General features: G+C 40.6%; 4 protein-coding genes and 2 long non-coding RNA genes across 8 annotated transcripts; 2 read left to right on the top strand and 4 right to left on the bottom strand.

Moving 5' to 3' along the window:
- Positions 1-15,561: 15,561 nt before the first annotated feature.
- LOC102055714 (alpha-1-antitrypsin-like) lies at positions 15,562-21,701 on the bottom strand. Of its 2 annotated transcripts, XM_027804956.2 has the most exons (6): positions 21,612-21,628; positions 20,056-20,103; positions 19,246-19,917; positions 18,320-18,590; positions 17,566-17,713; positions 15,562-15,883 (listed from the first exon to the last, which is right to left on the bottom strand). In XM_027804956.2, the coding sequence occupies exons 3-6, from the start codon at positions 19,898-19,900 to the stop codon at positions 15,674-15,676; spliced, it is 1,284 nt and encodes a 427-aa protein (XP_027660757.1). In that variant the 5' UTR covers positions 19,901-19,917; positions 20,056-20,103; positions 21,612-21,628; the 3' UTR covers positions 15,562-15,673. The 2 variants fall into 2 exon arrangements, with proteins under 2 accessions (XP_027660757.1, XP_005438926.1); XM_005438869.4 differs by lacking the exon at positions 20,056-20,103 and having other exon boundaries at positions 21,612-21,701.
- A 6,710-nt stretch (positions 21,702-28,411) lies between these two features.
- On the bottom strand, positions 28,412-34,748 carry LOC102055546 (alpha-1-antitrypsin). Its single transcript, XM_005438868.3, has 5 exons — positions 34,557-34,748; positions 32,266-32,935; positions 30,486-30,756; positions 29,686-29,833; positions 28,412-28,684 (listed from the first exon to the last, which is right to left on the bottom strand). The coding sequence occupies exons 2-5, from the start codon at positions 32,921-32,923 to the stop codon at positions 28,493-28,495; spliced, it is 1,269 nt and encodes a 422-aa protein (XP_005438925.2). The 5' UTR covers positions 32,924-32,935; positions 34,557-34,748; the 3' UTR covers positions 28,412-28,492.
- Positions 32,942-45,083, top strand: LOC114015760 (uncharacterized). The gene is made up of 3 exons (XR_003559870.2): positions 32,942-33,036; positions 33,589-33,695; positions 44,162-45,083. It is a non-coding gene; the product is annotated as an uncharacterized LOC114015760 (long non-coding RNA).
- Positions 45,084-45,561: 478 nt separating this feature from the next.
- LOC102055371 (alpha-1-antitrypsin-like) lies at positions 45,562-50,779 on the bottom strand. Of its 2 annotated transcripts, XM_027804994.2 has the most exons (5): positions 50,663-50,779; positions 49,171-49,860; positions 48,409-48,679; positions 47,529-47,676; positions 45,562-46,816 (listed from the first exon to the last, which is right to left on the bottom strand). In XM_027804994.2, the coding sequence occupies exons 2-5, from the start codon at positions 49,841-49,843 to the stop codon at positions 46,610-46,612; spliced, it is 1,299 nt and encodes a 432-aa protein (XP_027660795.2). In that variant the 5' UTR covers positions 49,844-49,860; positions 50,663-50,779; the 3' UTR covers positions 45,562-46,609. The 2 variants fall into 2 exon arrangements, with proteins under 2 accessions (XP_027660795.2, XP_005438924.3); XM_005438867.3 differs by lacking the exon at positions 50,663-50,779 and having other exon boundaries at positions 49,171-50,005.
- LOC114015761 (uncharacterized) lies at positions 46,823-53,661 on the top strand. Its single transcript, XR_003559875.2, has 2 exons — positions 46,823-47,106; positions 50,937-53,661. It is a non-coding gene; the product is annotated as an uncharacterized LOC114015761 (long non-coding RNA).
- Positions 53,662-63,402: 9,741 nt separating this feature from the next.
- LOC102055028 (serpin A3-5-like) lies at positions 63,403-92,000 on the bottom strand. Its single transcript, XM_027804926.2, has 8 exons — positions 91,487-92,000; positions 87,764-88,034; positions 84,759-84,906; positions 83,492-83,614; positions 67,511-68,168; positions 65,975-66,245; positions 65,192-65,339; positions 63,403-64,364 (listed from the first exon to the last, which is right to left on the bottom strand). Exons 1-8 carry the CDS (start codon positions 91,998-92,000, stop codon positions 64,170-64,172), a joined length of 2,328 nt encoding a protein of 775 aa, XP_027660727.1. The 3' UTR covers positions 63,403-64,169.
- Between the last annotated feature and the right edge of the window lie 52,179 nt (positions 92,001-144,179).

The raw sequence follows: 144,179 nt of genomic DNA, 5'->3' as shown, positions 1-144,179 counted from the left end.
GAAAATGTACTTGTGGTTATGTGAATAGTTCAACAGTGACCTGCTGGAAGAAGTTACTCACAGTGCCAATACAGATCAGGCACAACTGTGTCGTGTCTGCTCCAGTCCTTCCAAGAGAAGATAGGGCAGACCCTTACCTTTAAATTGCTGCTTCCTTGATTTCATGCTGTACTCTGGTCTTGCCCCCTGCCAGCCCCACACAGTAGGTCCAGTCTCACTCCAAGGGGGAGCATCTCACTCGGACATTAATTCTAGCCCTGGTAAGGTAATGCACACCTAGCACTGTCCCCAGGCCACCACAGCCACAGTGAGTCCCTACCCTTGCTTTCATTCTAACATCAGTTTATTTCTGGGTCCCAAGAAGACTCTTACTTTCAGTCGCTTCCAAAAATTGGCTTGGAGTCCAGTTCCTCCTCTTCTCAGGCTGTGGTTGCACAACTGCTTTAACTCCACCAAAGTGCAGGATGCTGTTGCCAGGGGTGTCTCATCTTCCTGCATCCCTGCCATCTCTCCAGGACAGTCAGTGGGCTGGCACCCAGGACAAGTGAGGAGAGGCTGGGAAACCTGAGCTTGTTCAGCATGGAGAAGAGAAGGTGAGGGGGGGAGGCTATACCTGCCATCCTCCTTTACATAATGGGCTACATTAGAGAGAAGATGGAGCCAGAGGTGAACAGTGGCAGTGTGTAAGGCGGGGGACACAAGCTGCAGCAAGGTAAATGCAAATGAGATATAAGGAAAGTAATGTTCACAGGGAGGTGAAACACAAGGACAGATCACTGTGTGAGGCTATGAAACTGCTTGTCCTTGGAGGCGTCCAAAACCTGGCTGGACATGGCCCTGAGCAGCCTGAGCTAGATTCCAGGCTGGTGCTGCTGTGAGCAGGTGGTGGGATTGGATGACCTCCAGAGGTGCCTTCCAACCTAAATTATTTGACTTTTCTGATAAAAATGACTGTGAAACCATGCTCTCAGGAGTCCTTGTCTCCACTCGCACTGCATGCTTGCACTGCACTCTGCAGAGAGACCTCCTTCTGCTTCTCACCACATGACTCCACAGGCTTTAACCTTGAAGCACTCAGCCCCCTGGGAAGGTATCATCTCCCTCATCCTCTGGCATACCGCAGCAGATCCAGCACAAGGCAATCAGACAGCCTCTCTCCTGGCTGCCCAGACACAGGCTCTGCCAGAGCACAGCACACAATATGCACACTGGGAACAAACAAATCTGGTGGACCATCTGCCATGCTCCCAGCAGGCCACAGCCGCGGCAGGCGGCACGCTCTGCTCAGCGGGGCTGCCTGAGCTCAGGCTTGCAGCACTGCACACAGGACTGTGCTTTTGTCCTCAGACATGTCAAAAGTTTCCAGCACTGATCGTGGTCTCAGTAGGGATCCATGTATCTGCCTTGATTTCTCTAGACCTGCCTGTAATTAGGACCTGCTATGATATGCTTTTTAAAAGCCTGTGTGGGAGGGGAGAAGGAAAATGGTGAACTTTGGAAGCAGAAAACTTGAATGGGCTATTTCAAAATTAGAAGTAAGTTGCTGCCAAAGAAATACTTGATACTGTTATTTTCCTTCACATATCTCCTTTAAGATGGTAAGTTTTCAGATGTGCCCTTAGTGGGGCATGCCAGCAGTTGAGATTTAACTCTGTTTTCTTCCTCAGAAATGCAAGAAGCATGACCGCGGGTGTCTCAATGGGTCTGACTCTTTGCTATCTAGCCTCAGGACAAGATAAAGCATCTCCAAAGATGAACTTGCAGTGGGGAGAACCGTCTGTAATTGAAAAAATCCTTTAGCACAGAAGAACAGAGTTTGGAAAATGTTCAAATGCACATTAATTTGTTTTGTACATTTACTTTTTTTTATTATCTGAGTAGACTTATGTTCTATTTTCTTGTGCCATGAATAAAAAATATATGTGAGTGGGTCTGAGAACAAATGTTGACAGTTCTCTACCTTTTATCTGGGAAAATCACATTTCTTTCTGTGTCTGTTTGCAATTGTTCCCTCCAGAGAACTGTAGGGAAGAGGAAGATTCAGTGAACCTGTTGCTTCTATGTGGTCTAAACATACTCTGTATTAGATCTTTCTTTTGGTAATGGTTGGTTCTTTCACCAAAGAAAAGCCCTTGGTTTCTGCAGGTTTAAAATGTCTGCACACCTCTTGCCCTATGCTGTGAGATAGATGATCCATAAGAGATTTAAACCCTGTAAACCGCCCAGAGGGCATCAACTTCTGCACATGCCCTGTGGAAACACTTTCTTCTTTCAAAACCCTCCTTTAAAAAACACATCACCTCTGCCAAGATGTCTCTAGGTCTCTCTGAAATGGCTACAAAATTGGAGCCTGGCCACTTCCAGAAATACCCAGCAGAGGGAAAAGTAGCGTATTATTTAGCTTGAATTTAATCCCCATAAATCTACCATCACCTGTGTGTTAGGCTGATCGCTCCAGAATTTGCATTGTCTTCTCTTCCCCCAGAATCTCATTTTTTGTCCCATCTACCATCTGTAGTGATTATTATATACTTAGACACCTCAGAAACAGATAGTATGGGATACTGCAGGTGATAAAATGTGGGACTCTTGGACAGGCTGCCATGTTAACTGTAAACTCCTGCGGTTAGGAAATGCCAGGATGAAGGTGGCTGTGCTGTGCTTTTTGGCCAGAGGTAGGTGCTGGAGTCAGGCCCCGCTGACACTGATTTGACATTACATTTCTCCAGAAGCAAAACTGGACACACACCCCCCCCCCCCCCCCCCCCCCCGTTCCTGTACCCAGCTGCCGTATCTTGCCCCTGAGCTGCACTCTGCCTCTCCCTCCTGTCTTACCTGGTGTCTTCATGGCAGTGATAATGAAAATATTGAACCAGCCTACACCCAGAGCACACCCTGAGAGAACCCAATTTCTCCTTAACGATGGGTCACTAAAACCTTTGAAAATGGTTTCCAATCTTGCACCAATCTTATAGTGCACATTTCTGTACCTTATGTAAGAATATGCCACGTAAGACAATAACGCCTTACTAAACCTAAATATAACCTAGCTATTGCTTAGCTAGGCTGTACTTTAGCTCAACTATTTCCTAATGTCAAGGCTTGTTACTCTGCCATTGGAGAGGATTAGGTTGGTCTGATGTGGTTTGTTTTTGACAAAGCTATTTTCATTTTGTCATCCTGTTTTTTTCTCGATATTTATCATCTTGTTATTTTCTAGATGCTTTACTAATATTTCCAACTTTTTTCCAAGAACTGGAGTTGGGCTGAGTGACCTATAATTCTCTAACTCTTCTATTTTTAAAAAAAAGAAAAATACATATTATTCTTTTCCAGTTCTCTGCAAATTTATTTCTCTTTTGGTTTGTTTTTGTTTGGTTTTTTTTTAAGGTTGGCTTGTTTTCACTTAGAAGCACAGTCTTCTCTGCCCCTTTGCAGGGGCTGGGGGGAAACTGGGAAGCTCTGAGGGGTTATGAGGTGTCCATAACTGGGGTGGAGAGATGGGGAAAGTTGTAAATGTCAGGAAATTAATGTGAGGGTGACCCCCACATAAACACTTTTTCTCTCCACTTCCCTAAACCACTGCTTGAGTAGGAATTATGCACAAGTGTAAAAACAAAGTCATGTCTGTCTATGCAGAACTCATTATAATCAGTGCTGGCAGTGTTAACCCCTCCAACTGAAGGCTTTTAATTAGTAACAGATTAACCACTGTGGAAATACACCTTAATAGTCACCTTCTGTTGTTGATGTGAACATGCTTTACTAACCCACTGTAATCAATGATTCAAAGGTAAACAGTAGGTATTGCCAAGTATAGAGTTTTCTGAAGGATTGACTGTCTCCCCCAGATGGTCAGCCTATCAACACAGTGAGGTCAGCTGTACTGAAGGGGGAACTGATCCTGCCTCTGTATGTATGTAAGGATCTCTTGCAGCAATTGTCATCTCTCCAATCTCAAATCCTTAGGAACAGCCTGCAATGAAATAATAAGAAGTAATCCTAATTTTTTGAATGTGCGACATGGGTCTATGATGAAGTACTTGTAGATGTGAACTGTTTTTAAAGAGAATTGCCCCCTGAACAGACAAATACCTGACACTTTTCACTGAGCAAACAACAGTGTTCTTGTACTCTTGGAAGAGGAAAATATCTCCCAATACTGTTGTGTAAAGATGGTGGAAAGACCATGCACCATAGGCAGGTCCAAGCAGACTGGCGGGCTTGTCCTGTCCATCACTGTCCCAACAGATGGATAAATTAGGCATAGCGGTTGACTCTCATCTTTAATTAAAGAAAAGCAAAATAAAATAAATCTCATTCAGGCAGACAACTGTCTGTCCTTGGTCTAATCCAAGCAGCCCATGAGATGGCATTGTGGATTGCATGGGCACAGCAGAGCAGGAATTGTCTTGTTCACCTGAGTTTAGGGCTGTGGTGACAGCCAACAGTGATGCTCACACCAAGCAGGCACAGAGAGAGAGGTTGCAGTCGTCCCTGGAGCATATGAAGGTTCTTAGCTAAGAATGATGCATAGTTAACTTAGTTTTCATCAAAACATGAAGGAACTGCCTGGGTCAGAGCTGATGAAATGCCTTGTAGGTAGGCAGACCCTTCCTAAAGTATGTATGGGACATACACAGAGGTATGTCTAGGCACTGCTCACCTGCTTTGAATAGCAGTTTCACTTCCCAGTTACTCCCAACAAGATCAGGCTGCTTTAATGAATACTTTGGTCCCACTCATTTTCCTGAGCAGGTCCATTTGCTCACGCCAGCTGGACAATCTTGGGTTACACAAACATTTGCCACTGCTCAGAAAAAGAAACCTACAATAAAGATTGAAGCACTTAAGTGACTATATTCTTTAAAATATCATAAATACTTTACATGTATGTAGTCAAAATCTTTATTCACAACCACTAAAAGGTGCCGTTTGTATTGATTGATAAGGAGACTAGTGGCAATATGTGGCACTTGTATGCGTAATTAGGGTAACCGAGTGAATATTTTGGCACAAGTTTAGTTTCACTTCCTTGTATTTATGACATGCTTAAACCAGTATCAGCTTACACACACTACATAATCGCCCATCTGCTCTGGAAATGCTGTACAGTGAAAGTTATTAGTTCTTGAACCTCAGCTTCAAGCTTCAAATATGCTGTGGTAATCTGTTAAACCAACAGAAAAGTATGGAAGTACACATGGGAGAGAATGGGGAGAAAACCAGCAAGGTTTGGTCTGAAATAAGTGTGAATAGTTTCAGTGAAATTTAGTATGGAAAAGATTCAGTATGAACATTTACTGAAAACATAAATAACAATCATAGAATAATAGAATTATAGAATACCTGGTTAGAAGGGACCTCAAGGATCATCTGGTCCAACACCCTGTACAGCTGAATCTTAAAAGCATCCAATGTTGGGGAATCCACCACTTCGCTGGGAAGATTATTCCAATGGCTGATTGTTTTCCTTTGTGAAATTTGTGAAAATTTGTGAAAAATTTCCCTTTTGTGTCCAGTTGGAATCTCCCCAAAAGTAACTTCTACCCATTACCCCTCATCTTTTTCATGTCACTCCTTGTAAAAAAGAGGTTTCTGTCTTTGTAGCCACCCTTTAAATACCAGAACATAGTGATAAGATCTCCCCTAAGCCTTCTTTTCTGAAGGCTGAACCAAACCAGATCTCTCAGTCTTCCCTTTCATACGGCAGGCTTCCCAGTCCTTTGATCATCTTTGTGGCCCTTCTCTGGACCCTTTCTAGCCTGTCCCCATCTTTTTTGTATAGCGGGGACCAAAACTGAACACAGTATTCCGGGTGTGGCCTGACAAGCACTGAGGAGGGTGGGATAATGACTTCCCCACTCAGTTTGGTATCATCAGCAAAATTCATCAGGGTACACTTCATCCATCATCCAGATCGCTTATGAAGATATTAACCAACGTTAAGCCCAATAATGATCCCTGGGGGACCCCACATGTGACAGGGTGCCTGTTTGAAAAGAAGCTATTTACCACCACCCAACGTTGTTGATCAATCAACAATGATTGATGACTGAAAATCAGTATCTATTCACCCCTGGTGCATAAGACTTTTCTCAGTACATAAGTTGTAAATAAAAAGGAGAAATCTCTTTGGGAAGGAGGTGAATTGGATGAACTATAACATCCAACAAGAGGAAACACAGACTTTTTAAAGCTGTTTTTACAGATAATTTCATCTTATTTAATCTTTTTTCTTTAATAAGCACAGAACTAATATAGAGCTATTTTATAGCTGGGCAGCAAACCTGTTGGTGCTGGGGACCCACTGTCTCCACTAGACTTGTTTCAGGGGAGTTTCCCTTTGGACCAGGTGTCTCCTAGCACTGAGTAGACATGCTGGGAGGTCCTAGAAGGCATCTATCCAGCTTCACCCAGAAGGGAGTTGGCTCCCACCCCAGGACTCTGATGTCTATGCAGCCTGTTATTCCTATCCTAAAGGCATCCCACATTTTTGACTTGTTTTCTTTTGTTTAATGCTTAGTCCTCTAGTCAAGGGAAAAGTAAACTATGGTGCATAATTCAGCACTTTATCTCCATCTCTAAAATATCCATGGAGAAAGGAGGAGATGAAGGATTTTTATGAAATTGGTTTTCCTTTTAGCTCAGATTTTCTTCTGGCAGGTTATGTTCTTTCCCATCTATTCATTTGTGCTTTATCAGGTGGAGTGAAAAACCTGCTGGCATTTCCCAGGGAAGATAACTGCAGTGGAAGGCCCAGCAGCTGATCACCCTCACCCAGGATGTTTGTAATACATTGTTCTCCCAGAGATAATGAACTTGTTTGGTGATCTGCAGCAAAATCCTGTCCCTCAGGGAGTTCACCAAAACTTCTCTTCAGCTGGCATCTACCAATCTGTGGTGGTTTGATGCTGGCTGAATGCCAGGTGCCCACCAAACCCTCTCTATCACTCCCCCCTTCAACTGGACAGGGGAGAGAAAATATAACAAAAGGCTTATGTGTCAAGATAAGGACAGGGAGATCACTTAACAGTTACCACTATGGGCAAAACAGACTCAACGTGAGGAAATTATTTAATTTATTACCATTCAAATCAGAAAAGCAACTTCCTCCCAACCCTCCCTTCTTCTGAGGCTTAACGAAATTGGTTGTTAACACCAGTCTGGCATGGTGTTTTGTTCACACTGGGGTAGACCTGGGGATGAGACTGGTGAGGATTAAGAAAGTGTGCAGGACTATAAAGAGACACCAACATTTCTCCAAGGGGAAATGCTCCCATCCCATGCACACCCACTTCAGCAGCAGCTGAGTCCTGCTTCTGCTGACTGAAACTCCTGAATGTCATGAAAGCACAAGGAATAGATGACACAAATGATGGATGCATGGAAAATTCTGGTAATTAATTGCTATGAAATATTATTAATGGTGTTGCTCTTAAGAAACCTGTTTCAGTTTTGCTTTTTTCCTAATTTCTTCAGATGTGTTTAAGGACAACAATATTGCTGGGTGTGAGAGAGCAGCTGGTCTCATGTCTGAGATGTAAATCAGTCACCTCAGTCAGTCAGAGGTGACTTCTTTTGAACTCAGGTAGTATAAGCAAAGGAGAGTGATATAGCAAGGCGAAATGTGCAATTATTTGCTCAATAAATTAAATTCACATTTGAAAAACAGTATAGAAAGAAGGCTGTAGTTCTGGTCAGGATCAAGAAGGGACATTTCCAGTAAAATAGAAGTGGAAGAAAACCAACAAGAAAGCACAGATAGCCCATGAGATGAACTGCAGTGTGGAATCTGCAGGTGTCTAAAGCACATAATTTATAGCCTCGTTTGTCCTTAGACCTGAAAAACACCACTGTTGAAGATCCCAACTCTCTGGTAATAACCAGCTGGTAGTGTTCTTGCAGTTCGTGAGTTGTGAGCAATTTAGCCATCTTAGACCGTCTTTTGGTTATGCCTATGCATAAAGCAAACCATGAGGGCCAGGGACTGACAGAGAGACAGTAACGTTTTCTAGAGGATCTCAGTGGATGGATACCTGCAGTGGCTGCTGCACATCCTTATTCCCTGTGCTGCTGTGCTTGTCAGTCCATGCAGCAGCAGGGATGAAGATGAGGGGAAGTGGCAGACAGTGGCTGGTGGATTTTTCCACTGGAAGGAAATGGTAAATCCAATTTTAGTAACATAGACTGCAAAGAAAGGCTGAGCGTAACATGTCCTTTTTATTGCCTCTTAAATCAAGGATGGTGGGTCACAAGGTTTCAGAATTGAAATATGGTGCTTTTAGTGTTATGTTCTTCAGAGTAGCAGCTCATTGACACTGGGCAGGGGTGTCCTTCATTGCTTCTAAACTGACTGTTGTCTGAAATGATTAATAACAAGGATTTGGAATAAGGAAATGAACTGTCAGTTCAAATCCCGCTATAGCTTCTTAGGTCTCTGGTCCTCAGGATTTCCCCAGAAAGCCTTCTGGAAATCTGCACTAGAATCTGTTGGGAGAACCTAATTTTCTCTTCATTCCTGTTTCTGTCTAAGAGAAGCAGTTGTTTCCCTGAGGAGTTTCATAATTCTTGGACTCACTTCCAGCCATCCCAGGGTGGCCACATTGCACTGGCTTGGGGTCACAGGGCTGCCTCTGTTACAAAACCCTCTTCCTCATGTAGGTGTGTTTGCTCACCCCTGCCAGAAGCTCAAGATGTAAGGAATAATTGCTAAGTGCAACATCCTAGTACCATTTACAGGTGGTGAGGATACCACAAAGCCAACCTTTTTGCCTTGAACTCCAACAGGAATTCCCATGTGTTTGTTCCAGCATGTTGTGATGCCAGTGAGGGCTCTTTCCTATTTTGTCTCTGTTCTTTAATATTTGCAGATCAGCTACACAGACCTTCCACACATTTTGACCTGTCAGCACAGCACTGCCCAGGTATTGCAAATACAAGCTGCTTTAGGCAAAGGTAATCATCTCAGACTGAAAGACTCTGGGTCCAAAAGCAGGTAATTATTACTGCAGTAGAAGTGTTATGTAGTGTCACCCAAAGTGGAACGTTGCTTATAGATTATTAGTAAAAAAAGCAGCTACCAGTAGTGTCCCCATATGGCATAATCATAAAATCTCTTGAGACTTTTGTCTTGACAGTGTCCCATATGTATCATGAGGTTTCTAGCCTGTTCTGTCCTTAAGTGTATGTAAGCATAGCAACTGATAAAAATTTGTACTCCACTGAATTTTTTTCTATGCTTATATAGCATTTCATTCCAATGGCCCTTCTATGCCTTGTTCATTTTCATTCCTGTAAAATAAACAACAAGAGATTTACTATGTCTATGGGATTTCACCACCCAGGCAGGCAAGCATTCAATGCTCACAGGGCTTACTATAATTTTTACTCAGTTCAGCCTTCATTTGGGCTTCAACTGACATTTTGCCATCAGGAAAAACCAACATAATCCTGGGTTATTTTATAATGAAATTCTTTGTTCATGAGGCTTTTGAGAAACAGTGGAAAATGAAGCTAAAAGAAGCAAAAGAGAAATCATTAGGAAATATCCAATGAATCTGTTTAGACAGTTATTTAAGTTTTTTTGACCACAGAAATCTTATTTCTGCAATGACATTTTTAGCCTGTAACCAGATAGTTGGATTCACCAAGCAGTACCCATAATTACTGGTGCTCTGAAAGTTTTATTAGCTAGTAATATTCTGGGTGAAAGGCTAACGTGAAAAGAATGGAAACTGGTTTTCTTTAAGTCTGCAGTTTTAGGAAAGCTAGTTTTCTAAATTGTTTTTTAAGTTGTTTCTCTTGTTCCACTGAGGCCCTTGCATGTGTTTCAGATCAGTTCCAGGTCAAACTGTCTCACTTTTAGAAATGTAAAGAAATTAATAAACCCTCTGTTTCCTTGGTGCAACTCAGAATTCTTCCCTTGAACCTTTACAACTTGTGGTTCAATGGCTGAATGAGAGAGCTGCCTCATGTTTAGCTATATATAATTTACCTTCCTTCTGTAGTAGCACAGCAAATGCAACAGATAGAGACCTAGATGGGAAAGTGACAAGTGTTTGAAGTTTTTAAGATACTTTTTTTTTTTTTTTTTTTAGTTTAAAATTGTTGATGTCATCCAAATAATTTAAAAGTTATGAGAGGACTTCCACACAACTCACCCCCCACTTACACTGCTTATGGACTACCAAAAATCCTTACACCAAGCAGTCTACAGTATGTGAAATTAAATTGTTCAAAACTGATACTGCCAGGGAGAACAAATCCTGATGCTGCTTTCTCTCTTTCCCATCCATACGGACATGTGGGCCTCAGCGAGGCTGTACACGGGAGAGCAGGGACATTCAGGGAACCAACATCTCAAGCTTGGTCTAATGCCATCTGCTGTTTTGGGGATGGGGGGCCTGTTTCTTCCATGTGATCTGCTTCATCAGGGTCAACTTCACCACTTTCTGAATAGTCACAACGCTCCAGCTATTGATTTTTATGCCCTAAGGTGAATATCCAGGGTTGCGGACTGTCCCTCACAAAACAGAACAGATAGTACTTAGTTTTGGGCACTTTGTTCTTGAATGAGAGTTGAAGAAAGAACAGTGTAAAGGCACTGTGCATGCAGTGAATGTCACAGACCCTGCAGAGGTTTGGAAAAAATGGCTGCATTCCTAAATTAGACAGAAGTTGTGGATTTCTGTTTCCTTTTTCGGTGCCATATTTAAAGGCTAAAATCAATCCCACCTGCAGAACAGGCAGTCAGTATGTATTTACAGCTCCCATTGACCTCCACATAGCATGTAGGGATGCAAAATTTTGATGTAAATATGATGTACTTACCTAAAGATCACAGATTACAAATGAAGACTAACAGAACTAGTAATAGTTAGTTTTAAATTACTATAAACCTGATGGTGCCCCTGTTTTACAAGCTGCCCCAGCATTGCCTGTACTGCCACACTTTTAAAGAAATATAGCTGGCAAGAAAATCCACTTGACTGTGCATATAATAGCTATTGGCTAAGCCAGCACTTTTCCCAAGGGCTCATGAGAAATTCTTTGCTCAAATTCTCAACCACCGAGGAGCTCCAGGTATTGCTAGAAATGACTCATGCCAAGTGGGTTCCCAGTGCCTGGTTCTCTAAGCAAGGAAGCTGAGTGCACTGGCCTTCTTCAAGGTATTATGGAATTCCTTTAACATGTGTGGACCTGAGATCCCCAGATGCATTCCCTTCCTTGCAAGGCAGTTGTAAATGTAATTTCTAAGTGAACTGAGAGGTACTGTAACCCTACAGAAAAGGGGGACTTGAAAAGACCTATAACAGAAAAAGACTCCAACATATCTAGCTGTTGTAGAACATTTTTAATATACAGTTTTATATTAATCAAAGGTAAAACATGGGGACTTTTTCTGACCCTTTCTGATTTGGTGGCTGTTTATGGTCATTATTTCAATAGGTGCAGTGCAGAGAAATCAAGAGAGTTTACAGTAACTTTGAAGGGCAGTATGTTATTTTTCAAATATGCCAGTTTGCCACCTACAACATTCTCTATTGCTCCTCATGCCACCTACAACATTCTCTATTGCTCCTCATAAACCTGAATTTTGCTGGATGCCAGGTTAGACTGTTTGGAAATACAAAACATTACCACTTCTCAGACAATCTCCATCCCCACTTACAGCTGTCGGTAGGCAGTGCCAGGTCAGGCTCCCTCTGACTCTGGCAAGAGCATTGCTGTCTCTGAGCACTTCAGTGATGCCTGTTTTCTCAGATAGGGCCTTGACACCAAAAGTAGCAGAGACAGGTGGTTAATGAAGGCATAAAGGGACCTGTCTGTTAAACTCTATGGGAAAAAGAGGTAAAACATTGTAAAGTTAATGCAGTCCAGTTTTACATCCTGCCCATTATTCCTGTATGGTAAGGGGACATGCTACTGTTTCAGTTAACAAGGGAAGTCATCTAGGTTCAAAATCCATATCTTTGGATTTTAGCTAATTACCTGCAGGTACTGTGCTGGTGGGAGATGAGGAGAGAATAGTTATCCCCTGATAACAGAGGGGCACAGCTTATTGGCAGTCCCTTCCATGTGCTGGCTCCAAGTTTTCTCTCCCTTGGATCAGTATGTCTTAAGCGTGAGGAGCATCTGGATGTTCAAGTGTGACCAAGAGTTCCTTGTCCTCTTCAGAAAGTTTTTACTCTCCCGCCACTCTTCTTTCCATGTTGCTCCCAAAAATGTGAAGGCTCTGCAGTTTGCTGGTGTTATCTCGGCTGAGGGTGATATGTTTTCCTTTTGGTAGAATTTCAGCCAGAGCTGATTCAGGGTATCTACAGCTGGGCCACTACATCGCCTTTGGTTTTATGGCAGGCTTTCTGAACATCTGTAAAGTTTTCACTTTTTCTGTTAAATCATCATGTTCTTGCTATACTCCCCCTAGTTCCACCATGGAGCTAAAATTCCTGAGCAAATCAGCTCAACACTCTTGCTCTCTTCCAACTCTTTAAACCCCTTTCCAAAAAAACATATAAATCTTCAACAAAGCCTTTGAACTTAAGTTCTTATTTGAGAAATCGCTGGCCTGCCTTTTAAAACTTTTTTGAGTGGTGGTTCTTACTTGCAGTTGTAAGGAAGTTACAAAAGCATAGCTGGAGCTATCCCCTCAGCTGAAACAGTTTTTCCACCCTCAAATAACTGCTTTTAACCCATAGGGCACCAAGTGGACTTGCACTATTTTCTGTAAGAAAATCTTACAGATCTGCTAAGAAGATAATCAAGGATTTTTACAAAGGTTTCTATTTCAGATATCTAATATTTACATCTAAACAAAAAAGTGGGGTTGTTCCTGGGTTTCATTTTCCAGAAGTGGGCAGAGGCAGGGGAGAAGAAATGAGGTAATATGAAGTTTCCTATTTACTCTCATTCTTGCCTTCCCTCTAACATCTCCCAAACAGTGCACAGTTAACTGCTCACCTAAACCTACTCGCAAAGCAGAGGAGCAATGACTCTGCAAGCGTCTTAGTAGTTGTGGATAAAGAGACTTGTAGTCTGGCAGCCCCGTGCAGAGCTGAAACCCTTGGCTTGTTTCCAGCAGCAGAGGTTTTCCCCTTTAGGCACTGCTGAAACAAGTGATTTTATTTTCCTGAGAAAGAAAATTAGTTAGACAGGTATAGCTGACTACGGATTTCCATAGAGCATTTTCCAAGCATTGCTGGTTTTCTTTCTTTAAAATCTGGAGTCAAGGGGATGATCATAGAGAAAGTATTTTCCATTAAGCGTATCTTTAGGTCTTTGTGAATAGGTTGACCAGGAGTTGGGGTTTTTTGCCTGTAGGTCTGGGAAAAGGTCTGTGCTAGCCCACATGAAAGGCCCTACAATCTCTCACTGCAAATACGCACACTATGGTTTTCTCTCACCTGTATGACCTGGCAGGGCTTTCCCAAACCAAGCCACAATGGCAGGAGCATTTAGTATTATTTCTGACCCAGCCTAGCCAGCAGCCAAAGCCCTCCAGCAGTGGCAGGGAGCCCCAGGCCCTCTGGGGTGAACTGGGATTCCTGCCCCTCCTGGGGTTGGAAGCAGAGCTGAGGCTGGAAGCACTGGGAGGGGGTGTTACCCTCAGCTCAGGCTGCGCTGGTGGCCTGTGTGGAGGCTCACCAGTTCTCCATGCTGAGATGACACTGTGAAGGGATTCTATCTGCAGCTTCTGACAGCTCATTAGCACCATCAGTGTTCTGCCCGCCCATGTCCATTAAACATCATTACCCTCAGTGAACTTCATGTTATCTTAGGACTGCATTTCTGTGTTATCGGGTGTTTGTGCAGAGCTGCTGGCAGCAGGGTGCTGCAGGGCAGCCTCTGTGAGGAGAGGCTGGGGCTGCCCCATGCTGGACATGGCGGTTCCAGCCGGCTCCAGCTGGCTCCCACGGACCCACCACAGGACACAGCTGAAGCCCTCAGCCAAGATGGTGGCACTTCTGGGAAAGCGTATTTAAGAAATGGAAAAAAAAAAAAAAGCTGTGTGACAACTGTGAGAGGGAGCAGTAAAAAAGACACATGAGAGAAGCAGCCCCACAGACACACAGGTTAGCAAAGAAGGAGGGGAGGAGGTGGTCCAGGTGCCAGCGTAGAGGTTCCGTTCAGCCCCTGGAGAAGACCATGGTGAGGCAGGCTGTGCCCCTGCAGCCCATGCAGGACCGTTGTGGAGCAGATATCCGCACTGCTGCCCGGGGAGGACCCCACACCGGAGCAAGTGGATGTGCCCTGAAGGAAGCTGCAGCCTGTGGAGAGCCTGAACTGCAGCAAGGTCCTGGCAGAACCTGTGGCCTCATGGAGAGGAGCCCACGCTGGAGCAGCCTGTTCCTGATAGACTGTAGGAAAGATGTATGCTGGAGCAGTTTGTGAAGGACTGTCACTTGTGGGGGGGACATCACGCTGGAGTAGGGGAAGATTGTGAGGAGGAGGAACTGGCAGAGATGAAGCATTATAAACAAGTTGCAACCCCCATACCCCCATTCCCCTTCTCCTGCACAACTCAGAGGGAGGAGATAAAGGAGTCAGGGGTGTAACTGAGCCTCAGAAGAAGGGAGGGGTGGGAGGAAGGTGGTTTTAATTATGTATTTGTTTATTACTATCCTACTCTTCTTAATTGACAGTAAATTAAATTAATCTGCTGTAGTGCAGCTCTCCATTTATGTCATGCTGCTGGTAACTCCAGCTCTGCCCATTCAGTGCTCAGGAAGGTGTCTGAGTCCTTGCTGTACCCCAAATATCAGCTTAATGGAGAGGAATCCCTTAGAGGGATCATCAGCCTGAGCTTTCAGAAGCAGGTGGAGGGCAACATGGTTAGCTGGCATTCAGACACCAACAACATGACCTCCCAGGCTGCTGTCACCAGTTTCTGGAACTGGAGTGTGGTTTTTGCCACATCCAGTTCTCCAAGAGAGCCCAGGCTTTACAGTACATGCACAAGACCATTAAGGATGACCATTTGTGCAACAGTGTGCAGCCTTTGCTGATACAGAACTTGAGTTCTTGCCCTGCTAGGAAAGTTAGGCCACTTACTCTGGAGCAACTAATGAGGAATGGAGATGGGAGCAAGGGCTTGGAGCTGGTAGGAGGCAGTTGTCAAGCTGGAAGGAAAAGGATTATTCTTTACCCAGGAGCACCTACCATCTAGGAGAGGAAAGGTTTAGCAGGTCTATATTTCTGCTTCTCTTCTTAGCTACTGAGCCCTGAAAGGACTTCAAAGACCAAGAAGACTTCTCCTGGGATTCACAGGGGAATGAGAGGAAGAGAAAAGATTCAGTTTCTCAACTGAAGGGGATAGATTTGTGGTTTCTGAGCTGAGGACTTGATGTGCAGGAAATGGGAGACATAGGGAGTTTCTCAGCCAGGAGCTGGAAGGTTTATCTGCATAGAAGGGACCATGGCACCAGCCATGGGTGAGTGAGATAGGGAGATGTTTGTCTGTTGAAGATCCCATGGCTGCCTATTTTGCCTGGGTCATTTTGTGAACATGGCCCACTCATGCTTGTCCCCAGCTGTCTGTAAGTGAAGACTAACATCAAGTAATGTTTGTTTATTCTTTAATTAGGGATCAGTTCTAGTCCCTTTTGGCTAAGAAGTCCATGGGATGAGCACAAGCTTTCTCCTCTGAACTGGGGAGTACCAGTGCTCTGGCCTAGTCTTCCTTAGCAGCTGGGTTCACAATTTTCCCCATGAAGAGGACACCATCGGTGCTTTTGTCAATAATCATCATCAGGAAGGGCCTGTTAAATCTGATGTGAGGAGGAGGAGGAAATGGTGCAATTAGTGGTACTAATTCTATCATGGTTACTGCAGCAGCCTCTGTGCCGTTCTCACTAACATCCACCGTGGCCTTGTGAATTGCCTGCAAGGGAAGCAAAGATTAAGTTTCAGGTATAGAAAAGTGAGAAGCAGCTAGAGACAAACTTGCTTGCTTTAACACTGTGAGAAGGTATTCTTTAAAAGAAAGCACAGAATGAATATAGAACTGGTGTGAAAAAGATATTCATGTTCCATCTTTCCAAGGCAAGCAAAGTTTGCTCTTAGTTCAGGGACAGATTTCTTCAACACTCTGGCAGAGTCAAACTTGGCTGTGTGCAGAGACTGAGCAGCATAGAGAACATTTATTGTTCTGTTGTTTCTCAAAGTAAGATTTTGTCCTTAGTATATAACACAGAATAAGAAAGTTTTCATTTTGCATCAATTTCTCTGTATGCAAAGATTTTCTCCAAACAGACATTAGTGACAAGCTTTATAGGGTGTCTTTCTGTAACACAGCCCACTGATGACTTTACAGGGCTTTCTGCGGTAGGTATAGAAAATTCATATTTCTAATTCCTGTGATCTTATTTCACTGTATTTGGTCAGCCCTCCATGTTTTTTCTTCACTGTCCATAACACAACTGAAATTTCCTCTTATGAGGTCCTGCTACCCTTCTGTCTTATATCTGTAATTCAGGTGTTTTCACATATAATAAGGTATTATTCAGTGTGAGGAATCATAAAATCATTAAATAATATATGTTGGAAGGACCTCTAGAGGTCATCCAATGCAACCAACCACCCTACACTGCATCAACTCTGACAATAGATACGGTTGCTCAGTGCCTGATCCAGTTAGGGTTTGAGTATTTCCAAAGATGGAAATTTTATAGCCTCTCTAAGTAAGCCATCCTAGGTTTTAATCATCAAGGTGAATTTTTTAACATACTATATGTGATGAGAATTTCCCATTTTCTATCTTTGGTATGTTGTCTCTTGTCATATCACTGTGCACCTGCAAGGAGAGTCTGGGTCCATCTTCTCTGCACCCTCCTACTAGGTATCTGTAGCCAGCACTAAGAAACCCTCTTCACCTTTCCTTCTCCTGGATGAACAGGTCCAGGTCTCCTAGCCTCTCCTCATATATCCCATCCTCCAGCCACACAGCCACCTAGCTGACCCTCCGCTGGACTTGCTCTGCTCCAGCATGTCCACATCTCCCTTGCACTGGGGAGCCCAAAACTGGATGTGCAGTACTCTGGTCTCACAAGTATGGAATAGTGGGGAAGGATTACTCATGGCACAATGCATACATTCTCTGGGACGCTAGGGAAATCACTTTGCTTATCTGTGTGTCAGTTTCTTGTTTGTGTAAGGAGGCTATTGCTGTCTTGTAAGTCTGTTGTTCGTATAAATTCTAAGGTTCTCAGATAATGCAGTAATTAAAGGTGTATATGTAGGATAAACACGACTATTCCCAAACTTATAACTATGACTCTTGTCATACATTAATTATTTTCACCAACTTTTTTTGAAATTATTCCTGTTATCCTTTCCAGGTCTGTTTTCTTCTTCAGAGACTTTCAAGTGAATTTTCAGGATCACTATGCAGTAAAGAATTTAATATTAAACTGTAGGAACAACAGCCATTTAATGCCTCACCTTTCCCTTCCTTTATTATCATCAATGAGCCACGACAACACTCCAGAAGTGGGATCAGCCTATTTGTTGAGATAAAACAAGGCAGACAAACCTCTTGATTACCATCTCTGCTAGCATACTTACTTTGGAAACCCTCAGAAGAGTTTCTTCTGCCACTCCAGAAAGATCAGCCTGGTTAGTGAACAATTCTGTCACACCCATTTTCTGAAACAGGCTTTTAACATCATAGGAGCTGGAGATGGAGAATTTTGGAAGGTCCAGGTAGATTTTTCTTTTTGAAAATAAACAAAAAATTTGAGTTTATTATTGCAAGATCCCTCAATGCAATAGCTATTACAGGTGTACACCCATCCCAAACACCTGTGGAGCTAAACCTTGGCTTTCTAAGACAGGAATAAATCCGATGTTAAAGAAGCCAAAATTGAGGTACCTGCCCCACTAGCCACAGTATGATCAGTGGTGCAGGGACAGGGTGCTGGTTTATGAAAGTGGCAGGCTGGAAAACATCATCCAGGCTGGAGAAAAAGAAACTTTTTGGGTTCTTCTACTCAAGGTATTATATATATACCTGAGGTATATGAATATATATATATTTATATATATTTATATATGTACTCATATACCTGAGGGCAATGTATCTATGTGCAACATCCTCACAGTTGGTAGCACTCCCATTACTGTGACTGGGGGAGCTGAGGAGAGGGTTCCCTTTAGGTACGAAATCACTCAGTACCTTTTCTGAGTTAAAGAAATTATGCAGTGCTTGTTCCTCAGAGCTGTGATCACCAGCTCATTGTGGCATCCTAAGCTTTATCTTGCCTGGATGAGTAGTTATGGTCTGTTCTATATTTAAATAGAGTAACAGTTTAAAGATTACCTTTTTTCAAATGCTTGCAGCCACTTAGACACTGTTTCTTTTAGCAGGGCATCCTCCACCTGCTTCATTGTCCCTTCATCAGGCAGAACAAACAATGAAGTAACATTTCCTTTGTACGGGATTTCTACTACCCAGCAAGACAACTCCTCATCCCTATGGATGTTAAAGTTTTTGCTTTGATGCATCATTTTGACCTTCACAGAATTCTTGGCATCCAAAAAGAAGTCACTGTCTCTGGTGTTCAAATTGTTGAAAGGATTTTCCCAGTAGCCTGTTGACAAAAGAATGAGTGTAGAATTGAATAAACTGGAAAAGGGACTAGTAAAGGCATGTCACATTAGTTGATGCTTAAAATATTGTATTTTAAACTGTAAAGGCAACAACAAGCCTATCTCAGTTTAAGGATGCTTGTTCCCTGGTCATGCAAAGAAGCTTTATGTCATTTCAATGATTCTAATAAAATATCACATAAGAAAAATATAGGCTGAGGGTTGGAACACAAAAGACCTGAGCCTTTGTCTGCTAAGGTAAGTGTAAAACTTCTACAGTCTCCCACCATACAGGCTCCAGGTTTATTCCTTTCATACAAGTGTCATCCACATTTGATCACATCCTGCACAGTCAAACACCTGCATCTTTCAACAAATGATCATAAATTCCCAAGCTCATCCTTTCTGAATATTTTTGGCTCAGAACCTGGCTTAAAATTTATATGACATTGATCGGTACTTCTATGGCGTCTTCTTTTTATATTTTTTTTGGACTCATATAGAAAATGATTCTTCATACCTGGCTGTCAAATGTATCCTTATACCATTTAAAAGTAGAAAAATGTATTTTAAACTAGATGTAAAGTTATATTTCTTAGATCTGGATATGACTTTTGGAGCTTATGCATATAACTGCTACCCATGTTTGTCACTCACCTTTAAAGAAAATGTAGCTAACCAGAACCATCACAGTGTCTGGCTCAAGACTCCTGAGTAAATCAACGATTTTCCCATGGGTTTTTGTTTCTATGTACTTATTGATTTCCTTTATAGCCTCTGGAGGATTCTGGAAGTTACTAGAAATAGCTGAAGAATAATAAAAATTTGTGACATCTTCCAAAAATTTTTGGAGCAGGTTCAGTCGCTTGTCTATGAACAGGGCATTGCCCATGTTCAACTGGACTTCTCGGTGAGGGTCATTCAGCAGCTGGAGGATACGCTGAAATCCCTCATGGATCTCCTGCTTCTCTATCTCTGTTAGGTTGAAGGCAAGGCCTTTGTGCAGCTGTCTGAGTGTGTTTGCTCTGGCCCCCAGGGAGAGCATCGTAAAGGCAGTTGAGATGCTCAAAGGAGAGAAGAAAATGTTCTTGTTGCCTGCCTCCTCTCTGATCTGCTTGTAAAACTTAAATGCAAAGTCAGCATTGCTGGGGGCTAACTTGACATGAGCCGAGTTTTCGCCTTCAGCTTGGGGATGGTCTTCTGAGGAATGGTGTATTTTTTGTTTCTGCTGTTCATCATTGAGGCTGGAACTATATCGACCCTGGACGTGAAGTCCAAGAAGCAACAAACACCAATACAATACAGACTTCATTTTCCTTCTGAACAGTCCTGTTAAGAATAAATAGAGCAACTTTTAGATCTAGAGAATTTTATCTTTCCTGCATAAAAATATTTTTTATATTCTAGATACTGATTTCCAGATGTCAGTCTTTAGGATTACTACTCAATTTAGAAATACTCTTCTACCTGGCCTCCTGGGTAGTCTATTTCCAGTCAGTTCTCTCAGTTTCTGACCTATGAACAAGTGAAGGAAGATAATAATGTGTCATTGCCAAGGAAGAGTCAATGTTTTGTAGGTTTTCATGAGGTTTTATACCTGAAACAGTTCTTGCCTCTGACCATCATGGCCTCTTTGCACTCCTAAGTGCCTTGGGGTGCATGACTGAGTTCACCTGTTGACTCCCATGTGATTGCTAAGCACTTTGTCAGGGAGATTGATTTTTGCTGATATGTTTCTGTAGTGCCCATGGTCTTGTTATGATTTGGGTTTTTCAAGCACTGCAGTGATACAGAGATAATATCAGTTTAGGTGTGAATAAAATCCATCTAAATGCTCACCCCTTAAACTGCTGATATCTTTGTGTGTCTTGTGTAGCAGCTCTGAACTTAAGAACTATATTATTTCAAAAAATTACCTGAAATGTTTCAGCAAATGGAGAATGAATTGAGAAAGTTTATTGACTCTTTCTATTGCACATAAACTATTCATAAGGTTGCAAAGCCCAAGACTCAAGAAATTAGGAAAAGCTATAGTGGAATCTGACTTGCTGTGTGTGCACAATTTGATGACCTTTCCTCTTTCTTTAACTGACATAAGCAAATTCTACATAATCCCACAGTCTCTCTTCTGCCCTTTTCAGAGGAAGAACCATGAAACATACTGGAGAAAAACATTTTCCATAGGGTGCCTCACTTAAATTATCTCAGGTGACAGAAACCCAAAAACATAAAGTAGGCAGTGGCCTGCAGGAAAATCGAGATGATCTGAATGTTGTTCATAGCACCTGTACACTTATTCTGGATGGGATTCTGCCTCAGCGTCTGCCTCAGGCTGTGTGTCTAATGCCAGGTTTAGGTCTTATATTAAACTTTTTGTGGAGAGTTGTTAATTCTGAGTTCACCCTTTTTTGGCTGCCCAGTATGAAACACTGGAGATGTCAGCTGTGGAAGTGCTGGGTACAACAGCTGTGCTCAGCATGTCTAAAATGCTGGATAAAAACATTGACTTTGAGGGGGAAAAAAAAAGGCATTCTAAATGGAGGTAGTTCATTTTTGTCTGGTAAGTATTCTTTTCATAATTATCCAAATCTGCTTTATCTGCTTTTGAGAGAGACTAATTTCTCTTCACTTGGCTGCAAGTAGGCTGGTCTTTAAGCACACTGGAGTTATAGGGATGCTACTCTCATTAACCCTGAATCAGCCTGGAGTAGTCAGGGCACTGAGATTGTAATTAAATTTACTTCTCTGGGAGTGGAGACAAGGTTTTGTTCTTCAACTTGGTATTGACTGTTGAGTACTCATTTGGGACCTCATCTCCCAGTCATCGTGCCACTATAGCTAGGAGCTGGATCACTGACTGTATCCTGCTTCCATCATTTAGAACATGCTTCCAGAAGCCAAATTAATTTGCAATTACTGCACAAAATAAATTAATCACAGAATTAAATACTGTGCAAAAAATTACAGAGATCACAGACAGCATGAATTCAAAGGCTTCTAAGAAAGTATAATACGGTACTTACAGTGCTGAACCTTCCTTTCACAGTGCTTCTTCCCTACTCTTCATTTCGCTGGGCAGTTTTAAGTTAATGTCCACTGGTAAATATTAAACAGAGCAAATAAGATTTATTTGCAAAACAAAAGTTGAGTAAACTATTTTTTTCTGGTCAACAAACATTATAAGTCTGTTTTCCCGCCATACATGTGGAATGATGCCAAGGTGCTCTGAGGGGAGAGAGAGAGCGGGGACCTTGCTACTCTTGGATTTGAACTAAATTGCGGGCAAAAGAGCTTTGCAAGGTAGTCTGGCATAACCATGGTAAATGAGCTTTAGAAAACAACATTAGAAGAACTGGAAAGCTCAGATAGGGCCAAAACAATGCCTGTTTATAAAAAGGATGCTACATCCCACTGAACTCTCTGTATGGAATATCCTGATGCAAAGATGCCATATAATTGAATACCCAAGGCAGCAGCAAGTTTGTTCAGGAACAGCTCAGTATCTCTATGCTGTCCTGCAGTGCACACTAACTGGCATTATTTGAAGGGCTCATTAAAATTATTGGATAAAGGTAAATTATTAGTCAGCAGTGCTGGTTAGCTTTTTGAGAGACTTTTGATGATTATTTTAGAAACTACTGAAGTAAAAAAGAAAAGTATTAATATGGCTGAAAAAATAGACAAAATAAGAAAACAAATGGAAGAACAAAATGGGCAATCTTTACCATGGCAAAATGTTAGCTGGGAAGCAGAGAGGAGATATTCTTAAGCCCTTGCTACATACACATAGAATAGGCATAATTTATATACATGTTATATATGAATTACATTGGGATCCCTCTCAGAGGGAGGTGAGAGAAACCGGCATAATTTAGCCATTTAGAAGGTTATTTAAGGATGAGATACATGGCACATCCTAATTAGCAATGACTAATTCTTTGCATTGAATGTACATGATTCCACCCCAGGTAAATCTACTATTTATCTACACATAGGAATCCACCCGCTATAGTTATTGCTATGTAGCTACTACCTCTTACAAGACAAAAAAAAGAGCTGGTCAGAGCGTACTTCTGTAGAGGGTTTGTTGTTTTTTTTCATGATATGTGGAATTAGCCAGAAAGTTTATTGCAGTGTTATTTAAAATGACCAAGGTTCAACAGGAGCAATTATGCTGTTGCTCAACTCTAGTGAAGACAAACTATTTTTCTCAAGTATAGGCCTACATACATACACAGCATAAATCTTTCAGCCCAGTCCTAATGCTTAGCTAAGCATCTGAAGGATGCTACTGATTTCAGGGAGGAAGTCCTGGGAACCGCAGAGCTTCTGCAGTGATTCCTCTAATTTCTTCAAGGACGTGCAGCAGCATTCAGCATGTCAGGGAGAGTGGAAAGTTGCTGCTGTCTCTGCTTACCACTCCCAGGCACCAGCTCTTCTGACCCTGATCCAAGTCTTCTCCTAGACAAGGTTAAGACCAGGAGTTACATCAGACCCACAAATGACCATTTTCAAGGCAATCAGCTTCTTAGCTATTCCAGATAGATCAGCACGGTTAATGAATGCAACAGTCACACCTGGTCCTTTGAAAATCTCTCTTAGGTCTTAGGTGCCAGAAATAGATGCCCGTGGAAAACAAACTCCTGTTGAATGCTGTGGAAAATGAGGTTGAATTACCATGCATGGGTATCACCGGCATACCTGTCAGGTGGCAGCATCTGTGAGAACCCAGGGAGGGGAAAGGAGTTTGTTACTTCTCTGTACATTCCCATTGGTGCAAATGGTTGTGTCCCAGAATAGATGTCACTGTGAAATGTGAGGCTCAATGGAAAAGTTTGTGCAGAGTTTTGCAGGAAGAGAAGCCATGTAGGTGAATTTCTCAGAGGAGAATACGGAGCTCCTGGATGCTTCTAGGTAAGCAGTGGCTGGGACAGAGGGATTCTTGCTCCAGGAGCCAAGGGAGTCATATAAAGGACTGACAGATATGCTTTTCCCATTGGCCTGATAATGGTCTATATGAAAGGAATTACAGAAAAAAATAATTATCTCTTTCCCTACTGTCTGCCAGTGACTCTGGTCAGTTATGCAATATGTTTTGGTTCCTCCTTACAAGAGCAGTTTCATCCCATATCATTAATTTACTTCTGTTGCTGCTTGGCTGTCAGATTATTATACACTAGCTTTGCAAGTTATATTTCTGGGTTTTCCAGGGCAAGGTATTTCTGGCTGTGGAAACAAAAACATCAGCCAGATGATAAAGATTAAGCAAGAGAAATCTGTACTTTGCGTGATAAATCCTCATGCAGCCATTTCTTGTTGCCTTATAAAGTTGTATCATTCAAGGTCTGTCTGCAAAAGTTCAGATAAATAAACCTCTTGACATAAATAACTCCATTAAAATCAGGAGATCGGCATCATTGCAAAATTTATGTAACCAGAATAAAAATCAAGTCCGCTGTGTATTTTTATCTGTTTCTGTAAAAGGCATCCCAAATACACTCCCCATGTCTTACAAATATTCATACTTTTCTCCTCAGATAAGGGAAGTCTTCTGGCTCAGTTTCAAAAAACAGCATGACTGACAGAAAGAAAGAAGGTGAAGGCTAAGCAAAAAGTCTGTGACAGAACTGAGAATAGAAACTAGACCTTTTCTGCTTTGTTTTCAGCTTCTTTCACCAATGCAATAGGAATCTCTGAACTAAAATTTCATATGAACTCATAGTTTTCTAGATGAAAGCTGTATAAACAGAATCGAATAATCTTACTATTTTTTTCTTCTGTGTTATACCTCAGAAGGAAATACAGTTCTTTTATTACCAAGGTGTGATTCCATTTCTCATAACAGGCATTTCACCTTAGATGGTCATTTTCATCAGTTTGCAGAAAACAATATTTTTTCTGCTTTGTCTGCACCTGATCTCCTAGCATTGAAAGGAGAAGTGTTTCCAAGAGCATAAAAGTGTTTAAGGCCTGATGTGAATTCCATTGGAGTCAGATAGCCAGGATTTTAATGCTTAGGATGGGTAATCTCTCACTAAGAGTTCATCTCAGGTTTTTCCGATACATTTTCCATAGTGTGCCCAGATTAAGACATTGGAATTGTAGCTCTGCTTGACACTGCCGAGGCTTTTCAAAACTAGTTGTTGTAAGTTTTTTACAAATCACTAGAATTAAATAGGGGAAAAAAATAAGTAATAGACAGACTGCAAGACCAAAAATTTGCTCTTAGACTGATTTGTAATTTGAATTTCTTTTTGCAAAAGATACATCGGACTTAAGGTAGTTAAAAGTACAGACCAAAAAATTTAATCAAATATAATGGTACAAGAACTTAAAAGATGGCATGTATAACTCTCAGAATTAAATTAAATTACAATAAAGTGATGGGTTATCCTGAGTGTCAGTGAGGTTAAAGGCCAGACTTTCTAGTACCTACGCCTAGCTGGTGGCTCTGGAGCCCATTCCCAGCAGGGTGAAGGCAGCAGACATGCTGACCAGGGAGAAGAAAATGCTTCACCAGGTTCTTGGACCATCACTTGCCTGTAAAACTGGAAGGAAAAGTCCATGTTGCTGGGGACCATCCACTGGCAGGAACCAAAAGGATATCCCTCATGGGGATGCTGCTCCTGCAGCCCTTAGTTTTCTTATTCTGCTTGCGGCTGTGGGCTGTTGGTAGCCAGGAACAACAGGCTCAAGTGCAGCAAAGCAGCATTGCATGCAGTCATGGGTAAAGAAAAAGTAAAGTCAATTTAAGGTTTCTTGATCTAATTGTAAAAAGATTTCATATCTGGCTACCATGCCAGAAACAACTGCTAAATTAATCCAACTGACCCTTTGAGAACTTCTATAGTTATTACTTTATCAGGTTATAACAACATTTATCTTTCTGATCTGTCAGTAAAACCATTTGTAAAAATTTATTAGCAATCCAAAAATATGAGTTTCTTTTTGGTCTGGGATTATGAGAATTAATTGATCACAGGGGATCTGGTTACACCTCTGCAATTCAGCACTGGTTTGGCAGTGGTATTACTGCAGTCATGGTCTGCTTTTTTAACATCGTTGTCAAATTCGAGGAAGGGGTAGCTGTGCACTTCATCACCTCCATCTCTGCTTGCCTCTGCAGTCACTGGAAGGACAGTTGCATGACATTGGCCTTGGGTGCTGAGCCTTTCACAACTGGGGGATCCAGCTGCCAAGGAAGACAATGTACAATGTACAATGGCCTTTTTCTGCCAACTCATTCCAGTTTGCAGGGTCAGGGCAGCACCTGTCAAGCAGCTTGCACAACTGTAAAAACCTGTTGGGTCCCTGAACTAATGACAGACTTTCTGGTTCATATTAAAACCTTGCTTTCAATACTTTTGAGGAGGAAGGACATGGATAATAGACAGTGGCTGTGCCTCCATTGTAAGTTGTATCACATTTTAAACTCTAATTAAGTTCTTTTATATCAAGATGTAATAGAATTAAACTTGCATATTTTATATTTCATGATAGTTTCAATGGGCTCAGCTGTGAAGTGTGTCAGGTATCTACGTTATCAAAGCATTGCTGTATCACCTGAGGACGGGCACAAATCCTTAATGAGGAGCAGCCTTTTGAAAATAACATGCACAGTTACTGTGACAGCAAATGCATAGGACTGACCAGAAGAAACCACCAAAACATCTATGGGAAGTACATGGGAGTCTCACAGTTTGTGACTTGCAGTAGTTTTGAAGGTTGTTTTCTGAACTGCCTAATTTTACTCCACAGAAGGGGTCTCCAGTTCTCTCATTTTTAGGAAGCAGCTGGTGAAGGCCTATCAGCGTGACCTGGAACTTAGTGTTATTCAAAAAAGGCAGACTGCTAGCAGAAGGGGAGCTCATAGGGCTGAATGACAGAGGGACAGTATCCTACCCCTGAGCTGGTCATTCTGGCTCCATTTGTATTAGTACATTGAGCAATGCTGGAGCGCAGGCTGGACCATCACCCTGCAGTCACTCATACTCTTCCATTTTTGGTACAGTTTCAGACATAGGTATCACTCATGCCATCTATGATTTTTCCAAACAAGTGCAAAGCATTTTTATGGAGTTACCATAAGTCAGGGGATATTTCCAATAAGCAGCCCAGATGTCTTGCAGGGTCAGAATTAAGCAACATGGATATGAGCTTTGATGAGCCAGTTGTCCTCATGGCTACAGAATTGACCTTGGAGAACTTTATTTACTAGCAGAGATGTAAACTCTGGGAATATAATTGATCTCAATGTTTGTTTTACCCCTTCCAGGTATTCATACCCTATCCCTTCTGATCTTCTATTTGTTCATGAAACGCAAGATTAAATCTATGAAGCAATGCCAGTAGCCCTTCTTGGGTGTCAGCCAACTAAAATATTCCCCAGCTTTGATTTAGCCACTGCTTCCAAATAGGATGCTTGTGTAGAGTTTGTTACCTTAAAGGGGGACTCAAAGAAGCCAACACAATGGGGGTGGATGGCACCAGCTGTGAATGTCCTAATGGAGTGTATGGCAAAGACTTGACCTTCAAAGGAAGTGCCTAGGCTTGGTTTGAAAGTGACTGACTCGCCCACCATGTGATCTGAAGCTATGCTTTCCTTCTCCTAGAAGCCCTACCAATGTCACAAGATACCTTTACTTCAGCCACCACTCACTCAACAGTGTAGTTTGCAAAGAATTCATTAGGATTTACCTGTCAAACCCATTTTCCATCCAGGGAAGGGCAGACATTGATTTCTATCTTCCAGGCAAATACCCTTACCAGCACTCCAGGTTCAACACTAGCTCTCCTTCTGCAGCAGTCAACCTGACCAGCCTGGAGTTTAGGATGCTGCAGCTATGGGATTGTCTGCCTGCAGGAAAGGAAGGGGTCTGAAGATGAATATTCCTGAATATCCTGTACCCAAGGCAAATGCTCTAACCACACAGACTGGTGTGGGCAGGTAACAGTTGGAGAGGTTGGACTCTACAGAGTAGCTCCTTCTTGGGTACTAATTACTTTATTAGCAAATTGACCTCTTGATCCCATAGACTCAAATCTGATTAAAAAAATTAAACTCCTACCACTAACCCAGTATATTTAAAGAAATTGAATGAGGTTCAACATACTGAGAAGGGTCTGGGTGTTTTTAACCCAAGTCTATGCAGCTGTACCCCTGAGCAGTGTTAAATACATCTATCACTGCTAAACATCTGTTGTTGATCCCACAGGATGGAACAGGGAAGGAGTCAGGCTGACACCACACCAGACTGGCTGTGTTTCTGTCAGCATATATTCCTTTTCTTGGTGCTCCAGATTCTCACAAGTTCCAAGCCTTGACTGGATTTTGACACTGTTTTGAATCCATAAGGCTGTGTTAGGAGAGAGACGTCAGTTTGACACAGATATCCTCAGAGGTAAAAAATGATTTTGTCCATTAATGACATCCACGTGGAAGAGAAGAACTAAGATCCTTGAGTGGCCTGCATTTGTATTTTACATTTCCACATGTCAGCCCTTCAGCACCAGGACCCAGTGAGAGCTGGCACCAGCTGGAGCAAAACTCACCATCTGCTTTCCCTCCTACCCACAAGTCAGGAGTGGCCTCTTCATTCAGCCTTTACTTAAAATGTTTTAAACTGGTTCTCTCAGCTGGATAGTTGTTTTTCAAAGCTGTTGTACAATGGTATTTAAAAGGTTGATTTATAAAACTCTTCCTAATTCACTAATAGGTGTATCTCAGTGTTTACTTTCTACTGGAGAATGAAGTAAAAACTGTGGTTTTAAGAACGACCACACTCTTGCCTCATTTCTTTGGAAAAAGGAAATTGTTAGTAACTGTTTTGATAGAATTTTAATCACATTGAACGACAATTGCATGAGGAATCAATTCAAATCAATAAGATCAGCCACTGACCAGTCATTTTTCAGTTGGGTTTACAATTTTTCCCATGAAGAGGATGCTTTGAGTATATTGATCAACAATCAACAGCAAAAATGGACGGTTGAATTTAACAACGGGAGGAACAGAATGAGGAAGAAAATCTGTGCCAGTGACTGCTGCAGCCTCTGTGCCATTCTCATGAATCTTCAGCAGGGCCTTGTGAGCAGCCTACAAAAAAATATAGCAAGAATTAATGTTTGTGGAGGACAGGGTGTGAAATTATTCAAATTAACACTAAGTTAATTCAGCTACTGCCTTTCACAAAAATTCCTGGTAGGCCAGGAACCAGGAAGAAGGCTACTATAGCCCATGGTGGGGTTTTTTCAGCAGTGTTGTCTTAATAAGCAAGTATTCTCACATTCAGTGTTCCTCACAGCATGTGTATCCAACACAGACCTTAGCAACTGCACACCTTGTGGAATGAATTGGAAGCAGAATGTTCAAGCAAATTCACAAGGAATGACAGTTTCAGAGGAAAAGGAAGTTGGGCGCCAGAACTGCTTTGTCTGTATCCCTCATAGCACATGCATTACAGTTTAGCCAGTAGAAATCCAACCTTGACAACAAATTTTTTGTTAAATTATTGCTGGCCATTTTTAATCTTTTTGTTTTACAAGCACCACAATAGTAATTACAATAACGTTGTAATTACTGCTTTCAGAATGGCTGTAAGAATGCTAGCCCTTTCTCTTCACTTTATCTGCTTCTCTTCACATTATTTTCAGTAAATGGGATGTTTTCCTCAAGTCTGGTCAATCTTACATGATTAGCACCCATCAGGACCTTCAACAGCAATAGAAGTTTTAAAATCCTTTAAAATTATAGAATGCACATGTTAGAAAAAAAGGACATATTTTCTACTAGATATGCAAGGCATCCCCAACGCAGATATCCATGGACACTTCTTTTTGCATGCAGAAACTGGGCTGTGTTTAGTTCCTGGGACCTACGCTACACCCCTCCCAACCTTTGCCTCTCAGACAGAAGACAGTACCCTTATCTACAGATCTTGGAGACATGGAGAGACTTAAAGTCACTTTATCAGCTAAATGTTCTAGTTCAGACTATCAGCCAGCCCTAGTAATAAGTAAAATTTCACAACATAGCTTAGGGCAAGACAACTGGGTATTGAGGAATCCACAGACCATTGTTTCTGCTGACAAACTTACTTTTGAAACCTTCACATCAGGCTTTCCTGTGATTCCAGACAGATCAGCCCGGTCAGAAAACACATCAGTTACACCCAGACTCATTAACATCTTCTTTAAGTCGTAGGTGCCTGAAATCGATATTTTTGGCATATGCACTTCTATCCTCCTGTTAATTCAAAATAAAATTATGGCAGTTAATGCAATGAAAACATGCCTTGGATTGAAGACTCCCAACTTGCTGGTAGTTCTTCTGTGCTAAAATGTTAGTCTTTTCATCTGAAAAACATCTGGCAACAAAAAGAAGATGGGAAGATGATGATTCTGAAGGATGAGAAAGTACATAATGAGAAAGGTATCAGATGGACTTTCTTGTCTGATTCTGCAACAGAGTCACTTGATGGGACAGAAAGCAGTGGTGGTGCCGGCATTTGGTGGACTAAGTGTGCAGTCTTTTTCTAGCCCTGAAGGTTTTTCTTTTGGAATCCACACCCCATTCCCTCTTGAGGTATCTGATTTCTATGTTGCAGTATTAACCCTCTTAGCATATTGTGCTTAAGACAAGGGAGGTTCTTAACATCAACTAGAAAATGTGTGTGGAGAAACAAAATTTCTCAGCTCACAGATGTCTTCCCTTATCACAAGGCAATGCTGATTCTAATATTTGCTGAAGGTATCAAATCATTTGATCTGTCCCTTTATACCTATTCCATGGCTATCTCAAATCAATAGCAAAGGCCAGTAACTGTAAAACCTGATCATAATATTCAGACTTTGGATTCTGACTGCCTTCATGCGTCGGATCAGAATTCTATATTTACCTTTTTTCAAGTGATTTTTCCCATTTAGACACAGTGTCTTTTGTCAGGGCATCTTCCAGCTGCTGCATTTTTCCTTCATTGGGCAGGATAAACAATGCTGCAACATCTCCCTTGTAAGGAATCTGCACCACCTTGCAAGACAGCTTCCTGTCAGAGTATGTTTTATAAAATCCATCTCGAGTCATCATCCTTACTTCAACTGAGGTGTTTGCATTCACACGGAAATAGTCCTTGTGAGTCCCCTTAATATTGAAAGGATTTTCCCAGTAGGCTTAAACCGGAAAGAGAAAGCATGCAATAGAATGCTTATTTCAGGGGGGATATATTAATATAGTCCAAACTAATGTACATCAGATAAACCCACATCTGAAGATTTACACTTAGACTTGAAGATCAAAGATATTACAGGTTTATTAAAGAACTTGTGCCCTGTTATCTTTGCTGTACTGTGTTCAGTAACGACTAAATATCCAAGTTAAATTTTGTATGGACTTGTACAACACCTTCCTCAGTCAGATAGATTAAATGAAGTAACTTCATCGTATTACCTTACATTTTATTTGAAGAAAATGAAAGCTGACCAGGATCCAGTGGGTTAATTTCTGGTTTTAGATTATTGCTTGTAAAGCCAGTTCCACAGCAGATGTCTGGCTTTTAAAAGGTACCATGTTAAGCTCCTTTTATGCTTTTTCATGTGTTCTTCATCTTGTAGCACTAAGGAAAAGCTTACATGCAAGAGCGACCTGAACTTTTGGGCCTTATCATAACTGCATTATGGGAAATGGAATAGGGCTTCAGGGCTTTAATCTTCAAAATGGTATTCTCTTGATATTTATTCAACTGAACTTTCTGTGATATTTTATTTTGTATTAAATCTGGTCATTCACTGAACATGTACACAGGGATCACAGCTTTCGCCATTCTGTAAGTATGTTCTTGTTTATAATGTTGAATAGAAATAAAATAAAATAGATTAATAAATAATGGAATGTAAATTCCACAGTACTCTGACAACTTCATAAGTCTGAGCTTTCCTTCCTGCCACCCCAGCAAAAAAAAAAATACACTCTGGTGTCATAAAGAAATGCCTCAGAGTAAAGCATCTGAGACTAGGATACCTGAGACTAGGGCACCCAAATTTAATGAAGTACTTAAAATCTATTTTGCTGGAAGTACGCCTATTTCCAAACATGCCTTTCTGGGTGGTAAATTCCATGTATGTCCTGCATGCTGCTAGAAATGGATATAACATCTAAGAGGAAGTTAATCATTACCAGAGTAATGCATTCACAAGAACCTCTTGGAATGTGTATAACGTGAAGACAAGCTATAGAACGTTTGGTCTCCAACTCTAGAGGTACCTACCCATTTAATAGGCATGGACTGTAAGTAAATTAAAGTTTTGGGCAATTTTTCTTAATCTCCATATTTGGAATTTATTTTTTTACTTTATACAGCAGGTGAAAACGTAATTTTTGAAATAATTAGAAAAAACCTGACAGACAAATTCACAAATGCATAAATCTGTTGTGCTCTTGCAATTCCCTAGAACTTGAAGACTGCACATAGATGAACTTTTATGCTTAGAAGCCTAAACATATGCTAGAAAAATTTAGATGTTGAAGAGGTTTCAAAGCGTAAGCACTTTAAATGTTTCTTATCATAATAGCCTAATCTTAGCATTGGCCTTTCTTTTAAAAACAATTCAGAAATAATCTGGGGTATTTGTTTTAGTGCAGGTGAAACTGAGGAACTGCAGTAAAACATCTATGTAACATACCTTTGAAATAAATGTAGCTAACAATCACCACTAGAGTGTTTGGATCCAGGTCTTTAAGTATTTCATTTATATTTCCATGGGTTTGGTTCTTTATATGATCATTGACCTCTTTTTTAGCTTCAGTGGAATTCTGGAAGTTAACAGAAACAACTTTTCCTTTGTATAGCTTTTTCATGTCCTTCAGGAATGTTTTCAGTGGCTTCAGGTGTTTGTCGATGAACAGGGTGTTCCCCATGCTCAGCTGTACCTGGCTGTCAGGGCGATTCAGCAACAGGAGGAGATGATGAAAGCTGTTGTGTATCTCCTCCTCCTGGGTGTTGGTGACATTAAAGGCCAGCCCTTCCAGCACCTGAGCCTGGCTAGTGGCTCTGGACCCCAGAGCCAGCAAGGCGAAGGCTGTGGAGATGCTGACTGGGGAAAAAAAAATGTTTTTTCCGGGTTCTTGTGTGGTTGCTTGCCTGTAAAACTGGAAGGCAAAGTCTGTGTTGCTGGGGATTATCCGTTGGCAGGACTCAAGGGAATCCCCCTCATGGAGGTGCTGCTTCTGGGGGTCAGTTGCCTTGGGCTTGCTGTTGTGGTGGTCAGTCTGGGTCAGGCTGTGGACAGTGAGGTGAAACATGGCCACTAGCAAGCACAGCGGGAGGGTGGTCTTCATCATCCTTTGCAGCTACTGTGTGGACAAAGAATGAAATGGGTTTGGATGCTGAAGATCAGCTGTGTCTACATCTCATCTTTTATTTCTATCTGCTGCTACCTTCAACAGCTAAACAGGTAATTGTTGTTATCTCATAACCTGCTTCTTTTACTGTCTAAGTGGTTTTAAAATCCTTGTGCTTCTGAGTCTGTCTGCAATTCCTATCCATTGTTGCCTACCCCAGTTCTGTTTTACTGTTTTTTACAAGTTACTGGAGAAAGAAACACATGGAGAAAGAAACATGTGAGTATTAAAGAAAAATAAGAGTGAGAGGGGGAGAACAGTGAAAAATCTTTGTGTGTGTGTGTGTCTCTGTGCAAATCCTTTTATGGTGAGGCAGCACATCAGGAACATCTCTTAATTCTTTTGTGTTTATCTCTAAGATCTCTCTGGGTTATTATGCTATTAGTGATTGAATGAGGTTTACGTCAAATGACAGTGTTATGTCAAAGGGAAACAATACAAGATTGCAGCACTCAAAAGTAGTATTCTTTCTCTCATCTCTGACTCATTTTAACATACGAGGTGAATAATCACAAGAGAGCTGGTAATACTTTTCTGCTTCAATACCTGATTAGATCAGAATATGTTGCTTTTAAACAACCACTCATGCGAAACGTGTCTTCCAGATGGATTCCTCCCCTAATTCCGGTCTGGGAGGGAGAGGTCAGTAGTGTGGGCTTGGCCCCTCCTGTCTTTCCAAACTCTGTGTCATCAGGAAGTCACCTCTCATAAGGTAAATGGGCCCATGGCCAGAGTAGCGCCATAAACCTGGATCATGACATCTTGCCAGGTTTTTTTGCTTGCTTGTTTGTTTATTGCTTTCACTTTCACCAGTTAGACTAAGAACATGTTGGGATGATTTGTAGTGTCTAAGATATGTAACTTATCATAAAACAGGTGAGAGTTATACTGATGACTAGAAAAGCAGCTCCAAATAGCCTTCATTTAATGTCCTACTTGAAGCTCCAGGGAAGTTCACATGAGTTACCTGCTCACCCCCCAGTGGATGACAAAGGCACTCCGACAGGTTCAGCAGAGCTGATGAGAAGTTTATTGGGATTTCTCCCACCCTGTATCAACACACTGACAACTAAGATTTGGTGAGAAGGAGCCAGCTTGCCCTTCCACAGCTTTACTTTGTGACATCTGAGTAAATTGGGGCTTACAGAGAAGGCTGGTACAGCAAAATGAATTTATGAATCCTGTCTGGACTGTGCTGGTATAAATCAGCCAGCTCATTCACTTCAGTTTAAGTTATCTGGTTGTAAGCTTTAGGGAACATAAGTAATGATAAAAAATGTCTGACATCTGGGAAGTCAGACTACTTCCCCCTTGTTAATGAAACAGGTTTCTTCTAGATGTGAAAGAGCTATTTGGGATAGATATTCAAGCAGACCACAGTCATACTCTGTGGAGCTGCTATAACGTATCCCCAGAATCTGCTATTCAATATTTCTTGAAATTAAGCTCTGCTGTCATCTGAGTGCTTAGAAACCAGATTTCATGCTCAAAAGCAGATGTGCTTCATGACTCACTAGCTAAGTGCCTTACAGCTGCATCAAAATTGTTAAGGTAAAGATAACTGGGTACTTACTTTACATTCAGAAGGGTCCTGCTCTCGTATGGGTTGTGCTGTTTCTTGCTGCCTTACTCATACTGCTGTTTTCCTCTGTTAAACATTATGTGGCTTCAAATACCTATTACACAAAGGACAAAGCTGAATATTGATGAAGCTAGTTTTCTTGGACACTGTATGCGTATGTCCACATCACTCCAAACAGAGAACAAAGACCACGGGGCCCAGCTGGTCAGTAGAGGGGAGTGTTGTGTATCAAAGGATGTGTAACTCCTAAGCAAATATTTATTGAAAATGAGATTTTGGTGCCAAGGGCAGCTACTTTTCCCTATACACTTCCTGAGACAGAGATAACCGTTCATCTAGAGACACACAGTTTTGCCCAGCACTAAGCTCTGAAGGGGCCAGGGTCAGGGTGAGGGAGCTGCAGAGAGTACTGCTTGGGCTTAGCTATGTTACCCAACCCACTGGACTCCACTTCAGTGTCAACATCTTATCTTTTATTTCTACACAGTAGAGACCCTACTGGTCACTACTCAGAAGGCAATGAATCCTCTTATCCTCATTAATAACATGGATACTTCATTCATTTGTGTAAGAATGGTGAATTTTAGCTGGATATTGAACAGTAATCTTGCAATCTTTCAGACACAGTGTCTTCTCACAAGCTAGTAATTCTCTCAGTCAAGGAGCACCCAATATATCAAGACCTGAAAAGTCTTAGTATAGATTTTAGTACTTGAAAAAGCTGCATAAAATGTGTGCCATCACTGTGAGTGCCCAAATACAATACTGAACAAATGCAACTGTTGTAACATATAAATAGTAAATCAAGACACAGTCCCCAATCCCTCAAAGAATAGCAAACAAGACAGTAACCCAATAATATTAACCAGTAACAAATCCAGGCAGTCTCAAACAACAAGCCTCAGCCATCTTGTAGAGGTGTATTTAAAATTTCCTGGGATTTTTCCAAAGGAAGATAAGTGCTGTGAAGCTAGCTGACAAGCCTTCGTGGCTGGTTGAATTGTTTAGATGCATGTTTTGATCAGCCAGTCAGGAAAATGCCTTCTCAGTCTCTCTATGCCTCTGCTGCACCTTGCAGGACTTGTTCACATCTGCTTAGGGAGGGGTGGCGCAATCCCCTCCGTAAGTAAAACAGTGTAAGCATGGCTGTTCCTAGTTCCCAGCTGTGCTGCTTTCAGGGGCAGTTCTTTAGCTACTGGGATCCATGCCACTGGTAGGGGAGCTAGGTTCCCTGCACAGTATCTACAGCCTCGGTGTTTCCCCGCCCCTCCCTCAGAATACAGCTGAACTCTACATGCTTGTTTTAGGTATAGCCAGAACTTGCTGTTAAGTACTTTAGTTTTGAATTTGTATTTTTTCTTACTAGAGTACTAGTCACTTCTGTGCCCTGGAGTGCTTGTGTAGGTCCAGTAAGGCTTGATGGAGCACACTGTTCTCTTTTTGCCAGGCACAAACCCAGTGCATATGAATTAAAATAATGCATAAGCTGGAATGTATGATTGCACAAATGCAGACTTTCAGGAAAAAGTGAGATGCTCACAGTGCCCCAAGACAGTCAGGTTGTTGGCTGTTCTGTGCTACTTCTTTAGTCATACAACTGAGCAGCGTTAAGCATTTACACTTCTGTTAAACATTACAAGGATTAAAACAAAATTATCTGAGGACACAGATAAACGCTGATGTAGCCATGCAGAGCAGGTAGAAGTCAGTGATTGCAGGGCCAGCTGGCTTTCATGTTTGCTGTCCCTAAACATGCATAACTGCCAAAGTCAAACACTTCAGAGAGAAGAGGTCCATGACCATGAGCAGCTGTTCTACCAGACAGAGCTTCCTAGGTTATTGCTAGCTAATGACACAAGTGCTGAAACATCTCCTGAGGTGTGTTATGGGCTGCCTTGGGGTTTTAGTTTCCTAAATCATGCAGCTCGGACACCTGCTACAATATGTTAAACCAAGCTAACTTTCTGTTCTATGAAAAGCAGAACAGAAGGGGTAATTAACATTCAGCTTGGATTTTTCCCCCCAAATGAACTTAGCATTGGTTCAGAAAGAGTCCCACACTCAGAGGCTTTGTTTGAGCCTCTGAGTAAAATTGAGATTTAGTCACACCAGAAGAGGAAGCCTGGGCAGTAGAGTCCACTGTGCAGCTGCAGTCAGCTGAAGAGGAAGGTAGCAGGAGCAAGACTCAGTGTTGTAAAGAAGAGTTATGTGCAAGGGTTGGGGGTAATTCTGGATTCCCTGCACGACTCTGAGTTGAACCAAAGCATGCTTCAGTTAAGTGAGAAAACTCTGGCAGAGACACAAATGCAGATGTTTTTGCTGTTTAGACATTCATCTGTATTATTCTGTTGTTGAAAATCAGTGTGTCTTGATTTTGAAACTCTTTCAAAATATGCCTCTTTGCTTCAATTATCAGTGTTCTTGGTGGCTCGAAGAAGTGGTCCATTGTCCTACTAGGGAGATCAGCAGAGATTCTGCAAGCCAGCAGCTGTTCCACCACAGGGCCTGCTTCTGGAGAGAGTAACCTGCACAACGTACGTACACTGCTGCTTTGATTTACACCTTAGTTTATTCCTGAACATGTGACTGTACTCATACTATTTTACTCCAGTTGTCTTTGGTATGAACTGCTGAGCTCCTTTCATCAGCAAATGCTCAGCAAAAATTGCAACCTTAGGCAGCCCCAGCCATGCTCTGCTGAATGCAATGACCACCCTAAGCATCACTGTATATAAACATTTTCTTGGGCTGTTACATAACTCTTGTTATTTTGGCCCCTCTGAAAGAAAAGCAAAACAAACAATGGCAATGTCTCAAGGCAGCAGAATGTCGGCTTTAGCTGAGGGAAGATTCAGACCAAGGGCTTGCAGAGCAGACACGGCCACCCCATTCTGGAAGACCTGTAATATCCACATTACATATCACATACCTGTACAGCTGGTCCATGGCTGTCTTCATGTCCCATCTACAAAGACAGTATACATGTTTGCAAAATTCACCAGTGCTTACCCCAGCACCAAACTCTAGCTGAAAGGATGCAGTTAGTGTGTGTGTGTGTGGGGGGGGGGGGGGGGGGGGGGCAGGTTCTGGAGCAATGGTCAGTGTTGTGTTGAAGAGCCTATCTAGAATATGTCTTGAAGATGTATGTGGCTGCATTCAAATGTGCCCATAAACTTCCATTTTTGCAATAGGTCTATAAGGTCTGCCCACCCCTGGCCTTCAAGTCAGCAGGGAAGGAGGCTGCAAGGAAGACAAGCCACACTTAGCCTGGTGGTGGTTCATGTAAGAACCTTCCCTGCATTTATTTTTCTAAAAAATATTTGTCTTAGATCTGTTATCCTATTTGACAGATCCTGCATGCTCATTTATACTGTAGGTTGAAATTAATGAGACCTCTAAGTCAGGAGCTTGTTACTCTAATATTAGAGTCTTCAACATAGTGATTTGGATAATTTTAGAGGTAAACATATGCATTTCAAACAATGACTATGGAAGTTACAGATGATGAATGGTATCATCAAATCATCCAGAGGGAACATAGATCTATGATTGTCGTTGAGTCTAGATAGAAATGGTATTCACATGTCAGTCAAACATAATACAGCAGGAGTTCAGTTCCTGACTGCAATTAAAATAATTACTTTTGGATAACAAATTTCATATTTCATAGTTCTAACATCTATTCAAGATTTTCCTTAGTTTTCTTTTAATAGATACCCATGTAAAAAGCACTCCCAACTACAGAAGTGCAGTGAGAAACGCAACTTGGTTATAGAGATGTACAAAATGGTTGTGTTATAATTTTCATACTGCAAAGCCTTGAAGATAACTTTTCAGCTCTAAAACCTCAGTAAAGAAAGGATATAATCCCATTTTATTTCATTCATTAAACCATCAAAAGTTTCCTGTACATATATAGTATTTATTGATTCAGAGAAAACCTGTAGAATTTACGTATTTGATAGTTTTTTCTGTGTCATGTGGAAAGCAAACTTCTTACACCAGAATGGCTGGGAAGAGATTTTCTAAATCCATGTTTTTGAACCAAAATGAAAGTGCCTTAATAATCATCTGTACTTCACGCTTACATTTAGCAGGTGCTTGATATTTGCTGGCCAAGTAATTTTTTTATCCAGGAACCCTGCTGTGACTTACAAAGTGCAATTTTAAAACTCCCGCTTTGAAAACTCTAATTATGGTAGTGGAAAGTTTGTCCGTGGAAAAGTCTTCCTGGTGCTAAGTAGCTGTAATTTAACCTTTTTTTTTTTTTTTCTGAGTAGTGATGATTGGCTTAAAAAACTTTTTAAAATCAGCAGCTTAAAATCCTGTTAAGCATACAAACACAGGTTCTGGATGCAACTGAAATGTCTCTTGCTGGCTTGCTTCATTTTTCTCTTTAGCACATTTGCTCTTAGCTGTAATATAAACACAGTTCATGTGCTGGGTTACTCTAATCTGATGTGTTTATACTTTTATGGGAGACAACCATGTTGGGTTTTGTCACTGATATTAAAGACAGTTCTAACTTCATGTTTTCACTCAGTTAGGGCTGTAAGAATTGGTGAATTTCTGCAAACAGTTACACAGTGGATGTTCAATGAGCCATGCCTAACAAAGTAATAAGGTTTAATTAGCCCAACCTAATCTGACAGCTTGCTGCTGGCACACTATCTGTTAGTACAGCTGGCTAGTGATGCATGTATGAATGTGAAAGAAAGATCACTCCTTGCAAGTTTTCTTTGCCTTTCAAGTATTGTGTGGTTAAATTCTTGCTATTTTAAGTTCTCTTTGCATAGAAACTTTGCTTCCTTTTGTCCAATTTAAAACTAGGTCACAGTTAATAAGATAACATGCTCTTTATTTTGAGTTTTGATAGAGGATGTTTTCAAGCTAAACATTGGCAATGCCTATACAAAACTCATACTCTAGACATTTGGTCATGTCAAACATTTGGATCATCCAGGAAACCACAATTCATGTGGCAAAGCCCTTAACACTACGATATCTCCAACATGCACCATTCCATCAGGGTGCAAGAGCCTGCACAGAGCTAGGCTTCTCAAGGCAGCATTAAGCCTGCACAGAGATAGTCACAGGTTTAAGTTTACAGCATCTTTTTTTATACTTTAAACATTACCCCTTTTCTTTTCTTCACATGTTGATATTCATAGCACAAGTGCAAGATTAGAAAATTCCCTTACATGGATTTCCAAACCCAAAAATCTAAGACAAAGTGTCCTCACTGTTTGCTGTCACAATCTGTGACGAATGCTGAATAGTGAGAGGACAAGAACTAAACTTATATTCAGCAGCCCTGTGCTTTCCTGTGCTTCCCACCAAAATCCAGCAGGGCTTTGTGAACATCCTGCAAAGAAAGGGGACAAAATCCACAGGAATGGGAATTGGACAGCAGAAGTGTGAAGGGAGGTCCCTGATGCAGTGACTCCCTGGCATGAATACATCTGAAGAAAGCTAGCCCAGGAGCTGGAAAGACACACACACACACACCCCCCGCCCCGGAGAGCATTGTGAAAGCAGTAGAAATGCTCAAAGGAGAGAATAAAAAGTTCTCGTTACTTTCCTTTGCCATGGTCTACTTGTAAAGCTTAAATGTGAAGTCAGCGTTACTGGTGCCTACCTTGAGATAAGCCAGGTTTCAAATATGTTCCTGCTTTCCAGGATATGTTTATGTAATTTACAGCTCTGAAGCTGTACTGTTTACTGGGGTGACCAGTTAGTGAAACCTACAGTGGACTTCTTTGCTGTCTGTACCTAATCACACAGTGGATTTCTTGTTTGCTGGCTGTCACTTACAGGATAGTACGGAATGGCATTGACAACTAAGTAAGAAAGCATGATGAAAATTATTTCTTTCCATAGAGGAAAATTATCTTTCCATAGAATGCCATCAATATTTCTTAGAGTGGTTAATTTTATGCTAGTTAAGATCTGTGATTGAACTCAAAGACCAACATGCAATGAGAAAAAGGGGGTTTAATTAACGTTTTTGAAGTAGTTTCTAAAGAAAGACTGGAACACCCATTAAATCCACAGAATGCCAAAAATAATTCCTCATTTTTGCCCGCAGAAATGAGATACAAGGCTTAGGTCTCAGTGGTTAGTTCTACGTTGCCAAACTCCATGAATACTGAAGTGTTTAGAGAGGCTGTTTTCCCCTTAAACTTCTCGTGACCTTTCATCACGTTTCCCCACCCAAATCCCACCTCCATCCAAAGCACACAGGTCACATCCAACTGGAGTGCTTTGGAAAGAAAACAAGAGCTGGATTTCTTGGGGCATCAAGGGAAGAACATTTTGGGGATCAATGTCAGTAAAACAGAAACTACATAAACATAGTCTTTACTGTTATAAAATGGAAAGATGTGACATATCAGACCCCCCTTACAGCCTCTGAACTAATTTGCTCTTTTAATTTTGCTGTGCTGAAGTAAATGAAGATGTGTATCTGTGATGCCTTCATTTGTACAGCGGCAGAACTACAGAAAGGATTTTTTTTTTTTTTAAAGAAGCAAGAATTGCAACTATGGGTGTTTACCCCAAATTTGGTTTTGTCCTCCTCTTTTTTCCTTATTTTCTTTTTAGTGATGAAAGTGAATTATTTCTTTAAGGAGCCTCCATGTTTTATACTATTCAAAAACTGGCCAAAAAGTGAGTCACCTCAGATTGGAATGGCTCTGAGTTTCATCTATGATTCATAGGACTTTACTGAATTAGTTGGATGCAAGTAGGTCTAAACTAAACACTGGGTTTAACTCCACTGTACCAGATCTACAAAATCAAAAAGAGAGAGGTAATCATCACCTCATTGAGCCTGGCAGGGAGCAGTCTTGAGCAGATACTAAGGTGGCAATTGCTGGCAGTTTACATATATATATGTATTTTATGTCTCAGAAGAGAAACTCCATTTGCTGATGTGTAAAACTGCTGTGCAGGGCGAGCCCCACCTACTTCCAAAATAAGGAAGAAGGAGTAAGAAGTGATTGTGTCACATCAGCTGCCAGCTCCTATACATGAGCTTGCCTTGGAGAAAGAAGGTCAGGAAGCCTGCCCCAGAGACTCAAAGATATGCAAATGCCAGAGCCAAAAGCTTAAACCCAAAACTTTATATATACCATACAGTACATAAATCAGACAATGCAAGTGTAGCATAAAAATGGCACAAGTGTGGAAAGTTAACAGAAAGGCAGAATCTTTATCCTGAGTGTTTTAAAAGCTTTTAAAGCTTTAAGTTTTAAAGCTTTAAGGACCTTATGTCGTCAGCATGTGAGTGGTGAACCCCTGCCAACTTTTGGACTCCAAGGATAGAGAAGCAACTGTGCAGTTGCACTAGCATGGGTCTGAGCCTGGGCTCGGTGACTAAACAACACCAAACCGATGGAGGTGAAAAGTCTGGCATTAAATCTTTTCCTCTACAACCATTTCCTTTGATTCTCTTTCCATTGGCATCACTTTCTGGCTTGTTTACGCCGAAAGCTTTAACAACTGCTAATTAAGTTCCAGTCAAGCCTAAGAAAGGCTCTAAGTCTACATTGCATGATGGGCTAATGAGCCCCAGCATATAGACAGGCTGCTCTCACTTCCCAGCTTCCCTACCTCATGGCAGCTGCAAGAGGGACCTCAACTTGTGTCTCTGCCTTTCACAGCACAACATAGACATCTTGGCCACCTTGGTAATTTCCCTCTCCCTCCCACCTGCTCCCTATGGGCTTTAGCCTTTTTTCAGGAGAGAGTCATGCTTTTCAAGACATGACATGTTTCTTCACAGAACTTCCAAGAACATTTCTATTTTCTCAACATTTTGCAAGAGCAGCTATTTTCCCAGTCCTTGATTTGTAGAGTGGTGCTTCTCTTTACCACCACTGTCAAAACCACCCTTTTACAGAGGTAAAATAAGAAACTGTGCCATAAATAACACTGGTAACGCAGGCTCCAATATGAATGTTATCTCATGTTCACACCACTTACAAGATGCCCCTTTAGCCAAGGTGTCATCTGCTCTTTGTTCTATCACTTGCACTCCACGTGGCATAAGGCAACTGGGTAAGAAGGTAAAAATAGTCCTGGAGGATGTAAATCATCTTCTGAGTAAGGTCTTTTCCTTTTTCTCTTTTTTCAATGCAGGCATCTGGTGGTTTAATTTCTTTTAAAGGTATTGTGATAAAAGTCCAAGATGTATTTTTCAATTAACTCATAACAAACACTTGCAGGTCCATTTAAACATTTTTTTTAAAGTACTGCCCAGGAATATCTGTTAATTACTAATTGTATGACAATTGCTAGACTGTCTGAATACACAAATTATGACATCTGACTTTGAGAAATTGGACACCCCCAACTGATGGGTCTGTGACGTGAATGGCACTATTTTCCTGCAGGGATAACAATTTTCCCATTCAGATAACAATGTGGGTGTGCTGATCGATGACGAGCACCAGGAAAGGTATGCTGTCATTAAGGGGAGACTCTTTCCTCACCATCCCTGAAGTATCGTTGGGTCAGTCCTCACCAGAACTTTACAAACCTTCCTAAAATTTGTCTTTGTCATTACATCCTAAGCTTGATATGCAGAAAGAACAGTATCATACGGTACAAGAATGTAAGAGGTCAGTCAGTATGAAGACAATGCTAATAAGGTGTGACTATTTAGTAGTTACACATTAGAAAACAGATTAAGAGGTGATTACTTTGCAAAGGACCTAAATTATGGTATGATTCTATGATATCTCCTGTTTGATAATGACACATTGACATCAGAACTACATGCCTCGGTTTGGTCAGGAGTTTTTTCTCATTGCTCAGCCTGTGCCTTTTACCGTTGCCAAAATATGGGTTCTTATTTGTGCTTATGTTTTACAGAGGTTAGTAGGTCTTTCCAGCAGAGTACACAATTTGCTTTTCAGCCCATAACCTTTAAAGCTGTGGCTTATGTTATACACCTTTAGTTTCTTTCTAGCAGATGGTGCACAGCTCTAGGAACAATGACAGCCGTGCACATTGGTGCTAACCACTGCCTGTTTGAAATATGTTATTTTCTTTGAATTAATTTAAACATATTATTCCCCTGTCTGCCCCTCCACCCGTATACACTGCTTATTTTTGTTTGTTCCTTCTTTTATGATCTTTAGTACTACTCAGAATTGCAGCTAGTTTTCTTCAAATGTCACAGTGTTTGTAGGTAAGAATTAAATCTATATCCACCAGGGGTTAACCCTGGTTTCTGAGCTCCTTACTTATGCTTTTAGACTTTGTTTCACTTCTCTAGACAACTCCTTCCTAGTTATCACAACAAATACACAGAGTACCGCTCTTCCCGCAGTGCTTATTTTCCTTTGCTCCTTATTTCAGAGAGCTGCTCAGCATGTGCTGTTGCAAAACTTCTGCTGTGCTGGCAAGTCTTCTTCTATGGCTGTTGACCTAAAACAGCCTTTACAGAAGACTACTTTCAGCCATACCATCATGGGTTTCTCCTAGGGTCCACACAGGCAGTGCTGAGGCTGCAGCTCCTGCATGTGCACAGTTGCATGCACTCCCACATCAGATTTGTGTGTAGGCTTCCTTCACGCTTTTTCCCTCAGGTGGTTCATCAGGCCAGCTCCATCCTCCAGCAGTGTCACTGCATTGAAGTGGTACACCACAGTGCTTGCACACAGCAGCAGAAACTCTTGACTAACTAGGAGGAAAGTCCTTTGTTGCACTGAGGCTTCTTGGTCACAAAATTCACAGTCAACGAGCAAACCAAGAAACAAAAGTCCAGGAAAGAAGACACAATAAACCACCAGATTGAATGAACAAACCATGCCTGCACTGTATCAGTGAGTACCTTAAGGCTGACAGTTTGTGGGGGTGAGGTGTGTGCAATCCTTCTGTACTCATTATTTACCACACAAATTTGCTTTCTGCTGCACATTTGCAGTGATGGGCACTCCCTGGTTTTTGTCAAAATAGAAAGGAAATGGAAGCAAGACGTATATATAAGGTCCCTGCTCCCATTTGAAGGTGAGTCCCTACCAACATGATTTTTTTTGGTTCTTAATTCAGCTTGATTTTTCTCTAGCCACTTTCAAATAAGTTAAGCAACAAAGTTACCTCTCAAAGTGAGATCTGATTGGCAAAATATCTTTTAGGTATCTTTTTCCTACGAACAAACAAAGACTATTGATCTGAGGTCCATGAGGAACAACAAACACAAAGTCTCTGTATTCACCTACAGAGACATTTGCCATTGCACAGCTGGACTTTGGCATGCCATCCTGAACTAGCCCTGAGATTTGCCAAGAACTTTTAAATGATCTTCTATAGAATCAGTTTATCTGTATTACACCAAACCCAAGCCCTTGTTATGTTTAGAGGTATGAAACCAACTGTTTGTTACTAAATATTGAACAGGCTAAACACAGTTTTGAGTAAGAAACTTTTGTCACTGGTTTACATGAAGAGCACTTTGAGAGTGAATGTCATGTTACGTGGTTGGCAGATAGACATGGAAAGCTTCTTATATTCCTTATTAGTATACTTACAGCTACAATTTACTAATATTGATAGCATAGTTTACCGTCAAAGAGAATAAAGATCCCCAAACCAATCAAGATAATTATATTTTAGAAATATGCACAATAATTTTAAAGTTATTTTTTTCACAGACATTTTAAGACAGTAAAGCCTAAAAAGTTGCTATTTATATTTTACTTTTTTTTTTCTACCAGTTTGAGATATTCTGTAGCAAAAGATTTAATCAGTCTGTAATTTAAGCACTTTAATTTTCTTTCTGTATTTTAATAAGACATGCTAATGATGGTGATTTATTACATTAAAGAAAAATAATTTAAATATTTACTGATTTGTGTTTCTTTCCTTTCATAACCATGCAACTATCTGGTGTAGCTGGTATGTTAAAATCCTATCAGTTGAGTCACTGTAAAACAACACAAGAGCAATAAGTTAGACTCAAGAAATTGTAAATTAAAAGGTACAAATGTCAATTCACAGTATATTTTTACTCTATAATCCACTGCTAACATTTAGAAAGGTGACTTCTCAAGTATTACCTACATTTTGTAAGTTTGTCTATGACAGTTTAATGCATGTTAAAAGTCCCTAGAAAAGCTCTGCTGTTCTTACTGAGGAAATACAAACTCTCTGAAGTTACAGTTTTTCATTCCTCTGCTTTTCTACCACAGTCTGACAAGTCTAGCTGGAAAGTGTGACAGTGAAGGCAGTGTCAGCAGGAGAAAAGAAAAATGATGGTGACAACAAATCCATGAAAAGGAAATTGGTGCTGTGTTATGGACGGCTCCACCATACTTTTATCTCAGGGCATTGGCAGCAATAGCTATATTAGCAAAGTAAAACAGAGTCTTTTTGTTGGTATGGCTTCCTTCCTTGGCAGAATAAACATTATTTGTAAAGCAAATCTTGAGGAGGGCTTCCACTGAGGAGGCGGCAGGAGGAGGCAAGTTAAAACAGCTGCACTGATCAACCCTTTACAGTGGTATGTCCTCCAGCGTCCCAGTCACTGACCCTGCAGCTTCATATCATACTTGGTTAAAAACCAAAGTTGTTAATGGAAATTCTCTTCAATATTAAGGGAATCTGCATTTAACACTGATCATCAAAGGTTAGTGGATTAAATAACACTTAACACCTTGCACCTCTTTTTCCCCCTTTCACTTCTCCTGCTCTTTCATACACACACTGAGTGTACAGCAATAGCTACATCATCTGGAGACTTTGAACCATCTCAAATATCCCATGGGAGCATGTCAGGAAGGGCTTCTTACACAACTGGTGAAAAGTGACTTGTATTTCATTAACACTACAAGCTATACCTGGCTGTAGACTGGGGGAAATACCAGTGACTTTGGGACAAGGTAAAATAGTTTTTGTGTTTTAAGGGATTAATAATGTATATAAGGATAATGGTTGAAAGAGGAGCACTAGTATGTAGTGATAGACACACATAAACGTTTTGCTGGATCACAGGAATTTAGCCAGAGATGTCTGTAAGTGCATGTCCTCAATGTCAATCAGTTATTTTTCAGAGGGTTTACAATTTTCCCTATGAAGAGGATGGTGCGGGTGTATTTATCCAGAATCACCAGGAGAAAGGGCCTGTTGAATCTGACTCGAGGCGGCTGAGGAAAATCACCAGATCTCCAGGTAATATCCTTCACTGTGGCCCCCGCTGCTTCAGTGCCATTCTCGTGAACATTCAGCATGGCTCTGTGGATCACCTGCAAGGACACAAAGCAAAACGGCTTCCAACTGACAACCCAGCAAGAAGACTGCAGCCTGCCACCCTCCTTGTTCTTGCCAAATGGAGCCCTGGCAAGGGCAAGACCTGGCAGCACCAGCCTCTGGGAAGGTCATCACCAGCCGTTCCTCTTCCCACTGTAGCAGCAGCAGCCATCAGACCACTCCTGCTAGCCCTCTTTGCTGCGTGTGCAGTGACTAACCCTCAAGGAGCAGAGAGCCAAGGAGCACTCAAGATAACTGATGGCATGAAACCCTGGAAGCAAACCTGGTAATTTAGCCTAGACTTAGTTTTGCCTTTGGCAACTTCATGTATTATTGTGAATTTACCCTATCATCTAGCTGAAAAAAATAACTCTGAGAGCACTAGAAGGGCAGGAATAACAGCCTTTTGCCCTCTGCAGGCAGAATTAGAGGAGATTTTACCAAAGCTAATGTGCTACCTTTAGATAATTTTGTCTAATAGCCAAAAGAGCATTTAATTATATGTATGCCTCCTTCCTCGACCTCGAACCATGTATGTATAAGCCCTTGTAAGCATGTTTGGCTTCAGGTTTAGGAAAGACAGGGCTTGCTTTGCCTCCAGACTGGCATATGTTGGTTGAGTGATACTGCAAAGAGGCTGGGATAAGCTTTTCATGTTCCTGGGAAAAGACAAATATTGTGGTTGCCGTGTTTCATGGGCTGACTTACTTTTGAAACCATCAGTCCAGACTCCCCAGTAATCCCTGACAGATCCGCTTGTGGGGTGAATAGATCAATCATACCCACTTGTCTGACTATCTTTTTCACATCATAGGTACCAGAAATAGAAAATTTTGGAATGTGCAGATGTATTTTTCTGTAACAAATAAAACAAATAGGGACAAATTGTCATCTAGGTAACACTCCTCAATGGCATCAATATAGTGACACTTCACATTTATTTTCCTAAATGTTAAAAGGCTGCTCTCAGGGTTCACATAGCACTTCTGATCAGGTTAGCTATCTAATGAGGAGTGATGGAGCAGGATGAGCCCATGTTACCCTCTGTCTCCAGGGTGGGGTTCAAGGAGTGGGGTGGAAGACACAACTATACCAACTCTGTGGCAAACAGAGCTACTACTGCCAAGTAACATATTTTTTTCTCCAAAAGATAATAGCTAGCTGTCCTAAGGCTGTTTGTATATACACAGGGCCTGGGCCACCACAGAAATAGCTGCAGTAAAGCTGAATATAGAAAATTTTCTCTTTTAAATACAATGCCCTTAACACCCTAACACCCAATAGCTACTCCACTGTGGTTTCACAATGTCTGTATGAAACAAGGATCTGTTAACTTCATCATGGTGCTAAGCAATTTGTGATTGAGCCAGGAACTTAACTTGAGATGTATCCCAAATTCAATGCCCTATTTGTTCACTACCCATGTCTCTTTTCAATTTTCCAAGAAAAGGCAAGTCCTGCACAGAGAGGGACCATTAAGTGAACAGAGTTCAGCAAAATTTTACCTGGCCTTTAATGTTTTTTCTTGGTGAAATAAACACTACTAATCTACAACATGGTCACCTCTCACCTTAGCAAAAACACTTACCGTTCTTGGAGGAACTTTTGCCATTTAGATACAGTCTTTTTCAAGAGAGCATCTTCCACCTGCTTCATCTTCCCTTCATCGGGCAAAATAAATAATGCTGCGGCATTTCCATTGTAAGGTATCTGAACCAGCCAACAGGACAGCTCTTCATCAAAGTAAGTTCTGTAGTAACCCTTCCGGTACATCATGTCAACTTTTACAGATGTCTTTGGATCCACAAAAAAATCCTCCTTTTTTGTATATGAAGTACTGAAAGGTTTCTCCCAATGGGCTTATGACAAAAAGAAAAATAATTCAGTGGTATACAAGTAGGAATGGTCATGGTGAACAAAAGAGGATGTAGTGCCACAGCCTTCCTTTGATTAGAGCAAGTATCTTTTTGAAGTTACTGCATCCTCAGGTATTACAGCATTGCAGCGTTTTTTTTTTATTATTATTTTTTTATTTTATTTCAGGTGCTTAAAGAAAATTACAGACAAATACTGAAAACACCATTTCTCAATAGAGAATGTCTATAATCACATTAAAGAATTTGCCAAACTCAACAAAGATATTTGTTAAAAAACCCGGTCTTTCGCTCAACCAAGTGAGAACACATTTATACCGACAACAGATATACATGTGATTATAGCAATATTTTCTAGATACTGAACATGGTATCCTCCATTTAAAATATTTAAACTATAGTTTCTTTCTCTTAAGTTTTTATTCCCTGCAATAAGCATCTAAGTTACAGCCTTGGCACCCTTTGATATTTCTTACCTTTAAAGAAGACATAGTTAACAAGAATGATTGCAGTGAGAGGATCAAGATTTTCCACTAGCTTAACAATTTTCCCATTTGTCTTTTCCTCAATATAATTGTTGATCTGATTCTCAGCGCCAGAGGAGTTGTTAAAGTCAGTAGAAAAGACTTCAGATTCATAAAAGCTTTTGACATCATCCAAGAACTTCTGTAGTGGTTTTAGCGTCTCTTCTATAAAAAGGGCATTACCCAGGCTCAGCTGGAGCTCGCTGTCTGAGCGGTTCAGCATGTGGAGGAGTTGGCAAAAACCTTCATGTATTTCCTGCTCCTGAATCTTTTTCAGGTCAAAGGCAAGCCCTTCCAGAATCTGTGTCAGTGTCGCTGACTTAGCACCAAGTGTCAGCATTGCAAAGGAAGCAGAGATGCTTATGGGTGAAAAGAAAATATTTTGATCGGTTGCTTCAGATGTGACCAGCTTGTAAAATGAAAATGCAAAGTCAGCATTGCTGGAAGCTAGTTTGACAAAGGTTTTGTTCTTAACTGAATAAACTCCTTCCCCATGAGAGCTGCGTCCTGGGTAGCGTGCCCCTTTAGGACCATCCTGCTTATTGCGGTACTGAGGATGCTGATGACACTGGGAAACAGTATACAAACCAGCCAGCAATAAACACAAGGAGAAGATGGGCTTCATTTTCCTTATAACTGTTTCTGGAAAAGAGATAGACATACAAAACATGGCATGGAAATTAATTTCTTTGGGCTGTGTTCTCCAGCCAAGTAAAATGAGGCTCTCAGAGCACACCTGTTCTCCAAAATCCCACACTTCTATATTTTGCATTCCTAATGGATGCCAGTGATCCTCAGAAGGAATATGCCTCCTGATACACTATTTGTATAACCAAGTACTCTCAAAAGAAGTAATTTTGACCATATAAACTTTTAAAAAATAGGGTCGGACTGAATCTTTTAAAATTTGCAAATAACTGGAAGCTTATTGCCTTTTCTCCAGAAGAAGTAGAAGTTGATTTTGTACTCAGTACTGCAGGGTGGATACTGCAGCCCTGCTAGTCTTCCTCAATTCATCAAGTAATTAAAGAATTAAATTTGAATTAAACAAATATGCGATATAAACACAGACCATACTATACAGGACCAAAATTACAAAATACTTTTACAGTTTCTTCAGAGTTGGGTCTTGTTGTATTTTCAAACTTCTTCAAAGTTGGATCCAAATATTGGATCACTGTGGTAGCAAGATCTATAAGCATCTCTATCGTTTCCGAAACAAATTTTCAGTTAATTATGTGAAGTATCTTCACTAGCAGCCAGTTCTTGCTGGCTTTTGGCATGTTTGGGGTTTTGTTTGTTTGTTTGTTTGTTTTTGTTTGTGGGTTTGTTTTTTTTTTTGCATAACACGTATATCCTTCTGCTTACATGTGAAAAGGCAACAACATAATCCCCCAAAATGAAATGTCCAAACAATCCAAGGGAAAACTAAGAGGGTACTTACAGTGCTACAAAAAGGATCTTGCTGCGTCCATCTGGCCTTGTCTGCTCATTCTTCTCTTCAGTACCATTGAACAGGATTAAGCAGAGCACACTCGTTAATCATTAATTAGTTCAAATAAAAATTACCAGTGAGGATGCACAGCAAGCAGTAGTAACACTAGATGTTCTGGACAGTTTGTCCAACCCAGACACAAGCTAAAGGGGCTGGGTGCTGGGGCTGTGGGTGAGAGGGAGTGGAGCCGGGACTGTATCTCCTACTGCTTCCATTTTTGCAGGTTGACATGAGAAGCCTGCTGCTGTGGGTGGTTGCCAGGAGAGCCATAGCCATATCCTTTGCGACTGGAGCTGAATGCTGTGACTTCACATGAAGGCTACTCCTTGCCTGGGTCTGGCCATGGGGACAAAGCCACCAGCACAGCTCACCAGGGAGCACAGCCTCTCTGCCAGACCATCCTCTTAGCTTGGTCCTGGGTGACCAATAAATGGGACGGGGACACTGCCAGTGTCATAACCTCTCTGTCAGGATTTCAAAACAGGGTTTGGATTTAGAAAGTCCTTCTGAATTACTGTATACCTCAGTCACAACCTTTGACACCACATTTAATGGTTTTGGGGCTTTTCTTAAGGGGAGCAGACTCTATGTGATTGGTGAACGGTCTCTACCACTCTTGTGAGAAATTTCTGGTCAATACAGCTGCTCACTCATTGCTGACCATCACCTGTGGCTGAGTATTTGGGGAGCTGGTGAAGAGGGTTCCCCTGTTTTTTTAGAAAATACACAAACCCACCACTGCTGAGAAAGAACACTCACACTGGACAGTTCCAGAGACCGGCTACAAAGAGAGACATGTGGTCATTTTTTTTCCTCAGGTTAGTCTTCTGTATAACATGTAACTGAAATGGACCCCAGCAGTACACAAAAGCAGGCTGCCAATTTGCCTTTCATCTAGTGCTAAAGGCGGCATGCTGGTGCCACTGGATGACATTCAGAGCTGAATATCATATAGGGACAGACGACTCAAGGACAAACTAAGGCAGGAAAAGATATTTTTAACCCATCAGGTTGCAGGACTCCTTTCCATTGTGTAAGATGGTTTTGTCGTTCCACTTAGCAGTTATAATATCATTCCCATAATGTAGGTGTGAAATACGCAGTCTTCATCCTGTTGATTCCATGTTGCCAGAACACCCCGAGAGGCTGATGGCAGCCTGTGTGGGTAATATCCATAATCCATCAATCACTGAACCATTGCCCAGTAACTACAGGGTGGATTATGAACTGTCAAAAAGCAACCAGCAATGCCCTAGCCAGCAACTAAGCCCCATAGAGCTGCTTGCTCCCCCCCCCCCCCCAAGTGGGATGGAGGACAGAATCGGAAGAGTAAAAGTGAGAAAACTCATGGACTGAGAGATAAAGACAGTTTAACAAGTAAAGCAAAAGCCATGCATGCAAGCGAAGTAAAATATATTTACCACTTCCCATGGGCAGGCAGGTGTTCAGCCATCTCCAGGGAAGCAGGGCTCTGTCATGTGTAACTGTTCTTTGGGAATACAAATGCCATAACTCTGAAAACGTCCCCCCCCTCCCTTCTTCTTCCCCCCACTTTATATGCTGAGCATGACATCATATGGTATGGGATGTCCCTTTAGTCAGTTGGGGCCAGCTGCCCCCCCTCCCAGCTTCTAGTGCACCCCCAGCCTGCTCACTGCTGGGGTGCTGTGAGAAGCAGAAAAGGCCTTGGCTCTGGGTAAGCACTGCTCAGTGGTAACAAAAACATCGCTGTGTTATCAGCATTGTTTCCAGCACAAGCCCAAAACATAGCCCCATACTAGCTACTATGAAGAAAATTAACTCTGTCCCAGGCAAAACCAGCACAAGAACCAACCTAGAAGATGCTTCTAATTTTCCATTAACTCTAGCCTCCATTTTAACTTAAATTTTCCATCAGGGAACCCAGATGTACCCATTCCTTCATGCAAGTTTTGCTTCATCTGTCTTCAAGAAATTAATTCTTCGTGTACAAACCTTGATAATTGAATTTTAAATGTAAAAGTTGAGGAAAAGTGAACACAAGATGTATTGTAATCCAAAAGGATTTTGTCATGTGGATGTGGCCTGCTCATGTGTTTGCTTTGTTACTTACTGCTAAACCATGCACAGAAGAGCATTATCTGGCAGATGTTCTTATAAAACACAAACTTCAAAAGCAATACAGTGTAAATAATGAAGATACTAATATTTTTTTTGGACTGCATTGGTGAAGAATTTCACCATCTTCTCAGAAAAGAGCATTAGTATAGATGAAAGCCTGTGCCAGGAGGGAGAACTATGGTAATATATAGCAAGGAGCAGTGGCCCCGTGACCAGGTCAACACATCCGTCCCTCTCAGCAAGCTCCCAAGCATATGGCTCCCGAGCAGGAGCCCCCACCTATGTCAGGTGTCTAAATGTCCCACACGAGGTGTTCAACACCTCTGAACAGGAGCACACTGTACTGGTGGGGAGCTGCAGGTAGGAGTCTGAAGGAAATACTGGAAATGTAACTGCACCTTCTTCCCCTCGGTCTCAAACCAAGGCTCTAGTCCCATGCTTGTCTCACACGGCTGCATAGTCAAGCAGCAAAACAGGGAAGGGCACACTACTGTCTTTTTGAACTCAGCATTAGTAATTTTTTGCTTACTAACCTAGTGACTGGAGCATTTGATCACTTCGTCTGGATACAAGCCCCTCAAGTCTTACAAACTCTTCTACCTGCAATAACCATACCCCAGTCATCCACCTGGCAGAGGAACAGCTCATCTTCAGGATGCAAGAGGCTGATGAGAAAGTGAAGGGAGAAACAATTCCCAGCCTTCCTTCTGACGATCTTCTGCCTAAAAATGGAACAAAATATAAAAACTACTTATGTGAGATGTGTAGATAATTGTGTGTGTTTTCATCTACATGTGAAAGACATAATTTTTGTGTATGTAAATAAACACACACCTATAGTTATTCATGGTCCTGGGGGAAGATCAACTCACATCATGTGTTAATCTAATAACACAGGCACAAGCCTGGGAGATAGGAAACACAGGTTTCCCCTCAAGGGTAATTCAAACAGAAGAAGAAACAAAGGCCCTAGGAACTGTTTTTTAATGTGATACCTGATTGCACAAGATGTGCAAGTGTTATTAGTTCTAGTCATATGAGTAGTGTTTAAGTAGTTGCGCTAAAGATAATCATTATCTTTGCTAAATCAGAACCTGTGGCAATAATTAATGCATTATGATTTGAGTTGAAAAAAAACTGAATAAATGCTAGCTCAAATTAATTGTGATGTTCCGATAACATAACAATGACTTCAAAACACTTTTAAGAGCTTTAAAGAATTGCACATTTACTAGATTTTATTTACATTTGTTTTAAACCAATTTTTGCTAAAAGCTAGTAAAAATGAGATGTTTTCCATCCTGATATGAAATGATGTAAAAATATTGTAAGTTTATTTACCAAGATTTTGATGAAAAACCTGAAAATTACTGTCAAGTGTAAATAAAAGGGAAAAAAACCCAGTATATTAAAAGTAAGGCAATTAAGTAAGTAGATTAGGCTGTAAATACCCAGGCTGAAAGACATTGACTCTTTCAGAGAATCTGTCATCAGAACAGAATATACCCTTAGTTGTCATTATTTTATTTTTAGTTAGATGTATATTATTATTTTATTTTTAGTTAGATGCATATTACCTCCAGCAACCTGTAGTGAGGTAGAAACTTCTCTCTTTCCTGATCTTGAAGAATTATGATGGGTTAGTATCCAGCCTCTCTATAAGCAAACTATCCCATTATCAACTTCAGCAGTATCCAACTAACTAGCCTGAAGAAATTAATGAGATTAGTATTCTGATACTACCTCTCTGTTGTGGTCTAATGCAGATTAAGAGCACAACATCAGCACACGGTACTAATTCACAACACATACAAATTTTTCACAGGACAAACATTCCAAACTTTCACGAACTATTTTTTTTTTCCAAACTGCACTCCTAGAAAAAAAGACAAAATCCTTAAAACTGCCTCAGAAGAAACACAGTGGGCACACACTACGCTCTACTACAGTAAAACAGAGCAGAATATCTATCAAACTCCTCTGCAAGCAGTGGAGTTAATAAAGCCTAGTTTACTAAGGATCTGTGGCTTTCCTCACCACAATAACCACAGCTTTACTCCACACCCTCCAGGATGACTCCAGCCAAGCAGGAGAGCAGGGCTGGGGCAAGGGCTAAGACTACAGCTAGGGCTGCAACCAGACTGGGAGGAGCTGGAGCTGGAGCTGGAGCTGGAGCTGGAGCTGCTGCAGCAGCTTGGGCTCCCTGCCACTAGCTCACTGCCTGCTGCAATCAGCAGAATTTAAAGCATCTGAGTCCTGCCTGCCTTCCCCACAGCAGACACAAACTTGGATTTCACTGATTTTCATAAAGTAGCATAATGGTTTTTCAACCTCCTACCTCTTTGTTAAGCCTGATTGAAATTTGCTAATAAGCTGCAGTGTTATGGAGGGTAGCTAAGAGAAAACAAGTGGCTACAAACATGAAAATTTGATGCTGTTTCCTTTGGAAACCAAGAAGGTTGTTTTATTTTCTTTGCGTGTGAGGTTATATGAGTCACATTTACTCAGTTTTCACAGTTCATGTGACTCCATTTCTCAGTAGCTATCATGAATACTTTCATTATCCTTACATATACTTATAAAAATATTATATATTACCTTTTAATAATTATGTATCTCCATTTATATCATCATTAACTTTTATGTCCTCTCTGGGAAGAGCTTGTAGTAAGTGTGACACTTGGTGTAGTGATTTAGCCATATAAGATGGATGAAGAGTAGGTTTGGTAAATGCTAAAACTGTTTTATAATGTTATATAACCAGAGTCAATGTTCCAGATCACCATATATTTCAGCTGGTATTCTCTGTCATTCATTAATAGGTAACATTGAAGGAGAGAACTTTAAAAATCAATTTCTAAAAGCATAACACTCCTGAATCTAGTTACTTGATAAAACCTACCAAAGAACTGTGATAAAATTGGTTTGAGCAAATATTCAGTTAGCAAATCCAGCACATTAATGTAAATGCACGGGATATAAAAGATGTTTGCTTAGATGAAGTAAGAGTGACTGTGAAGCACTGTGATCTAGAATCCACCTCGGTAAAGCAGACAGGCTATACCTTCATATAGAATCGATCTGGAGCAGAGCAGCTCAGCAGTCCTTCAAACTCAAATTATTGTCTGATTCTGAGTGACAGACTTTGAGCCTTAAGCTAGTGTCCTGCAGAAGCACTTTGGAAAGGGTTTTCCAAGTGTGGACAGTGAATTACAGAACTGGAAAATAATGAAATTATGTGTCTTTGACCCATTGTTCATTGTATGCTTTGGACTGAAAGTCATCTGCTTACCAAAGTAAAGCAGCTGACCTAAGTTTCCACTGCTTTACACTCAGTACAAAACCTACACTTATGGATAGATAGCACTAAGCATTAAATTTGCCTATGCAGAAATATATTTCTAAGATAGAAAGCACCTGTCTATTTTATTAGATTTATTTCAGGCTAGTGCCTGTGTAATGGAAGAAGGACACAACACATAGCTTTTGCAGCCCATAATAGAGAGTCTGTCCACTGCACCTGGGTAAACACAGGTCTTTTCCAACCTTTCCTATTATATTAGCTCACCTCTTCCCTCGATATGAAAAGCCTGAGGTTGGCAGTGCAAGAGATGTTTGAGAGTTCAAAAACTTTTATTCATTCTCCTTGGGCTGGGGCTGAACACTCCCTCCAGAAAGTGCTCTCAGCCCAGTTCTGTTGCACAGGGGAGCACCAGGAGGAGATGCATGAGGAACAAGTTCAAGTTCCTTCACTCTCCATCATCTTCACAGGTTTTAAGCTCAAAAATCAATCTCTTCTTCCCTGTGTCACAAAAAGTGTCTACACTCTACTGAAAGATGCACATAGGGTGGAGGAATCCCCTTACTCTCTCCTGTAAGTTCTTGTTCCCAGACCCTTCCTCACTGCCAGTCCAGCCCCAACCAGATGCCCTGCCTTTGCACCTAAATCCTGCTCTTCCTCACTCCACCAGTGATCTGGGCTCCCAGAGATAAGGATTCCTTAGTAGTGGTTAGTCTTGTGAAATACATAACAGACAAAACATGAAATGGAAAACCAAAATATTGAATATCCACCCAGGAAGCTTATGGTTTGTAAGCTGCATTGTGAATGAAGACATGCCTTTAAAAAATGCCATATTGATCATCTGGAATTTGTCTACATCAGGAACACATGAGGAACAAGTACTGGGCTGTTAGACCTTTGGGATTGCAGGGTCACTCTGCAATGTGCCACTCCACATACACTGTCTGCTGTGTGCAGAACCACCTCTTTTACTGGCTTTGAACCTGGCTCCTACATGCTTCATGTGATGGTCTATAGCTCTGGCATTAGATGTAGTAACGGTGAACATTATCTCCATTCACCCAATCTGTGTCACAAATCTTTTCCTTCTTTATGCCCCCTTAGTTGTCCCTTTTCCAGGCTGAAGATTTGTCACCTCAAACAGGAGGTGTTCCAGACTTTGATTAAGATTACTACATTTTTCTAAAGATTTTCCAGTTCTCATTTATCCTTTCTGTTACTATAGGACCAGAATTAAATGTTCTAATCCATGTGTGGATGATCCAGAGATTTAGACAGTGGCACAGTGTTCCTATGTGATTTGCCTTTTTTTCTTTCCCAGTAATTTCTAATCTTTAATTTATGTCCTTCCCCACTACTAAGCTGATCTGTATGTGGACTACCTACCATAACACCAAGCCCTTAATCCTGAGTGACAGCAATCTGTGCAAGTACAGTATTTCACCAGACCTGCAGCTAAAACTTAACAAGATCAAAATCCCCACTGACACTGTAACAGCAAGCTAGAAAGCTACTGTTCTTTTTTGGTTTCAAAATCAGACAGAATTTGCCATGTCCATTCCTTGATTTTACCAGAAGATGGTGGCACAGGGCTCCTTTTCCTATAATCCCCGAACTTGAGGCTCCATACTTGCAGTTCTACCTGCAGAAAGCAGCATAGCAGAATCACACTAAAAGCTCAGGTTCTTACAAGGATCTTACTAATCATAATTGGAATACTGAAACTATAAAGTTTTACTAGCAGAATTTGCCCTACAGACCTTTTTCTCTTTGTGTAAAGGGACCCTTCTTTTGCAAACAACTTTTAGACTGACAAGTTCACCAGAGAATAAAAGTTCTTATTTTGCAATGAAGTTGTCTACACAGAGAAACCTCTTGGCACTAGTGTTCAAGTTTAAATTGATGCCTTACACTATTAATCATTCTGTTGCAGGCATGGCCTTACACAAGCACTAAGAAAATCCCTTATGTAGATATTTTTGAGTTACACTTGAAATTTTCTGCTCTGAAAGCCAGATAGAAAGTCTTAGGGCTAAACTTTGCAAAGGTTTATAATTTGTTATTATTTAGTAGATTAATATTTTTGGCCACACTGAAGAAGCAGAAGGCAGATAAGCAATAAAATGAAATTTATGATATAATTCTTTTGCTCATATACTTTTTCTTAAAAAAGTCTTTGGTGCTGTAAGCTTTTGGGATGTTGAGGATTCTGACAGGTCACCAAGATGGTTTAATGCAACAATTCTCTTCTGTGTTTCAATGAAGGCAAAAGAAGATACTGTGATTTGCCTCTACCCTCTGTGGCTGACAGACAGGTCAGCACAGTCCCATTCCTGTCAATGACTTACATTGACATGCCTCCACAAGACACTTCAGTATCATCTAGACTGTACCTATACAGGCTTCCTATAATGATTGCTGCACCATCTTTCCCACTCTGCCAGCCTAGAAGTGGCTAGAAGTGCTGGAACGTATCTGTTTCTATTTGATGTCTCTTCTCAGTCACCCTTGATGCTACTGTGAATATTTCAAGACTATGACACACAGCGCAATGACAGGCATGGGCATGAGGTAGTAATTTCTGACTGGGGCAACTGAGGCCCAAAAGGTCTTAAAATTTCACCCGTAAGATTTACCAAAGAGGTAGAACTCAGACACAAAAGATAGAAGATATAGGAACAGAAAAGATATTCAAGTTGTACATTCTACTATCCGTTCCTTGAATATGTGAGATATGGTATGACTTTTATGATGGCTAAAGAATCTGCATCTGTGTGAACAGCATACCTAAATGAGGTCTAGACATATGTTCTCTTTGCTTTCATATGCATTTTAAGACCCACTTTTCATTATCTCTTTCATCTCCTCTGTGCACAGATGTTTTCTCTTGCTCTGAGATTCTTTCCTGGCTGCAACCAAAGTTCTTATGATGACTACAGCACTTCTGAATGATCTTACTCTGTGTTGCTTTTTCTTTTCAAACATTTTCCTTCAGCAGAGCATCTTCCATGTGGTCCATTTCCTACATGAGACATAGCAAACAATATAGCAACTTTTCCTTAATAAGGTATTTGCACAAGTCAGGCGAAGTCTTCTGCAGACCTTCTGTAGTATCACATTGCTGTTAACAGAAGTTTTCCAACCACAAAGGATACGTTCTTGTTTAGTAAAGTAATAAATCATAAGTATTCTGTTTCCAGATGGCTTATGGAAAAGAAACTGAGTGCAATAAAAAATAAGAGAAATAAAGACTGATCTGTATAAAACAGGCTAATTCAACTGTAAAAAATTAATCTCCAGGGGTTGGATTGAACTGAAAAGCTACTTTTATCATGGAAATTCTCTTTTGCAAGAAGTCAGCAAAGTCATTTGCAGCAACATCAGCGCTGAGCTGAGTTTGTGTAACCAGGGTATTAGTCATACTCAAGGACATCTACATGAAATGAACGAATTACAGTTTTCTTTAAAACTCTTAGTCTGAGGAAAGCACGATTACCAAGTTATTTAAAAATGTATTCTGTATTATACCTGGGACTGGGAACAAAATAAAGGATATTTCCAGATCAGTCTTTGCTGGCTAACAGTTTGAAGGGAATGGATGATATCATACATGTTATCAGTTTAAATCTAATGAGAGCAGCCCCACATGGGTAAGGGCAGAGGTGCACTACCCAACAGGGAACATTGGATGAATGGATAAGATTCAGAGGATATGTCACAGGACTCATACATAGCCCATGGTGGTCTTCATGCTTTTGAGAATTTGCACTGCTAGCTCCCACTGAGGTGAATATTTAGTTTTCAATGAAACATTCGCATCTAAAAATGTTTGTCTTTCTCTTGCACTTTTTTTCTGCTGGGAAAACTTATGCCTCTGTTTTGAAGACAAGACTTGAATGCTGGATTAGTGAGTAACACTGCTATGAGGTTTTTTTATACCTCCAAAAACTACATAGACTCATGTCAAAGATGAGCTGGGTTATGAGGCACTGACTGCCTTGTAGTTGCCATACAGGTACTCCTGGTTCTCAGAATCCACAGTCAAAATCCACCCTGCCCAGCAACTATCATAATCATTTGGTTTTTAAGAGCTCAGTGATTCTCTGCTTGAAATGAGTGTGAGTACAGGGAAAAAGCCTGCTGCTTTTGTTGTACTGAATCTACTGGAACAATTAGAATAGGGTTGGCTTTACATATGAGTCAATTCCCATGTGCTTGAAATAGTGGCAGTGATCAAGGGCTGAACAGATGACATAGCTGTGGGGAGAGAGCTGGTGTGCCCATTCAAGGCCAAGTTCTTCAGATACCAGGGTTGAGGTATCTGGAGTTAGCTCCCCACTCTCTTCTACTTCCCCAAAACTCCTTTGAACGAAGCATAGCAAACAGATATATTTTTTTTTCCCTGCCAGTTTTCTGTCAGGTCAGTGAATTGAATGGACTCACAGAAGGATTCAGCAAATGTCAGAGCTCATGCAAGGTACCTCCTGGGAGTTTGTTGAGACTAGGGAAGTGTAGATGAGGAATCTCTTCTTTTTATGTCAGTAACCTATGAGATCAGCTCCCCCTTTCTTGTGAAACGGCAGCATAAGACTACTCATCTGTACCTTAACTCTGTACCTGAGAATATGCGGTTACAGCTTTGGGCTTGTAATTTGCCACTCAAATTGCATAGCTGGGAATAAGCAAGTCCAGAGTACTGGCAGCATATGAATAGCAGGGCTTATGTGGGCAGCTGGTGTTTCTGTGATTATCTGATTCCTTTGTGCCTTTTGGCATTGAGTCAGCTCCTTTCTTTACTGATGAAAGGTAAAATGCATTGGACACATGCTGCATTAGCCCTGCAGTCCTACCACTTCACGGTTTGTGATGACATACTACATGGACTCTGCCATGGGGCTAAGCAAACAGAGCTTAACTGATAGAAGCTATCCCGTCAGCAAACAGAGTCCCAGGGGACCATAAACAAGGTCAGACAGAACAAACTTACTGTCTCCCACATGGCTCAGAGGCTGCCATGGGATGTCTGGCCCTCAGGTCCCTGGGACACAGCTAGGCTGCCTTTCAGGGACCCAGCCCAGTGGCTCCATCTTCCTTCACAGGGTTCTCAGCTGAGATACACTCTCTTTAGGTAAGTCGTTTTCCTCAGAGCTTCCTGTAAACATGTCAGGTCAGGGCTAATAGACCCACAGCGAGTCATTTATCTTGGATGTTTTTGATAGGGGGCCATGTGCTCCACTGTGAGCTGTATTAGCCCATTCTGCTGATTGTAACTGCAGTAAGTGAGGTGGACAACACTTAATAGGGCATAAAGAATCTCCAGTTCTCTTTCAGGGCTTAGTTTGGATCCAGCTGTCCCACAGACTGATTGAATGCATGTGTGGGATTAAGCTATCCTAATCAGGTCTGGTTTTGTTGTAGTGGAAGGTTGAAGGGTGTTAATAAAATCACCTACAGATGAATGAAAGACACCATAAAATACATGTGTTTACCACAGATAGAATGAATACCCAGTCCCTAAATGAAAATTTTAGATTATGTCTGTCAGAATCCTTCCTTTCCTTCTCTACCATTTATACAACTAGATAGCATGAAGAGGAATGTTCCCTGTCACACATTAAGACAGACAAAAGCAACAAGACCAAATGATGCAAGGCAGACTAATGCAATTAGATTTTCTTGGAATTAGAACAAAATACCCCCTCTCTCCACAAAAACTTTGCAGAATTATCCAGTTCCTAAAGAACATAATCAGGACTATGCTGAGAGTAGCATCAGCGAGATACGTTCAGTCTCCAGGCTCTACGAATTTCCATACTGTGAACTATAGGCATTTCTGTGTCTTTCACAATTGTTTCCTGTCCTCCCCACATCCTCCCCTTCCAGAGAGATTTGGGACGATCCCTCTTCCCACTCCAGGTCCCTGCCAGAGCTCAGGACAACCTGCTGGTCTAAAGCGTGAAGTTCCTCAACTGAAGGGCAACTGTAGTGATGCCCCACATCTTGGTAGATACCTCCCAAACCCGTGCAGCATTCAAAGGCGTCCTGTTTGATACTTTTGCCAGGAGCAGTCACTCCTCACACTCCAGTGTGAAAACTCCCAGTGCAGCTCTCCTCCTGTAGTTTCTTGCCTCCACTCTCAAAAGCAAAGGCCCGGGAGGTAGATGGGACAGGGAGTTGCTTCATGTGCTATTTCCTAAAGCCTCTGCTCTGTCTTAGCAACGGTGAGATTTTTACTAACATTTCCCTTTAGCAACAGGCTGAGAACCTGTTTTTCTGCACCCCACTCTGATAAAAATCTCACCATGCTGCCTTCTAATCAGTACCAGTACACAAATTTATCAGGGTGGGATCTCACTGGAGCTGCTCCCAGCTCTTGTCAAGTTTGTACAGCCACCACAGAGCAGGCTGCCTCACACCACAGCAAGTTATCATTGATCTCAACTCCGTAAAACCCGCTGCTTTGCACAGAGGCATGGTATTTCCCGGTCCACTGAGTGATGGTATCTTGCCCCAGCAGAAGCAATAGCTCAGGGCTTCCACTGAGCTCTTGCTACTTGGAGCAAAGGGACTCATCCAAGGCAGCAGTCTCCAAGTCCCCCTGAGTCAGAAGCATAGCCCTTTGTACACTAAACCCATGGTGCAAGCACTGATTGGTCTCAATAAACCACCTTTGTGCAGGGTGGACCAAGTTTGGTAAAACAGGTCAGATGGCCAGAGAGGTGTCAAGGGTGGGGAGCTTGTTTGTTGATTTGGGGCTTGCATCACCTTTGCAGCGCTCACAGTGCGTTGCCAGGACCACTGTAGAAATTAGCATTATTTCAGGACCATCATCTTCCCAAAGAGAGGGACTAAACTCCTCTTGCAAAAAGTTTATCCAGGGTCAATACACAATGGCCCGAGTCAAAGCAGTGCAGTGAGAAAGCAGCCTTCAAAGCAGGAGTCAGCCTCTCCTGGAGGCAGCAGCTGTGCAATAAAGGGTTTGCTATAGAGTTCAGCGAGGCTGAGCCCTGAGCCCCAGTGCTCCACTGCAGTGAGAGTGGGTGATCTGCAGGCACACAACAGCAAGGTAGTGTTTATGTATTTCTTGAAAACAGGCTTTACCTAAGCAGGAACATAAGGAGAGAATATAAAGAATAGCCATCTCTATATGAGAAAAGTTGGACTCATTTAACAGCCTTTAGAACATATTTGACGGACATCCTGCTTGTTAATAAGTGACTGAAAGCTTTTGTTGATTTTAAGATATTTATAGAATGATAGCAAGAGGCTGGAGTCAGTCCTTAAGTGATGGATTTAAATGATAATGTTTATTTTATTCATTGGCTATAGCAATAACTCATGGATGAAATTGTCATAGGACAATTCTTTGACAGTTTATTCCTAATATCACTGTCTCAATGTTTTTTGCTGACCTTGTGGACTGCAAAAAGGGACTTACAGTGAGTGCTACAGCAGAATAAGTCTATTGCCTCAGGGATTTTCTCTCTGTCAATGTTTTTTTAAGATGTCCTAGGCAAAGAGTTGGAACATGTGAGAAAGAACAGGTTGGTTGAAGGCAAACCACAGTGGCCTAGGCAGCAAAGAGCTGTGTAAGGAAGAAAGGACACTGCAGGGACCAGCTCAGGTGAATACTGATCATTGTCAGGTCCTGGAGAAGAGGTAATAGAATTGCAAGGGACTTGTTACCTGTTGGGATAAAGCTTTTGGTGAATAACCCGCAATGGAAAGCAGTCTGAACAAAACCACTTAGCAGAGAGAATTCACTTATAAAAATAACAGCAGACTTTAGAAAAAACTGTCTTCCAAGGAAAATTGGGGAAATGTACTAATAACTCAAATTACTGATCTGGGGAAAATATTACATTTTAAAACTGTCAGTTGTTCAGGTTTTGCTACCATTTTTTTGCTTATTAATTTGATATTGAAATTCCTCATTTACTTCTGAATATCCCTCAATCATAGACTAGTTAGTAGCACTAACTAGCCCACAACTGCAAACACGGTACCCATCATAACTCATACCGAATACCAATATGCCAAATAATTCAGCAATTACTTCTCAGTAGGATTGACAATTTTCCCGATGAAAAGTGTGGTGCTGGTTTCTTTGTCAGAAATCAAGATAATGAAAGGCCTGTTGAATTTGATGGTAACAGGAGGATGGAAAACTTTGTTAAGGATTATGGCTGTGCTTCCTGCAGCCTCAGTTCCTGCCTCATCAACTTCCACCAGGGCCTTGTGAATTGCCTGCAGAGAAAAGGAACAAATGCTGTGGTTTATATATGGGACAGCAAGCAGGAGGTGAAGATAAACTCTCTGCTTAGGGAATATTTAGGAAAAGAAAAGAGTGACAAAATCCAGTGGACTGAACTTTCTTGTATGGTAAATCTCCAATAGCCTGCAACAGGAGTGTTTTCCATGTCAGGACTGAATGGGGAGGACCAAAAATAAAAATAGACCCACTGTAAATGCAGCCTCACCAGTGCTGAGTAGAGTAGGATAATGTCCATGCACTACCTGATTTATTTCTTTAAGTGGTTTGGACCTCTGTTAGCAACACTTTCTCTGTTGTTTCAAGGCTAATGGAAGACCGCTGTTTACATGCTAATACAGTGGCAGTATTTGGCAAGTTTGCCTCATGAAATTGTACCTTAAACTGACATGGTGAAATTCTACCACTGCAAACTGGAAGTTTCCTGGAAATTTTGAAGATTATTAAAAAATTAGGTACTAATCAACACAAGTATCATAATATACTCCTCATTTATAATCTACCTGATGCAATCTCATGTAAACTATCATATGCCAGTGTCAAGAAATCATTTAAAATCTTGTCCAGCTTTTCCACGCACTCAATATCCAGCCTTTTATTAAGCAATATTAAAATAATACAAAAGTGGGACAGCAGACCTTCTCTGTAGAAAAGCACAATTACTAAGCAAGCCGCTACCTGTCCTTGTGAGTTTCACTCATAACTTCAGTAGGACAAGGAGGGAAAGAAAGCCTTTAAAAACCCTGGATATATTTGATCAAAGCAACCAGCCACCACCCCCTCACCAGCTCTGCTCACTTACCTGTGAAACCTGAAGATTACAGCTGCCACTAATTCCAGACAGATCAGCATCACTAGAGAATACGTCAGTAATGCCCATTTCCTTGAACAGGTTTTTAACATCGTAAGACCCACTAACAGAAAACTTTGGTAACTGCAGAACTAATCTCCTGTTAAACAAAGCAAATGGAAGAGCAGTGAAGCATTGCAGCCTTGTTTCAGCCAGGAGGCTGAAAGTATGCAATTCAGTGACACCAGAAAGCATTCTTTTGATTGCCAATTTGTTTGATGGTGGCATTCATATTCCCTGAGCAATTTTGATGGCCAGAGAGATGTGTCATCTTCTTGTGCCTACATTCTCTCTTTGGTTTTGGAAAAAGAAACTGATGTCTTCATTGCCAGTCTTTCATCCCACTGCCTCATAGCAGCTAGCAGAGTTTTGTGACTGGAGGGCTACAAAGAGTAAGCAGACCAATTGTAGAAAGGCTAGAAGAAGGGAAAAGGAGGATAAACTCTAAGACATGGTGAAATTAATTATGTTAGCACTATGAAATAAGAGGTATGGTAGCCAAAAGGTAGCCAAGCAAGTCTTGAGGCAGTTGTTACAATGCTGTGTCCCCTTCTGTCAGGTCAGAGAGCCTGCCATTGCTTATCACTTATGCCTTGCTCTGATTCATCTTGGGAATAACTTAAAGCCCTGCTTTATGAAATCAGGGCATTATATTCAGGAGGCAGCAATGTGAAATTAATGGTTTCTTTTAAAAATAGTAAGTAGTAATATAGTAATCCATCTACCTAGAGTTACCTGGTCACAAGTTTGCTATCCCATTTACACACAGTTTCCTTGGAGAGAGCATCTTCCACTTGCTTCATCTTTCCATTATCAGGCAGAATGAACAATGTTCGTGCAGTGCCCTGGTAGGGCAGCTCTATCACCTCACAAGAGAGATCCTGGTCGTAGTAACTTTCATAGTTACCTTCTTGCTGCATCATGTTGACTCTAACTGATGCATTTGTGTTCAGAAAAAAATCGTCCTCATATGTACGCAAAGGATCAAAAGACTTTTGCCAGGCAGCTAATGGGGGAAAAGAGAAGATGTTGCACTCAAGCATATGAAGATCATAAAAATCACTGATATAAATGAGACCAATTTAAATGTAGGATGCTGGAGGTCTGTTTATGGGAGAAGAGGATCACTAAATGACTTCAGTCTCCTGCATAACACACAATAAACATTTTAGCTGTGTGGTAAGTTCAGCATAGTTAGTGTAAGTCATCTTGCTGAAAAACAGCCAGACAAAGGTTGGTGAGGACCAAATGAAAGACTCCTGCTTTTATTGTAGCCATATGTTCCCATCACTTGTGCCTTTTATGTCATTTAAATTCAACCACTTAAACATTCAGCTACAGGATCTTTTATACCTTTCCTGTTAGGCCGCACCCAATGCAAGATGGCTGCAATCAGCTTGGTGAGAAATCTTCAGGAGAATAAAGGATCATAGAATCATAGAATCATTTAGGTTGGAAAAGACCTTTTATAATCATTGGGTCCAACTGTTAACCTAACACTGCCAAGTCCACCATTAAACCATGTCCCTAAACGCCACGACTACACCTCTTTTAAATACCTCCAGGGATGGTAACTCAACCACTTCACTGGGCAGCCTGTTCCAGTGCTTGATGACCCTTTTGATGAAGAAATTTTTCCTAATATCCAATCTAAATCTCCCCTGGTGCAACTTAAGGCTGTTTCCTCTTGGCCTATCGTTTGTTACTCTGGAGAATAGACCAACACCCACCTTGCTACAACCTCCTTTCAGGTAGTTGTAGAGAGCCATCAGGCAGTTGTTGTAAAGAGTGATCCTAACATTCAAGCACGGCTGCAGAAGCGCAAAGCCCTCAAAATGCTTTGTCCCAAGTTTTCATGCAGCGTACCTAAGTAGATCTACCATAATACTGGGGACCCTGGAAGTGGAAGGATGTTAGTCCATTAAGTTTGGCCGGCACATACAGTCAGCATAGGGATCTTGGAAACACCTTTAGTCATTATGCCCTCAGACCAGCAAGACTGCACACAGTGGGTCCCTGTCTATGAGGCAGTCCACCAGAGTGGGACTTCTCTGTCCACAGCTTTCAGGCAAACTGTGCCAAAATCAAGCAATCACTATTTCTCAGCAATCAGATACTCTGCTTTTGGCCAGATCTAATCTTTACTTTGACAGTCCTCCACAGTTTAGCTCTTTCCTAAAGAGTCACTCTGCTAATAAATAAACAAGAGTCATCTACAATTTTCGGTTTGCATCCAAATAATCTACTGGAATATTACATTAAATATCTTACCCTTAAAATAAATGTAGTTAACAAGAACCAGTGCAGTACTTGGATCAAGATGACCAATTAATTCAGGAATTTTCCCCTTGGTTTTCTCCTTTACATATGTATTGATTTGCTTCTTAGCTTCTTGTGGTTTATGGAAATTGCTAGAAAAAAAATCTGCATCATAAAATTGTTTGGTATTTTGTAAAAATGTCTCCTGTGGTTCATACCCGATAGCTGTAAAAAGGGCATTCCCTATATTTAATGTGATGTTAGCATCAGTACAATTCAGCACTGCTAAAACTTTATGGAAACTTTCATGTATAGCATGGATGCGAGTCTCAGTCAGATTGTCAAAGCCCAGTCCTTCAAAAATCTGAGAAAGGGTGGTTGACTTAGCACCAAGAGCCAGTATGGCAAAGGCAGTGGAGATGCTCATGGGAGAAAAGAAAACATTTTTATCAGCTTCTTTTGATATAACCTGCTTGTAAAATCTAAATACAAAATCTGCGTAGTTAGTGCCTTGCTTGTCACAGTAATGCGCTAATAAACTTTCTCTTCCAGTGCGCAGATTAGTATTTTTGACTTCATGGCAAATGTCTTCATGGTGGCAATGGGTTACAGCACAAAGAACAGCAAGGAGTAAACACAGGCACAGGAGATACTTCATCTTCTTTTCAAATTATTCTGTCACAAAATAAACAGTCATTAGATGAGCAGATGGTAATGATGAGCTTGGTAGTAAGAAATAATGAATAGTTTGTTAGCATAAATAGTACACAGTGCAACTGTAATGATCTAATGTACATAGTATATTTAAAGTGCCCATGGACAAAAACCGTCATTAATAAATTCAACCAAATTGTAAATTAAAATGTCAGACATAATAAAACCATAATATTCCATTGTAACTGCTCTGAAAAGGCAATTCTATTCTTCATTAGCAATGCAAGTGTAGAGCTAAAGTCCATAATAATCTCTATTAACAATTATCTTCCCTGGATCATTGTTTCCTATAAGCTACATCTAAACAAATGAATTACCCTGAGCTAAAACAGAGTGTGAGTTTCAAAGGCATCAAATACTCCACTACCTGCCCAAATGCAGTTTGCTAAATGTGAGGAAATTTGAGGCAACTCACTTCTCGTTGGAAATGGGATAAATTCCCTTGCTTTCATCAGGGCAGCAGCACGTGGACAGACAGCTATCCAGTGCTTGTTAAATTCACTGCCCTGTTTACTTCATGGTTACACTCTTACGGCCAGTCTTTGACCACAGCTGATAAATGATGGATAAAAGTCATCTACATAAACTTCAAGGCAAAATTCAAGGCAAAAGCCTGGAGCATCCTGTGCCATGGCAGCAGGGCACTCAAAAGTGGGCATGAAGACACATGGGAAGAAGCGGGTTTGCACCCGCATGTTTGGTGCATGTTTGGAATGAAGGGACCCTCCTTTTGGGGGGCTGCAACAAGTGTTTGTAATTTGTTAAATGGTGGTTTGCCCCTCACCATCCCCACACATGGCATGGGTGGCTCCCTCTAGAGACACAGGAAGGACCTGAGTCCAAAAGGAAAAGAAGAGCACAGATCCCATTTGGAAATCAAAGAACACTCAGATTAATCCCCTTGGAGACAAGAAGTTTCTTCGTTATGCTTGTTCTCCTGATGCTGACATGGTATACTTCACATGAGCCTCCCACCCGCCACAGGAGCAGGAACAAGTCTCTTGTTTGCTGAATTCAATTCCCTGCTATTCTGGGGAGACATCTCATATAAACCTTCTTCAGAAATATAACAAGTATCTATGAAAGTAATCTTTGGGCCCTTGCAGCTTCTACCTGAAAACATTTCTAGAACTTTTCTACTGCTATGGCTCCTCTTATTCTGGGTTCCAGACAACACAGCCTGTTTGTATCCTTCTGTTCCAGGAATGCATTCTCCCATATCCTGCCACAATGAAGTTCTCTTGGTCCCATATTCATTCCCAGATGTGAAAGATGACTGTATCTACTATCTAAACAAGATTTAGACAAAGTTTCTGAGGGCAGCCCAAGTTCCAGGATTCCTGGTGACAAATTGGTTTTGGTTTTTATTGCTGTTTTTGTCTTGTTTTCATAGCAAATGTATACACTAGCTGTGTGTTCTCATATTTGCTAGGATCTGAGTATGCTGACTATATCTGAGAGCAGACAGGGACCACTGCAGCGAACTACAGTAAAAAAGTGATAATGCTACATTTTAATTTCATTAAACCAAAACATGGAATATGGTCCTAGATGGGAATATGATTCAACTATTTGCATCTTTTTCAAACAGAACTTTTCCTCTTCCTCTCAGCTGAAAAATAAAAAAAGCCTTATGTGCTGCAAATGAAGTAATCATGTAGTACAGAAGGTGTTTCAAAAATACTGGGTGTTTAACTTTTCATAAACTCTTTTCTCTAGTTATTTGAGATATTGCACACTTAAGTGAAAAGGAGGATAAATTTTGTCTGTCCATGACCGCTTCCTGTATTCAAACAGAGCTTAGCCCAAATTTCAAAGAATTTCTGAAGCAAAGTATGTTTTTTTCTGCAGCAAGCTTGTATTAGGCATGGTTCTGTTTTTAACTTCTACTATAACAGATCAATTAAAAAAAAACTTCTCTTGGTATCACAGCTCTCTACAGAAATACTAAAGAATTACTTCTACCAGAAGCTGGAAAACTGAGTAATGTCATCAAGATTTCCCCACCTACTTTCCCCTTTAGAGATGTCAATCACATTCATTTCAGCATTCTGAAATTACGAGATTTCAGTCACAAATATTTTTATGTTACTATTACAAAGCTGAAGAAACTGGAAAGGCTTTATTAAATCTGGTATGTATTTTTTATATGCAAATTGGAAATCCAGAAAATAATTCTCTGCCAAACCTCACATTAGTTTGTCTATGGGAATAAAAGAGGTAATTAAATTTAAATTGTGGCCTTCCACCCACCCCCTACACTCACCCCAGTCCTAATTAGAGAGCCTGGCCTCAGCAGTTCAATGGTTGTTTTACCCATTAAGTCACCAGAAGAGTTTATAAACTGGACCTGGTTGTTCAGTCACTAGTGGGATTATGCTAATTTTGAGTCACTGTGAAGGCTGTTTCCAACCTAAAAGGTGATTTAACCAGTATTCTGCTTTAGCAACTACTTAATAAGTCCCCATGACTTCAAAGGTTGTTTTATTCTAATTTCAGGCTAAGCATATTCCCCCAGAACAGCAGGTCCCACTGGTCCATTGCATGTTTGCTTGATTAATATTTCATTGCAACATCTGCACACAACCAAGTCACAAACAAACAAATGATATTAACATAACATGAAAATTCCACTGACCTCAGAAAGCATCATTTGTAAGTCTCCAAGAAAAATGCATGTGCACTACTTACAAAATCAGAAGCCCTGCTGCGTTCAGCTGACCATGCTGTTCACACTGCTACTTATACTGCTACATCATCTACTCAATTTCACGGTTAAACATTAAACAGACATGATAAAAATTAGAGATAATAAAAAAAAAGGAGGAAACAGAGCAAATATTGATGAAATAGCATTTCCAAGGATCGCCTCCACAATTCAGCAAATGGAGCTGACAGTCTTCAGCCCTTTGAATAGTAGTTGTGACTTTCTGTCTGCCTGTTGCCTCAGACCATGTGGAGGAGATTAGTGCAAACGTTGTGTAATTGGGACCCTACTGGAAACCGGGATGTTGTGCCTGGAACCACTGGAAACAGATGCTCACTCTTGGTGCCAGCAGTCAGACTTCCCGTGCTATGCTGAAGCGTACACAGAGCTGAGCGCCACACATCCCAGCAGCTCAGCATTCTTCCAAAGTCTGCCCAGAGCCAAACCTTTCTCCTGATCTTCAGCCTGAATATGGACTCTGAGCTAATTGCCTGTAACTTCTCAATCTGACTGTAGCTGCACGCCATTGAGAGGACATGTGATAGACGTTTCCCTGATGGGTTTCCTACTCTGACTGGTGCGGTCCCTTCACATGTCTCAGTTCTCTGTTACTGTGTTGCAGTTCTCATGTGAGTTACTGCCTCAGGCAGGTGGTGGGAATACAAGTAGCAAGCTGTTTTCTTTTGCTGAGTACTGCATGCATGCACCCACTTTTACTCCTTGTTCCTCTTTTACAAATTTAAATTGTTGGAATAAAAAAAAAGCACTGCTTCTTTCTATTATTTTTTTCCAATAGGAATAAAATATGGTGGATCAAGCTGACTGAATTTTTCTAGTTCATAACAAAGACCACAACTGAGCAGTGACATGAAGCACGTTTCCTTTCCCCATTTGTGACTTTTTCCTTTGTACTCATTTATTCACGTATGTAGTTTTCTCATTACAAACATAGATAAGCACAGAGACAGAACACAGATAAACCTTGTCTTGACACTTGCCTTCTTTGTTTTCTTCTTTGTTTCCTTTTCCCCTTTCCTTTTCCCCTTTCCTTTTTACCTGTTCCTTCTAATTCTGCCTATAAAAGGTCAAAACACAGAGATTATTTTATTCATCAAAGCCTAGGTGAATGACAGGTCATGGTGGTCAAGGACGAATTGTATTACAAAATGGTTATAAGCTTCTTGTTTTCTTTTTCACTTGTGAGGCCTTGTAATTACTGTTTTGTTTTTAATGTTAAGCTACACTTTAACAAGGCATTTCCATAGCATTTCATTAGAGCAGCAGCAATAAGGTGCTACATCAGCTTTAAACTGAAATAATGAACTGATGCACGCGTGCTCGGTGTACCACGCACTGCCACAAGCCATGTATGGTTCCACCTCTCTACTGACCACTATCTCAGCTCTAAAACTATGTCATGAAATGACATTAACCAGATTCATACTGATCATTCATCTACTGAACTAGATTTTACTTCTCTACTATTTATTTTCAGTAGGAATAAAAGTCCGGGATACCGAAATAACCAAAGAGATGTGGTTTATCCCTTCTGATAATTAAAACCACAACAAAGTCTACATTACCCAAGTCTATTTTACTGATGTGTACTTCATCTAGGTCATTATCTATACCACACCCCAAGTCACATTTTTACTTCTTTTGAAGAAATAGACCCATATAATATTTTGTGCCTTTACCAACATCTTGCAAACACTTCCTACCGGTTTGGTTTGTTTTGAACAAACTATTCTGAAACAGGTTTAAAGAGTTCTTAATTAACCAGTGACTGATATATTTGATGACAACAAAACCATTCAACTTGCCCAGTGTTTTTGTTATTCTTCTACACCTCTAGGTCAGGAAATGATAGTTTTCATGTCAGCTTATGGTTCATAGACACACAGGTTACTTCAAATATAGAAAAATCTTTATCCCTGTAGATCTATTATATCATAAGTAACACAAAGATTTGTAAGTGTGAAGTATGTTGACCACAAATATATGGACATAGCAGCAATATGATGGAAATGGAGTGTGGGATTAGAAAGGAAATGGACATTGCCTTCCCCTCCCTTCCATCCTGATAGTTTTGAGTTATTTAATAGTCCTTGGAAAGGATCAGGCAGTTCAAAGTGCAGGGAAAATTGTTAAGATTGAAGATGTATGCGTGTCTGGTAACTATGGTTCTTCTAGTCTGGATGAGGTATATAATGAAGAAAAAAGCCCAATCTGCAAGCAGTGCTCGTGCCATGCTTTTAATACTTCTTGGAGAACCTCCTCCACTGTCCTGCCAGAAAGGCAAAATTCATTAGTTTAGAAAGGCAATGTGAAATGGGGATGAAATAGCCTGTATATAGTGACAGAAACAATCATGAGGAAAGGGAAGTTCTGCTCACAGAACTGTTTTTTTCGTTTGAATTAGCATCACTAATACTATGTATAAACTAAGTAGAGAACAGGGACTAGAATTAAAAAAAAAAATAGACTATACCAATGGCAACGACCAACACTTAACACTCATCACCATTTTTCAGTTGAAAATCAATACCAGTTACAAACTACCTACTAAAATGTAGGAGGTGAGTTACATGTATGGTGCACATACATGGTAACAGCTAAACCTCCTACTGCTGCTTCAGAAGTGTGCAGGTTGGCCGATATGACATAGAACCTACAGCAGACTTGAGCCCTCCTGAAAAGGGGACAGGAGAGCAGTCAGTCGCTCTAACATTAGAAACCTTTATTTAGACCCCAGAATCTTTCAAAAGAAGGCCTGTTATTCATTATTTCTTCATGTAACAGCTTCACCAATGGGGTTTCTTTTCAGCTATAAGTGTTTATATATATATATATATATATTAGTATAAATACTAATATAGTAAAAAATAGCTGAGACTTTCACATCTGAATGATTTCCAGTGGAGGTCTTCTGAAAGAATAGTATGCATTCATTTTGTTTTCTTTTCCTTATAACCCCCAAAACAGTTGACAAAATAGCCATGTTGCAATCTTATTGACTACAAAGATCTCCAAGAATATTTCCCATTGCCCAAATACTGTTCAGGATACTGGAATGGCTTCAGGATGGGATAGACTGCCTGGTGAGTTGAAAATTCAGGGTAGGTTGCCAGCTCTGTTGAACAGCTCAGCTTTGACCTTTGAAACATCACTAACACTGTCTGATGAGCTTCAGTTTTCTCATCTGTAAGATAAAAATAACACATTGAACTTGCTTATTGAGATAAGATGATGTGAAAATTAAAAGTTACTTTCAATGGCCTTGAGCATCATTTCATTTCTTCACTGAGTTTAATGAAGATAGGATCATTTTCTATCAGTTTGATACCATGGCATTCTTTGGTAACAGTGATACACAATGTAAAAGGCTGTGGTCTGCAGGATGCAGCTTTATACAGCTGCAGAGTGAAACTGGAAATGTTCCTCAGTTGCAAGCTTCCACAAAAAGTCCTCTGGACTTTACAGAAAATGGCTTCTTTCCTGGTGGGTTTAGCACTTGCATCCATGAGATGCTAGCTATGTAGGTACATTACAGCATGGGGAGAGGTGATTAAGCACACATAAACTGCAAGTATTAATAATCTGCATGCATCACACGATACTGCCCAAGACAACCCTTTTACCAGGCTTTCTTCTTTCATGACTAGAAAACGCAAATATCTGTTGCCAGCACCTACAACACAAGAGTGTTGTACAGGGAAGTAGAGAAGGATAAGATCACTGTGCTTACTAAAAGTTTTTTTCACCTTCCATTTTCACCAAAGCACCACACCAGCAGGGATCATTCCACCTGAACCTTTTCATCTACTGCCAGTCCAGTGTTGTGGATTATCTACCTATGGTAAGGCTCCTGAATCCCGCTGTGGCTGTTTGAACAATGAGAGAAAGATGATCATCCTCAGTGGACAGCTATAAGCAAACAGGAAGCTAAGCTTATACAAAGTGAACCTGTGACTGAGCTGGGAAGGGAAGCAGAAACTCCCAAGCCCCAGCCCAATGCTCTCTAACGACTGGCCCATCCTTCTTTCCTAATAATGTTCTTGCGTTAAAGAAAGAAAGAAATTAATCAATTAATTATGGGTTTCCAACAGCAATATAGTACTTAAAATTGTAATAAATGTGTGTCTATACAACATGAAAATATAGTTAACAAGAACCATCCCAATGAGTAATTCAAGACTTAAGCAACTAACATTATTTTGAAAGCCTTCATTAAAAAGTTCTTCTTCACCATCCCATTGGTCCACTGACCCTGCTATCTGGGACCATCTCATCTGAATTGCTTCCTTTACCTCCTCTGTACTCCTGAGTGATACTGAATCGAGTACCTACCTTTAATCACGCAGCTGATCAAGTAAGGCTGATCAAAGTGGATAGAAGTAAACAGTAATGACATTATTCTGTGACTCAGAAGCTCAGCTGCCCAAGCACACAATATGGATTTTGGCTAATGCTCAAAGAAAGGACCCAGAAAGTGGTCCTGCAAACCACAGAGGCAATTTGCCTTGTTTATTACTCCATGTCAGTCTCTATTCATACAGTACTGCTCTGTTGAAAACAAGGATATGAACACAGGAATCCACCAGGGAACAAACACAGAAGAAGGCAGGTTTCAATTTTATTTTGGATGGATATAGCATAGATTTGTTCTGGCCAGTGTTTTTAACTATGTTGGGAGAAGATTTAGGCCAACACCACATAGCTTTTAAAAGTCATACTCTAGATCAATATGCAGACAAGTAAAAAAGCCATTTTTTTCATGTAATCAACCACTACACAACCATCTCAAATTTGTTAATTTTAACAGAAAACTGTTGTAATTGTGACTATTTCAGTACAGATCAAACCTTCCCTATCTCAAACTAGTTAATACCCTGTCTAGTGCTGGCTCCTACATACTGATATCTGCTCTGACATTCTTTTTCTGCCTTTCTTCACATCACCCACAGTCACTTGCAGACCACTCACATCTCCTTGGCACACCACCATGCCCTGGCACCCCTTGCTCCCTCCATCAACTTGGAGAGCAATGGCCAACAGAGCCTTTTGAAGAATCATGGAGGGATGCATTCCCAAAGAAGTCACAGCAAGTTCCTTCATCAAAAGTCAACCTTTGGGGATCAGGGAAAAACCAGACTGATTTTCACAGAATACCCAGGTGTCTTCTTCCATAGGGCAGCAGAACATTATGGCACTCCTAGGGGTCAGCAAGAATGGGTCTCAGCTGTAGAGAGCAGAAAGGTTAATCAGGTCACAAGAACTTCTAGGTGACGGTGTCCTGCTCTCATGTTCATTGATCAGCCAGTGAGAGTACTTTTTTTTACCTTGATGATGCAATGTTTTTAAATTAATGCCTTTGGTAGAACTTAGGTGGGTGGGGATTATGAAAACCAGTTTGAACTGGTCTCCAGCCTTTGTGAATGCTCCAGCTCTCATACTAATGATGATTGTATTAATCTCTTAACAAACACATTTGTTTTTCTAATTCGCCTCCACACTCATAATTACTATAACTCCGAACCCAACACCCAATATTACAGCACAGATGACACTTAGCACCCCCTGCTCTTCGCAAATCTCTGAACTACTGAGGTCCCTCCTGAGGTAACTTGTGAAGCACAATGACTGGGATCTCCTCACCAGAAACAGAATCCTGCAAGACAGGACTGAGCCTAAGAGGATTCACTGTCTCCAAAGGAGGAATTTTTTTACCAGCACTTTCTAGACACGTTTTCCTTCATAGTTTACTGTAAAAACAGTATTTCTACTACTGCTCGATGGGAACTCAGTGCACAGCTAAAGCTGAGAAGTCCATAAATCCTTTGATCCCTGCTTCATCATTGATGGTAGTAGGCTTATAACTGAGCTACAGCTTCAGTGCTGCATTACTTACAAACTACTTCACAAATGTTCAACTTTTTTCTACATCTGAGAAACCTGCCTGGATTATGCAAGTACCCAGATTCTTCCTGTAGCCTTTATTGTCCCCTTCAAAAATCTTTTCTCAGAAAAAAATCTTGGAAGTTCTCTGAGGGAGCAATTTCATTGTAAGAAAGCAGAGTCAGAGAAATCAGAATATTTTAATAAATATGTTGGCTTTGTCAACATTTTCAAACAGAAATTATGAAAATACTCCACAGTAACTTTTATTTTATAAGATGTTATCAAGTGATAAACTTTTCTACTGTTTACCAATGAAATGGAAGAACATTTTGAAACCTTTTTCAGGAAAATTGTTGAGATTTTAAATTTTTGTGACAGCTTTGGAAAATTTAACACCTTAAAATTTCTCTTGGGAGACAAATTGAATGTGAGGATAACACCAATATAGGGCTATGGACATTATCTAAAGGCTATTGTAGGAAAAGACTGACTGGAAAGAAAGTAGTTGTTTACAATAAATTTAAATCAAGCACTTATTTCTTCAACTCAGGATGGATAAAACTTCTGCATCAGTTGTAGGGGACCTGAACAATGAGGAAATTATTTTGCCACTCACAGTTTTATTTATTCTCATTTGCATTTTTTTATTAATTAAAAATAGATTTGTCATATACTGTAAGGTCATAGATGTAGAGGAAAAATAGTTTGGAACCTACAGCTAATTCACATTAGAAAAAAAAAATTAAACAAGGAATCTAATAGGAAAAACAAGCTGGCAATGAGATATTCCCCTTAAAAGCTATACAGATATATATATACATCTGATAAAGAGACAGAAGAACAAAACCCAGAGACATTAATTAAGAGATATGGTAGATCTAGTCTGTCTTTGTGAATGTACATTGGTACATAGCAAGGCATTCGTGTGATTGAATGTAAAAAGTATGATCAATGACTGTGAAAAGACCAAAACTGCAAATAAGCTTACAAACATAAATTCACCTATTTCAATCATTCGAAGAAGTGATAACAGACCCTTGTAAAGTACCCAGAAAACCCCTCTTCTTTGTTTATAATGACTGCTCCTAAACTCCTGAGTCATATGTCAGTTTTGATTTTTAGTTATTTCCCACTGAATCACTGAGTTGATAGAGATGATGGTACTAACTGAGGAAATGAAAATGCTCTTAACTGCCAGACCTGTACTGTTGTCTTAAACACCCTTGGGCACAGGAAAAGAAAATAAACACTTAGCCTTTGGCTCTGAGTTGAGCCTATAGATACACAGTGTATGTACAGATAACATCCTAGAAGCCATAAGGAATATCCACCCTTAGCTTAGACTGAAGGTTCATGTAGTTCAGTGTCCAGTGCTGCAATAGTATACACAGTGTGGCCATACCATGGCACAGGGGCACACTGACATTTCCATCTCTTCCTTTCTTTATATCTCCCACTGTTTGGTTTCCTTTTTCACCAGCACTGAGCATGGAAACGACATACTCAGTGGCCTATCCAGCATCACTGCAAAATTTCTGGGTGGCAATGCCTGTCTCGAGATCACATCATATATAAAATAAGAGCTTCTTTCTTTGTATTCTTAGCTTTGGATTTCTTGGCAGTGGTTCTCCAGACACAGAGTACCCTGAGATCCTTACCCATGAGCAAGGTGGAACCACCAAGAAAATATGTCACCTCACAATTCATTAAAGTCCCACACTAACTTCTATGAATAACACATGCCTGAACATACTGCTTACAAAAAGATCTTCCCTCTCTACTAGCCTAAGGGGTTTTTGAGATACTTTGTTATCTTTTCTCTGAACTATGTGACATACCTCAATCAAACCATTGTAATGGACATGTATCAACTCTTCCAAATAATCCTTTCATAAAGGATTCTGGCTACTGCTGTAAAATACAGTAAAAATGTTTCTATAAATACATTAACAACAAAATGAGGGCTAAGGAGAATCTCTGTCCATTAAGGAGAAGGATGAGGTACTTGATGTCTGCTTTGCCTCTGTCTTTAATAGTAAAACCAGTTGTTTTAAGAGTAAATCTTGGCCCCCTGAACTGGCAGACAGGGACAGGGAGCAGAACGAAGCCCCCACAGTCCAAGGGGAAATGGCCAGCAGCCTGCTACACCACTTAGACACACACAAGTCTGTGGGGGCAGATGGGATCCAGCAGGGGACTGAGGCAGCTGGTGGAAGCTCTCACCAAGACACTGTCAATCATTTATCAGCAGCCCTGGCTAACCAGGGAGGTCCCAGCAGGTGGGAGCTTAGCCAACGGGATGCCCATCTACAAGAAGGGCAGGAAGCAGGATCCGGGGAACTACAGGCCTGTCAGCCTGACCTGGGTGCCAGGGAAGGTTGTGGAGCAGATCAGCCTGAGTGCCATCACATGGCATGTACAGGAGACAACCAGGTGATCAGGCCCAGTCAGCATGGGGTTATGAAAGGCAGGTCCTGCTTGACTAACCTGATCTCCTTCTATGACAAGGTGACCCGCTTAGTGGATGCGGGAAAGGCTGTGGATGTTGTCTACCTGGACCTTAGGAAAGCCTTTGACACCATTTTTCATAGCACTCTCCTGGAGAAACTGGCTGCTCATGGCTTGGAGAGGCGTAAACTTTGCTGAGTAGAAACCTGGCTGAACAGCCAGGCCCAGAGTGGTGGTGAATGGAGTTACATCCAGTTGGCGGCCGGTCACAAGCGGTGTTCCCCAGGGCTCAGTACTGGGGCCAGTCCCGTTTAGCATCTTTATTAACAATCTGGACAAGGGTATCAAGTGCACTCTCAGTAAGTTTGCAGAAGACACCAAGTTGGGTGGGAGCCTTGATCAGCTGGAGGGCAGGCAGGCTCTGCAGGGGGGTCTGGACAGGCTGGACCCCTGGGCCAAGGCCAGTTGTATGAGGTTCAGCAAGGCTCCGTGACGGGTCCTGCAGGTGGGTCACAGCAGCCCCACACAGCGCTGCAGACCTGGGGAAGAGCAGCTGGAGAGCTGCCTGGTGGAAAAGGGCCTATGGGTGCTGGTCGACAGCCAGCTGAACGCAAGCCAGCAGTGTGCCCAAGTGGCCAAGAAGGCCAACAGCATCCTGGCTTCTATCAGACACAGTGTGGCCAGCAGGACCAGGGCAGTGACCGTCCCCCTGTGCTCGACACTGGTGAGGCTGTGCCTATAGAGTCCTGTGTCCAGTTTTGGGCCCCTCACTACAGCAAAGACCTTGAGGTGCTGGAACGTGTCCAGAGGAGGGCAACAAAGGTCGTGAAGAGTCTAGAGAAAGTCTTACAAGGAGCAGCTGAGGGAACTGAGGCCATTTAGCCCAGAGAAAAAGAGGCTCAGGGGAGACCTTATCATTCTCTATAGCTCCCTGCAAGAAGGTTGTAGTGAGATGGGTATTGTTCTGCTCTCCAGAGTAACAAGCGATAGGACAAGAGGAAGTATCCTTAAGTTGCTCCAGGGAAGATTTAGATTGAATAAGAGGAAAAAATTCTTCACCAAAAGGGTTGTCAAGCATTGGAACAGGCTGTCCAGGGAAGTGGTTGAGTCACCATCCCTGGAGGTATTTAAAAGAGGTGTAGGTGTGGCACTTAGGGGCATGGTTTAGTGGTGGACTTGGCAGTGTTAGGTTAATGGTTGGACACCGATGATCTTAAAGGTCTTTTCCAACCTAAACCATTCTAGGAAAGTTGTGTTAGTTCTTTAATATTTTGTCATACTTACCCACAACTACAAATTCTACAGTTTCCAAAATGCCAAAGTTGGACTAACTCTTCTGCAATTCAGTGCAATGCTCACGTTCATCTTATTCTAAAAACTTATATCACATTTGTCACTTCTTATTATTCTGGTACAGAGACCAATCTATACTGATGCATCACAGTAGAAGGCTTAACATTTTTCTTCCTAAGACAGCTACAAGCTCTTGCATGCGTACTAAACAGTCCTGGCAATTTGTTGTTACTTGCTTTTTGACTTTTTTTATTCTAAAAACTATTTTATTGTTAGTTCAACTTGAAATAGTTGCTCAGGCCCAGCCACTGCAAAGGAAGTTCATGTGCAATGAATTGAGATTCTGTTTTGCTGGTAGCCCCCCTTGAGCACTTCTACACTTTGAACATCTACTGTCCCCTCAGGGTCTCTGGCAGGTTTCTGATATCTTTGAATAAGAATACATTATTACATACTGTGACTTCTACAAGTTGTTTTTTTCCTGAAATTCGTCCTTTTCTTTTCTTATTACAGTTTTAGATTTAAGGTTAGGGGGTTGTTCTTTTAGGCAGAGGACATTCTCTGGTTTGATCATGATTTTCATTTTCTGAAGTTTTTCCTCATAATTCTAATAGAATTTGCTGTGTAAATATGTAATATTTTTTTTCCTTCTTAAGTTAGGTTTTTTGGATTTACGTCCAAATTCATTGCTATACATTTTTACAGGAAAGCAAGCTGCAAGATCTGGTTATGTCAGAAAACTGTCACCTAGCAAGATCTGAAGTGCCTCTAGATCAACATAAAATACAAAGATAGGTAAGATCCTGTAGAGGCTGACTCTCTGTCAAGGTTTGCTATGGATCCAGAGATGTAAAGACAAATGAAAACAAATAGAGTACATCTAGTTTTCATTTTGGGAAATACTAAATTTATTCTTCCTTATTGCCCTTGATTGCCACACGGATGAATTTTTCTTCACTATGATTTTAATCTGGAAGTGGGTTCCAGCACTCCTAAGAGCTTTTTTTTCCCGTCATAATCTATTAACAAAAGAGTATGATCTAGATGGCCTGTATTTTGTTTATAGAATAACAGGAACCACAGGTCAAAACGCATACCAAGACTGGTAACATAGCTATTAGAGGGAGTCAGGAGAGAGCTTTTTAGAAGGTAAATGAGACATACACATGAAGCTACAGAATTGATACAGTAGAAACAGCATGCTTTCTATAGCCTTTGAAAGAAACATCTCTGCATCAAAGAAATGCCTCACCTTCCCAAAAAGTAGGTTATCTCTGCTAGGAGAACTATGTGAACAGGGTTTCACTGCTCAGGCCAAAGACAGAGGGCTTTCTGAAGCTCATTAGTGGCATTACTGTGCTGATGTAATATTAATAACTGTTGACACCAGTCAAAAAATCTGCTTGAACCATACTTAAGTCATAACTCTGAATTAAAGAAATAAAATAGCAGAATTAGAAACTTTTTAATGTCATGTTTATTCATTGTTGTTCTACTGTAGTACATTTGTCTGCATATTTCAAGGCTGTACAAAGACTGGTGTTAATAATACCTATTAATAGACTAACCCATTTTAGTCAATAATTTGCCCCTCCTGCAACCAGAGATCAGATATATACCATGAAAATGAGCAATGAAATAAAATAATGATAGTTATGAAAAATTGAAGAAAAAAACAGATAGGAAAGAAAACAAGAAAAAATAAATAAGTATGTGCATTATGAATGTTTCTTTTAGTATCGTGTATCTTACTAGTGAAAAAAGTTCATTATAATATTGTGGCTATACTAACCATGAAGCGGATGAGAAAAAGAGTACCAATGTTGTGTTACTGGACAGTCTGGGAACAGAAGGAGATATGTCAAGAGACACAGTAAGTGTCACTGTTGGGGTATAGGTGTTACTAGTAGGGTGCTTGATCCTACAAACAATACTGGAATGGTGCTTACTACCATGGGTAATCTCCCAGGGCCACACAGCAATGGTACATGCACTGGCACCATGTGGAGATGGCTTGTGTTTCCTGCTGCTTGGGGGCTTCTAGAAGCTGGGTTAGATGCAGGCATAGGCTAGAAGAAGTCTTCTGGGTGCTCTGAGCTGTATATCTGATTCACAAAGTTTGGCCCCAGGGCACTGAACTGCAGAGATCTGATCTACCTCTTCTTTTCTTAGACACAATTCTTAGACCTTCTAACGTTTGCCCTGGAACGAGTCTGAACTACAAACTCTCACAGAAACAAAACAAAACAAAAAAAAAAGTGGGCAGGCCAGTATATATCTGCAGGGGAAAAACACACCTTCTTTGTGACCCCTTTGCAGCAGCCTAGCTGGGACGACAGCTGAAAGTCAAAATTGTAATAGACTCACTGGACAACAATGGTACTATGCAAGGTAGTAAGCATTATGCATGTTAAGATCTATGCTAGATATGAATTTCATGTTGGTAGGAAAATGGGCACAAGTAGTAAAGTGCCATAACTTGTACCCATTTGCTAGTCAATGTAAAAAAAAGGGTGAGAAGGCAGCTGTGAGGGAAGAAGCAGGCTTATACAACCCTCTCCACCCACATGCTACTCATCTTCCCTGCTACAAGATGTATCTATGCTGTCAGTATCACACAGGCTGATTTTGTCCCAGATCTAATGACAGTTCTGCCTGAATGCAACCTTCTAAAAAAAAAAAATTAAAAAAAAAAACCAAGGCCCAAACAAATATGCAACTATGGCAACTTAAATCGATGAAGAGTTTCATCTACAAAAACCAGTGAATAACATCAGTTAAGAGGTGAAGAGCCCTCTATAGCTATGCCATACTCATCAGGTCAAACACTTGGTGATCACCGCCTACCTAATACGTGTATCAACTTAGTCTTTTTTCAGAGGGTTCACAATTTTTCCCATGAAGAGTATATTGTTCTCCATAGTTATGACCATTAGGAAGGGCCTGTTGAATACAATGGTAGCTGGAACAGACATAGGCACTATTTCCATGCCTGTGGCAGCTGCTGCTTCGGTGCCAGTCTCATCCACCTTTACTACAGCCTTATGAATAGCCTGTGAAGAAATAGACATGTTACAAGTCAAGGGGGTACAAAATATGTCACCTAAATAAGAACTTGAGCTAAAAGTGCCTGAAGAAGTTCTTGTAAGAAACAAGCGACAGATGTGAGTCCACTGCACAAAGACAGCAAAATTGTGGAAAAAAAGCAGCAAGCTACACACGGCATAGCTTTCCTAGCCCCAAAGATGAAACATTCATCCCCAGTGGAGGAGCATGTCCCTACTAGCAAAAACATTTGTTTTGTTTCTTTGCTCATTCCCTGATCCCACTTGTGCAGAACTGTGGAGCTAGGTTAAAGGTTAAGAGAGCAAGATCATATTTAACTGTCTATTAAAATTCCATATAGTTGAAGAATTAACATTCTCATTAGCATATTGAAGTTATGTTTTCCATGTTCTTTAATGTCTTAGGAAAAATGTGAGCAAAGGACAAGAAATGGAGGGCTAGAGCAGAGAAAGATGTAAGTTTTACCTTGCAAAATCAAGACATTCACAGACCCTAACTGGCTCACTTCCATCTGAGGTCATGAGGGCAGTTGGTTTTGTCCATATCAGGCAATGAAATTTGCACTGATCGTCAGCTTTAAACTCTGGGTTTATTAAAGTATGACTTATCTGTAGCTTTTGCCTGGGCCTGGCACTAATGAGAGTCATTGCTCATAGACTTGAAGCCAAATGTTTTTAATAACTGCATTTTCCTTTCCTCCAAACAGTTTAAAAGCAAGCAGCATTTTTCCTCTCCCCTCCCCTCCATAAAACAGCAGCAGTGATACATCCTACAGCTTCCTACTTGCCCACAGGCTGGCTGAAGAAGGTAAACACAAATGGAAACAACAGTGTAATGACTGTAACAACACGCTGCAGGAGGGTACCAAGCTGTGGATTTGATCATGTCTGTTTTATAAGTTTGCCCCATGCTGATCAGAAAAGCCTCCTAGGTTAAAAAGTTGTAGGCTTGTAACCTGCTCCCACCCAATTGCACTGACAGCACAAGTAACATGGGCAAAATACTCTCTATACCAAAAGCCACCTTTTCATGTGAAGCAAAGCTTCTTTACATGAGTTTTGATCATGAATAGATGTAAAAGTGATGTATCAGTAACCATGGACCCATAAAGCAAAAAGCAGTTTGACTTACCTGGGAAATTCTGTGCTGGGGCTGCCCAGTGATCCCAGACAGGTCAGCCTTATCAGTGAATACATCCATGATGCCCATTTTATATAAAATATCCTTTAGATTATATGTCCCGTAAAGAGTGAATTTTGGAAGATACAAATTTGCTGAGCTGCCAGAAAAGAAGTGCAAGAATGTGGTGAAACTTTTGATCAGATATCACAGTATAACACAGACTCCCGAGAGACAAACTCATTTTGCTTTCTCCCCAAAGACATTTTGCTTGCAGGCTCTCCCTAGCCTACATGGGAGATGTATAGTGAAAAGAAAAGAAGGTTTATAACAATGTTAGAAGTCTGGTTGACAGGATAAGGTTGTAGGTTGCTGCCTCACAGTCTGCAGTAAGCCAACATGTGAACAGTGAGGTTGACCCAGTAATCATTCAGCACAACAGTGCAGCTGTACCTCCCTAATGATCTTCATCTGACATTTTCAGAACTTAGTGATAGTTTGTGCATTCTGCTGGAAGCACCTTCATCATTCCCCATTACTGAAGATGCAGAGGATTCACCTCGTGACAAAGTGATTCTTTTAGGTATCTCAGGCTGGACACAAAAAAAAATCCAACACATCCAAGTTCACTGGTTACTTTTAGGAGGAATAAAATAAAATAAATAAATAAATAAATAAATAATTATAATAAAAGGCTGTCCTTGTGTGTTTGTCATATAAATCAGGACAGAGCAAACAAAGAGATACACCAAAGGAGAAGGACAATATGTGGTGGTGATTGTATGGGTAACAAAGTAAAAAACAAAAGCATATTGAAAGAATATAGTTAGTCAATAGATAAACCTTTTTCTATGTAAAGTCCGATGTCTGATTTATTAAATTTTTTTGAAAGTGACTAGTTTGCTGCTTTCTATAAATTAATCAAAGCGCTCTATTTCTGACTCATTTCTTCCTTGTTCTTTCAGGATCTAACAATTCCTTTTCAAAGGTTAAAACCAACATTTACAGCTAGAAGCAATACAATGAGACAGACGTTAGTGATAATGCTGACAGTCAGTCCTGTTTTCTGATGAGAAACTAGGACAGCCGCTCAGGGTTCCAGGTCAGGTAGACAGGAGCACTTATTGAAGCTGGCCAAAAAGCAAGTCATCCAGTGGACAAGTGGGAAGGAAATGGCCCATACCTCCAGCGTAGCACAGCGTCAAATACCAAATCTGGCTGGTACCCAAAAATGAGAGTGCTAGCGGATTGATAACAGGTTGCTGATCTCTTCTGCCTAATTCCTGACTGTGCTGATTGCTGTGTCGAGTGAGGATGCAAGTATCATTGAATCATCTCTCTTACTATTACATAAACTCATCCACAAGCCCCCACTTGCTTTCAGCATTCAGGAAAGGGAAAGACAGGCACACAACACCAATGCAACAAGGCAGGAAGCACTGGAATACTCTTTTCAGAAGAGAAAGTGATGTTTTCTCCACCATTCAGCCATTAAATAGATCTCAGCTGCCTGTACTGGCAACATTTCAGCATGATCCCCAGTTCAGCAGCCAACAGTAATGAAAAATGTTCCTCACGATGCTTCTGCAACTTGTGTCACCATCAGCTTGCAGGGAAACTGGGGCAAACATAGCTTGCCCACAGCTCTTAAGGCAATCCTTATCCTACACCAAACCCATTTAAGACCTCCCAGAGACTCCAGAGAGCAAAGAAAATCAGTTGCTTTGAAAACTAGAAGAAAAAGGAGGAGCTGTTATTAGTTTGCAGGAAAGAACTGCCCTGATGAAAAACAAGAAGCTGCTTGAAGCAAGCTCATCTTTGACAGTGATGCCTTTTTATATTATAAGATTTACCTCTCCCATTCATGGCTTTTATGTAGATTATTCCATTTTTAGGAGGGGGGAGAAGATGGAGAGAGGAAATATAAACCCTTCCATTGTATTTATGCCTTTCTTGCTGATTTTAAAGGCAATTGTGTTTCTTTGACAAAAATGGTTCATAAGAATCTTGATTCACCATCTTAGTTGTCCTACAGTGACTTTAGATACAAACCACATAGCTTCTCCCAGAAGTTTCAAACCCCTGAAGGTGTACAGAGAATGACAAACTTTTTTGTCTTTTTTTAAACGAAAAAAAATTAGATTATTTTGATAAAATTTAAGTGAATCAGAGTTAAGAGCATAACACTGGGTTTGGCTTTCTGTAATAAGATGTAATTTTTGCCTTGAGAATTTATGATCTAAAATACAGTTTTCAAATGGATGTGTGTGAAGGTCTCTAACATGACACATCAAGTTCATGAATGAACACAAGGAGTTGATTCTGTAAACATTCTGTACCTATGCTTGTATACATATGTTGCCCCATCAAAGGCTACTACTACACATGATATTAAATGGAAGGAGTTTAAAATTGGTTTTAGAAAGAATATAACCTTTCTACCTTCTAGTCTCAATGTTACCTTGAAACAAGTGTAGTTTATTCCAATTTTGCCCTCTGAGTCCTCAGAGATCCTGAATATAGCGGCTCTGCAATGTGTCAGCAGCTCTATAACCTTACCATTGAGCTTTGTCCTCATAATTGCCAAACGAAAGTTGTTATTTTAGCCTTAAATGTGCAATTATTGGGAACTGTAATAGGCAGGAAGGAATAGACAAGAAAAAAGGCTGAAGGAAAGTGGTAGGAATTTACTGATAAATAGAAGGCAGAAGATCTCAACCAAAAAAGTGAGAAGAGCTTATAAGACAGAAAACTCATGGCTAAAGGTTGTTGGAAGATGGGAAATAAAGTGTGGAACCAGCAAAAGTCCTAAAGCTGTGAAGGTTTTCACTTTGTGCAGCAGTGAATGTGAAAACACAGGGAGACCAGGGAGCCAGATTTCAACTTTGGTCAGTGGGAATTCTTCTGTTGATTGAAACAGAACTAAGAATAGTATCCCATTTTGTTTCATAGCCCAGAAGATTGAAACTGATTTGTCTCCTTGCCTGCCATCTGAATCAAGGACAGCAGAATTTTACCTTTTTGAGACTAATGTCCTCCACCTTGACATACGTTCGCAAGACAATCTTTTCTCCAGCTTCTTCATTCTTCCTTGATCAGGCAGAATAAAAAATGCTGAAGCACCTCCTTTGTAATCCATTTGCACCACCGTGGAAGACAGCTGGTCATCATAGCCATGCTTGAATATGCCCATTCCAAACATCATAGGAACTTCAACAGCCTTGTTCCCATTCACAAAGAATTTGCTCTTTTTAGTGTATTTTGGATCGAAAGGTTTTTCCCATTCAGCTTGAAATATAAGAGACAAAGTTACAGGATATTTTGAGGACATGAAACCATAGGACATATCACCATAGGATACATTCATGGATGACAGAAACTAGTACAGCTGGATCATTTCAAAAGCAAAAACAGTTTGCAATGAGCTTACTGAATGCTCAGAATAATTCAATAGCAACACAGGGTAGGTAGAGCGAGATGTAAAAAACTTCTTCCTATCTTACAGCAGGCTGCAATATTCTTCATTTAAATTAGATACCAACTGTTCTAGTGTGCACTTTTCCTGCATGACAACAGCTTTAAGGAACCTATAAAGCCCTTATGATGCAGCCTTTAAATGAGAGCTCAGAAGAAGAAACATTCTCTCCTTTCCTCATTCTGACACCAAAACGGACTTGTGGAGTAATATGAGGGATGAACGCTCCAGAGAAACGAAGGATTCAGATTACTTGCAAAGAGAAGGGGGTTATATCCCACTTTAGTTGACAGCAAATAAAATCGTGAAGAACTTAATTCTATCAGACTGCTGAGTTAAAAACCAAACCAAAAGAACAGCAACAGAAATCTTTTATACTGTCATGCTCACAGTATCAGAGAGAAGCCTTTGGAAATTTAAGTAATAGTGAAACAAACTGTCTACATTGGAACTCTGCAAGATTCTTAACCACAGCATAGAGTAATTTCTAAGACAAATTCAAGCTATCCCCTTCCTCATCCATTTCAGAGTCTGAGCTGATTAAAAAAAAGGGGGAAAGTTGGGGGTGCGTTGGGGTGGGTTGGTTTTTTGGTTGGTTGGCTTGTTCATTTTTTTTTTTAAGAAAGAGGTGTAGTAGATTTTTCTTTCTAGAACAAAACTAATTTTTTTATCAAATATAATGAGCAAAAGTAGAGCCACAATGCTAAGTGAAGTAAGTGTCATCAAGAAAACCATAAAACAAGATGCAACCTCTTTTGACTTCTGATTTCTATTTGAATAATTATTGCTATGCAGCTTGGTACAAATGAAATAATTATTGTTTGATGTTACCATCATCTGTGAAATAGACATAAACAACACTTATTTAGCATTTGGAAAGTGTAAAATGAGACTTCGTGCATGTCTAGGGCTCTGAAAATATAAACTGGCAACTGCCAATACTGTGAAGATAGAAAAAGTGGCTACTCTTATGTTTCTTCATTAACAGTGGCTTGTATCATCAGATATCTAATGGGCAGGACTTCTGCCTTGATATATTTAAAGGGGGGGAGAGGGAAATAGAATAATTACACAAGGCCTGAAGCACTCAAACAACCTCTATCCAGTGCTTAACTCAGGGGAAAAAAACACTTATTTCAGAAAGAGCTTTGCTTGATTAAAAACTGAGTAGGATGTCAGGATTTAGCATACAGATTAGACAGAGATGATATTCACTAATCTTTTTCTCCTTTTTCAGAGGAACTTTCATTGTTGTGCTCTCCTTTCTCTTAGGAGACTACCCTTTTGTGATGACACCTTTCTCAAATGCTTCAGCGTGTTCGTGTGGAAAAATGAACCTCAAAGTATGATACTCTGTGGTGACCAGCTCGGCCAGGGCATGGTAAGGGACTGGAGTACTACAGTGGAATAGCATGCTCACTGGCTGAGAGCCAGGAAAATATTGCCAGAGTTTTGTCCTTAGGGAAGGACTTCTGTGCTATACTACACCACAAAAAAGGTGGTCACCAGCACTGTGCAAGCAAGGTTGTAATACACAGGGAGTGGACAAGAGTCTAGAAGTATAGACTAGTTAGAGAGGTACCTGAGATTTAGAGATCTTCTCCAGATTAATCCCAGCCTCTAGATCAATTAGCATTAACCTACTCTCAATTTCAAGATAAAAAATCCTTATTAGATTGTTATTAATGCTATTATTTTATCTATTTTCTTTAAATTTGAAGAGCTAGAACTGAATCTCCATCATCTTTACAGAAGCTGGGTAATTATTTCAGTAATAAGAATGAACATCTATTTTTAGAACATGTGAAAGTTACCTGTAATACAAAGTTATCTTTGATAAAAGGTTTCTCCAGCTTTTGCCTCCATTGTGCTACTAAATTTATTACTTTTTCTTCAAACACTTTCCAGTAAAGGAAAACCAACAGCTTTTTTCCTGTTTTGAAAGACATGCCTGATGCTAAGTAAAAGCCTATCTTGAAAACATTATTTGAGCTGAACAAGTATGTGTTCAAAAGAATTAAGAAACATCAATCATCTGTATTCCAAACAACTCCATTTAGCTGTGACTAATTCTTCAGAGACTAACACAAGGAACAGAGACACAGATGAAAAGCAAAACAAATGGTTTTGAATTACTTTCAGGGGAAGCCTCATATCAGGAAGGAGAGTAGAAGCATCCAAGTTAACTGTTTTCAAAAAGTATAATTTCTTTTAGAATAATAGCATTTCTAATACATCATACCTGTTTCAATTAAAAAGCTTAATGATATTTTTATCAGATAAATTACAGAATACTATTTTTCTGAGTAAAATTACTTTGGGTTTATAATATGATAAAATAAGTACAAGAGAGATGGTTTGAAATAAGATGCAGTATCTGTTACTAAACCAGTGACTGAGTCTTACAGCCTTGCTTCTCTTCTTATTAGATCAGCAGTCTGAAAAGCTCTGGAAAGATAGGTAGACTGTATCTAAGCAGACTGCACAAGTTAATTAAAAGAAACAAGCTTATTGTCATTAGGCTCGTATTTGATACTGGTGGGTCCATGTCTTCACTAGAAAATATTAGAAACTGCAATTATTTTAAAAAAAAAAAAAAACAAAAACCAAAAAACCAACAACAACAACCACAAAAAAAAATTTGAAAACCTATGCCCCTAGACACATCAGGACTACAGCTATACTATCAGTAAAGGCATAGTTAGTGAAAAAAAAGAAGGAGAACATGAGTGAAATTAAAGCTACTGTTACATGTTTAGCTTTGGATACATGAACATAGTAACAGCAAAACTATAGAGTAAAAGGTATTTTCTTTTCGGTAAGATGCTAAGCTTTACTTTAACAGTGTTCTTTGAATTTAACTCTGAACTTGCTAAACAAGACAACAGCTGAAGTGAGTTTCAAATTCATTCCTAGTCAACAAAGCATTTAAGAAAGTGCTTAAATCCCTCTAGATTGTGTAGGACTAGGTATTTTACTGAATAGAGTTGCCTTCCTCAAAGTATATTTCACTTAATCTTCAGAAGGAAATAAATGTATATATTAAAAGATATAGGAAAAATTGACATGAATTTTGCTAGCAATTGTTATCAGTGTCAAGCAGTACATAATTTCCAGTAGCTGTGTTTGTAATTGTGTGGGAATCGAAAGGAAAACAAGATATGAGTCCGTATGCAAAACCATATTGCAAAGAAAGGTGATGAAGTCCAAAACTGACCTGAGGAAATAATGTATGAAGTAGGAGAATATGATATGTGTATCTTACCATTAAAATAAATGTAGCTAATAAGGAGAATTTCAGTAAGTGGATCAAGGTTATTTATGAGGTCCTTGATTTTCCCATTGGTTCTTGCTGCTACATATTCGTTGATCTTTATCTGGGCTTGGTCAGCCCTCTTGAAGTTCATCGGATAAGCTTCTCCTTCATAGAAGTTTCTGAGATTACTTAAAAATTTGTCTTGTGGCTTCAGTCGGTCAAGCACAAACAGGACATTTCCCATATTCAGCTGTAACCCCTCATTCTTTCTGTTTACCATTTGAATGAGTTGACGATAACCTTCATGTATTTCATTTTCAGAAATCTCACGTGGGTTGAAGTTAAGGACCCTAAGAATCTGTGTCAGAGTGTCTGATCTGGCACCCAGAGTCAGCATGGCAAGGGCAGTAGAGATGCTCAAAGGAGAGAAGAAAATATTCCCACTGTTTTCACGAGAAGAAATCTCTTTGTAGAAACAACATGCAAACTGACAAACACTGTTTGCTACAGGCTGCAGTAGCATGTTTTGGTTTTCTTGGCCCCTTTGGTTTTGGTTTCTTACACCTTGGCGATTAGGCTCATAGCAATAACTGTTGGAATTAATCCAAACAATTAAAAGCCACAGGAAAAACATCATCTTCATGTTTCTATAACTCTGTTAAAAAAAAAAAAAAAAAAAAAAAAAAAAGAAGAAGAAGAAAAATTACATTTGGCTTACAAATATTTTTACCTTGTGCTTAGCAATAACTGTCTTCACTGTACAGAGTTGGCTTGGTATCAGTGATTCCAAGCCATTTAAATTCAGGGAGATCAGCTTTCTATTTCAAGGAAGCAGACTCTGGAAAATTGCTCAACCTACCAAAGAAGTTATGAAAGAATAAAAATTAAAGCCAAAGAGGGATGAAGTAATACCAAAGACGCCCTCATTAAGGTTAGGCTACAATTCCTTTCAAACTGTTTTGTTTCCAGCGTTCTGCTTTTAATGTGGCTTTAAGTGATAAAAAGCTGTAAGTCAAAAGTACAGGTCTACAGCCAGTCAAGGCTTGTCAGTTAAATTCAGCAAGATGAAAAATGAAAGCAGAAAAAAGGCACAATATACCTCCATTGTGAGAATTAAAATTGTATACATTTTTGAATGGGCTGCGTGTAAATTTATAGGCAGGCACCAGAGAGAAAGTAAATGCACTTGTTAATGAGGAATTGATGAACATTTACAGTGATTCCATAAAGCTTGAACAACTAAGCATCATTTTAAAAAAATCCCAAAATCCCACATAACTAACAAAAGAGAGAGTATGCTTTGAGCAATTAGGAAGTTATCAAGACCATGGAAATACAGTGTTGCTTATCAAGAAAGGAAAATGAGCATGTACACAGAACAGCAAATGGGAACAAGAGTGCCTGCTGCGTGCAAAGGCATGTCCAGCCCAGTGACTGAACCAAATCAGCTAAAAATAATAATAATAACTAAAAAACCCAGAGGAAATTCTAGAACAATCATGGTGTTTATCATCAGAAAGATAGCAAAGGGTGATTTTGGCAGTGAAGGCTGCAATGCTAAAAGATGAAGATGAATGAGTGAATTCTGAAGGAACAAAGATACTAAAACATACCACAAAATAGGAAAGCCTTTTCCAAAGCAGCATGCAAACCATTAATTCCACATCTATGGCAATACTTTTAAATCTAGAAATTAATACTGTACAACACTTGGTTCAAGAACTTTTGTCAACAGACAGAAGGAAGTAAAGATGTAGAATATCTGGCAATACAGAACATCCTCCTATGATATATGATCACTTTACCTACAGAATATTTTATAAAATAAAGTACTCTCTAGAATAAAATGTAAGGATTTTCAAAGAGGAAAAATACCTTAGGTTTCTTTCTTGTGAGGAGAAATGGTGTTCAGACTCTCATGCTTTGTAAAACCATTGAATCCTTATCAGCACCCACCGTAACCCTACATTTGTGTTCTCTACTTTCCAGGATCTTAGTTCTCTAAAATTCAGTGAACTCAGAATGTTGATCTCTGCTTTAATAATATATGCTATAAATATTTCTTAACTCACGCCCTTTGCATATTGTGGCTATAGCAATACTACTACCACTAGGAAGGGCCTGAGACCCATGACAAGCCACTTTCAGACAGCTCACTTTCATATCTAGAACACATTTAAATTTGAGCTCTTTGATTTGTTTGTGACTTTCTCCACCATCACTTACTTTAATTCTTTTAGCCTTTACCTCTGTCCACAGTTTGATTTTTCCCACTCTCTAGAACCTTTAGAGAACAATCCTTAAGTCCTCAATTCCATTTCATTTAATACCCTACATTTGTTATTATCATCCATTTACTTCATTTAACTCTAAAACATTTAGAGAAGCAGTTTTCCTAAAGAGAGTTATGCTATACAATCATGCCTATCTCACAAAGAACTTATCTTTTTTATTTAAAAAAAACCCAACCTATAATAAAAAAGTACAAAATCTTTAAATTGCAACTTGAATATGAACATGATAATGTCTCAATTGATTATTCAGCAACTGTTGTCCTGTATATAACATCTAACATTTTTTCCACAGAAAAAAAAATGCATTACTTACAGTACAGTCAAAAGGATCCTGTTGTATTCACCAGATCTGCACAGGTCCTTCCTCAGTTGTTTATGCCGCTGAACACAAAGCAGGGTATCCTCTAGTAAAGGTTAAGATCATCTAAGGGCTATGACTCACACATTATAATTTTAGAGATTAGGTAGTGCAAACAATGTTGAAACTAGTTTTACTGGACACCTAACTTTGCTGAATATATGTTTCACACGTGACTTTTTATTATTCATGGCTATCTGATTGCCCTGGTTATATTCAAACCATTTTTCCTCAAACTGAACCTACAGTTTCTTAATATCAAACATTCATACCCATCTCAGTTGCTCAAATCTACCATTTTACGAACAAGACAGTCACCAGAAATAGTTAACTTCAGAGAAATACCTTGATCATAATTTCCAGTGACTATAGCATTGCTACCACTAATACAGGAAGACAAGGCTTGATGCGCTGGGACAATCTGAATTTTTGTGACCTGCCCTGCCACCCCTTGCATATCCATGCCTGGGCTCAATTGTCTCCAGATGGAGCCAGTGATGGTTCTAGTAGGTGCAGGGCTTAAAACACTGTTTTGCCACGTTAGCAAATGCTGTTGTAAATGTGCCTGACTACCCACTCCCACGGGGGGAATCCACTGGCAGCCAGAGCTGTGTTAGTGACTCCTGGGCCACTTGCATGGCCCTGCGCCCAGGAAGAAGGAATGTTGCTGGGATGCCATTGCATGCAGTTGATCCCGGTTACAAGCATGGCCTGGGGAGAGGGGGCGGAAGCCTAGGAACATGGGTGTTATATAGAGCAACTCTTTAGACAAGCTTACTATCTTGTGATCTGGGATGTGGGGAGCAGGCCCCTCTGATCATGTGCCAAGTTCAGCTGGGTCAGATCAGACAGCCTGGTATCCTGCACCCAGCTCTACTCACTACAATAAACTCCTGCAACTGCTGGGGCAAGCTCATAGACATAGAATGACAGAAGCATTGAGAAATGAACCCTGGAGACCACATAGTCCAACCCCTTACTCAAGGCCGTGATCAGCCACAGCAAGTCACTCAGGATGGTGCCCAGCTGGGTTTTTACTTCCTCCTGTGATGGAGACACCACAATCTCTTTGGGCAACTTGTTTCAGTGTTTGAGGATACTGACACTAAACAGGTGTTCTCTAAATTTAAATGGAATTTCTTGTATTTTAATTTGTGCTTGTTGTCCCTTTCCTGTCACTAGGTGCAACTGAGAAGAAGCTATCTCTTTCGTTGCTCCTATGAAAAAACAGATATTTTTACACACTGGCAAGATGTCCACAGGCCTTTTCTTCTCCAGGCCAAACAGTTCCAGCTCGCTCAGCTCTCCTCATATGATGATGCTGCAACCCCTCAGTCACCTTTGTGGCACTTTACTGGAGTGATTCCAGTATGCCCACGTCCTCCTTGCACTGGGTAGCCCAGCACTGGATGCAGCACACCAGATGCATACAACAGGGATGAGTAGAGAGGAAGGATCACTTGCCTTGACCTGCTGGCAATGCTCTCCTTAATGCAGCTCAAGATGTTGTTGTTGGCTAGATCTCCTGAAAGAGCTTGCTGCTGGCTCATGGTTAACTTGGTGTCCACCAGGAGCCCCAGGCTCCCAAGCACAGCATCTCATGTCTCCGTTTCTAAAACTAGGATTATATTTTCTCTCATTTTCCCTTCAAAATGCAAGCATTTTTTGGGAGGGACCAACCCTTATTATACACAAAATAGATGAAATGCTGATGTCAATGCTGTTTCAAAGCATGACTGAAACACTAACCACAATAACTCAGCAACATTTTCTGGGAGTCAAAGATGGAACCAGTGAAAGTTGTTGATGATTATGACCTATCAAGCAACTCAACAGATTCCAAAGAAAACTTCTTAAAGAAGTTGCTTATGAACTAAAGCTTGAGAAGTAGAAGGCTTTGGAGCAGCATACTGGACTGACATGTAATGTGTCCTTCAGTCATAGCACTCGTCTGAAAGAGTGTTTGAGATACTATTTTCACTGCTTCTTGTATAAGTAAGAGCCAAGAATCTCACTTAGAGCTAACTTTTAATATTCACCTGCAATTTTCATGGTATATAAAAACCAATTTATGATGAAGGAAGGAAGGAAGCCCAATTAAATACAGACGCCATGCTAATGACAAGGTGACAGATGAATGACTAAGCTAAATTTGAACACACCTAGACCACACCTCAGGAGACTTGCAGGAGAAAGCCTGCTACCGAACATGGAAAAGCCTTCCCCGCGACTGGAAAGAAAGCAGAGAAAATCAATACAGGATCAGTTTATATGAATGACGTGAGTCTCTGGACACTAGTATTAAAGAAAGTCCAAATTTGTCTTTCTTGTCTTTCCAGTATCAAGCCATGAAAGGAAGGTAGAGAAAAAGGTAACAGCTCCTGACCCAACTGCATAATTTCTGTATTTGATGAAAAAGCTTCAGCAACTATAAACAAACATTTATATCCTAACTATAAGCAGAATACTGATTCACAATTAATTCATCCAATTCACTTTTGAAGATTGGGATATTCCAGAGTAATGTTGCATGTGTTGAAGATACGATATGGATAGCAAACAGGAAGTTCCCTCACCTACCCTGAGGAGTTTTCTAAAAGTTCCCATGGCTCTTAACACAGCTAGCACTGAATTGTCCATACGTACTCAAGCCCCAGCTGGTAAAATTTGGTGTAAATACATCCACTTTGAGCAAAGAGGTTTATTTATGCAAGGTCCCTCTCTTTATTATATCCAGTAACCACTGGTGGTGTGATTAGGGAATTCTACTGCATAAACAAGGCCCCAAGAGCCTCTCCTTAGCCTGTGCTAAACCACAGATACCAGGTGTGTATATACCTTCAAAGAGGTGGAAGAATCTCTTAATTTGTTGTCCCATTGAAACTAAAGCACTTCCTCATAACCATAATTAAAAAGGGAGGCAACTAGGACTGGAAAACAAATTTATATTAGGTTGTACTTTTCTGGAGCTGGCAATACTTTCTCCTGAAAATATAATAGGGGAGAGTGTAGAGCCTATGTGATATGTAAGGTGTGATCCATGTGACTTAGGACACCTGTTTCCCTACAATAACAAAAATATGGCCTTTTATAAATGGTTCAGATCTGAAGAATTTCTCAAAAATAATTGCTTAGTAAGTAGAGCACTGTTAGACATTACCTACAGAGATAGAAAGCACTGAAAGACATCTCTGTTTAGTTATGGGACTTTTCACAATCCCTTTGAAAGTCCCAGGACTTCCTACCAGTAATCTGTTACACTACACAACAAACAGGTTGAAGAATTCACCAGTCAATGACTGGGATAGGTTGGAGTGGGCTGGCGGCTCCAGAAAGCACACAGCTGTATGGTTTCTAGTCCCAAAACTATCAGAAGAATTTCTCCACCTGGGAGCATCACCTTGACAGCATCATTTGGGCTGGAATCTCACTAGGATGCAGTGCTCGAGTCCAACAGAATAGATTTGCCTATATTAAGATCCCTTAGAAAAATTATACAAAAACAAAACCCAAACAATTGACAAACACACACACAGACACACACCCCCCCCCTAAAGGCTGAAGTGTTCTCTTCCTTCAGTGTCTCATTTTTGTTTCCAAAGTTTTTTCTCTGTTTCTCAATCCTCTCTCTCATCACTCAGTGGAATAGACAGCAGCCCATGCATCTTATGTCCCCAGCATCTCGGTCAGTGATTCCCTTAACTTTCAAGCTCTTTCTTCTCCAGAGCTCCTAGATTCAAAGTCACACTTTGCCTACATTCACTTTTCAAGGACTTGTGCTACTCACAAGCAAATAAACTCGTTTTACTCTTCAACATTTCCTAGATACACTTAGTGTATGAAATGCACATCTGTATGTAAAGACATACAACTCTTGTGACACCACTACAAGCTTTTCTCAAATTAGGTCACTAGTCTCAAACCCAGCAGTGTTTTGTCAGAAATTAGAACACCTTTCCGGAAAAGGGCAGAAGTGGCTGTGGCTTGGCAGCTCCTCTCCCTCCTTCCCAGCTCCCCGCCTCTCTTTCCCTGGAGAGGAGTTAAGGAAGGATCCCACCCAACTTCTCCTGACATCCCTTCTTCTGCAGAGGGTTCAACAGAGACATACAGTATCCCTGAGTCTTCTGCCCCTTTTGGCTGTTCTTGATTTCCCAGCCAGAATGGCACCAGGAAAGGAGGCAGGAAGAGTAAGGAAGAAATGTTAGACAGGACAGGCCTCCTCTGTACAATACCTCTCCTGTTGAGTCAGAAACCAAATCTCACTCCCTCACACATGGTCCCCCCCTGAAATTCAGTGTCCTTCCAGTCCTCTCTTCTCATGACCCTTTAAATCACTCACACAGTGCCACAAGCCCTCCAAGCTCCAGTCAGCACCTCCTCAAATGACTCAGTGCTGAGTCCCATGGGCTCCGCTGACGCCTTTTCCCCTCAATTCCAGTATCTCCTTTAGCCTCAGTGTTACACAAAGAGGAGAGGGAGAGGTGAAGACAGTAAGTAGGTAGCAGTTTGCCTCAAGAAAGCTGCACAACCATCACATTGCAGAACTGGTATTTGTTTACTGTTCATGGCTTCTCCTCAAAGGGAATTGTTTCTCCCATGAAATTAGCTCCCTTCCTCCTCAGCACATCCTTCAGTTAAATGTGACTTTCCTGCTACAAAAAAACCCCTCCTTTCCTTCTCTTCCCAAGCAGTCTGTGAATCACTGTCCCACACTTCATATCTTTTGCAATTTTAACAACTAGCCCTTGCAAATTTTCTTTGATCTGCCTTCAGTGAAATTTCTGCTGAGAAAATCTGCATAACACTGTTTTCCTCTTAGCTTCAACCATCTCATTGTCCCGAAACACTAACACCTTGATAGCAGAAACCAAGGTTAGTTAGTGTCTTTCTACTGTCAGTCCTTGTCACCAGCTCTTGACATTTTAAATAAATGAGGAAGCAAAAACACTACAGAGAAGACAACCTCCCTATATTCAAAATGAGATTCACAGCTAAGCACAAGGAGAAGATTCTCACTATTAAATAAACTATACATAGACAACCAGCCCAAGAATATCTCAATTCCTTTCTTCTACTTCCTCTCTCCAGGTTTGACTTCCCTTCTGAAGAGCCTTCTCAAAAAAAAACCAAACTGAGGAACTGAGCATCCCGCACAGATAGTCAGGCTAGTATCGGTGCTAACCTAGATACTCTTCCATGATGCTAGAAACATGCACTTGAAAAAAACCCGGTGCTTACTCAGGCACCAGACACTAGCACATTTTTCACCGATTAATCTCAAGGCGCTTCATATCATCAGAGAAACATCAACAGCAGTTCTGTAGAAAACACGCAGACAGCAGCTTACTCTGTCAGCACAAACGACAGGAAGGAGGATGGAAGTTGTCATAAGAGATCTTTTTTTCTCTGGATAAGATCAAGTTCTGATGTTTTTGGTTAAATGCTGATTTACCTGAATACTGTCGAGTACTGATTTTCTAAATTTTAGGGAAACAGGTGGAAGAATTTAGTTACCAACTATTGCTCATTTGGTGTATTTGAAGTTGTTTGATCTGTTAGCACTTCTCATGGGGACAGGGAGGAACATGACAGATTAACCTAAACTGCTGCACAATGCTTTCTCAAACTACTTCTGCTAGACGTGCAGTGAGGCCTCAGAGATTACGAACTGAGGAAGGCAAGTAAGAGTCTGTGTCTCAGAAAGCAAGAAGTACTGTTCTCCATGTAGGGATGAAACATGGAAAGGGGACTTTTCACTGTGGGATCAAAGGGAAAATAACACTAAGCAAAAAGCTGTGAGAAAGCAGGGCTGAAAAGCAAACTTTTCCATTTGGGGAGCTAGCCCTAGAGATTGCTGTGCTGTGCAATGGATTGTTTGGTGGTCCCAGAACTGAAAGCAAGACAGCTGAGGCAGTGACATGATGCTGAAACTGTGTAGGCCTCCAGACATCAGGCTAATTCTGCTGATGTGGCTGTACTTCTGTTCAGACGTGACAGCTGAGCTCTGCCCAGCATGTTGCTTGCCATATACTCATGCCAGCTTATTCAGAACAAACTTAGGTGTCCAGCATGGCAGCACATCATGCAAATTGAACACAAACACCCACTGTCTCATCCAAAAAATCTTTCTGAATGCAGTTCAACAGACAGAAAAGCTCAGAGAGAGCCTTCTGAATGAGCTGAGAATCAGCCCGAGGTATCAGTTCCCACATTGCCCTAAGGGAAGTTGTGTGGTCCAGAATTAACCTGGTAGACAGTACCTCACACGCCCTGTTTCAGACATGCGTGAGAATCTAGAGTACCACCAAAATGGGAATGCCAATCTGAAAGGCACATCCTATATCAGAGTGCCACACTGCATGACTCTGCTGTTTCTGATACCTGGCCTCATGCATCCAGGACTCCCTTAGATCTCTCTGCAAACAGCTGCCTTGCACAGGGTGGACATACTCTGGAAAGCAGGCAAATATGTCAAGCCTAGCTCGTGCTGCTCCCTGTGACAACCAGCCCAAGGCAATACAGATGTTACAATATGAAAAAAAGAGCAAAAATATAATTTATTATACAACTTTGCCAGAATTTACAAACTACAGCAGTTGTACAGCATACTAAAGGTCTTGTCCTTTCTGACTACTAATTCAAGTTTCCACAGAAGCACTAAGCAACATTGCACCAGGAGATGAATTACTGATAATTAGAAAACAGAAAGGTCATTGATTATTGTCAATTGGATCCTGGTGCACAGATCCATGCGATGCTTAAAACTCTGAAATTACAACTAAAGAAAAACTTTGGGTAGTGGAAATCACACAAGTGAAATTCAAAGTTTGCAGCAACAAGCTGATGCACACTGAGGAAATGTGTGAATTAGAGGTATGGATAAATAAATGGAGGGGAAAAATGTGTACTCCTTCCTGAAAGCAGTCTGTAAAAATGTGTTAAACCCTTCCTCTCCAGTCTTCAGGAAATGAACTCACTGGACAAGGAAATAAGAAAAAATAACTGAGAAAAACATCATCCTTGAGCAAAGCAGTGCCTGGAATGCAGATTAGATCTGAGAGGTGACCTCTCAATGAGACATACTTTGAACTTAAATGAACATATTAACAGGGCACACTTCACACTTCAACAAGGAGCAACTTCTTCCCTTCTGGAAAGTTGCAAGTGAAGATTTATTCACACTGGCTGGAAAAATTGTGCCTTTTTTTCCAAATGATTGTTTTAACTCCTGCAAAATAGCCTTAGGGTAAAATACTACAGCTGCACATATGATTCTTCTACTGGTCCATTGCACCAACCCATTGTTCAGGAGACACACTGTTGCCAGCTACACTATTGCAACTATTTGCAGTTGTATTCAGAAGGCTAAACTCCATTGCCTCAACTCTGACAGGCTAAAAGTGTTAAATTCTGATCTGGACTTTGCACTGTTTAGCAACAAGCAAACAAACAAGCTAAATAGGATCTGTCATGTCCAGATATTTAATTTAGCAAAAAACAAATAACAAATGTCTTTATTATCTTTGAGCTACAGCCAAGGGAACTGTAGGCCTGCACAACTCTGAAGAAATTAATTATTTGGGAAGCTGAGTGTGTCCATTACTTCATTATCATGATGAAAATTACACTTACAAAAGAAATTAATGATCATAATGAGCACATGTTCAGTGGTCTGTGGAGATCATCACCCAAGGAAAGACATATATGCTGAGGATTAAAAAACATCTCCAAATTCTGAAAGGCAGACAAAGGACATAGGATTTGCTGCTCTTCCTGAAAAAGCTTCTGTTAGGCAATGTTGACAACAGCCCAAAGAAAATGAGCTCTAGGACAATAAACAATGGGAAACAATAGAAATGCTATTGGAAGAGGGAGCTACATGTCCAGAGGGCAAAGGACCTCAGAGATGTACTGAACTTGCTTAGTCAGGTAACTAGTAAACTGGTTCTGGGTGACTGGAACTGTTTGCAACTTTATTGCATGGCTGGTATGTCTGAGGTGGGAAGAAAAGGTCTAGTGATGAAAATTGTACCTGTAATGGTTTAACCCAGTGGACACAGGTAATGTGGGGTATATCACTGAAGGAGCAGTGTGGGTTACAACTGTGGCACTAAATGAAAAGGGAATTGCCTTCATCTTAATTGCCACATGACACTCACTAGATGATGTATGTCCCAAATGATTCCAATCAACTGTTCCACAAATGCTTTTTTCTTGGCAGCAATCTATGAAAATCTTCAAAAGCTAAATATGCTTTTAAACATGTTTAGAAGTAGAGAGATTGTAACCTCATCAACACTGGGCATGGGAAAACTGTCTTGGGACATTCCATAGAGACGTGATGACAGATCAGCAACTCAGTCCAGCTCTGTGCTTTCCACTCCACTGCTGGAAGGAGAATTCAGTATCCTTATTCTGGGCATATCCATTGTTCCACAAACAACATGCCCCTTTTCTGACCCTGCATACATAGGCACCACCTTGTCATACTGGGCACCTTTCTCTGTCACTTTCTCTATCTGCCAACCACCTGCCTGAGCAGCCCAGTGAGTGAACTCTCTGATGGCATGGCATTTAGGACAAACCCTCTCTCCACAGAAAAGGTTTACACATGTGGATACCAGAAATGTGAGTTTGCTAGGAAAAATTGCAAGGGGAGAGACAAACCTTCTAGAGAAAGAAAACAAAAATAAAATCAAGTAACTTTGTTTTCTTCAGGTCATAACAAGACCAAAACTTCCCACAGACACGTGTCCCTTCTACCTCTTCAATCAATGTACAAGCCAGCCATTGAAGAATGTGTATAATATAGATCTATGTATGTGTATATTTTAAAAGTTGCTTAATAATGGGTTGTGGCATGAAAGGAAAGAAAAAAGCAACAGTTGCTCAAGAGCTGTTAAGTGAAGAGACACTGCAACAGCTACTACAGCAGGATGATATTTGGCAACTGCAGGAGAGAAAAAAATGCCAAGGGACTCACAGTTTGGATGTGTCTGGTGGTGGCTGCTGCTTCCTGGAGAGGGCATCATCCAAGCAAGCTAATGGCAACAGGACCCCTCCTCCCTGATTCAGTAGGGTCTGGGTCAGGTCGCTGCTGCATCACCTGCTGCACCCCACCAGCCTTCCCAACCTTCTGCAGGGCAAAGTGCCCACTCACAAATGGTTCACACAATGGCAAAATGATGCTGAGTCTTTACATTTCACCTCAGCTGTCCATAGCCTGGTGCGCTACCTCTGAATTCCTGCAAGATTGCAGCAGCCTACTTTTGTTGCTGAAGGACCAAAGATGGGGCCTTATCTAAGCTCAACTGAAATCAGCAGAGAAAACCAACTGTTACTGCTTTTTCAAGGGAATCCAGTTTCAATCTCTTGGGGTTTCCCTCACCTATCACAAGCTCTGTTTACAATTTTGACCACTGCAACAGTTTCCTGAACCTATGGGAATTAGAACAGGTTATTGCAAGATTAGCAAGGCAGGGAGTTTGTAGGCTCCAGATACTCCCTGAGAAGTCCCTGTATGTATACTCAAATATTGCATTAAAAATGCAGTAATCTACTTTTCTTTCATGTAGGAGCAGGTTATCTTGCATTTACTAGAGGGTAGCAGTGGTCACTTAAGCAAATATCTACAGGACAGTGTCCAGCAAGGTGGCTCTCATACTCCAGTGCAAACAATAGAACACAGAAAGAAAGCAGACAGCAGATCTTGCTTTTGTTGTGAGATCAGTTCTAGGATTACTGGCTTAGTTTGTGTCAGCTCCTTGAGAAAATGGGCTGTATATTACACATAAAAATGTATGGCAGTACCATTTTTCACATCAAGTCATGATTACTTCATATTTCTAAACAACTCCAAGCATTAAAAAACACATTTTGTTCTTTACTCCTGCCAGTTTTAAGGTACTTATCCAATGGGTTTGGAAGCTTAATGGGATTCCCTTCATAGCTCCTTTAAAAACATCATTCCAGCTTTTGCACTTTCCTAAAAGCAAAGCTGTGCTGGCCAAAGTACACAACCTCCAGATAGAGCAACCATTGTCAGCAGTCCCTGCAGGCTGGCCGAACATGATAAATGCTGATGGGAAGGCATAAGGTAATATTTTCAGAAATGCCATAATGTTTTCAGAGCCTATGTCCCATTTCCAAAAGTGAATGAAGTTCTAAGAAGTCAGATTTTCAAAGGTATTTAGTATACAAAGAAATCTGAGTTTTCATCAGCTTATATGCAGGCTTGTAACTAATCTGAGCAGTCTAGAAGCAAAGAGCAGTTATTTTTATGTGCATAAACATTTTCAAAAATCCATTCCTCAACATCTGTAGCACAAATGCTTTAAAGAATTGGATTCTCGAATATTAAAATATTTTCATTGAGATTTTTCTGTATTATTCAGAAGTAAAGGAGAGCAAAGAAATAAAAAGATAAAGGAAATCTGAAATTAAAAATGCAATGCTAATAATTAGATACTCACAGATAATTGGGTTTAATAATTAAACTGTAGATACAGATATTTCAGCACTAACAGCTATAGGTATGGATTTCGTTTCTTTTACTATGTTACATAATTTCTGCTCTCCTGCTCGATGAGCCAAGCAACATTGGGCAAGTGGTATAAACACATTTTAAGTGAAAACAAAGTGGAAACACTGAAAAGGTGAGTGGCAGCAAGTTAGAGTGAATAACAGAAAAATAAGGAAACATTTAGAAGGAGGGGAGACAAAGAGAAGACATGGGGCTTTTGAAAATGAGGTTAAACGTTAGCCATACTTCGTACAGTCAATTTTATATATGTACAAAATAACAGCGAACTGTTCATAGTCCTGTTACGTTCTTTTAAAAAATATGATGCAAAACTTTGTAAAGGAGATAAAAATAAAAGATCAGCCTCTTTTTTTAGAGGCAGAAGTCCCTCCAAATCTCATTAATGTATGAAGTAGCATATCTAACTACGTTCTTTGTCTTCTCGCAGTAACTGAATAAATCAATGTCTCTAACTTACATGTAGAAAAACATTTCAGTAAAAAGTCAGCATAAAATACTATTTGGTTAAAATCTCTTCCTACAATATTCCTGGTGGACACTTCACCCTACAAAGCAGTTTCACGGTAACAAATACGCTACACGACACTACACACAAATACAAATACACTTTGCCTCTTACTAAGACCATACAGAGTACTGGGTTGTAAGTGATACCCTTCTAAGCTCCCTTTCTGTTTGTGTACAACCTTTTGCTATGGCAAATGTATACCACACAAACAAGTTGCTCAGAGATAAAACATTGTGAAATGACAGTACATTGGCAGCACTGCTTGGATGCCCGTGTAATCTTTCCCCTACTGAGTGTAATGTGCACCTCAGTGAACGGGTGGCAAAGACCTTACATGTACCATAAAGAGAAGCTGTTGGGTGGGGTAGGTAACATGCTGTAAATCCACACCCCAGCTTGCCCCATGGTAATTTGTCCATGAAGGTATTGCTCAGGTTACCTGGAGATGGATATTCTTTCCCTCTTCAAAGAAAACAAGGAAACTGTTCCTGATGAGAGAGAAAATAAAATATTTATAGAAAGTGCAAAATACTTCACTGTTGCAAATAACTGAAAAGTTCAAAGCCATATGTGGAAGTTTAGCTCTAAGCAGAGAATTATTTGAAACAAGGTACTACCTTCTGTTCTGGTAAAACTGAAACCTGATTTTAAATTCTTTTAATAGAAACATCCAGCCTGGTTTTCAATAGTAAATACTTGATTTTGAAGTCTTTGGGAAAAAGAGCTGAGATGTGCAAGGCCCATTGTACTGATCCCCCCAAAAATGAAACAAAATTATACCCTGAATGACCTGGCATTACCCTCTGTAGTAAACCCAGTTTATGATTCTGGAACTCTTTTAACTGTATTTTTCTTATAATTTGTATAGATATATTTTATCCCATAAATAAGCCAAAGGCAAAACACTGAGGGTATTTTTATTTGGGAGTTGGGGTTTTGGTTTTGTTTTTTCATGATTCTAAAAAAGGCTCTGTTTTTCAAACATAGCTGTATTTGTAAGTGAAGAATTACCAAATCAACACTGTCATGCACAAAATTAGTATGTTTATTAGTATAGATTTTCATTTATCTGTGTACTAAACTCACTTTGCAGTTGAACTTACTGCAGCCATGTTTTATTGACACAGCTCAAGTTTTATTCAGTTGATATTTAGTTTTAAAAGCAGATAAAAATTAAAGATCAAAATCCAGTGGCCAGCCTTTTGACAGTGAATAGTTCCTCTTTAGATAGTTTTTACCCTTGAGACAGCAGCTACCTCAGCTAAGTAAGTGTTGCAGGAATCATCTTAAAATTTAAAGGGTATTTTTAGGTAGAAAAGAGAGTAGAATCACCAAAAGAAACCACTCCAAATGGTTTTGGAGTGATGTGTTACTATGTTTTGCCTACTCTTCTTACTCAATATATACCTCAGATCAAAGACATACCCTATTACACCAATTAGTAGCTAACAGGAGGAGGAAGTCAGCGGGGGGAAAAGTAAGAGAGAGAGCAGACAGGGATTAGCAGAAAAGTAAAAGAGTGTTTATTTGAATGCCTAAATCTTTCCAGCCCACACAGTCTTAAGCTGGTTGACTAACTACATCACTGCTTCACTTGCTAACTTGACTTTTTTTCCATGCAGATTACTTTTGTACATTCCAAGTACTCTCTCTTTTTGAGCTGGAATTTTGTGGCTTGAAAAGCAAACAAATGTCTGTCCATTCAGGAAACATCATGATGCAATAATGTTGAACACAATAACCGCTGTGAACTACATGGAGATCTGTAGTATGGAAGGCCAAAGAGATCAAAACCTGCCATGACCTCAACAAAGCTACCATCATCTGCTTTGCGTCAATGCAAGGGCATAAAGCAACAAGCACAGAGCCAAGTATGAGCTCTACAGTTAGACAGGCAACCCCTGCGTATGGATGAAGGGCTCAGCTCTAACTCCCTCCTGATGCAGGAGTGACAGACACACCCACATCAATGACTGGAGAGAGATTTACTTAAGTGAGGCACGCAGGGCCAGTACAGCAGGATAGGATACAACAGCACCCCATGCATCCCGCCACACAAAACTCCATAGCTATTTGAAGAAGTTCCCATTAACCTCTTGCTTCATCCTCAGTACCACCCTGAAGGAAGGAATGTGTTTATGGCACAAGTTAGCAGGCCAGCCCACACCCTTGTCATGGGGGAAGGCACAGCCCAGGGAGCATGAAAAGAGGTCAAGCCGCAAGATAAAGCCCGCAACAGAAACAAATGGCAAAAATACATGCCAATACCAACTTCAAAGGAAACAGAGCAACGTAAGGCACAAACAACATCAGGCCCAAAGACATCATCTGACGCAGCAAATACCCGTAACTTGCCTGTTAGCATTATGGAGACAGCAGAAGTATGCTACGTGGTTCCTAACACACAAAGGAACACAGGACTGCACAGTACTCAGAAGTGGTAACTCCAGAAGAATAGGACTCTGGTGGAGACCAGTGCATGTCTGGAGAGCCAGGGGTGCTACTCCAAAAGCACAGAAAGCAAGACTGTTCAGTTCGCAGCAAGCAAACAGCTGGGGAAGCAGAGCTCCCTCTTCCTGTATGCTCCAATCTCCACCTGCTTTTATAGCATGGTCTTTCCTGATCTCCACCATATACTTCTTCATCACTTCCCTTTTACCATGCATAAATTCTCACTCTCCCTCAGATTATTCCCTCACATGAGCTTGTTTTGACCACTCCCATTATAAAAGCATCCCACCCTGAGCCAACTCCTTTCATCAATATCACTCCATCTTTTCATTCTGAAGCTCTTTGAACACAACCTTTATAGTTTCTACCTGAGGCTTCTCTCCTTGTGTGGTTCCTTCCCTTTGCAACTGAAGCTGGTTTTACCAGATATTTAATATTTTTTCTGTAGGAAGAGGTAACCTGTGATTTATGGGAAAGGAGGGGGGAAATCTGTGTAGAACTTAAACATTCTAGTTGATGTTATGCAGTTGTTATAAAACTCTTGAATCATGGAAGGCCTCATTATATTGGGAATCCACCTTTTTTTTTACAAAGGCTGCATCACATCCCTCCCAGACAAAGCACAATAATGGGTTGTTATAACTTTAATGATAACCTATTCGAAGAGCTCTGGCACAATTACTTGGATGAAGTCTAAAGAAATGAGCTGAATAACTACTCTGCATGAAATGCAGAGCACAACAGAGGAAAACAGGCCTTCAAGGGAGGGAATCAGCTTCAGAGGCTGGATAGAGTGACATTAATAATGAATGGGAAACTTGGGCAGGAGTGATGGGTTCTGCATAGCTGCAGGAACTTAGCCTAGATTAATACAAACTGAGCAAAATGTGAGGGACAGGGCATCCAAAGGCTTGAGGGAAAAAGGCAGTCTTGTTCTCTTTGGATTTCTATGATTTCCTCCAGTTCTTTTCAGACCTCCTCAATGGTTCTTTCAGTATGTCCCTCAAAGATGACATCTTGCAACAAAGTCTAGCTGAACATCTGATTTCAGGCTACTCAGTGAACTGATAGCTGAAGTCACATACACCTGGTCTTTGGTTAAACAAATTCTTGAGGAAACTAGTCAATGCATCACCCTTCAGGTTTGGGTCTTCAGGCAAACGTGCAATGCATGTCATCCCCACAGTTAGCCTGTCCCAAACATACATGCCTTTAAAATTATATTGTGATTTAAAGATACCATTTTCCAGTCTCTAAGGGGTTCTACAAGCATTTGTATTTACAGTTGAGCTCCAAAGGCTGTCAAGATAAACAAGACAGAAGTGTTTTACTGAGCTCTTGCACATCATTGTTTTGCTTAACAGGCAAAACCCAGGGGTTACAAATCCTAAGAAAAACTTCCTAAATATAATGCCTCTTCTGCTAATTCTTGTTTTCCTTGGGAAAACCAGAGTCTGTCTATGCTCAGAAAATGTTTCATCCTTCTGCAGTGAGCACCTCAGCATTTCCTCTTCCAGTCACAACAAGTAAAAACCAAATAGATCAAATTTTTTAATATATTCTTTTTTCTTCATATTACCCTTGAATTTGCTTTCCCTTAAGAATATGCATCTGACATTTTGCAAGGTCAAAGGCAACTCGCTATTCTCTCTGTAACCATAGTAAGCACTGGTTCTTTAGGGATACATTACAAGAAGAAGGTCAGCTAAAGGCTGACACTTCCCTCCAACCTTGTAGCAATGAGTATTTTAGGGATTTCCTGAGCAAGACGTTGCCTCCAGAATGGACTAGCTCTTAACAGAAGAAAAGCATATGATTTTTTCAAACAGTTTTTGAAACCATTTATACCTTTGGCATCCTGTCACAAGGAGTTTCACTATTTAATTCTGTGCTGTATGATGAACTATTTCCTTTTGCTTGTTGTAAACCTGGCACCTAGTAATTTACTTGGGCTATCCTCAGTTCTTGAAGCAGAGGGAATACAAAGGGAAAGAGACTCCGAGAAATACAGGTTGAGTGGGGGGAACGGGATAGCTTTCAGATTACATTGCCTGGCCTCCCACCTACTCAAATCTTCCCCTCCCTCCTGTAAGAGGTTCTACATGAAAGACCTGAACCATGAAAGATGTTGCCCATACCTCCTTACTCATAACAGCTTAAAGAAATTGTCTGTCTTTATGGAGTGATTCTGTAACATAATTTTTAGAAGTTCAAGTGGACTATGTCAACCAGATCTATTAATCTGTGAAACATGATTCACTTATAAATAAATGCAGATTCTTCCACCGTACATCATAAATATTTCTATGTCCACTAATTTTATCCTTTATTATAGCTCCTAATAAATCAGTTGGTATAAAATTTGTACTTGGTGTTGCACAGTTCCCTGGAACCTCCCCTACCCAATCTTTAAAGATTAGGATCACATTTGGTCAAATGTGTGGCAATGTACCCATTTGTTTTCCCCATTTGTTCTACAACATCTCCCAGATGACTCGGTGTTCTAAAATCTTTTCCTACAACAGGTTTAAGTAAATTTTTATTCAAGAAGATTGCTCTCTTAAGAAACAAATTCTCCTCCAGAGGATCTGTTTCACTGTACAGGACATGTGTTAATACAAAATCTGTCTAAACATCCTCTCTTACTGTGTTTGTGCCATCATCCTTAAGAACTTCTGCCCCACAGGAATCCAAGGAAATCACAGGAAGATCACGTTCACCACTTAGCTAAACAAAAAAAAAGCTTGTAATTTCAGACTTAAATACAGAGTTCATGATGTAAATAAAATACCTTATGATGAAGAACTTGTCTGTGGCCCTATACAATCACGCTTCCAATTTCTGACGGGAATTTTAGAGAATACTGGCTTTGCTTTTCCTTCTCCTCTGTGCCTCATCCTGAGAGACTTCATCCACAAAGACAGCTACACTATTACTTATATGTCTCAGGTACGCCTCTTTCAGCAAAGCTGAAATCTTAGGCTACCTCTCTGTCATCTCTTGATTGACTAGACTCCACATTGAGCTCAGCACAGCGAAATAAAAACTTAAGTATTCCTCAAAAGAAATTTTCACTACTGCCTACAAGGCACATATCAGAGCAGGTGCAGCCATAGTCTAGAATGTCTGCACAGCCACGAGGACATGATGCTACTGGGAAACACGGAAGCACACACACCACACCAGCTAAAACCAATGTGGAAATTAAAATTGCCCTAGTCTTTCCTCTCGGGAAATATGTGCCTGGACACCATTACAACCTTGTTTGCTTGAAAGGCTCATAATCTGATGCTTTTCCTCAGATCTCCTTAAGGTTTTCACAAGTAGTCTAGTTTAAGTCCCGCAGATTTTTTTATGTAACATGCCTATATATTGCCATTGTTCTCTATGCACATAGCAGAAATTTTACCCAAACATACCACCAACTCTTTTCCAGTTCCTGACAAATACTCCCCAAGGTTTTTTAAAAAATGTCACACTGTCCTTCTCCATGCATCTCTTCACCCTCTTTTCCTTTTAATTATATAAAATATGAACTCTTTATTTTCTTTTCAGAGCCTTTTCTAGTCTGTCCATTCCCCAAATCTCTCATTCAGTGTCAAAGGACAGCTCTTACTCCTTATGCCTCTCCCCATGAGTCCCATATTACACTTTCAAACAAGCACTTTCATATATTCTCCCATCTTGACACTAATGTTTTAAGGGACTTCCCTGTAATTATTGACACAGACATTTAGTCATAAAAAAAATAATTTATATGAATAAATTAGCAACAAAATGAGGGCTAAGGAGAATCTCCATCCTTTATTGGATGAGGGGGGAAACAGTGACAAAGGATGAGGAGAAGGATGAGGTACTTGATGTCTGCTTTGCCTCTGTCTTTAATAGTAAAACCAGTTGTTTTAAGAGTAAATCTTGGCCCCCTGAACTGGCAGACAGGGACAGGGAGCAGAACGAAGCCCCCACAGTCCAAGGGGAAATGGCCAGCAGCCTGCTACACCACTTAGACACACACAAGTCTGTGGGGGCAGATGGGATCCAGCAGGGGACTGAGGCAGCTGGTGGAAGCTCTCACCAAGACACTGTCAATCATTTATCAGCAGCCCTGGCTAACCAGGGAGGTCCCAGCAGGTGGGAGCTTAGCCAACGGGATGCCCATCTACAAGAAGGGCAGGAAGCAGGATCCGGGGAACTACAGGCCTGTCAGCCTGACCTGGGTGCCAGGGAAGGTTGTGGAGCAGATCAGCCTGAGTGCCATCACATGGCATGTACAGGAGACAACCAGGTGATCAGGCCCAGTCAGCATGGGGTTATGAAAGGCAGGTCCTGCTTGACTAACCTGATCTCCTTCTATGACAAGGTGACCCGCTTAGTGGATGCGGGAAAGGCTGTGGATGTTGTCTACCTGGACCTTAGGAAAGCCTTTGACACCATTTTTCATAGCACTCTCCTGGAGAAACTGGCTGCTCATGGCTTGGAGAGGCGTAAACTTTGCTGAGTAGAAACCTGGCTGAACAGCCAGGCCCAGAGTGGTGGTGAATGGAGTTACATCCAGTTGGCGGCCGGTCACAAGCGGTGTTCCCCAGGGCTCAGTACTGGGGCCAGTCCCGTTTAGCATCTTTATTAACAATCTGGACAAGGGTATCAAGTGCACTCTCAGTAAGTTTGCAGAAGACACCAAGTTGGGTGGGAGCCTTGATCAGCTGGAGGGCAGGCAGGCTCTGCAGGGGGGTCTGGACAGGCTGGACCCCTGGGCCAAGGCCAGTTGTATGAGGTTCAGCAAGGCTCCGTGACGGGTCCTGCAGGTGGGTCACAGCAGCCCCACACAGCGCTGCAGACCTGGGGAAGAGCAGCTGGAGAGCTGCCTGGTGGAAAAGGGCCTATGGGTGCTGGTCGACAGCCAGCTGAACGCAAGCCAGCAGTGTGCCCAAGTGGCCAAGAAGGTCAACAGCATCCTGGCTTCTATCAGACACAGTGTGGCCAGCAGGACCAGGGCAGTGACCGTCCCCCTGTGCTCGACACTGGTGAGGCTGTGCCTATAGAGTCCTGTGTCCAGTTTTGGGCCCCTCACTACAGCAAAGACCTTGAGGTGCTGGAACGTGTCCAGAGGAGGGCAACAAAGGTCGTGAAGAGTCTAGAGAAAGTCTTACAAGGAGCAGCTGAGGGAACTGGGGCCATTTAGCCCAGAGAAAAAGAGGCTCAGGGGAGACCTTATCATTCTCTATAGCTCCCTGCAAGAAGGTTGTAGTGAGATGGGTATTGTTCTGCTCTCCAGAGTAACAAGCGATAGGACAAGAGGAAGTATCCTTAAGTTGCTCCAGGGAAGATTTAGATTGAATAAGAGGAAAAAATTCTTCACCAAAAGGGTTGTCAAGCATTGGAACAGGCTGTCCAGGGAAGTGGTTGAGTCACCATCCCTGGAGGTATTTAAAAGAGGTGTAGATGTGGCACTTAGGGGCATGGTTTAGTGGTGGACTTGGCAGTGTTAGGTTAATGGTTGGACACCGATGATCTAAAAGGTCTTTTCCAACCTAAATTATTCTACTATGTAGTTGTTCTTTTTTAAATCTTCCTTATACTTTCCTTTGTTATGGTGCTTCTGTGGTAGAGAAGAGCAATTGTGCTGTTCATATGGTTGCTGTGTTCATTCAGTGAGAAACCAATGACAAGCGCTGGTAGGGTCTCAGTGCTGTCACTGCTGCTTCTCAGCCTGCCTACATTTATCTTTCCTCTGTCCTCTAATTAAACTGAAAGTTCCTAGGCTCAATCTTTTGTGTCTGTTTGTGATTAGCAAAGTCAAAACCACAACAGCAATGAGATACCACTATCCAGTACAAGATGCAAGGCTTCAGGAGCAACTAATTTGAGAAAGTATGCTAAATACATATGGCACAAGAACCATATCTGATTTCACTGAAGATAGAAAGGGAAATTACTGATACCAATATTGCAAGATGGCATCCTTAAACACTCGAAAGCAGTAACAGCATCCAGATGAGCAAGCATCTTTGTGATTCATTCCTACCTGCCTGTTGATAAAGAATATTACAGGCAGCTGTTCTGATTATCACCTTCTCTGCCAAACATCGGTAAGAATTCCATCCTCACTGAGGCTTGATAGCCAGTGAAGAATAGGCAAAGGAAACATGAATGTGACACGTTCTTACACTGCTGTATTGGACCACCAAAAGGACCCTGACTCCTGTGCACTTTCTCTTCCTTTGTGGTTTGTTGTTTCCTAAATTGCATTTTTACTGTTTTCCATGTTATGCATGTAGATGGGATGTCATCATGTCCTTTTTCAACACAGTGCTATTTGATCAGTTTGGTCTTTCCTACAGCCACATATTTTCCATGCTATTAAAGAAAGTAAGAAAAGGAACAAAAGTCCCTGGGTCAGTTATTTTGCACCTATTTTGCCAAGTGTTTTGTAAAAATTCTATGCAAATGGTAAACATCAATCATCATCATAATACTAATAAACGTGAATTAAACGCTGCTCCAGGAGCTATTCCCTCAGAATAGCAACAGTCAGAATTTATGTAGGACTTCCCCCCACAAACCCCTCTCCACCATTCCCAGACTTCAAATACATTAGTTAATTAATTGAGGTTGAACTGCAATGCTGCAGTTAGCCAGGCCCAGGCAGCCTTTAACAGTGATGAGGTTACCAGAATGATTACCAACATGAAGGTATTCATGATTCCAAGAAAGTATCCATTACCATTTCACTGGATGGAATTAAAATGTTATTTATGCAGAGAATGATTTGCCCTATGACAGCACCAAGTCCAGAATTGTAAGAACACGGGAAATGAGCAGAAAGAACTTTCATCTTCACTTAGCAGCTGGCAACCGCTGCATGTGATCTACAGAAACAGTGTCTGAACAACACTGGATGGTTCAGTTGCTTTAGCTTTTCATAAACATAGGGACAACACACAGGGATCTATAGACCAACTGTTGTATGTAGTACACGTGTAGATACCTACAGTTATTAAAGAACAGTATATCATTTAGGAATTCAGGATATACACAAACTCTGCCATATGCTTGGACACTTACAGAAAACAGATGAGTTGTTCTCATTGTGTTAACCACAGACTACTGATGGCCATCTATGCCAGGGAAGTCCTTTCCTTTTCATGTACCTTTTTTCTTAGGCAGTTAGAGGTGAAATAGCCAACAAGCAGGTAAGCCTGATCACTTTTAAGAAACCAGGCTCTTTAGTTGCAAAGCTGATTGCATCAAATCAGCTGTATATAGTTGATTGGGCTATATCAAATAGAAATTTAATCAATCATCTGCTTAGAGCACCACAGTCTTCAGAAGTGTTATACTTCATGGCAAGAATGTGTGTTGTCTGCTGACACTATGTCACCTCCCGAAGTGAGTTTATGCCAATCATGTGTGGGACGGAACAACAAGGAATACTGCAAAAGTTCAGGGAGAACAGGAGTGTTTCGGTTCCTGATTTGTCACCAATGCAAGTGATCCAGTCTGCATTAGGGAGTGGCTCTGTCAGTTGTGCTGTCATCACTTTATACACCATCCTCATGTCCAGTATATGCAGGATTACACAGGTGCCAAGGAAGGTCATGCTACTATGCTACTGCAAAAAAGGTTTCCTCTCCGTAGATTTTTGCTCAATGTCACAGACTAACTCAGGACTGCCCATGCACTGTCAGCTATGTGCAAGCCTCCCAGTTACACCAATTTTGCCCAAAAAACCTTGATATGGCAGGCACAGGAGCTGTATGTCTGCCCAGCGAAGGTGCCTATGCACACAAGTGGCTGACATGCCCTATTTTCTAACCCATCCATCATAGGCATATACATGCAAATCTGTTGAGTCCCAGGAGGTATCATTATTGCTATGAGAAGAGGACTAAATTCTGTGCTATGCTTTAGACTGTTGGAGTTTAAGAAAAAAAATGTTCTAAAGCCGTTGTAACAGCATCTGAGTATCTCTTGTAGTGAGACTGATCCTGTCTCACAGTCCACCTGTCTTTGCTTTTTTTCTGATACTTGCTTTTCTCTTCTCTCAGAGAACTGCAAGCTGGCAGCTATGAGAAGCAGTGTGTGCCTTCTCCAGGCTGCTCCCCAGGGTTACAATTTTTCAGGATCCTTACACATGACCTGTAGTCCTGTAATTTGATTTTTCTTTCTGGTCTCAAATAGCAAAAACATTCAGACATTTAAGACAAAAGTTAAAGCCTTGCTGTCACTGGCTTCCAAAAATTTAACCTGTTCTGTGTTTAGTGCTTTACCAATTGGCTGCAGAATAGGTCATCGTATGGAGAAAAAAAAAAAAAAGAAAAAAGAGCCAATAAACACTGTTAAAGAAAAGGAGTCTATATGGTTGTAGGTTGAAATCTTGCATCAAATGCATCAGGCAATACCACTTGGAAAAGTTTGCGATTCTCAATATCCCCATTGCTGATATCATCATCAAAACCCATGAAACAAGTCAAGTCTGGTGGTAAGAGCTGTGCCCATCATAAGTGAAGCATCACACAGTTATCAAAACACCAGATAACTTCCATCACCACACTGATGTTTATCCTGGGCCATAAAAACTGCTTAAGCCACCAGACCTTCTAAGCTGACCACCATGCACAAAATTCAGTTACATACTTCAAATGCACCCACTGAAAAAAAATCCACTTAATACTCCTTGTCTACCAAAGAAAATGAACTGACTGAATATAAACACTATGCACCAGGGGTCATTTGTGCATGAAAACAATTGAAGATTAATCTATTTGCAGTTTGTAATGCATTCTTCTCTCTCTGTGCTGGTTGGGTTATTTGTCATACTGTATCACCACTTCTTTAACTGCAAGGATAGTAGAAATTCAACATACCTTGGTGGCAGTCTGTGAGAGAGCACTGTACTGGGAGACAGCAGGAAGAAAGATGATCTGTAAGGCAGTTTCAATGGAAACATTTGTCTTTTTCCTTGCTCTCAGTTCTTCCTTTCAGTAGGAGAAGGTGTCTGGCTACTTCCCAACATCTTCCCATGTTCTGAAGGTCTGTTCTGCTTCCCAGAGGATGAAAGGAGATGCACCTACACCCAGCCACTATCAAGTGAAAGGATGATACTTGGCTTCAATGTTGGCAGCTAAAGACTGCTATGATAAGAAGAAAAAAGCCAAATCAGTCTTTATTAGTCAAAAAGGGATTTCCTATAATATTTGATGCATGAACAAGCTATAGGTGATTAAGAAGTACAGCAGCAGCCTAGTGAAAAACCTGGCCTTAACAAAAAGAAGCTCAGTAAGCAAACCCACCAAAAAGCAAACTTTTAAAGATATGCTGAAGGACAAAAAGTACACTCTTCTCTCACCACTCATTCCATATGTGATACACAGTTTTTTGCGAAACCTGTATCTGATCTGGCATGAGAGTTTAAACCGCAATATAAATGCAGAGACAACAATGAAGATGCTGATCACACACAGGTAGTTTGATTGCCATTTGGATAACCACACCATCACAGTATGAATGAACTAATCAGAGCTGGGCTGTACATGAGGAACCTTGCTTCTCACCAATAGGTCTCTCAGTTTGCTCTTAGCCTGCTGGGAGGGAGTAATGTGGCACCATTGTCAGATGGCTGCACATCTACTGGTTTTGAAGTCCAGGAAAGAAGGGATACACAGGATGCTGTAGAACATCTATGCAGCTTTTATCACTGCAATACCTTGCCTTATGATGCTCATGGTGAAAATTATGTTCTGGATGCTCTGCTCCCCTGCATCTTGCAACAAATGCTTGTACTCAGGCACACCCATATTGCCCACTGTTGCTCAGTTTTGCTTAAGTTCTCTTGGTATCTGCCATACAATATGTAGGTATATCTTCATACCTGTATATATATATATGTGTGTGTGTGTGTGTGTGTGTGTGTGTGCACATACTTCCTATAGCACTTCCTATGAGTTCTGCTGAGCATTTTTGTGACGTTCCCCTTCTCACTCCTTTAGTCCCATACTACAGAATAGACTTGCGGATATCCTGTTCAACTGGAACCTTTGGGTGGAGCAACACTGCTGGCAGCATTACCTCCTGTTTTCTCCCCTCCTTTAGGCGTAGTCCCATCTCTGATTATCTACAAGGCTTTATCACTGCTATTCCTGAACTCTGGCATTGCTCATCTGCGGATGACTTACATATATGCCACTGGTGGCTCCTCAGTGTCCTGGTGCAGAACCCTTCTAACCAGAAAGTCAAGCACTGTTTGACCTTACTTCACCACTTTAGGGGCACTAGGACCCAAGGTATTGTTCCCTTGCTCCCTAGATATATGCATTAGGTGAAGGACAATTCTGGGGAGGAGCCAGCTGCTGCAATACAGAAACTGCCCACCTGATAGTCATAATCACAGGCATGCTTGCTGCTTGTACTGAGGAGCTAAGGAAATCAGAAAATCCCAAGAGTGCTTTCTGCACTTCTGACTTTGCACATTCTTCCTCTCCAAGACTGCCCATTAGCTTGCTTCCTGCCTAACATTCTCTGTATCTCAGGCTTCCTCAGCAAGCCTTCCTTCTACCCTCATGCACTTTTCCTCTACTTTGAATCACAGACTGGCTGAGGTTAGAAGGGACCTCTGGAGGTCATCATGTCCAACCCCCCTGCTCAAGTAGGGTCACCTAAAGCAGGTTGCCCAGGACTAAGCCCAAATGGCTTTTGAATATCTCCAAATTATTTCCGATACCTTCTTTACAGCTACCCTTCAGGTATTTATATACATTGATGAGATCCCCCAGAGCAGTCTCTTTTCCAGGCTGAACAGCCCCAGCTCTCTCAGCCTTTCCTTGTATGACAGATGCTCTAGTCCCTTAATCATCTTCAAGGCCTTTTGCTGGACACTGTTCAGTAGCTCCACATCTCTCTTGTATTCGGGAGCCCAGAACTAGACACTGTTCTCCAGGTGTGGCCTCACCAGTGCTGAGCAGAGGGAAAGAATTCACCTCTCTTGACCTGCTTTCTCTCTCTCTCCCTCTCCTTCCGTGTTCCACACACTCCTTCCTATATGATCCAGCTTTCTCCCGTTATCTTTGTGTCTATTTAAATCCTTCTTAAAGACATTTGTAGAATTAGTATGCTGTCAAACAACCAGAATGCTTTTTGAAGGACAGTAAATTCTTCACAAACCATGTCACCAGTCAGACACAAGAATTTCTTATGCAAAAAGTGACCTGATTTCAAGTAACCATTTTTTCTCAATGCTAGTCAAAATAAAGTTAACATGAGGTTACTATGACCCTCCATCACAACCATTAGTAAAACCAACCAGGAACAAAATCAAACCTCCAAAAGACTTTTTAACATGAACAACTTCTTTTCCTTTTCCCGTGTTTAAAGTTCTTCTTCATTGGCTTACTGAGCAGAGGTAATGAAGATGCAATCTAACTTTAACAAACACAACTGGATTTTTTCCTCAAAGATACAGACTGATAGAGTCCAGGATGAGAACAGCTACATCTTTACCAATGACCACTCCAGAACATTGCTATGCATTGCAGATGTCCATTTCTACAAATGTTAACTAGAATTAGAAGCATGTGACTCATTTCTAATGAATGTTGGGAGGCAATACAGATATTTTTTCAAAAAAATGGCACACACTAGTTATTACTGTACCACCACTGCAATATCACCTGGGAGAGTTCTTATGCCAAATATAGGCAGTATGAGGCAGAGTATATCAATTGCTTAGTCTTATCACATATTTTTGAACTAGCAGACTACCTTAAAAAGCATCATATGCTAATTTTGTTATGTGTGAAACACCTGTAGTAATGTGTAAAGTACCTCCATTAATTAAAAAAAAATTGCACATTGAAAGGATTTTATTATTAATATCAGTTGGTTAAGTACAGTGAAATTTAAGCACAAACCCATAGTATTTAAAGCCACAGTCACTACAATATGCAAGGCAGTTTTCTACCCTAATTAATGCACAGGTCTTCCAAAGAAAGACTATGACATAAGAAACAGGTTTTAAAAATTATAAGTAGAAAAATGGGTTTAAAAAATCATATCCAATTTAAGATTACCTAGATTAAGATTAGATCATAATTAGGCAAAATTGGTTTTGGAGATTAGACATCAATAACAGACCAGGCATGTACCTAAGAGCTAAGGTATGCAGAAGCATTCTGTGTGCTCACACCATGGGAACATTCAGATCATGTCTAACACAAATTTGTTTCACAACATAAACTTGTGTAGTTTTAAACATACCAGTAGAGCCTTGCAATGCACCTAGATCAGGCACATTGTGTAAGAGGTTGTACAGGCAAAGTATGGTTTTGTGCTGCTGTAAGCAACTCCTGACTTGGAATCTACCGTTACAAAAGTTACCATTACTTACTTCTTTTAAATTATACCTACAACTAGCATACCCCTAAAAATATTACATACAGATTAAATCTTAGAGTAGTAGAGGTCATACAAATAAACAAACTAAAATTTTTAAATGAAAAATTCAAGAAAATAGTGCATCTGTGAAACCGATTCACTTTCAGAAAAGCCTTCAGATTTCTTTCGGAAAATCTGTTGACTTTTTTGGTTTTTCTCTATCCCTCTTTCTTTTGGCTCACTGAATGCAAGAAATGAAAAGCAAGTGAGGATTCATCCTTCCTTGCTCTCTTTTTAGGCCAATAGATTCTGAATATTTTCTCCGTTTGGAAGCATTAAAATAAAACAAAAAGAAACCCTTAGGGAAAATAGAAACTAATTTTACAAGGTATAAAAGCTGCCAAAAGTTGCAGAATGAGTGTTATAAAAATACTACTCCCTCTAACAACCCTGTAGCCTATAATCAGAAAAGCTTTTAAAAAATTCTTAAACATTTCAGAAAGTTCCAGAAGAAGAAAACTAAAATGAAGAAACAAAGGAAAAAAAGGAGGAGAAAAGGGAAAGGATGGAAAATAACTTGCCTTGACAACACTTGCCTTATTATACTAAGTGACAAAAAGGGAAATTTGAAGGAAACAAGATATCAGAATGCAGAAAACTCAAAATATTTGGAAAAATATTTTGTGAAATAAACTTATAAACTGTCTATTGTTTACCATTTTGAAAGAGAAACATCTTCTAAATTTATATTTGGGTTTCCCCTCCAACATTTTGATCACATTTATAAATAAATACCAGTGTCTCGAAACTGTGGCCTGCGCTCCCTGTCTCTTTTTAGAAGGTGAACAGAGATAACTCTCTGTAAGTGTCAGTTCCATATAAACCTCTCATCTTGATGACAGGTGAAGGACAGAAAAGTTATAGAACACTCCCTGGTACAGCCTGGGTTTGAAACAAATGACCATGAACAAACAAGTGTAGAGTGGCTGCTACCAGGAGGTCCTGGAAAGTCATTTAGCCAGTGACATCTCCCTCCCTCTGTTCCTAGGAAGGGCTCTGGTGGAGTTTGGTTGGTGTTAGCTGGCTGGCTACTCAGGTATAGAGAATTTTAGACCAGGTAATCCATCTTGGATGAAGAAATTGCTATTTACTCTTTGACGTATATTCAAACAACAACAACAAAATAACTTCACTGAAAAATTCCAGACCAGTTCTGTTAAAACCACCCGGTCTGTAACAGGGCAGAAATCCATCCTATCATGATCAGATAACCAGCACGTTGATCCCTAAAGTATCTTTAGTAAGGTTGTCATTTACAACTACCATAAACCTGACCCAAAAACATGCAGACAGCCTTGAGCTACAAGTCTAGCAGTGTTATAAGGTATCCTGCTTCTCCAGATTTGCCCTGTGGCAGAAGCCTGGACAGCAGGTATTCAGAGGCATTGAAATACAGTTGAGACATCATTGTCTTGAGAGGCAAACTCTTTGGTTACTCCTAAGAGTTTCCTAAATGTTATTTGGACTCTCAGTAAATTCCATTTTTAATCCTTCCTTGACTGAAGTGCCGAAGGTGAAACGTCCTGAAGGGGTATCTTAATACCAATGCCATACCACCGTCTGAAACTGGTTGCCATATCAGTATCTGGGAAAGACCAGGGTTAAGTTAATCATCAGTGTAACTCCATGTTTAAATATTTATCCTTGTGATAACTATACTGCTAATACCCACATTAACCCCACGAACATAACACTGCACAAAGGGTACCATGAGCATAACACTAGAGCCAAGTGTGCCATGCGTATCGTGGGTTCCCCTTTCATGTGTAAGGTGTGCACACGCATGAGTAGTGTATAAAAATGACATGAGTGCTCAGCAGCAGATTTAAAAGGAAGTTATTATCTAGTCTGGATAACCCAGTCTGAATTTTGGTCATGTGGAAGGAGAACGAAGGTGGTACTTTTATATACACTCATAAATTTTAACAGTGATAGTCACGCTCCATAGCAAAGATTAGATGAGTATGCATTTACTTGGAAAACACTAGAGGCAAGAGGGAATCTTCTAGACCCTGCACAAGTCCATCCCTGCCTACACCCCCGCTCATAATTCCTCCTGTTCTTCATTTCCATTATTATGCCAGTGCCTCTGGCACCACCGCTTCCTCGGGAACTCCCTCTGCCTCCACTTCCCACCTGCTCTTTGTACACGAAACTCCTTCTAGCTCATGGACAGGGAAAAGCAGACACCCTCTTTTCATCCTAATCCCTTGTAAAACGCACACCACCTTTTACTGAGCTTGCCAATGCAATCAGAAATGGTGCTACACAACTAATAAAAATAATTATCAAGCTTTGATGATCATCCAGGAGAGCTTTTACGTGTTTTCTCTCTCCATTTCCACAGTAAGTCTCATAAGACTGAATTTAATTTTCGCTGCTTGCTATAAGCATTTAAAAAAAAAAAAGTCTCATCAATAAAAATACCCAAAGCTGAACGTAGAAGAGCTGTTCTCATCTTTAAGCCCTTTCTCGCCCATGCAGGATTTTGTGCTGTGCAAACTCCACGCAGTATCACAACAGTAATTAAATTGCCACAAAATCCTTCACCCTTGCCGAATCACAAAGCACCTTTAAAGTTTAAAAGCACCGAAATACAGGCTCCTGTTTACACGGATGGAAAGACATTTTCCCACCCTTAAAATTCAGTCACAAGAGCAGCAAGGATGGCAGAGGTCTGTCCCAGGATCCGCGCAGCCACCGCGAGGAGCCAGGCAGGAGCCCCGGCAGAGCTCTGCCCGCGCTGATGCACATCCCCCCTGCGCCATGAGCGTGTGCTAGTGCCACCTAGCAGCCGGCCAAGACACCCACATCACCAAAGACAAGGTCTTTTTGCCTCCTTACTTTTTGGCAGCTCCTAAAAGACATCCTGCCTTCCTCTTTTATTTCAAATCCCTTTTTTAAGTCAAGGTCAAATCCTCCACAGCTGAGCCGAGTCGCGAAGCATCGGTTCATCTGCTGCAGGCTGTTGTCATTAGTAGCATCCTCACCTTTGTGCTGTCTCTTTAGGGGATTTTGGAGTCACACGGGGACGAACACAGCCCCTGAGCACCTCTCCTTTGGCACCTAAGCTCCTCCAGGCCAGTGTTTCGCAGTGACACACAGCTGACAGAGTTCCTAATGCAGCTCCCTCTAGTACTTAAGAATAAAAACTCTGTCAAGCTAGAATATAACTCAGACTTGACTTTCACATGCTGTTGTCTAAATCCTGCTTTCCCCACTGACTTCTGAGGTGTAATATATTCATTACATACAGAGAAGTTAAAGGGAATGGGAGAAAGGCAATTATTTTCCTTCCTCTCCCCCCCCCCTCTCCCCCCCCCCCCCCGATTATACAACCTGAGTTGCCATTTTCCCTGGTAAGGAAACCTCCCCGTTTAACAGCTCATACATGGATGAATGCCTGTTCAAGTTATATTGACTCACTAGAGTTCAAAGGAGATTTTTTTTTTCATCTTATTTATGAGGGAAGAAAGTGGCTAAGAGGGTTGAGGTTTTTACCCCAACAATAACTAGTCATTCATCAGCCCTTTAGTTAATAAAATAGAAGACCCTGTGTTGTTGTTCCAAGTCCTCCTACCAAAACATCCTTTTTTCATCTGGTTGCTGATGACCTTTTACAGAATAACTAGGCTGAACTAGAATTCCTCTTGTGCTGGATAACAGAATCAAATTAATCCTATCAGGCTGACAAAATCAACTTTCAAACAAGGCCAATTAACATATCCAATTTTTTGTCCTTCTTACATTCTCTCCTGTTGCAAGAAACATCTTCAACTAAGTCATACAAAGGCTGTGGTCTCCTAAGGAAAGATCTGCCGTCCCTACAAACTCTGAAGCTAATGTACTGTGATGGTGCCTGCAAGCAACCTACAATGACGAGAGCTACTAGAAGAAAAAGAGGGACAGAGAGAGATGGAGAGAAAATGGGCCATGATTCCCTGGTTGCCAGGAGGGTGGAGGCAACACCTGAGAGGACAGGGAGTTAGCTGGTTGATCTGGGACTGCCTTGTTGCTCCGTAATACGGGCCTGTTTTGTAAAGTAAGGAGCCAATCTGTCCAGTCACCAGGGCTGGGATTCCCCATGAAATATGTGGCCACATGGTTGTCAAGGGAGGGGTGGAAGATGAGGCAAGAGTTTTGTCAGAATCACTCCTCCACATCTCAGTGTGGGATGTGCCTTCCAAGATACAGAGCCATCCTCCAAAGTACCAAATGCCCTAAGCTAAAATCAGCCCAGTTAAAAAGAGTTGGCAATTTAATGGATGAAACTCTTTGCTAACTGGTATTTAAACAGCTGGAATAAAAGATTTAGTGTAAGCATGTATTCTCTCGGAAGAAAAAACAAACTACCCTACCAACGAAATAAACTAAAATCTGCACTCTGTGCAAAGCAAAGTGTCCAGAGAAAACAGGAGGATTTACACTCATGAAATCAGGACCAGATCCAAACCCACTGACTGCCTTTGCATTTCTGTTCAGGTCTGGATAGGCCAAAATTGGGTCAAAATTCCTTAAGATTTAGAGATTGGTGCATTAGCAGATAAATTATTTTTGCCAAAAAGCCCACCGGGGCAATACAATGCAAAATCTGATTGTTGCTATCCTGTTTATAATATTTGCTGTCATCTAGTTACCATAAATGGAAGAACTTTATTACTATTTCCATTCATTATTTATTCAATATATTCTTTATACATGTTCTGAAACCAAATCAAGCTGATTTGTGCCATCTACTGGTAAAGCAAGGCTTTCCAAATCCTAAATACTTTAAATGTACTACATAGCTACTTTATTTTAAATCTCTTTCAGTTTATTATTCACTCTACATAAATGTGTTAGCTTGTTGCAGGCAATCTCATATATGCCCTGATAGAGAAGACTCTGTTCACGTTGTCTGAGGACGATCAACAGCATCACACAGGACAAATAAATTCATGGGCAGCTTTAAGTAGAGTGATATTATTATGATTCTATTGAAACATCTCAAATGCACGTTTTTAAGCTAAAACTTCCATGCAGGAATCCTGGATACCAGGCAAGACCTATTTCTTAGCTTGCACTATGTTTCTGCTTGTGAACTGCAGTGTTCATATTGTGACAGCTGCCGATATGTTCTTTCACACCCGAGTTACCAGTTTAATTCGGAACCACTATTCCGAGTGGAGGTGTTCACAGCAGAGTTAAGGCAGCTGAGGCTGGGCTGCCCCTTTTGTACAAGGCACTGGTAAGATCTTACAAGGACATACTGTGGTCAAGCCTCACTATTCACAGTCAAAAGGGCTGAACTCAAACCGTGACCAGCTTGCTCAGAGAAAGGCATCCCTGGAGAATGGAGATGGCCTTATAGGAGAAAAACCCAAAGGGCTTACCCTCAACAGTGCAGCAGAATGAATAAATGGGACGTGCTATCTCCTGCACCAAGGGGTTGAAGTGAAGGAGAGAGAAGAGTTTTTTTCAGCCTCAGGACAGTGTTGGCAAAAGAACAAATGGGCGTCTGCTGGCCATGAATATATTTAGGTTGGAAATTAGAAGGCTTCTAACCATCAGAAGAAAGAGGTTCTGTGACAGCCAGCCAAGGGGAGCGGTAGGGTCAAACGATCGAACTAGTTTTAAGATAGATCTTGGTAACTTAATGAAAGGGATTATGAAACGTGGATGTCTACAACAGTAGAAAACTGGACTTAATGACCCAGGCAATTCCTTCTAGTCCTCTGTTCCCACGTTTCCCGGAATGTTCCTCTGCTTTGACTTCAACATGGTGCCCAAATTCTGACAGCAGTAGATTTAGCTGCCTGTCAGGAGGCTCCAAATTACTGAAGAGTTCTGTCGATCCCATACCCTCTCATTAGTTGGGATATGATTTGGTAGGAGTGGCCAATTGCCTTTCGTCTTTAAATCCTATGTTGCATTTGTCAGATCTGCCTTCTAAAGCTTTTAAACATAGTTTGCATTCATTTTTATTGCAGGCTGCAGGCAACGGCTGAATTAAACAAAACCAGCCATTTTTAAGTACAATAGCCAAGGGATCAACTAATATGTTATTATCTGTCACATTTAACAAAATCACCACAACAGAAAAAAAGGGGGTGGGGAAGTCACTCTAAGTACAATTTGCAATGTAAGTAACTTAGTAAAAGATGATTTATTTCTGAACGACCTCATGCTGCTTTTAATTTGGGGTATGCCTCAATACAAATGAGACACTAAAAAGGCTAATGGATCAGAGACATGACGTAGTATCTGCAGATATTGGATAGTTGCTATTAAATGCCAGTGACATGCTGTTTAAAGGGCGGGGGGGGGGGGTGGGGGGGGGGGTGGGGGGCTTGGCTAAGGCCCCAAACTTCCAGCTGTAATTCACAGAAACAGCAAACACTGGATGACCTCTGAATAAAAGAAAAAAGTCCTAAGTCTTTCAAACTGAACACTCAAAACTGTAAGTCCCTTCTAAAAATTCAGTTCTAAAGTAAACATATGATTAAGTCTATCAGCTGATACAGTTAAGAATAACCCTCTGCCTTTCTCTTTTTGTTTGCCATTTCACCCTTCCCAGCTGCTGCAGGGACAATTTGAGTATAATAAAGTAGCAGTGCCGTGCTCAGGAAGCGATATGGAAGCGTGTGTGCCTGTGAGTCCATGTACAAAGGGCAGAGGGAGTGCAACACGTGCAGCTCCCCAGGCACCTTGCTGGAATTCTGCACCTCCTGCTGCCTGCGATTAAGCACACAGCAAAAGGTTTTTATGAGGATCCACTGAGAATCGTTTCATTTTGTTTTCCTGAAGTAGGAAAATGTCAAAGTTCTTGAACTAGTTCATTCAGATGTCTAAGTGAATCATATTTAAATCTGAAAAAGTGGAAATACAAGAAATCCAGCCTAATACACTTTCAAATTATATTTAGCTGATCTTCCCCTTTTTGGAAGGATTTGCTGTTTGGAAACATTTAGCCTGGCTGGACTCTACTCGACAGCCAGAAAATATAGAAAGAACAATCAATCAGCCATCTCACAAATATATTCCTTTGGTGTGTCCAGCTGTACTTTCCATACAGAGTGAAATAATTTGGGAAAGAAGAAAACTGGCTCTAGAGGAGGTCCTCTGCCAGTAACTCTCGATCACACAGGTATGTAAACTTACTACTTACCTGTGTAAAGTGAGTGGGGTCAAGAAACTCCCACTGAGCTTAGTGGGAAAACTACTACAAGCAGAATTTGGATTATAACACTGCCTTTTTGCCCAAAGGTGGATGCCCTCCCCACAGCCACCCCATGGCAATAAAAGGAATGAATATATGAATGCAAACCTGGTCTTAGCCTCTCGGGAACACTCCCGAGAAACAACACAGATGTATCTTTATCTCCTTTATTAAATTTTTCCCTCTATTACACAAACTGCAAAAAGCTTCAAAATCTCAGCATTCCTTCTTGCTGGGTTTCTACTTCCAGCCCTTCAGACTTGACGAAGGAGCTGTCACTGGGAAATACAATGTAGGCAACAACCTGACTGTAAGAGTGCTCCCAAATGGGTTTTCAAAAAGATTCTCTAACTCTGCCCGTTTTCCTCCATCAATGCAGGTGTACAGTATGCCATCACCATATAACCATTGATTATATACACTATGTCCTGAAGCAAGCTCTAAACTTTTCACGTTGGACTATATCGTTATCTAAATGACAGGTAAAAGGTCTACTGATGTACTGTTTCTTCTCAGATGGCCTCCCCAGTAAAATCAGAGCTTACTGTTATTAGTTTGGATTGCTCACTGGTATTTTAGATGGCATCAATTTGAACTGCTGCTTGGGGTTTTTTTTAGGTGATGTCATAGACCAGCCTCTGTCAAGGGTCAACAGAATCTTAAAAAAAAATCCTAATTACTTTCATTTAGGAATTAATAATTCTTCTCTCCACCTTACTTCTCATCCTTAAAGAAATAAACAAAAAACAAGCGAGTGGGGAAACAAGACCACACTGCAGCATGCCTAAATTTAAATACAAACACATATAAAACTATTTCAAGACTGAGCCTAATAAGCCGCATCTTTCCTATGGCAGCAGGAGCTATGCCACTTCCCTAAACAGGTTCATTATTTCAAGACGTAAGATGTCTGATTCCCATCACTACACCCTGCACCTTTTCTCACTTGCTTGATCACCGATTCTCCTCTTTCTCCTTCAGGATTGTTTCTTTCTCTACTAAGCATCCTGTAGCATGATTTTTTAATTGAAAATGCCTTTGACAATGAGATTCTGGAAAATACTTTGTCCATTTCATTGTACTTTTCATGTTGGATTTTGTGACATTAACATCCAAACACATTATTATGTCATTCCCACCTTCATTTTTCTTCCACAGCTTAGATGCTGCTGATACCGGGTGGTTTTCTTGGTCTTTAGTACTACAGGAACCTAGAAGACTGATCATGACATTTGCAAGATGGGCTGTGCCAGAGAAGCTTGCATGTGTGTAGATCTTACAGTTCGTAAAATCAATAGAAGAAACATACAGCTGTGATCTCTCTATATTTTGAATGCAATAATTTCAACCTAAGCCAGGGCAATTGCTAGTTAATACATATTTAAACCATTAGTTTCACTCCCACGCTACGATCACGGTAACAGCAGTTTCCCACTTTATAGATTGCTTGTTTTTTCACTTCCATAGAATTGCAAAAACTGGCAAAAGTGTGTGGGGTTTTTTTTTCTTTTTGGTTGTGAAAAAAACTGAAGAAGTTGCATTTTACAGATAGTTTTCTGATGTCTCAGATGTTATCTTTGCATTTCTTTTTTCCACTACTAGATCAGTTTTTACCACTAATTCAATAACATTGCTTCTCACTTCAGATATTAAGACCATGTAATCTTGCGGTGCAGGCAAAGGATCAAAAACAATTGGGTTATCCCAGTTTAACGATTTACCACTCAGCTATGCTACCTGACCTTGTGCTTCTAAACATTTACATGTGTGAGGAAAACCAAGGTAGCTTAAATCAGATCAACAGGAATTCTGGACACTTTCTTTAGCAGCTCTTTGTCTTAACAATGAAACACAGACTCTGGAAAATCACAGAATGAGAGCAGAGACTATAAAGACAATGCTGCAATGATAAAAGCAGGACAAACTGTTCAACAATGTAAATATAGTGGGATATGCCTACAAAGAGCACTCACTTCTTTCCAGCAGGCACAAACTTCCGAAGCACCCTTTCATGTAGTAGATATTCTGCCCCTTTGCCACCATAGTGGTTGAGTGCATCCACAGTCCTGTTTCAGAAAGAAAAAAACATTTCAGAGCCCTGACTCTGAGCACAACGTAGTTGCTGATGTACTTACGAACATTAGGAAATATTCACTACATGTCAGTATTCCTGATGGGAGCACGATATTCTGGAGAGAGCCTTATGGGCAAACCCCTCTTCTACCTTTTACTTAATTTAGACAATATCAGAACTTTTCTGCATGCAGAGAGGAAAAAACACCCTAAATAACAGCTCCACAGACACTGGTTAAAAATTTCTGTGAACATATTCCATTTAATAGGACAATCTGTACTTGTAAGTATATGAAGCAGCTGTTTTATATGTACATGAAGCAACAGTGACTGTGAGTGAGTGGAAGTCAACGAACTCCTGTCAATGAGAGGTTTGCTTGATGGCACCTTCTATCCATTTAATATGGACCTAAAAGTTAATGAAATTCTGTAGCCTTACATGTTCTTAAGCCATGACTTAAATGGGCAGAAACCCAGCTGGAGTGTGAAGATGTGGTGAGGCTGTTTACCACCTGGAGTGGTGGAACCTGACGAAGCAAGGGCCCCACTTCCAAATCTATATTGATTCAAATAAACACGTGGGGTTGAATGGACTACTGAAGAGGCGAGTCAAAACTTCCGGATCAGGCTCCAGATAATTAATTTCCAGTAATTTGGCTTGGCAGGCACTGCTGATCACCAGCCAAATACATGAGCAGCAGCAATTCATCAGGGAAGGAAAAAAAGGTTAAGATTCCTAATTACATGGAGAAAGTGCTTTTATGCTGGGATTGCAGATTTCCGTAATGTTCAGTCGGCACCCAAAGCAGAAAGCACTCGTACTTGTAGCGGCTATTTAGAGTGGTGTGCTGAGCTATGGCCACCTCTCTCTGTGGCCACAGTATCTGCACAGTGTTTGCAATCACTAGCTCAAAGCACATAAGGGCACACAGCACTCCTGTCTAGACAGGCTGCAAAACCAGATACAGCTTGGAGTTCGATGACCGGGCTCTCCTCAGCGGGTATCACCAGTAGAGAAACCTTGCTGCTGCATGCTTCTGCTGCATCGTAAAGAACAAAACTGAGCACCTCACAAAAGCATATTCAATTTGAGTAAAAAGGCTTCAGTCATAGTACTGGTTTCTTCATTCAGGCCAGCAAAAAAAATCAGTGGTGAGGAAGATAAAATGGGGATTCAAAGCTTACGTGGGAGACTAACTGCTCCAAATGGAGGAATGTTATTGACACCATCGCATTAAACAGCATCCCATTACACAACAACTTTCCTGAAGACATACACTGATGGATGAAAAATATGACAAATCTGCTTTCTGCCTGCAACAGATCTAAAACTCATGGAAAGCTGATGGAAAACTCTTTGTTTCTACTAAATGTACGTGCAAAGTCAACAGAGGGAATATATGAGATGTAAAAAAGCTGGCATGGCATTATTTGCCTTCACTCACCTTGAAATCTATGTTTGAAAGATGCAGTAATTTCCATCTAAACATCTGAGTCTGAGGAAAGCTTGTTTTTTCCACTGATTTCCCATTTTCTCCCATATGTACATGTATTTTAAGACCACACGTGGTTTCTTATGGTTTCTTTTTCCAGCATATGGACAAAATAAAAAGAAGGTAGAAACGCTTCCATATATTGCTACTGATACGTTAAATCTGACAATATTTGGTGGGACTTTGGTGTGAAATTCCACTCACAGTTTCACCCAACAAGCCACTTTTACCTTCAGAGCAGTTATGGAAGAGTAACTCAGTGTAAACTTTGGCCACAGGTGAGCAGTGACACTGTTGGGGGGAGTCCTTTCCTCAGCATACAAGACCTTCTTACAGTTTCTGGAAGAATTTGCGTGGTACAGTTGTTGGACAAATGACACAGAAAGTACTTGCCATGGTGGTAGACACAGTATAGCCGGTTTCTGATGAGAGTCTTTGTCAGTATGCAATGGTCAACAGAGACTATGCAAAATTTGTTACCTGTCATCCTCATTTTCTTCATTCTTAAAAATCTAGTACCAGAGAACAGAAGGAACATGGCTCTGCCCAGAGAGAAATTTATTCAGGCCATCAGGAATGCCTGCCTAATACAGATTTTGTGCCTCCACAGCGTATCCACCTTGCCTTGTATATAACTTGGGATTTCCATTAAGTCACATAAATGTTTTGAGTTTTAATTCACATGTGTTTCTAAGGAGCAGACAGCCATGGAGAGACTGTTTTGTGTCAGGACAAACAACTGCACCGAGCAGAGCGGTGGCTGCCAGCAGGAAATGCAGGTTGACAGACTTGTACAAATGGCAGTACTTAAAAGAGGCGGGCAGTTAGCTTTGCATTTGCATTCCTTGTGCCAAGTAGAAAGGGTATGAAATGCAATTACACACATCTTGATAGACAGGTGCAATGCCATCAGGTACAATTCTGTCAGCACTCACCAGACAGAAAGAGTATCTCTTGGCATGCCTGGCACACCTCCTCTAGTCTTTGCTAGCTATGCTAACAGTCATAGGCAACACATGGCTTGAAATAATACAAGTATTACAAGTAATACAAGAAAAGGTGAAGGACCATACTGAGGTCTCAAGCCAGTACCCCAAGGCAGCAAGCATCTAACATCATTTTCATATACCCTCACCAAGCAAGAAAGGAGCACAGGGCATGAATTCTGGAGAACATAGAACATTTACGGATGCACAACAAAAAGCTGGCGTACAAGTGAGACAAGGAAGGGCAAAGAATTACAGGGATTTCTGGCACATAACATTTTTTATTCAACAGTAAGTGGATCTATATGCATTGAGAGACATCGGGTTTGGAACCAAATAGATAACTATAAAGCAAATGAGCATTTGCAGAACTAAAAGGCAGGTCAAAAGAAATTGCTTTCAGATAAATATGTAGATCACAAGCCCATCAGCAGCCTTCCTGCATTAGAGATCCAGAGGCTACTTGGTAGCTGCCAACAAAATGGTTGGTGGGAGTTTGCCAAAGGGAGCCACATGTTGTTGCTGGAAAAAATCTTTCACAACTTGGCATATATGTCTGAGACTGCCAGGGAGCAAGAGAGACTAGCCAAACTGCACACTTTTCATTGACCGCAATTAGAATGAATGCACTTAAAATTAGGAATCCAAATGCAAGCTACCAGCAGCCCTGCACTTCGTCGGTATGCACCTCTGTAGTTTAAGCACCGCCAGGGTAACGCCCAAGGAAATGAGCTGAGACATACACGGCAAACTGGAACTCAGGCCAACAAGCTGGGTGACAGCACAGTGCCAGATCCCCATACTCCCTCTTTCGAGAAACATATGGTCTATGTTTCAGCTGAGAACTGGCAAATAAAGATAGGGACATGCAATTGTTGCTGTGCGAAAACAGAACTTTTTCTCTGCTGGTATCCAAAGAGGATACAGGCTGCTAACTCAGACGTGGAGCCTCTCGTCATCACGGGCTTCCACAGACACAGAGGTGTTTTCAGGGGCACATGTCAGCACCATCCAGGGACCTAAGCCTCATTCTTAGTGAAGGGGCAGCCAGAGAACAGATGTCAGCAGAGGTTCCAGCCATGGACAGAGAAATGCTTTTTTTTCTTTATATGAAACTGGGATAGAAAGATATTTCTAAGGCAGTTGAAAGCTTGCTTTCTCACTGATACATAAATAATCTCCTGAACTATGCAACAGTTTGAAATAACCCATTTTAAAATGTCTGAAATACCAAGAACTTTTACATCCTTCAGTTCCTTTGGTACTATATGAAAGAACTGTCTCCAAAGCTGACACAGGTTATATTCCTGTAGCAGCTGCTCTGTTCACATTCCCTAACATGGGTGGAAATAAGCGTATCCAAAATACTTTTCAAATGAGCAACCCAATAGCTTCAGTTATAATGAAGACTTGTAACCTGGATACATCCTGGATACAGAGCTTTAATGGTAATCACATGATACAGATACCGCTCTAGACTTAAAATCCTTGAGATACATGTATTTGTAGTGAACAACAGGCCATTTGAACACAAGCACGAAAGACTGTAGATTAGAACATTGGGGGAGGGGGTGGGAGAACAGGACAAAGACCACCTGCATTAAGTGTATATACAGCATTTTCAAATAAACTTAATAGGAAAAGTATTTTTGGCCCAGTCTTATGGGCAAAGCAAGTCGAAAATGTAACAGGATATTCCATTTCTTATGCTTGTCATGATACTTTGCACACCAAAAGACTGGAATACAGTAATTCCTTTGCCTAGACAGAACAACTTCCACTATTTCTAAGAGGAAATAGTCATTTCAGGTTCCCATCTCAAGAACATCAATCACTAAAACCTTTCTCCAAAACAAATTATTCATGCATGACATTCAAACAGCAGTACCCATTTTTCTTGCAGAATGTTCCAGACATGACTTCCAGGTCCTAGCTACCTTCTTTCCTGTTGGAAAAAGCTGAAGTCTCTTTTACCTTTTGGAAAGAAATTGCTTCAGAATAGATTAGTAGGTTCTGGAAATCATCTCAAAAGAGTCCTGAATGTTCTTTCCTGGTTGTTTTGACTGCACTCACAGGGAGTGCCAAGTCCTCACTCAGAAATTGCTAAAGAACATTCTCAAAGAGGGCCATAAGTAACCATTCCAGGAACTGTATGAGCACAGGTCCAAGTACATTATAATACTTCCAAATAACAAAATTATTGTCATTCATCCTTACTCATATTCTCACTTAAAGACCAGCATAACAATCATGATTCAGGGGGTTCCTAGTCTTAAGCTTGAATGTCTTCAAAAACTAGCTTCATTTCAGCTGATTTCTATTACCAGTTATTTTACATGATTACCATGAAATGAAGTGCCAAATGGATACCAGAAGATGCTTTAGTACAATTACATACCTAATAATCCACATGCTTTGCTAAGCTTGCTGAAGATTGGAAAGTAGATACGAAAATGAGCCCATATTTTTCCTTACAAAGTTTCCAGGGCATTTTGTCTTCTGACTGAGCAGATATTACCACTAAAATATTTCTGCTGTAATATTGGATGTAAAAGAGGACAGATACACAAGTACCAGTGGAATTTGGTTAAAACAAATGGTAAAGGCCAGTCACAGCACAATAGGCAATGGCTTCTAGTCATCACCACACTGAAGGAAACATTCACAGCAGTGACCTCACTCTGAATTAAAAAAAAAACAGATCTACAAAATGCAAGTTTGCATTCTGTTAAACACGCTGTTCTCATCTGGAGCGTTCTCGCCTGACTTAATTGCCTGGCTGAGGAATTCAGTGTGATGTTTCCCAGACCCATGCAAAGGAACTTTCTCCCCCATAAGCACTTCAATGGCTGAATTGCAAAACTCAGGCAACGACCCTTCTCACCCAAGCACTTGCATACCTGCTTTAGCATTACTGATACTAGTAGGACTTAACTTTCTGCTTATTCTTTGCCTTTGGTCTAAGCTAGAAAAAAGATTCTAAAGTAGGCACAAGAATGTAACTCAAGAGAAAAAGAAGATATTTGCATCAATGATTAAAGATCTTTGCACCCTTTAAAAGCAAAAATTAAAGTGGTAATAACTGCATTTTTCATCTTCAAAAATCTCATAGTGCCAACATTTTTAACCACTGAAACATCCAGTATAGCAGATAAATAAACAATATCATTGATGTTTAACACAATGTAGAAGAGCAAGCTGAAAGTAATTTGAGTCACTAAGTTACTTTGACAAACCGTGACGAGAATTTAGGAGCTCCCAAGACCCTATACAACAATTGTTACTCAGTCTCCTCTGTTTCGGTACTTGTTTGCAGCACAGCTAATTAGAACAGTAGGGAAAATGTAATAGACATAAGCTGTGATACATTTTCTGTGTAGACCAAGCAACAAATCCTACTCGGCAAAATAGAAGAGAGAAGAAATGGTGGTGGGCTGGGCTTCCATTCATTACATGATGATTTGGGGCAATTTCTCAAAAAAATGCTTAAGTTTCATTGCTAGCTGAAATAACAATGTTAACCCTGACAATAAGCTTTATTAAACAGAAGTAATGGAGGCGAGGAAGCAAGTGAGATTCAAAACAAGATAGATTTAAGTAATTCCATGTAGCAGAATGTATAGTAAGAGATGTACGAATTGCAAGCTTAATATTATAAAAATATTTTCAACTCTTCAGAGGAACTCTACAATCTTTTTCTAAAAAAAGAAATCCAAAGAGAATTTTTGTCATTTGCCAAGTGTATTACACCAATTGCTAAGCACATCACAGGCATAATAAATTCACACTTGCCTTCAATTGATCCCTGTAGGCTACTGCAAAAGGGTCAAGTGCCACCCTTTTCTGCCAGCCCTGTTGCAGTCCTGAACCATACTTTGTTTCAGCCCTTGCAATTATTCAGTTTCTTTGCTCATCAGAGCATACCACCGATCTGATTGAAAACACTTTCTTAATTTTCAGTTAAATTTCAGCTGGATGAGCAACTTCTCCCACGGCCTCAGGAGTACTAGAAATGATGTAAAGGAAGAGGCAGAAGCACATGGCCAGGGCAGAGCTGGGCATGCACATCGCAGGCAGCCTGGCCTTAGATCAGACCAAGCGATTTATGAAACCCTGTGAGTGTATGAAAGTAACGCAGCTACAATGAAAGGGCAGACAGATGTGAAATCAGGAAGGTAAATTCAAAACTGATCAAAGTCTTAACTGATCTTAATTGCTTCTAAGTAAATACATTTTATGCCACTGGAATACTGAGGAGTGTTTGCCTATTACTGTATTACGGTAGTTTTGGAACTGAACCAAGGTGTTCAAACACTTGGTTGCTTTACACAAGAACAGGGTCCTCGAAGTCCCACTGATGTCCTTATTTTAGCCAACTTCCCGCTCTACCTGCCCTGATTTTCATTTCTTCACACAGCCTTGCAAAATCATAATAAAGTACTACTTGTGGTGAAGCAGGAATTAGTCTCTCATGAAACATTCACACAAAAAAACCCCAGCCACCTTCTGCTGAGAAAGGCTCTCCCCTTGGACACAAAACTATTGCAATTTGGAACAGCTGCTCTTAAGAAGACTGGGTTTTCCTGAGGTTATTTAATACTTGCAGTTCATGTGAAGAGATCATAATTTTATATTGTCAACAGTAAAGAGATAACATAAAAAGGGATAAGCGCTATTCCACCAGGAAGGTTTTGGTAAATAGACAAAAGTTCAGAAAATGAAGATCAACTTCATGTTCAACTCTGAAGGAGAAAGGAAACAAATACAGAAGAGAACCAGATATGAAAAAAACCAGATGATGATCAATGAAAATGTGTACCAACAGCAAACACCTGAGTAATTAGCAACAAATCTTCCACATTAGCTTGCATCACTGAGATCCAGCTAGATGACACTTCAAGCCTCGTACTAACCAACCTATTCTCCATCCCACACAGGGAGGACAGGCCATCTCTCCACACAGTATGTATCTTCTCCACAAACATCACATTTGAAAATATAGGTCCCTTATGTAAGACTAACACCACTGGATTAATTTAACTAGCAACAGAAACAAATCCAATGTAAAGTCACATAAAATAAATAAACTAAAGGTGAGGCCAGTGGTACTTTAATGGGGATACTCAAGAAAGAACTGTCATTCTGGGTGATTTCAACACACATGTTATCAAAGACAGATGTCTAAACTCCAAAGTTCACTCATCTCCCTCGTACGTTCAGAAGCCACCTCTAGTCCATCTTATGAAGGCTGTCACATCTGTGTCTTTTGCCAATGCTACATCTCAAGCACAGTCTTTTATAGGCCTTTAAAACATTAAGATGATAGACACCAAACCACAGAAATATTAGATCAGAAGGGACCACAGGACATCTATTTCAACTCCTAGCTATGAAAAAGAAGTGAGTAGACTTAGACTATCCCTGATACTTGTCTGTTCTTAAAAATCCTAATGATTGGATTCCACAACCCACAAAATCTCATCTGTCCCACTGCTAAAATATCCCACAGAAAGACTTTTCTAGTATTTAATCTGGATACCCTTTGTCTATTTCAACTGATTACCTCTGGCCTTATCTCAGCCAATGGTAGTAACAGTTTACTGTTAGCCTTCTTGTCATAATATTTAAGAATTATGATGTTCTCTTTCTTAGACTTGCATAGGGTACGATTTTAGATTAGATCTTTCATTTTTTTCATTCTAACCTCTGGGCACCCTGAATTTTTTCTAGTCACTTTCAAGAAATGATGCTCCATACTGGACGCTACTCTAGATGAGGTCTCACCAATGTCAAATTAGGAAAAAAACTACTTCCTATTCTTACACATGCCTTTCTGCTATATTTATTCCAGAATTGCTTTTGGTGGTTTTGCAAAAATATCACACACTTGACTTAAATTTAAGCTGTGAATCAATAATCCCAAGGTCCCTCTTATTCTACTGTGGCCTGTTCTGTTAGACTTCCTGTTATATCTCTCTGTTGGATTTACTCTGTCCTAAATGCAAGGTTTTTCACTGTTCTCACTTTGTTTCAGTGTATCTCTTTCAAGCTGTTTCTTCAAATTATAAGAATTATTTTCCATTAGAATATTGCTTTCTCCTCATTTTTTGTCTGTGCATCTGTTTCATCCTGGTGAAATTCAACCCATAAACTGATTTTTCTTGCCACTTTAGGAAGAGACGGCATTAACAGATGGCACTAAGGAATCATCTCTTGTCAAGCAAGTAACATTCCAGAACCTAATTCAAACAGAGGTTTATGGACTCTGTCACTTTTTAAAACTCGTTTCAAGGAAAGCAGCACACTACAGACATGAGAAAAAGTGCAGGACACCCACTCTTAAGTCAACTTAAAGTACTGAAACACAGAATCCATGCAGCGAAGTGCTGATGATTTGGTGAATCATTATTGTTGTGTATTAGCTGCACAAACTGGGTCCCAAACACTCCCTTCTCCTCATTACCCACAAAGATTCATGCCAGCTGAAGACAAATAAATATATTCAAGTGCTAATGGGAGAAAACAAGAGCTGACACAACAAAATACGATTAATCCCTTAAAATTTGTATTTTAGTTTGCAGCATAAGCCAAGGAAAATGTCCCATCAGCCTCCAATGAAGCTGTTAAGCACTCTGTCCATGACACTCAAAAGAAGATATGCACCTAATGGATCACAGTCTTCCATGCAGTTGAATGTAGCAGTATGAAGAAGTCATGATGCAAACACTGTGAATCCAACCCATCTCCTCCTTCACCTAAAAAAACCAAAGTAAAGAATCTAGTGTTAGTCAGGTCTTGAAACAGCCAACAAGTCTGTCAAAAAGACTTCCCCTCATTCTTCAACACACAACAGCCAAAGAAACACAAAAGAAAGTATTCTTTGATATGATGGTCCAAACCTTTCATTCTGGAGCAAGCTTTTAGGAAAGCTAGCCCTAGACCATATTGAGAATCACTTGAGATCTCACATAGAGCACAATCTGGATACAAGGCCAGGAACTGTAAATGATGTTTTAGTGACAATGAGGTTTTATTTCTTCCTATAAAAGTACACGGGGATCTGTGTATATAGCTCAATTCAAAATACTACTCAAACACATGAGAAAGACTAGCAGTCCAGGTAGTCCTCTCAGAGTGAACGTACTTCTTCAGTCTGGAGACGCCTAATGATAAATCTCAGTAAGCGGTGAACTTATCATTATAGCCATCACTTCAAAGATTGCATCAGCTGACTGTCTTTCCAGTTCTCAATATTTGGTATGAAACTATAGGTTTATTTAGAAGATCCAGCTGCACAAAATGCTACAGGACATCCCATGAACAGCACAATCTATCATCAAAACATCATACTCTTTCTTCCTTGTCTTCACTGGCTACTTCAGTTTACTGCACCAAAGTTCAGAGTCTTCATCTTTTACCTTGAAAATACTCAATTTTCTAACTAAATAAAAGTTATTTCAGTTTTAATATGCATGTGTAATATGCTCTGAAATAAAAACATAGATTCTTTATATCTGCATTTTTTATACTTACAGGTTTATAAATTCAAAGTGACTCTGAGAAAGGAACTTTGACTCACTGTACACAATTCAGCTCACTTGCAGACAAGAAGTAACAAAGATGCTATTTTGCATAAGGAATGGAACAAAGTAATAAACTTCATCGGAAAATACAGTAAGGTCACATCCTAGATGGGTTGAACATTCAGCTCAAAGAATTCTGCAGAACAGACAGGTGAAAAGGAAAAGGACAAAGATATGCAGGTCTGAAAATTTAGAAGAAGAGCAAAGAATACGTGCAATAAGCTTGGGCCTGGAAAACCTATGAAAAGAGCTAGAAAAGACTAGGATTGCTTTATCTTCAAAAGGAGATGAACAAATGAAAATGTAATAAAGTATCAGATACCCAGGGTCTTTGTGTCATGTTTTGTAACAGGAGAGAAAGTATTTCAACAAAATAAACAAATATTAAAACAACAATAAAAAAAACCCACACACAAAAAATAAACACACTGAAAATTGGGACATTTAAATGCAGTAAAGGAAATGAGTGTGTTTATAATGACTAATTTGGGAACTCTTTCCTACAGAAGAATAATGAGACCGAGAAGTTAGATGAAAAAGCAGCTAGGTATTTATGTAGGTAGCAACAGTCCCCTAACATAACGATAAAAAAATGTGTGGAGAACATCTCAGACAATATGCATCAGGCCTTAAGCAATCTCTTAAGTGCTAGGAAATAAAATAAAGTCTAGTGACAAGGCCATTTCTGCCCACTTCAGGGTGTCCCCCTTGCTCTCCAAAACATCTGGAACTCAGTGCTCTGAGATTCATAATCCTGGATTTGAAGTCTGAGACAGTATTACAACTCCTAAAATCATGAACAGAAAGATTTAGAACTGTAACACCAAGTTACAAACACTTTCAATTCAGCTTTGCAAAAAAAAAGAACACCTCAAGAAGATTTTGTTTGGGAAGGGTAGCTGCACTGCCTTTTGATGGTGTTCAGAGAGCATCCTCCTATGTATTCCCCTCCAATATTGTAACTATTGAAAGGCGCCCTTCCACCTAACTCAGATTTTCTCACATTTTCTCATATTGTAGAGAGTCATCCAAACACTCAGGTACATTTATACTAGGAAAACACCTTAAGTGAGTTCTCCAGTCCAATACAGATTGTATCTCTGCAATTCAAAGGCAGCTTGCCCCAAAAAGACTTTGCAACAAAGCATGCAGCTCTTGATTAATTTTGAGGATGGTTTTGATGGAAAAAAGATATTGGAAGAGGTAGGGTGAAATGTATCGTTATTAAAACTTCGTAGATTAATAAAAAACATTCTGTTTATTAAAAAATAATTATAAGTTGGGGTATTTTTTTTAAGTTATATTGGGTATAGCATGTATAGTTTAAAATTGATTCTCATCCATATGAAGTTCATTTCCAAATTCACTTTGATACTATGTCTGAACTAGAAAGAACAGAGGTTAAATAGGAATGAAACAGGAAATGGAACAACAAATAAAAGTTATGAAACAAAACCCTATGTTTTCTGTAATCTGGTCACTAATGGCTTTATACAGCAGGAACACTACACGTGGAAGGGGGGCACGGAAGGCAGCAGACTGTCATTTATCTGACTCCTGTGCCCTGCCAACCTACTCAGCAGAAAGCTGGCTGCTGTCCAAAGGTCTAACTAGGAAATAGGAAAATGCAGTTCTAAAAAACCAAGCCTTTCAAGCTCCCTGATCCACATTGCTGAGTTCTTCTTTTGGACTTTTTTTTTTTTTTTTTTTTCCAGAAACAGCTGCAGAAACATTCTTTCTTAATACTTCAGAAGTTTACCCCAAAACTGGATTAGAAATGACATATCTGCTTAATCTTGGACCAGAAAGCTTAGGGCAGATTCTTTATAGACATTTCTGGCTACAACTCATGCCCCCACAAACACACAGTGCTCATACATGGTCTCTTGGCTGCCTTTACATATAACCATCTGTTAGGCAGAATCACCCATTCACAAACAGTTCCAGCCTGTTTCACAATAGTTTTGGACCCAAGCAAATGATGGCTGAGATATGCAATTGTGTTGTTGCCACTCACAGGAAATATCTTTTGCCCAACTCTAATGCCAATCACATTGATCTCACATATTTCTATAGATTTTATCACACATAACAGAATTTACAGCCAAAATGAGCAATGAGTAGATAATGGGAAAAGTGCTTTATAGGCACTTGTAGCTCTGGTGTTTTGTAAGTAGAAGCTGCTTAGTAATTTAAGGAAATTAAGCAAAGAAGCAGCCCCAACTTTTGCTGACCAATGGGGCAGTGATATTCAGCTAATTCCACCTTGTACAACATCAGATTTTAAGATCAAATATTTCAATCTCATGCGGCTGCAAGCAACGTGAGAACAAGCCATGAGCTGTGTGATTGTTAGTGTAAGACCTTAAAATAGAAGTTGCACATATAGGATGGAGCCTTGTTAATGGAGGTGTAGGAAATACAAATCAAAACTAAATGACCCAAGTGAGACTCACAATTCCATTTTAGTCAAACTCAATGGCAAATCTGTGAACAAGACCAGTGTTTCCATTTTGTTTCCATTTCTTTGAAAGAAAGGCAGATGTAGCTCCAAATTTGACAGTGATGCTAAAAACCTCCTCATAGTTAACATTTATGCCTTCGCTAAAGTTTTCCCTTTAAGTGGTTTCTTAAACAAGAGAGAACAGATGTCTGATAAACATAAAACAGATCCTTCCATAGGATAGAAAGTGAAAGATTTTTTATAATTTCTCTGGGAGAGATCATTCTTCTTTATTTTTGGTAAGGCAAAACTTGTAGAGTAAGGTAAAACCTTAATTAGACTAAGTGGTATAGCTGGAAAAAATAGATACGTTTCCAGTGCAACTGCTGAGTACTTTCATGATCTGCCTGTAGCACATGCCAATAGTCACCAGCTGAGGTTACACCAGCTCTTTTTTACAGAAACCTCTGATTCTGGAGGCTCACTCTTGCCAGGGGTTGCCCGAACTTGGAAAAGTGTTGGGTATATGTCTGAAAACTCAGACTGCATTATGCGTAGAAGTCTTACTATCTTAAAACCAAAAAGAAGCAGGTTAAGTTAAGCAGGTGTTCAAGGTAGCAACTATGCTCAGATAACCGATTCTGATAAAAGCCAGAGACCCAAGATGCTCCATCAGTCTATTTTGTTCTTACCGCAGTCTCAACTGCCTGTGGGTGCTACCTGTCTACACAGCAGGCAATGGTAGAATCCTTCTACAGGACATCTCATCCATGACCTTGTCCGATCCACTCCCCAGGCCATCTTGCCTGCCCAACATCATTTCTGTAATGTCTTTGCAAGACCAAATGGCAAACAGAGAGAACAAATTCGAGGTTCTTTTCCCAAGTTGTCTCCAAGCCTGACTTCAGTGAGCTCCTGTCAGAGAAAAGCATGGGTGACCAGTGAATTTGGCTTCAAGCTCAGCCTTCAGGCCACTCTTAAAAGACAATGAAGGCATAGCCTCTACATTTTGCTGGATTGGGGACATGGCATTCAGTATTTTGCAGGAATATCCAGGCCCTGAATCAGCTTAGAAAATTACCCTGAACTCAAAAAAAACCCCAGACTTCTTAACATGTCCTGAAAAATGGACTGTTTTTAAGGTTATTTGGTGACATGGAAATCAATACTGTCATGTCTGATGTCAGAACAGTCTGAAGTCATGCCAGTTAAACAGTAGAAGCCTACAGCACCTCAGCTGCCAAAACTCAGATTATTTTTTTTTATTGAATACAACTTTACATCTTTCAGTTGAACATACTAATAAGCATCCACTTCAATTCATTAGAAAAATTTAAAATTCCTAGTTGTACACATCAGCTTGATGATAATTTTTATTGCAGTTTTCCCTCATCTACAAAATAGTCAGTCTATTCATCTGCACATCTGAAAGAATGGCACATTTCAGAGTTTGTCATCTGGCTTCTTGTAAACTTCTCATTCGGCACTAATGCAATGACCATGTTGATTAGAGCAACCGTATGACATGGGGATGGAATTGCTGTCAACTCATTACAAAAATATATAAGGCCTCACTTTTAATTACTCACTTAGTAACAGATTAGCTCTTATTGCCTGCCAACAGCATGACCTCTCTCTCTTTCAAGGTCAACATAAATCAAAAGAAATCAGATGAGCTTGAACTTGTCATTTATTCACTTCTAACCCTTTCATAAGAAAATCTGTTGAACAAAAAAAGCTAGTCTGTTCAATAAAGAGACCATTATTAGGGCTAAAGAGCCAAATTTCCTGTTGTGTGGTGTGTTGGTTTGTTGTTTTTTTTCTGAATAGCCTCAAGTAATATTCCAGGAAAAAGGCCTTGATACTGTTTTCTTTGTGGAATAAAAAGAAAATCAGCATTAGAAACATGAGACTGCTTACAGGTTTCAAATACCAGTATGAATAAGAGTTTCCTGGTTCCATGCTTTAAGGATTAATGGTATTAAGCACTATTAAATGACATTTGTCATGTTTACTTTAGCTGTCTTGATCTGACAGACCTCTGCAAGCCTTATAAATAGGGGTTGAATGTGACTGTTTTCTGCAATTGCTGTCAAATAGTGCAAAAATATACAAAATGCATCATTTCACTTTCAAGGAAAATCCTAAATAAATAAAAATACTTAAATACAATGAAATGGTACTGCTTTGATGATTAATTATGACTTTAGGATATGAAAGATGGCTGCATCTGTCTACATCAGTAAAAATCGCTTCATCAAAGTCACTTTGATTTTCTATCACCTAGATTTTCATTAATTATAAAATAACCTTTGTGGGCCTTCTGGCCACAAAGAATATGCT

This window comes from Falco cherrug, chromosome 7 (genome assembly GCF_023634085.1).
Source record: "Falco cherrug isolate bFalChe1 chromosome 7, bFalChe1.pri, whole genome shotgun sequence".
In the NCBI taxonomy this organism is placed as follows: Eukaryota; Metazoa; Chordata; class Aves; order Falconiformes; family Falconidae; genus Falco; species Falco cherrug.
Note: the sequence above shows the minus strand (reverse complement) of the source record. Positions and strands in the feature narration are given on the sequence as shown.

What these genes read in the sequence shown, in the direction of transcription:
- LOC102055546 (XM_005438868.3), bottom strand. Translation starts at nt 32,923, where the DNA reads ATGATGAAGACCACCCTCCCGCTGTGCTTGCTAGTGGCCATGTTTCAC. An exon ending in TAGCTACATTTATTTCAAAG is followed by an intron (nt 30,757 to 32,265) that starts GTATGTTACATA and finishes TTCCGGTTTAAG; the next exon opens with CCTACTGGGAAAATCCTTTC. An exon ending in GAAAAATCACTTGAAAAAAG is followed by an intron (nt 29,834 to 30,485) that starts GTAAATATAGAA and finishes TTGAATTAACAG; the next exon opens with GAGGATAGAAGTGCATATGC.
- LOC102055714 (XM_005438869.4), bottom strand. Translation starts at nt 19,900, where the DNA reads ATGAAGTCTGTATTGTATTGGTGTTTGTTGCTTCTTGGACTTCACGTC. An exon ending in TAGCTACATTTTCTTTAAAG is followed by an intron (nt 18,591 to 19,245) that starts GTGAGTGACAAA and finishes TTTTGTCAACAG; the next exon opens with GCTACTGGGAAAATCCTTTC. An exon ending in CTGCAAGCATTTGAAAAAAG is followed by an intron (nt 17,714 to 18,319) that starts GTAATCTTTAAA and finishes ATTTTCAAAAAG; the next exon opens with AAAAATCTACCTGGACCTTC.
- LOC102055028 (XM_027804926.2), bottom strand. Translation starts at nt 92,000, where the DNA reads ATGCTACTGCAGCCTGTAGCAAACAGTGTTTGTCAGTTTGCATGTTGT. An exon ending in GATAGCAAACTTGTGACCAG is followed by an intron (nt 65,340 to 65,974) that starts GTAACTCTAGGT and finishes TTTGTTTAACAG; the next exon opens with GAGATTAGTTCTGCAGTTAC. An exon ending in GTAATCTTCAGGTTTCACAG is followed by an intron (nt 64,365 to 65,191) that starts GTAAGTGAGCAG and finishes TTTTCTCTGCAG; the next exon opens with GCAATTCACAAGGCCCTGGT.
- LOC102055371 (XM_005438867.3), bottom strand. Translation starts at nt 49,990, where the DNA reads ATGCAAAATATAGAAGTGTGGGATTTTGGAGAACAGGTGTGCTCTGAG. An exon ending in TAACTATGTCTTCTTTAAAG is followed by an intron (nt 48,680 to 49,170) that starts GTAAGAAATATC and finishes TTTTGTCATAAG; the next exon opens with CCCATTGGGAGAAACCTTTC. An exon ending in CTGGACTGATGGTTTCAAAA is followed by an intron (nt 46,817 to 47,528) that starts GTAAGTCAGCCC and finishes GTGTCCTTGCAG; the next exon opens with GTGATCCACAGAGCCATGCT.